General features: G+C 41.4%; 4 protein-coding genes across 24 annotated transcripts; 2 read left to right on the top strand and 2 right to left on the bottom strand.

Annotated features, from left to right (window-relative positions):
- The first annotated feature begins 21,971 nt into the window (after nucleotides 1-21,971).
- Nucleotides 21,972-73,576, top strand: lsp1.L (lymphocyte specific protein 1 L homeolog). Of its 4 annotated transcripts, none has more exons than XM_018256355.2 (13): nucleotides 21,974-22,498; nucleotides 54,304-54,453; nucleotides 54,822-55,071; nucleotides 56,431-56,513; nucleotides 57,654-57,771; nucleotides 58,819-58,935; nucleotides 60,439-60,482; nucleotides 62,430-62,511; nucleotides 64,288-64,422; nucleotides 68,548-68,646; nucleotides 68,754-68,828; nucleotides 69,225-69,309; nucleotides 73,467-73,576. In XM_018256355.2, exons 1-12 carry the CDS (start codon nucleotides 22,419-22,421, stop codon nucleotides 69,303-69,305), a joined length of 1,314 nt encoding a protein of 437 aa, XP_018111844.1. In that variant the 5' UTR covers nucleotides 21,974-22,418; the 3' UTR covers nucleotides 69,306-69,309; nucleotides 73,467-73,576.
- LOC121402940 (flocculation protein FLO11-like) lies at nucleotides 69,026-77,779 on the bottom strand. Its single transcript, XM_041589922.1, has 2 exons — nucleotides 77,674-77,779; nucleotides 69,026-72,808 (listed from the first exon to the last, which is right to left on the bottom strand). Exon 2 carries the CDS (start codon nucleotides 72,801-72,803, stop codon nucleotides 71,091-71,093), a length of 1,713 nt encoding a protein of 570 aa, XP_041445856.1. The 5' UTR covers nucleotides 72,804-72,808; nucleotides 77,674-77,779; the 3' UTR covers nucleotides 69,026-71,090.
- Nucleotides 77,780-80,748: 2,969 nt separating this feature from the next.
- On the top strand, nucleotides 80,749-102,919 carry tnnt3.L (troponin T3, fast skeletal type L homeolog). 15 transcript variants are annotated; one of them, XM_041589085.1, is made up of 18 exons: nucleotides 80,749-80,862; nucleotides 85,160-85,195; nucleotides 85,540-85,553; nucleotides 87,214-87,228; nucleotides 88,263-88,274; nucleotides 88,685-88,702; nucleotides 90,577-90,642; nucleotides 91,723-91,743; nucleotides 93,360-93,378; nucleotides 93,917-93,962; nucleotides 94,234-94,350; nucleotides 95,286-95,363; nucleotides 95,760-95,873; nucleotides 96,079-96,188; nucleotides 96,784-96,874; nucleotides 99,432-99,472; nucleotides 100,016-100,056; nucleotides 102,266-102,511. In XM_041589085.1, the coding sequence occupies exons 2-18, from the start codon at nucleotides 85,176-85,178 to the stop codon at nucleotides 102,487-102,489; spliced, it is 1,047 nt and encodes a 348-aa protein (XP_041445019.1). In that variant the 5' UTR covers nucleotides 80,749-80,862; nucleotides 85,160-85,175; the 3' UTR covers nucleotides 102,490-102,511.
- An 8,292-nt stretch (nucleotides 102,920-111,211) lies between these two features.
- LOC108713829 (general transcription factor II-I repeat domain-containing protein 2) lies at nucleotides 111,212-120,983 on the bottom strand. Of its 4 annotated transcripts, none has more exons than XM_018257476.2 (4): nucleotides 119,902-120,602; nucleotides 119,647-119,783; nucleotides 116,529-116,688; nucleotides 111,212-113,404 (listed from the first exon to the last, which is right to left on the bottom strand). In XM_018257476.2, exon 4 carries the CDS (start codon nucleotides 113,360-113,362, stop codon nucleotides 111,572-111,574), a length of 1,791 nt encoding a protein of 596 aa, XP_018112965.1. In that variant the 5' UTR covers nucleotides 113,363-113,404; nucleotides 116,529-116,688; nucleotides 119,647-119,783; nucleotides 119,902-120,602; the 3' UTR covers nucleotides 111,212-111,571. The 4 variants fall into 4 exon arrangements, with proteins under 4 accessions (XP_018112965.1, XP_018112966.1, XP_041445855.1 ...); XM_018257477.2 differs by having other exon boundaries at nucleotides 116,529-116,685; XM_041589921.1 differs by lacking the exons at nucleotides 116,529-116,688; nucleotides 119,902-120,602 and adding an exon at nucleotides 120,652-120,983.
- Between the last annotated feature and the right edge of the window lie 18,447 nt (nucleotides 120,984-139,430).

The raw sequence follows: 139,430 nt of genomic DNA, 5'->3' as shown, positions 1-139,430 counted from the left end.
TAGTTATTGAGTGGCAAGTGTAGATGATGAATCACTGAGAGATGTGAGTGTGACTATGTTGAGGTAGAACATACAGTATGTCAATGAAGCGGAATAAGTAGATATCTGACCATAGGTATATGGTAGAAAAGTGCAAAGATCTAATGGGCAGCCAATGGACCCTGGAGTGGTGAGAGAGGTATGGATAAAGCACTTGGAAAGGGCATTCCTTTATTCATTTATTGGTAGGATTAGTCTGCTATATTGGAGAGACTCAGCGATCCCACAATAGTGTTATGACTATTACACATTCTACAGTGCTGCACAGTAGATGGACATATACAGTATATATATATATCAAATATTCAAATGACATACTAATACTTACACATATGGAGCTTGCTATTCAGAATGCCTGAAATCTGGGGCTTTTCGGATAAGGGATCATTCCTTAATTTGGATCTCGCCTTCTAAAAAGTCACTTGGACATTAAATAAACACAAGGCACCAATACGATAAACAAATAAACACAATATGATTGTTTTGATTCCAGTAAGGATTATCTATATTTTAGTTTGGCTCCCGTACAAGGTTCTGTTTTATTATTACAGAGAAAAAGAAAATAATTCTTAAACATTTTAATTATTTGAATTGATGGCCTTCTCGTAACTCAGAGCTTTCTGGATATCTGGCAGTTGCTCATTACAGCTCACAGTCTTGGATCAATGATTATGCAGTTGGCAGAAGATGAAAGATAAAATGTGGCCCTGTCCCTGGCCAATGACTTGGAACCCTTTTTCATTGTAGTGTCACTACTAGATTTGCCTGCAGAAGAGCAAGTTTAAGTATGGAGAGTGGGGAAGAGTAGAAATAGTAGGACAAGATGGCAGCAACAGAACAAACCTGACACCGTCACATTTTAGAACAGTGTTCTTAGGCCTGCAGTCGTCCAGTTTGTACTTTGTTTTTAAGTTCAACCCCCAGATGGAATCTGCTTTGCTTGTGACTCCAGTTTCCCAGTGGGACCCCACTAACTGAAAGGTCTCAAGGTCTCTACCTTGGAAACCTTGTGCATAATCCTGCTATGGTTGGCAGTAGTGATGTGCGAGTTGACTTTTCCTCGACCCGTTCCCACCTCCCACCCACACCCTCCCAACCCTAACCTGGCCCGCTCTATTTATAGAGATTCTATAAATTGAAGAGCCAAAAGTCCACAGTGTGAGGTTAGGGGCTGGGAGAGCAAAATGGTGCACCCCAAAGAGTTTTTGCTGTAGCCTCCCTGAACCTGCCTGATCCGCGGGTTTCGGGTCGGCCCACACATCACTAGTTGGCAGTCTTGGACTTGAAATTGAGTGCTTTTGTACATACAAATGTCATACCATGTGTCAATTGCAGTGCTTCTTCTGTATCCTTCCCACTGGAAAAAAAATTATCTACAGTAGAAATACAGGGAAGATTATATTGGACCCATTGCAGATGATGGATTTGGGAAGAAAAGGTATTACTTGTTGCCCCACGATTATTGTAAATTACACTTCCCAGCCCAGACAAACCCAAAACATCACTGAAATATAAACTAGTGCAATGAGGGACTAGTGATCCCAGTTTCTGCTGATAGTTCTTGATTTTGACTTCCTCAACCTGGAAATGTCCCATGTTTTAAAAACTGACCAACAGCACAGATGTTGTTCGATAGCCATATGGGCAGAAATCAGATCACCTTTAAGTTAATTTTAATTATGTTGTAGAATGACTAATTCTAAGCAACTTTTCAATTGGCCTACATTTTTTTCTTTTTTACAGTTTTTGAATTATTTGCTTTCTTCTTGACTCTTTCCAGCTTTAAAATGGGGGTCACTGACCCCATCTAAAAAAACTAATGCTCTGTAAGGCTACAAATGTATAGTTTTTGCTACTTTTTATTACTCATATTTCTATTCAGGCCTCACCTATTCATATTCCAGTCTCTTATTCAAATCAATGCATGGTTGCTAGGGTAATTTGGACCCTAGCAACCAGATTACTGAAACTGCAAACTGGAGAGCTGCTGAAAACTGAACAACTTATAATAAAAAATGAAAACCAGTTGCAAATTGTCTCAGAATATTACTCTCTACACAATACAAAAAGGTGAACAACCCCTTTAATGTTGTGATCATAAAAACTAAACATGGTCTACAGAGTTGATGCAGCTCATTTTTATTTAGTGTAATAGCTCAGAAATAAAGTGTCTATGGAATGTATTTTCAGATGTTATAAACTGTGCACTTCTTAAGTTGGCACTAGTGCAATGACATTTTCAGATAGTAGTACAGTATGCTAGGTAAGGGAAAGGCAGAGTTATCAGAACTTATTGCACCAGCCTAAAGTTTCAGCTTGTCAATAGCAGCAATGATCCAGGATTTCAGACTTGCCACAGGGGGTCACCATCTTGGAAAGTGTCTGTGACACTCACATGCTCAGTGGGCTCTGAGCAGCTGTTGAGAAGCTAAGCTTAGGGCTTGTCACTAATTATGCAGCAGAAAATGAGGTTGGTCTGTAATAAAAGCTGATGCTACAGGTTTACTGATTATTAAATTCTGATACTAATTGCACTGGTTTCTGAGCTGCCATATAGTAATTATCTGTATTAATTACTAATATTGTGACATTATATATTGTGACATTTCTATTCTATGTGTACTGTATATTGTGAGTGGGTCCCTAAGCTCAGTAAGTGACAGCAGCACAGAGCTGTGCAGTGAATCAGCAGAAAAGAAGATGGGGAGCTACTGGGGCATCTTTGGAGACACAGATCTTTACTGCTAAAGGGCTGTGGTTGCCTGGGGCTGTTACAGAAGCCTACAACATTTCTACCCTACTTCTTTACTTAAGCTTTAGTTCTCCTTCAAGAGATACATGCAAACTGTAAAACACATGTAACACCTATATGGGCTGCATAGCACACAAATAGTTAAACGGTCCAGCTAGCAGTAGAAGCATGGGTTACACGCGACTTACACAACAGGGTCAGGGCCTTCGCCATGTGGAAGTGTTCCCTCTATGGTGTAGTGCAACTACATCCCCCAGGCTACTGTGCACACAACAAAAGATGGGCGCCAGGAGGTTCTTGCAGTAAAACAGAAACGGTTTATTTAACTATACACGAGGCAAGTGACCACAGGTTTAGTAGTCACACAGGAGCTGAGGCAATAGCACATTTCTCACACAGAGCTGCAGGCATTAGGCATTTCTCACAGAGGAAAGATCTCCATTAGGCATTTGCAGTATTCACACTCATTCCCTCCTGGAAGTTGTCAGGAAAGCAGCTTGTACCCTACAGTCCCTCTTCACTGAGGTCCCTGACTGGAGGCAACACATAAAGCCTCTGGGAAGCTCCTCCCTTACTGCAAATCCTTGTTGGAGCTTCAGCTGCTCTTTCTCTCTCACCTCTCTGCCTTTCTCTCCTACAGAGACTATACAAGTCTGCCCTAGTGTAACTATTCCTCATTCACAGGGTTTCCTGGTCCCCGACTTCTTCTCCAAAGCACATGGGCCTTTCTGGGCCTAGCTGTACCCAGGCTCTCCTGAGCTCACCCAGCTGGATCACCATCCACAGGCCAAAGAGGAAGAGGCCACTCCTTACACACATTATATAGCAGTGTAGCAGGGGAGTGTCATTCTCTCCTGGCAGATCACTCTAAGAAAAAGGTGGGGGCCTTAAAGCTGCAGGGCACATTAACCCATAGGGGCCCCTACACACACAAAGGTTATTAGTGGTAAGTAGGGAATAGAAGAGTGCAGAAGGAGCATGAAGAGGCTCATGTTGGTAACATATGCAGCTATAAATGTTCTCACTGCCCTGGTAATGTGATACCAACTGAGAGTGAAAGGAGATACTAAAAGCTAATCAGTGGCATAGCCCAGCTATTTAGTAATAAAGGGCCTTTACACACATAGTAAATCAACACAGTGAAATGGCTGTACAGCAGCTGCGGGGAGTAACTCTGACACAGAAGAGGCATGTACAGTAACTCATATGATGTAACAGTATAGTAGCACCCACTGAAGCCTATGGGCAGTAAACTCTGCATTGTCATCTGATTGGGGTTTATATTCTAGTGTCTCTTCTCTTGCCAAGCCCTCTCTCTGCTGATGGCCACAAGCTAGATCGGGATCCACCAGTAGATCTTTAGCTGGGGATCATTAGATCTCAAGACACTGTTAATAAACAGCTTGTCTAAATCGCCCTCCTGTTTCATTCTTTTCATTCAGATATTTCTTATGTTAAGGTTATATAAGAAATAGGTGTTTGTTAAAGGAATTGTTCAGTATAAAAATAAAAACTGGGTAAATAAATAGGCTGTACAAAATAAAAACATTTTCTAATATAATTAGTTAGCCAAAAATGTAATGTATAAAGGCTGGAGTGACTGGATGTGTAATATAAAGGCTACAACACAACTTTTCAGCTCTCTTGGCTTCCACTGACTGGTTACCCTGGTTACCAAGCAGTAACCAATCAGTGACTTGAGGGGGGGGCACATGGGTCATATCTGTTGCACCCTAGCAACCAGATTGCTAAACATGCAAATTGAAGAGCTGTCAAATAAAAAGCCAAATAACTCAAAAACCTTAAATAATAAAAAAATGAAGACCAATTGCCCTTTAAGGACATTTTTCAATTGCACCCCCTTAATAAATGTCCCTGAAAAATATTTTCAAATGTTGGCAGGGGTGGGGGTGCCAATATAAATCTGCTGAATTTGCATAATGATGTTTATTTAGACATTTAGGGGTCCGTTTACTAAAGTGCGGTAAATCTGACTTTAAGTTTCCGCATGTTATCGCTGAGAATATTTTTACGCCAGAATATTCGCAGCGACTAAGTTTACTAAACAGCGATGCGCTCAGAAGTCATTGCGATCACTTGCGGTAACTACGTTAAGGAACCAGCTTACGTTAGCGGTAATTTTAGCGAGTTGCGAATTTTCTGGCGAAAAATTACGTTTTTGCGAATATTTATGCTATAAAATAGTCTTGTTTTATGGCGGTTATTATGGCAATTTTTACTGTGACATTTATGGCCAGAAATGCATCTTCAAAACTTATAAACTTTATTGACTGATGATTAGACCATCCAACAACATTACCAGAGTAACACCAATCAAACATTTATGCATCATATAAACCCTTCTGCCAATAGAATCATAGGAAATGATACCAGTCAATCTCTTTGCTTCATAGAAATGCACAGTTTAATGTAGCCAATCACAATGAAACCAAAAAGTGTAGAGGCTGACAAATCCTTGGACTGTGATGCCACTGCCAATAATACGACTCTGAGCTGAAACTGCTGCTGTTGTACCAGATAGAAGCAGAAGCCAAAACATCCTGTCAGCAATAGCTACAGATCTGTCTCCTGTCAGCAAAGAATGATGGGTAAAAAAAAACATTATTATGGGATATTTCCTGCCCCTTGAGAATTTTCTGGCGGAAAAAATACTTTTACGCCACTTCATAGGTGGCGGTAAAAGTTTGCGAATGCGATAACTGGCGAACAATTATTCTTGCGCAAGAAAATTCGCAAATTTATATTTACCGCAGGTTAGTAAACTGGCGATAACATATTTGGCGAAAATTCTGTCTATATATTGTGCGAATATTTTTAACGCACTTTAGTAAACGGACCCCTGTCATCCCTATCTCTGTAACATATCCGTGCCCATGTGCTATCTCATATACAGTGGGGCAAGTCATCTGGAGGGGTCAGGAACAGGGAAGTAGTTTGCTGTGAGAAGGAACTGAGTTCCCACAAGAAATACACTTACTCCTGCAGAAAGGAGTCAAAATAAACCCTACTCACTGCTGTTCTTGGGTTTCTAAGTTTGAAATGTGTCCCTTTCAAGAAATAAGTGAAACAGGACAATGTGCTATGTATTGCTGGAGCTGGAGCAATTACTTTACTGAATATAGTAAAGGGAGTTTTTGTAAAAGAGGATCTGCCTGTGATGCACTTTTATTCCCCATGGTTAAAAAAAAAAAAAAATATATATATATATATATATATATATATATATATATATATATAGAGAGAGAGAGAAGTGAAGAAGCTCGCACTCACAGGACTTATCAAAATCAAAAATGGTGTTTATTTCAATATAAGTAACTAACGTTTCGGCTTGAGTGCGAGCTTCTTCACTTCTCTACTTAATTTTTGAGCATATTGCACCCAGGCAGCGATGACTTTTTGACGTGCTGTGCCGGCTTCCTGATTATCTTATATATATATATATATATATATATATATATATATATATATATATATATATATATATATATATATATATATATATATATATATATATATATATATATATATATATAAAAAATCGATATTGGAACGCACTCCATGAGAAGGTCGAGGCCTGGGTGCCAGTTGAGTATAGATAATTCGTATTTCGCCAAATAACAGCACTCCAAGGAAGTAAGTAACGCCAAAAAGATTAATAATATGCCAGGTTTATTAGTTCCAACGTTTCGGCTCCATGTTGGAGCCTTCGTCATATATATACTTGAAAACTTGCTTGAAGCCGGCACAGCACGTATAAAGGTTAAGTGTGCCTGGGTGCAAAATGCAAACAATAAGATAACTGTCCCAAATAAGGCATGCACTCACAGGTCTTATCCAAGGTGAAAAAATGGTGTTTATTCAGCAAAAAACTGCTAAACGGTAAATGCCGACAAACGTTCGCACTCTAATCCAGTCTTAATCCACTTCGGGTGCTGGGCCAAAATCAGACGTAGAATTTATCAAGGACCCGCACTCCTATATTTAGTGCAAAAAATCTGTGTTTATTCATACTTGTGCATCCAACGTTTCGGGCCTTTATCAAGGAGGATTATCTCGGACGTTGAATGCACAAGTATGAATAAACACAGATTTTTTGCACTAAATATAGGAATGCAGGTCCTTGATAAATTATATATATATATAGTGGGATCACCTGACTATAGCTGGGAGGGGTGGGAGCTACAACATGGAGCTGGTCACTGCTCCTGTATAACTATAACAAACAAGGGAAAGTTGTGCTCACCACTATTTTTTAAAACCATTAGGCGGGGGTGCAATGAGGGTGTGACCACAAAATACCATTGCACCCCCGCCTAATGGTTTTAAAAAATAGTGGTGAGCACAACTTTCCCTTGTTTGTTATAGTTATACAGGAGCAGTGACCAGCTCCATGTTGTAGCTCCCACCCCCTCCAACCTTAGTCAGGTGATCCCACTGGTGTCTAATAAAAGGGCAGCCAAGGTTGGGAGTTTTACTTTGAAAGCAGCTAGTAAGTTGCAGGTAAAACTTAGTCCCTTTGTAAAATGTATAATTAAGCAATTGAATTCTTAATGAATCAGATGAAAATTAAGCGTAGGACTGGCCAGATATGGGATGACTTTGACGTAGTTGGCAGCTTAAATATATTGCAATATATGGACAAACAATCCCTGTGTTGTTTAAAGGGTAAGGCATTTTTTAGTAGCAGTATGCACAAAATGTCTCTGTCTTAAATATATTGATAATGGGTTGAGTGCAGAGGACCTCTTGTAGTTGACTATATATATATATATATATATATATATATATATATATATTCTCGATTATATAAATGAACGAGGCTGAAGGCTAAATGCATGGGACACATGGAACTCTGTGGTAACTTCTAATATCCTTATCATTTACAATAGGGGGTCATTCTTCTGACCACATCAATTACACCTTGCTCACTTTCACCTCAGATCTGCCTACTTTTCTACTCTCAAACTAGGCCTTTGCATCTTTCAGGACCCCCTTTAACATGGGTTCTTAGACTGGAGTACCCCCTGATGGTGGCCCTGGACATGACTACTAGTTCCTAATCAAAAGGCAGTGTTGGTGGATCCTCAATGGTAAGTTTGTCTGAATGAAGCCACTTTATTTCTATGGCAAAATAGCAGCAGCATCTTTAGTTTCATTTAAAGGGAACTCACACTTCTCTAAAACTCTCCCTTGTGCACCCCCTAGTGCTCAATAGTAGTGATACTATGCAACAATAAAAAGATAAAGTTTTTTTCACAAAAGGGAGTGCTGGTCTGGAAACATTGGTTTATATATATATATATATATATATATATATATATATATATATATATATATATATATATATATATATATATATATATATATAGTTGAACAGGGCTATGGGGTGATGGGTGATTTTGGATCCTACAATTACATTCCCCAAACAACCCAATTATGCCTCGGCCATACCCATTTCTGGCCCCCTGCCAGGGGTATAAACATGGGAGACATTAAAAAATCGTGGTGGATGGACCGGCCTGCATTCATGGCTCTTTGTAAAACTATAGGACACTTCAAAATTATTTTGTGGTGTAACTGGTCGTTAAAGGGGAACTCTGGGTTTTCAAACAAAAATTAGATAAAGAGGCCCACATAACACAGAAACCCCTAATATACCCATCACAGTTACCTGTTTCTTCAAAAAGTATGAATAAATGCCATTTTCTATGCTGAAATCCAGCTGTTTAACAGTTTTTCTCTTTCTGCATCATTTGAAATCCTGGCAGGGAAATCGTAACATCTTCTCCACAGCTTACAGACAGCATGCAGGAACTACATAACCCACAATGCATCGCGCTGTTCCATTTCTTATTGAAATCACGTGTGCAGGTAATTGTGGGGTTTGGAGGATGCAGGCTGAGGACAGATGGCTGTTGATGCTAAGGGACAGTAGTCAGCCAGCTCAGCAAAGTAGTCAGACAGATCAGCAGGAGAGGAGGGGGCTAGGCATAGGGAACTGTTCCAAACCATTTAAAATCATGAAATATCTGCATATTTTTTAATTGATGTGTATTGCAAAGTTGCTTGAAATTATTTTTCCTTTTCAAAAAGCTTAAGTTATTTTTTTGTGGAGTTCCCCTTTAAGTATATCTCACTATTTAATTCTGCCTCTGTTTTCTTTATATATCAGGCAAGCTAAACCCCTTCCCCATGATCCCATGCATGAAGTCATAACAGATTGAAGTATCATATGTCTGATATTTCTGCGGTGCTAAAACTCAAATACTCCTGGACTTAATGATATTATTTGGGATTTAATATTGTTGGTTCAGCTTGCAGTTTGAGACTTGCCTAAGCTGTCTCTCTGGGTCCCCTGCTGACAGTATCCTTTGTTATAATCCCATTACAGGAAGGTAGATGGGGACACGGCCAGACAAACAGGACTGTAAAAGGCACTGTGTATAGCAGAGACAGCTCCCTGGCCTTTCTTATAATCAGAGAGAACATAGCCATAAATATATACCAGCATAGGCACCCCCCATGTATAGGTGTACCATTTCATTAGTCTGTGAGTAATATAAATTATATACAGGTATGGGATCTGTTATCAGGAAACCCTGTTATACAGAAAGCTCAAAATTAAGGGACAGTCATCTCCAATAGACTCCATTTTAATAATAAAATTATTTTTTCTTTGTCATAATAAAGCAGTAGCTTGTACTTGGTCCCAACTAATTAATCCTTATTAATCAATTCTTATGGGTTTATTTCATGTTTACATTATTTTAAAGTAGACTTAAAGGGTACGGCGATCCAAATTACAGAAAGATCCCTTATCTGGAAAACTTCCAGGTCCCGAGCATTCAGGATAACAGGTCCCATACCTGTACAGTAAATAAATGTCCCGCTAAATGTCATTTTGAAAACAAGGAGAACGTGTTTAGGTCGAGGCATGGGAGGATGAAGGGCAATGCAGAAAAATATCAGACCAACTAGGAAACCTGGAACTGTGCTCTCCTCTATGTGCAACATACACCTCTAGGTAAAAATAGAAAGTTGTGCATTGCCTTATTAGGTGTAGCCATTATGCGAGTGATATTTTTGAGTAGTTTGGCTAATTTCAGGCTCATCAGGGTTCCCTGAAAATAAAATCCAGTCTACCTCTTGGTGCCAAGAGATCCCTAATGTAAGACAAGACAAAGGGGCAAATTTACTTACCTCCGAAGTTGCGCAAACATTGGCTTCGCCGCACTTCGCCACGCGTAGATTCGCCAGGGCTGTGCAAATTCACAAAGATCCGAAGTATCGCACACGTTACCAATCGTTTGCGAAGTTGTGCTAGCGATGTTACGATCAGCGTTTTGAAGTTATGATAGCGATGGCAAATTTGCATGCGTAGTTACGTCCCTTCACCAGAGCGCAACTTCGCCTGGCGTAAGGGTGAGAGTAGGTCCACTTCACTAGCGAATTTACTAGCGTTAGCCACTTCGCCCTTTAGTAAATTTGCCCCTTATCACCAACCCATAGTCATTTTACCCCAATGCCCAATCATCACAAACAAATTGAACTGGAGATAGTTCCAACTTTGCTGCCATGAGCACTTAGGGTTGGAGACAATGGCAGCTCTACAACCAAAGATGGCCTCACCTCCCCCTCCCCACTCATATTTGTTGGTTTGACCCATTGGTCAAGCAAGTGGATCAGTGTTCAATTCATGATTGCCCAAAGATTATAAAATCAGTGACCCAAAATCAGCCTATGTGCGATTGGCTTGTCCCAAAAGAGGATGCTAGTGGGAGAAATCTCAGCAACTCAATAAAGGGCACCTCTACCCTGCTGCCAGGCACAATACATTTGTAGCCTTACAGGAAAGAAGAAGAAGGCAAAGCATTCAAAAACTACAAAAAATAAATAACGAAGACCACTTGAAAAGTTGCTTAGAATGTGTCATTCTATAACATACTAAATGCTAACTTAAAGGTGACCCATCCCTTTAAAGAAGAACTAAACCATAAAAATCAACATGGCTTAAAATGCCATATTTTATGTACTGAACTTATTGCACCAGCCTAAAGTTTCAGCTGTCAATAGCAGCAATGATCCAGGACTTCAAACTTGTCACAGGGGGTCACCATCTTGGAAAGTGTCTGTGACACTCACATGCTCAGTGGGCTCTGAGCAGCTGTTGAGAAGCTAAGCTTAGGGCTCGTCACTTATTATACAGCAGAAAATGAGGTTGGTCTGTAATATAAGCTGATGCTACAGGGCTGATTATTAAATTCTGATGCTAATTGCACTGGTTTCTGTGCTGCCATGTAGTAATTATCTGTATTAATTATTAATCAGCCTTATATTGTGATATTTCTATTCTATGTGTACTGTATATTGTGAGTGGGTCCCCAAGCTCAGTAAGTGACAGCAGCACAGAGCATGTGCAGTGAATCAGCAGAAAAGAAGATGGGGAGCTACTGGGGCATCTTTGGAGACACAGATCTTTACTGCTAAAGGGCTGTGGTTGCCTTGGGCTGGTACAGAAGCACAAAACATAATGTACAACATTTCTAGCTACTTCTTTAGTTAAGCTTTAGTTCTCCTTTAATTAGTTACCATCATGTACTGTCACAGCCCCTGTCCATTTTCCTGTCCCCTTCAGGCATTACTTTGGGTGCATCCCCATGTATTTTATTTCCCATATTTATATTAAGGCATTGCTAGTTTCAGAGTAGGATAAAGAGGGGTGCTAAGCGTTCATCAGTATCACAGGCCGGGGGCCCCTTCAACGGAAAGGCAGAAGGAAATATTATATTGTGTAACAATTGCTACATTATTCAGATTCTCAGGATATACATTAGTCAACCTATGGCCCTCTTACTGCAATATCTACACCTCACCAACCGCCCCACCTCAAATGGGGCCCCCTGAACTACTATTAGAAAGTAAAGTGTAAGAAAATTTGGGTTTTGGTTCTGCATAAATAACTACATATCTATCTATCTAAGTCCCAGAATTCATAAACCCACCAAACCTATTACATGATAGAGGATGCTGGGAGTTGTAGTCTAGCATATCTGGGGACATAAGGATTTACTAGCTAAGTGAAAGCCTTATATGGCCATGACTCCTAGCCACAAAGAAATCCTGCGGTAAATAGAAAGGTTACAGAGAAGCAAGAAAATGCATATGCCAGCAAAGTAATGAGGATGCCAATGACATCAGAAGGAAGTGAGATCGTATGATCACAACAGAAAGAAACCACAAGTGTGTGAAAGAGCAAGAGCGATGCCGTGCAGGCTGCAGAGCAAGAGAAGCAGCCCTGCTGCAAGTGAAGGAGGGACAATGTACAGTTCAGCTGTCTCTCCAGGAACAAGGGATTCTGGGAAATCTAAAACCGGCACATCGAACCATGGGGAGTCCTAGACCCTTCTCCCTAAACAAAAAGCTTGACTGTTTTTCTGAGGCTGCTAATGAGGTTGCCTAAAAAAAATAGAAAAAATGTATTTTTTTATATTTTAAAAAAATCGAGCAAACCGATTAAAGGGGAAATTGAACCCTCTGTTGGTTTAGTAAGCTTTAATATGTGCGCAATGCAGCGATAATTGTTGACATTGTGAATGTTAATCCGTTCACAGCTTTTATTACAGAGATAATTGTTGACATCAGGAATGTTTTTCCATTAACAGCTTTTATTATATCTACCCCCCCCCATCAGTATCTTGCAGACAGGAAGTAAGTGATGGAACTTGGCTCTTGGACTTTATTTATTGTGGTTTTTGAGTGTTTTGTCTTTCCTTACTGTCTTGCTCTAAACTGAAATTTTTATGCTGGGGTCACTGACCCTAGCAACCACAAGCTAGTCTGAAGTTGAGAAAACATTTGCATGTTCTTTTGTTTAATATTTATGATTCTTTCCAGGTTGCATTTTATTATTCAAAAATAAAATGACAGGTGGGATGCATGGGTGAAGGGTGGTCGCAAAAAGGGGGAGGGATTATCATAAATTATGAGAAGCAGGGGTCGGTATTAGGGTGGAGCACTGGCATAACTGGGAATTCATTAAAGAACATAGGCCCTTGGACTTGATTTTAGTAAATTACTGTATTTTTTTAACTGTTTTGTCTTTCCTTACTGTATTGCTCTAAGATGATTTTTTATGCTGTGGTCACTGATCCTAGTAACCCCTGGACAGACTGACGTGAGCATACCTTTGTATTAATGGTACTACCCAATAACATGATCATTTCCATGTTGAGTTCTACTTTTTATTTTCATTAAAGGGATTCTGTCGTGATTTTTATGATGTGTTTTTTGTTTCTAAATGACACTGTTTACACTGCAAATAATTCACTCTACAATATAAAATTTCATTCCTGAACCAATAAGTGTATTTTTTTTACTTGTAATATTGGTGTGCAAGTGCATCTCAGGTCATTTTGCCTGGTCATGTGCTTTCAGAAAGAGCCAGCACTTTAGGATGGAACTGCTTTTTGGCAGGTTGTTGTTTCTCCTAATCGATGTAACTGAATGTGTCGCAGTGGGACCTGGATTTTAGTATTGAGTTCTGTTCTTAGATCCATTTTCGGACTGGCCCACAGGGATACCAGGAAAACTCCCGGTGGGCCAAGGTGTCAGTGGGCCCTTGTGCTGCTAAATATTTGGCCTATTTCAAGGCCATTCCCTATTTCTATGAGAACAAAGAGGCTAAATAGATGGAATAATAGATTATGGTATGTAAAACTATAAATAGAGGTTGAGCTAGGAGAGGAAGTATAATAGTACTGACAGTGGGCCCCTGGTCTAAATTTTCTTGGTGGGCCCCTGGTCTAAGGTTTTTGGGTGGGCCCCTGGTATCCCAGTCCGACACTGCTTAGATCTACCAGGCAGCTGTTATCTTGTGTTAGGGAGCTGCTATCTGGTTACCTTCCCATTGTTCTGTTGTTAGGCTGCTGGGGGGGGATGATATCACTCCAACTTGCAGTACAGCAGTAAAGAGTGACTGAAGTTTATCAGAGCACAAGTCACATGACCAGGGGCAGCTGGGAAACTGACAATATGTCTAGCCCCATGTCAGATTTCAAAATTAAATATAAAAAAAACCTGTTTGCTCTTTTGAGAAACGTATTTCAGTGCAGAATTCTGCTGGAGCAGCACTATTAACTGTGTTTTGAAAAAAACAAACAAACATTTTTTCCTATGACAGTATCCCTTTAAGTTTACGGCGTAACTACAGAGGAAGCAGACCCTGCAGTTACAGGGGGCCCAGGTGTATAGAGGGGTCAGTGAGGTCCTAATTAATGAGCAATATCAATATATATTGATAGAACAGGTCAACTTGCCAAAGTTTTCAGGCCCCATATTGAATTTCCGAGGAGCCCATTAACATCTAGTTACACCACTGGGTGAAGTGGTAGAATAGAGGGGTGGGGATTAGGGTAAATTGCAAAAAGAAATAGCTGGTATTAGGTGGGATGACAGGGCTAACAGGGATGATAAGGGGCAAATACTTTTTCAACCACATTTATAATGTTCCAACATGTAGGTTAAGCAGGACTGATGTAGCCAGACCATGGCGTTCTATAATTCTGAGGCCAGTCAACACAAAAGGTGTGAAGTCAAAGGTAGATGTCTCTGCAGAAAGTGACAGATTCAAGTGGCAGGAGGTGGGGCAGGAAGTCAGTGGGGACTTTAACAGGAAGCTGAGGTGAAGACGATGTGCCGAGGCCTCTCAAGTGTTTAGTGCATGAGCAAAACCAAGCCTCACACTTACCAGCAGCAGCACTTACCTTATTACAGTTGTAAAACAGACATCAGTCTCTCAGATTCCTATAAAACTTAATTATAATACTAAGCCTGAGGCTTATGCTGTTCACTTACAAGCCAATTAGTAGCTGCTGCTGCTGCCAGAAATACAGAGATGGCAAAAAACAATGATTTTCAGTAGTCATCCTATTTTTCACCTCCCCTCACCCAGCCACCCACTGCAGCACCCCAGTCTCTTCTGAAAGCTCGTGGCACTATTAGATCTGCATTTACTGATTAAAAGCTCATTCCTCCTAAAATTAGATCTGATTGTTATTTGTTATTACTCTTATCTTTCAGTCCATCTCCTGCATCTTCCAGTCTGACATTCCTATCGCTGCCTGGTTGCTAGGGTGAGTGGAACTATAGCAACTAGATCACAGTTTCAATTTCAAACTGGAGCGATGAAAATATCCAGAAAACACAGAAAACAAAATAATGACCAGTCGGGAGTCATCTTGTGATCAGAAGTGCCTTCAGCATACTACAAGTTCATGTTAAGGTGAACATCCCCTTTCAGAATACAAAACACAGGTCAACTACAGTGTGTAGTAAAGGTCAGATCTGAGCAAACTCTCGGTATTGATCAGCAACCAATAGAAATCGTGCCTGACTAAGCGCCAAGCCCTGAAAGACTCATATATTGAGAAACAACAGTCACGCTTTTCATTTTGCCCCTCCGAGAAGGGTTGCCACCCTTTCTGGAAAAAAATACCGGCCATCCTATATATTTATCTTTTTCTCTATTAATATCATTGGGATCAACCATTTTTTTTTACTGGCCAGACTGGTAAAATACCGGCCAGGTGGCAACCCTACCCCCGAGGGAGCCAAGAGTTGATCAGCAGCATTGTCAGTTGCCAGTAAAGGTGCCCCTCCCATGTATTGATCTACAAACAATCTTTATTTAGGGGACAGAGTTTAGTAACTCAAAAGATATACATAGTAACATAGGAGATGAGGCTAAAAAAAGTCATCCAGCCAAATTGGGCTACTAATTTAAAGCCCAGGCGGGTTTTGAAAGTACAAGCTAGCCAAGGTACGGATTTTGGCTACTTTTTGGGCCTTTGGCTGGTTTGTATTCTGGAAACCAGCCAACATTTTTTATAAAACACTTCTCTCACCAGTGTGAACCTCCCCAATTGGCTCCCGACCATCACGTGTCCAAGATCCAGCTCCCTGGCAACAGAGCGTCCTCACAAATTTCAAAAATGGATTTCCATGGCTCGTTTTTCGTGAAATAATAAAAGCTTCTTTATTTATTGTTATATTAATTGCATGTCAGCTTTGACACAGTGCACATTGTCATTACTACTGACCGGTTTCATACCTCATGGTACTTCCTCAGAGTATACCTTTTTTCACACAATACACAACTTTATAGCTAACCTTGATTATAGACAAATATCACACCCATTATCTTAAAGGGATATACCCTAGTTCTTATATCAATGTATTGTCACACTTCTCTATTTTAATTTTAATAAAAACATTTAAAAACAGATGAATGCTATAAACATTGTAGATCCAATGAGAACTAGGGTATATCCCTTTAAGATAATGGGTGTGATATTTGTCTATAATCAAGGTTAGCTATAAAGTTGTGTATTGTGTGAAAAAAAGGTATACTCTGAGGAAGTACCATGAGGTCAGTAGTAATGACAATGTGCACTGTGTCAAAACTGACATGCAATTAATATAACAATAAATAAAGAAGCTTTTATTATTTCACGAAAAACGAGCCATGGAAATCCGTTTTTTAAAATTTTCAACATTTTTTATGCCCTGATGTGCCAAGCCTGTGTCTCCCAATGCAGGTTGGGTAATGTTGTTTTTGTTTAACAATTTGCCGACTGCCAAGTTTAATGTAAGACTACAATACCCAGCATGCAATGGGACTGACTTGTGTAGAAGTCTGGAGCTACCAGATTTTGGGATCTGCACCCCAGTCTTCCATCACTCTTAAGCATTCTCGCGTTTTCCTGTGACTTTGCTCATTTTCAGACAGTTTTGGGGCAAAAATCAGCTGGCCCCAAAATGTCTAGAGGTTGACCTGCTTTACCAATATTTATTGAAATTGTATATGTATTAGGGCCTTATGGGGCCCCTATACCTCCTGGGCCCCCCTCTGTACTTACACCCCTGGTGATGGCTGATTCTGTACCGTTTTGCTTCATGGAAAAATTTGCAAAACAGTGAAAATTTGAAAAATACTTTATTCACATATATTCATTTATTTTTCACTGCACATAATGGGCTACTTATGAAGTGCCTCTTGACTAGTATTATGCTGGTTTAATAGCTGAATTTGCCTGTGCCCTTCGCCTTAAAGCGACATTGTATCATCACGTCCTTTGTTTTCTCTAACGTGAATATTGTTAAGGCAATGCGCAATTATTTCTTTATGTTTGCCTTATTCCCCGGGTCTTCTCGATCAGCTGGCAGTTGTGTTTTGCCTAACCTGTAACTGTAATTTGAAAATTTAACCTGGCAACCCTAAAGAAAGTTCAACATGGCAGGGCCCCCCTAAAGTTCACCCTTTGTGGTCCCTGTTATTGTATGTGGGGGACCCTGGACATCAATCTTTTTTTTTACCATGTGGGGTAATATTTGTTATTGGGGGACCCTGACCACAAATGTTTTTTTTTATTTTAATGTGGGGTGGGCCCATGATTTCTGATGGCAGCCCTGACTGTAGTTATTACAAATTTACCCACAAGCAGATTTGTAATACTGGTCCTGGCCTTGGCTGGTATTTTACTGGCTATGCCAGGTAGCAACCCCACCTATTACCTGCTGAGCCCGACAGCAGTCACTACTAATATAACTAGATTCCTATGTAACTAGATCCCTGCAGCCCTAGTGCAAAACGTGCACCTTGGCACCCAGCTTGTACCAGCCCCCTGTCGTTTCAATGACGACCTCCCTCCAGGCTCCATGAGGGTGTTCCCTATTGTACCCCCTGCCTCCCCAATATTTACCCCTCTGGCACACACAACATCTGATTCCCCTCCATTTAAAGGAGAACTAAACCCTAAAAATTGCCATGTTTTAAATACTGAACTTATTACACCAGCCTAAAGTTTCAGCTTGTCAATAGCAGCAATGATCCAGGACTTCAAACTTGTCACAGGGGGTCACCATCTTGGAAAGTGTCTGTGACACTCACATGCTCAGTGGGCTCTGAGCAGCTGTTGAGAAGCTAAGCTTAGGGGTCGTCACTAATTAACCAGCAGAAAATGAGGTTGGTCTGTAATATAAACTGATGCTACAGGGCTGATTAAATTATGATGCTAATTGCACTGGTTTCTGTGCTGCCATGTAGTAATTATCTGTATTAATTACTAATTAGCCTTATATTGTGACATTTCTATTCTATGTGTACTGTATATTGTGAGTGGATCCCTAAGCTCAGTAAGTGACAGCAGCACAGAACATGTACAGTGAATCGGCAGAAAAGAAGATGGGGAGCTACTGGGGCATCTTTGAAGACACAGATCTTTACTGCTAAAGGGCTGTGGTTGCCTTGGGCTGGTACAGAAGCCCAGAACATAATGTACAACATTCCTATCCTACTTCTTTAGTTTAACTTTCCTTGTCCTTTAATAAGAGCAGAACATATTTTATAGTAGAAGTGAATCCCAGCAGTGTTTTACATTGAAACATTTGGGAGATATCAGAAATGACCATATTTTTTTCCTACCAGGAAATTTGGGAAGAAATTATATGAAAACACAGCATTTATTTTAATGTTAACATGAATGTGTTTTGTTTATTGTCTGACAGCCCTCTAGCAACTACACAGCCATTACCCAGATGGTCACTTGGTTATTTATATTTATACTTATGGAATGAAGCTTAACCCTGGGAACAACTGGTACCAGCTGATTGTTGTTTCTTAGAACTCTCTGAAATCTTTACATAAACACTCAAATGAATTCACTTAGTGTTCTCATTTACTTGAATTCTGCAAACATATATTGAACTGCTCATCAATCAGAACCCCAACTGGGCCCTCTGCACTCTTGGGGCCCCCCAGCAATCACATAGTCTTTGTTATGTTCCTGATTTCCAGTCCATGATATAGTTAACGATCAACAGTGACCAGTTGGCTGAACATATTTTAGTTTGTTTGAGGAATAGGCTGGAGGTGGCTTTATTTCAAAGGCACAGGGCAGCACCATTGTAGCTTGGGAGCCGCTGCTACTGCCACATGTTAAAAGTTAACTTTTAGTATGTTATAAAATGGCTAATTCTAAGCAACTTTTCAACTGGCCTTCATTTTTCTCTTTTTTTTTTTTTCCATAGTTTTTTAATTATTTGCCTACTTCTTCTGCCTCTTTCCAGCTTTCAAATGGGGGTCACTGACTCAATCTAAAGACAAATGCTCTTTAAGGTTACATATGTATTGTTATTGCTTCGTTTTATTACTCATCTGTCTATTCGGCTCTCTCCTATTCATTTTCCAGTCTCTTATTCAAATCAAATGCATGGTTGCTAGGGCAACTCGAGAACTGCAGAATAAAAGGCTAAACCACGCAAAAACCACAAATAATAAAACATGAAAAACAATTGCAAATTGTCTCAGAATATCACTCTCTACATCATACTAAAGATTAAATTACCCTTTTAAAATGTCTTTTGCAACATTAACATATGCTGCTTGTTAATGATCATTGGTGAGGTGAGCCACCGTTAGAATGGACACACCAGTAGAAGGTAGGATTGTGATTAGGATGGCATATCTATAGCCTAGATAGTAAATCATCAGCTAGAACCTGTGCAAATATTACAAATTTACCAGCTCTATATTTTGATATATCCATGGATCTTTGCAGAAGTACAGTAAATTACCATGCCTCATATGATGTAAGCAAATATGGGTTTTTAGCCTGCCCTAGGCATATCCCTCAGAACCAGAGGTGGGCCCTAGGCAGCTGCCTCTTCTGCCTACCCCTGGTTCCGGCCCTGCTCAGAACACTCCAAGAAGAGGTAGGTCCTATGTTTTATTTGTGATTGTTTCAATGTCAAGATGCTGCAGATCAGCTGTAACCACTACATGTATGGGATCCTTGATCCTTGTATGGGGTCCGAATTACAGAAAGGCTGTCTCCTGTAGACTCCATTATATCCAAATAATCCAAATTTTTAAAAAGGATTTCCTTTTCTCTGTAATAATAGCAGTACCTTGTACTTGATCCTAACTAAGACATAATCAATCCTTATTGGAAGCAAAACCAGCCTATTGGGTTGATTTAATGTTTACATGATTTTCTAGTAGATTTGGGGTGTGAAGATCCAAATTACTGAAAGATCCGTTATGCAGAAAACCCCAGGTCCCGAGCATTCTGGATAATAGGCCCAATACCTGCACTGCTGTTGACTCATTTTTTTTTCTGACTTATTGAACCTTACTTCTCATTAAAGATCTCCAGAGGTTCCATTTTTTAATGTAATCTTCCATAAGGTTTCTAGATTCATATCATATACTTATACTCACAGCCATCAGCTTCTAACCACTATCCACCTCCTCCTCTCTATAACCTCTTCACACTATGAAACATCTCATTGACTTCCCTTTATCACAAAGGGTCCATCACCTTTTTTAACGGGCTTATTATCTGCAGAATTACTACAGGGGAATACCAATGCTACCATCTCTCTGTGTCTGATACCAGAAACCAAGACTGTTGTTCCTTCAGTGGATTTACAGCATCATTCAGCTGACCATGTACCATCAGTAATACCATGTCATACCCCCTGGACTACTGCCCCACCTTCTGGCATCTTGTAAAGGGATTATAGCACAATAAAAGAGTACATTTGAAGTGATAAGTAAGCTAGCTGCCCCCTGGGGCTCAAGGCAAAGATCTCATTCATGGGCCCCCACAGCTGCTCCAAGAATTGTGTGGCAGTAAAACTGGTGAACTTGAATATAATAATTATGTGCTTTGTGCTGAAAAACAAATAAGCAGAACTTTACAACCCACTCCATTTTGCTCATGTATTAAAAAGCCCCACCTGGCAAGATTAATACAGAGCACAGTAATAAAAAACCCCCAGAGTTTGCAACAGTCTAGTAACCCATGGGACCAACTGAATACATCTTTCTAAACAGCTGACCAGTAAATGCTGACTGGTTGAGTTACTAGATTAGTAGTAATCTTTGCACCTTTTATTACATTACACATTCGCTATTCAAGCTCCTGCTGAATAACGAGCAAAGTATTAATACGCAACCTAAGAAGTATTTCTTCCATTGCTCCCTTTGCATGTTGCACCTACGCAAGTAACTGACTTACACCTAATGAATCACGGCTAACTGTGATCAACGCAGTGCTGGAAATGATGAAACTGTAGAGGGGGGTTGAGTATTATTTGCACTCAAGGCAACACTACATTACCCAGCACCCCCTGCTCATTATGTCAAACCCACCCGCTGTTGTTCCACGATAGATGCTCACTCACATACCCGCTCCATTCTGCCCTGGTTTGTTCTCTCCCACCACCCCACTGCCACTTGCACAAGCCCCATTGGAACTCACCCCCCCCCCGTTTTCTTCTTTGAAATAGCACCCCTTATATTTTGTACCATAAACAGCTGCCTTTACTGCTTACCCCTACTTCCAGCCCTGCAAAATTGCCCTAGACAAGCACTAATGCCCAATTTGATGTATTGCATGCATGATGCTGTGCATGCTGTTGTCTCCCCCCCACCCCCAAGTAACCTGGAATTCTTGGAAATAATGCTGAATTGTGGGTAATAACATGGCATATTGCATGCAACTGCAAAAAAGCGATAACGTCTTTACTGTCAGGTAATTAGAAATCAATACCGTAGACCACTGAGTTGTTTGCTCACCAACAACCATGGCTGTTGCTCCCATTGGCCTCAAAGCAGGTGCTTATTTTTCAGTTCCTGGCTTGGTGGCAAGTTTTGGTTGCATACAAACCAGGTGAACTGCCAAACAGAGTCTCCTGTAAGCTGCCAGTCCACATAGGGTCGACCAAATAGCCAATCACAGCCCTTAATTAATACCAGGGACTTTTTTCATGCTTGTGTTGCTCCCCAACTCTCTTTTTACATTTGAATATGGCTCATGGGTAAAAAAGTGTGGGGACCCTTGCCATATAGAAGAAAGTTGAAGCTAACTGTCTGGATGAACATAGTGCTGTGAAGGTGTGACGGTTAACACAACAGCTCATGCACACTTGTCACTTGAAACAGGTAGGGTTGCTTAGTGCACGTTGGATTTGTGCTTTGCATTTTGCATTTTGCAACTTAAAATACAGAAGTATGAAAAAGTCCCCAAAACCACATCCTGCTGAGCTGCAGCGAGAAGGAGGAGGAGGGTGATGGTAGACATTGTAATAAAGCAGGAAAGGGAGAGGTGCAGCACCCTGGCAAACAAAAGACAACCAGGCACCCACAAGGACCCAACACAGGAAGAAAGGGGGCTATAGAGCGACTGGGAAAAGAACGGGAAGAGGGGAGGAGAGAGGGTGTATGTGCCTAAGGCTATTCTGCTATACAGAAGGGATACACAATAGTGATGCACTCACAGGAAACCAACCTCTACAACTGAAACACACACAGCGGCAGCACTAGCACAGACACTCACTGTCACACTCAGCTACTAAACTGGGAGACTGAAAGAGAAAAAAATCAGAAACTTGAAAACCCGCATCACACACATCTGGAGTCCATAGCCCACGTGACGCAACAGGGAGTCACCGCACACTCACACAGACACACAGACACACAGACAGTCTCACAGACCTAGATCCAAATCACATGCACAAAGTGACACCTCACTGATACAGCAACATGTCCGACAATGAAGAGGTTCTGAGAGAGGAGGGGTGCGAGGAGCAGACCCTAGAGGAGAGGCTGGAAGAAACCCAAAGGTAAGATGTGCTGATATGTATTTATTCATCATTCATAGACTGTGTCTCCATATCTGAATGAAATGTACAATAAAGGGCTGATTCTGTATACATGTCTGGATCCATTGTCTAAAATGCTTGAGACCTGCAGTTTTCTGTATATGGGGTCTTCCTATTTTGTGGACCACTGTGCATGAAGACTACTAAAAACTCAAAAAGCTCAAATAGCATTAGTTTGCTGCCAAAATCGTCAAATGTACTTTTTTTTGTTTGAATGGGTAACTGTGAGAAATGGGCGCATTCAGAGCTTTTTGGGAAATGGGTGTCCAGATATTACATCTCACTCCTACATGTATGCACTTTGTACATGTTACAGAGGTACAAGGAGATGGATAGGATCAGAAGGGGGAATGGAAATCCATCAGTGATTTGGTATTTACAGAAGCCTCGCCCGTGGTGCACACATTTTTTACATGATTAGAATTGCCCCCTCGCTGCTAATTGGGTAATAAGAAAATAGAAATATACTGCATATAATTGAACATACGTGATGAAGATTATATATGCCTTAGTTATGGGTTTTGTTGAGAATATAATGTGTCTGATAGTTAAGGGGCAAGGCTTCACAGATAATAGGATATCATACCCTTTTAGGGTAAATCGTTTCTTTTTTTTTTCATAAAGTGACAGGCTTTCTGGGGGAAGGTACATACTTTAAGTATGAATGGCATAACTCAGTAGGGGGGAGGTTTAATGGAGATGAGAATACTGAGATGATTTAACCCTGCAAGTCTCCGGCAACAATGAAATGGATCAGCATACTTGTACCAACACCAGAGCCAAAGTTCATTTACTTCTCTTACATCAGAGGTTCCCAAACTGCCAGGCTGACCCCTGTAGGGCAACCCAAAGCTGTTGATGGGGAGCAGGGTTGGACTGGGCTGGTGGGACACTTTGACCCTGGCCTGATTCCTGCTTGCCCTTCGCCATGCTTCCCTGCTGCCCTCCCTCCCTGATAGTGGCAAAAGTAACTTGTGGTGTATGCGTGGGGGGGGGAATGGGCTAGTGGTGAGTGAGCCCCCTGGGATAGCAGCTTTGTTGGACCTCACATACCCTAGTCTGACCCTGATGCGGCTCTACCTAGCCAATTAGGATAAGATCTGGGATAAATGCTTACCAAAGTTGTTCCTGAAAGAGGGTTACCAGATCACTTGAAAATTCAGGGACACATCTATAAAAATTACTCTATGATCTAGAGAAGCACAGCATGGAAGTCATTTAGGGGAGAGTACCCAGGAGAGAGAGGGTGGCTGATGCACAGGTTGAAGATTTTTTTTATCCAAGTCACGATAACCCAACCTAAGCTCTACCAATATTAATTGGCCTCTGTGCCAATTAAAATATCCACATCTGGCCAACCCCTTTTGTGATCATTAGAGGGGGCAGGAGGCAAGCGTGAGTACATGCCATCCCGTCACTTGTTGGGTTGGGACAGTGTGGACAGGTTGGGGAGCAGCTGGGTTGGTGGGAATAAATCCCTCTCTCTTGAACCCACACCTCTTGATGGATGTATGTGCTGGGGGGACTGGGCCTGCATATAAAAAGGCTGAAAGCCTTCCAATCATTGGGAGAGATGTCAATCTCCAAATCTGAAACTGGTTGATTTTTATTTTGTTACGCCCACTTTCTGTTGAGATGAGGCCCAAACCAATCCCCCCATTATGGGGTATAATTATAGGTAACTTCTAAAATATTCAGGAGGGTTGACAGTTCTGCTTTTGTATCTTAGATGGGGGTTGACGGCCCATTCCAATTTCAGGGTTTCAGGAATTATTTCTCTAGTGACATTAGTTAATATTACCCACAATGCCTTTGAAGCTTGACTCTTTGTATAATATTAGCCCAACTCATAGTCAAACGTTGAGCCTGGATTTGGTTTCGCAGGGGTACAAAGAGCTTGTTTAACCCCGACAGTCTCAGAAAGGAAATATAAGACTCAGTGGTTAGGATTTTGCTGTGCAGTTTCCGTGGGGTAAATTCTACCACATTCAGTCAATGGTCTTAATCTTTTGTTTGGAATTCTGCATCCGCTTCTGTTTCAGTGGGTACACAGCCATAGGACTAATTACTTCTTGTACTAATTACTGCCTGTGTGTTACAACAAGCTGAAATGTAGCTCATGGCAACCGCCAAAACACTAACTATGGGGCTAATGGGCTGAATGTGCAGGAGTTGCTTTTCTGCCAAGGTGCAAATAAAACATTGTGCACAAAACCCAATGAAAGAGTGCCCCTAGTGGACAGATTATCAGGAAACTGGCAGAAAAGGGAGGCGGGTGCAGTTTTTTTTGGCTAGGCTTCCAACACAAGGGTTTACAAATATAGGAATATAGCAGGCCCGGACTGGCAATCTGTGGGTTCTGGCAAATGCCAGAGGGGCTGCTATACGGCTCCATAGAAAGTTACCATATAGTGGGCTGGTAGGAGGCTGTTTGGGCCTTTGTGTACTTGTGTACTTGGGATGACAGGGCCTATTTTGACTCCCAGTCCAGGCCTGGAATATAGCATAGAGCATATGGTTCCTTTTTGGGGATGCTAAGCATCCCTAAATCTTCTTTATTCTCTGCCTATGCATAAAGCATACTGAATGCTATTACACTTTCCAAGACTAGGGATGCATCCAATCCAGAATTTGAAAATGAGCACTTGTTGTAGGATTACACTGGGCTGCACTAAAACCGAACCCTCAACGCCATGAGTCTTTAAAGCTCATGAAACAATTTGTTTTATTCTCAGATTTCAATATCTAAATTAAGGTTCTAATTTGTTTCAGAATTTAGCCACATGTTTTGTGGAGAATCCAAAATTCATTTGAATCGATAATTTCGAACTTCTGTGCATCCATAGCCACTGTTGTCTGGATTTGCTCCAACTTTCACGAATTTGCTAGAAGCTAAAAGATCTACTCAAGTGGCCAGGTCACCAAACAAGTGGAGATTTGCCTCCAATGTGGTGGGCCAACCACTGACTCAAGTGATGGAGATTTCAGAGGAGTTGGTTACAGGGCCAGTTCTTCTACCTGCCTGACTGGGTCTTCTGCCCAACCCAATAAATATCTGAACAAGCCCACTGAGATCTGGAAATAGGATAATCTTACTCCCATACATGGACTAATCCAGTGCAAATTCATCATTTTAGTATAGCACAGGTTTTTAAACCTATGGGAATAACCCGTTGGGGACACAAAGCAGCTAGTGGGGAGCCAAACCTCAACACCATCTAAGAAGAGAATTCATTTTTGTTGCCCTTACCCTGAAGGCCAGTTAGGTTAAGATCAAGAATGAATACTTACCCTTGAGGGGAGGGAATCATGGAACAATGTAATGGGCCAAGTGAACTTTAACTAATTGACTTTGGGAAGGGTTCCTACACATTTCTATAGTATGATGAGAACATTGTAACCCTTGAGCTGTAATAGAGAGTGTCCTCTGGAGCAGGACAAATAATTCTTGGAATATATGGTATTAAAATCGCAAAGGATCAGTAACATTGAGTTAAAATGGCCAGGACATGATAAATTCACCCCAGGGACTTTATATATCCATGAATTTGTTCATAATCTAAATGCTACTCAATCATTTATTTGGCCAGTTCTGGTGGGAGCCCATCCCATCTAACAGGAATACTACTTCCCCAGTGAGGGCTACTCCCAGCTCCTTGCTTCAAAGCATGACTTCTTCAGTTGGCACTTCCTTTTTATGAAATTCACTTCTGTAATTTTATTATGTGGGGTTGTGTTTCACAATTTGTTTATCTGAAGCTTTAACAGCCATTTCTAGTCAGTTGCTAACACTGGACACGACTGCCCTACAGCAACCGTTCTTTATTTCATATACAGGTATGGGACCTATTATCCAGAATGCTCGGGACCTGGGGCTTTCCGGATAATGGGTCTTTCCATAATTTAGATCTTCATATCTTAAGTCTACTAGAAAATCACGTAAACATTCATTAAATAAAACCAATAGGCTGGTTTTGCTTCTAATAAGGATTAAATATAGTTTGGATCAAGTACAAAGTACTGTTTTATTATTACAGAGAAAAAGGACATTTTTAAAAATTTGTATTATTTGATTATAATGGAGTCTATGGGAGACGGCCTTTCCGTAATTTGGAACTTTCTGGATAACAGGTTTCCGGATAACGGATCCTATACCTGTAATACCTTTCATTATTCAACAGGCAGTAGACTAGTCAAACCTTGTGTTTCATGGGTTTCTGTGGGTTACTGTACTGGTGCAAATTTGCCCACTGTTAGTAAATGAGAAAAACCAATATATTGTACTCTTGGATTTCATTTCTAGTAGGGATCCATTATATTGGATTCGGCCGGACCCCCGAATCCTTTGTGAAAGATTTCGGCCGAATACTGAAATAAAATCTAATTTTCATTGGCAAATTAGAGGTGGGAAGGGTAAAACATTTTTCACTTCCTTGTTTTGTGATAAAAAGTGATGCAATTTCCCTCCCCGTCCCTAATTTGCTTATGCAAATTAGGATTCGGTTCGGCCAGGCAGAAGGATTCAGCCGAATCCGAATCCTGCTGAAAAAGGGCCAATCCTGGCCAAACCGAATCCTGTATTGGGTGCATCCCTAATTTCTAAAATGCTCTGCACACCTAGCCGGTAAAATACCAGCAATGTATTTGCCAGTATATTTGTAATGCCTTATTGTTCCATCCCTATCCACCCCAATTCACTCCCTGAGCTCACTGTCTCTCCCCCGACCATTTACATAATGACCAAACCCATCATCTTAAGGCCAGTTTTCATATTGGCCAGTTTCAATGATACTCGCTGACTAAGTGGGCACTTATGTAGTGTTACAATCAGTGAGGTACATGGGCACTGCCATAAGCACTGCAGTCAGGAGCCTGTAGAAGAGGGCCCCTAAAAGAGCCTGGCCCATCAGCAGATAAGGAATTGAAGAGGAGTCATGGTTCCTCTTTACTTTTCGTAGTCTGGCCTGGAATCCTGACTAGGGGACCTTTCATATGGGTGTTTGCTTTTACAGTACCTACAGTATCCCATGGGATACTGTAGTGGATGAGCCAGTGCACTGCTTCTTTTGTACCGTTCATACACTATGTGGTGATGTACAGTGCGGGTGCAGTTAAAGAAATGGTCAAAGCTGACCCCTTGTGGTGCTCTGTGACATATGTATTTGCATGTGCCATAAACCTGTCCCTGTGCCATAGCTGTAAAGTATCACTGGGCAGGGGTAGGGTATGTAAGGAAACAACACAATCAGTATAAATATAGTATAAATGTTTTGTCTCATAATCATTTTCCGTGTTCCAGTAAAATGCTTACAATTGAGCCTGTGCATTATATTGACAATTCAAGTCCCATGAATTCTCATACCTCACACTGTATAGCAGGGGTCCCCATCCTTTTTTACTTGTGAGCCACATTTAAATTTAAAAAACAGTTGGAGAGCAACACAAGCATGAAAATGTCTATGGGGATGTCAAATAAGGGCTGTGATTGGCTGTTTGTTAGCCCCTATATGGAATGGTAGCCTACAGGAGGCTCTGTTTGGCAGTACATTTGGTTTTTATACAACCAAAACTTCCCTCCAAGCCTGGAATTCAAAAATAAGCACCTGCTTTGAGGCCACTGGGAGCAACATCCAAGGGGTTGGAGAGCAACATGTTACTCACGAGCTAGTGGTTGGGGATCACTGCTGTATAGAGATAAATAAACATAATGCACTTATCTGCATCTGACTCCGGGGGCTCCATTCAGCCTGCAGTCATCTACATGTACAATGCTCTAACTCCACTCAGGTCTATCATCAGAAATCATGGAGCCACTTACTACTTACTTAGCAGGGAAAGAACCATTGCCTTCCTGGGCATCATGCATGGTGAGCCCTGCCAATTAAGTAGAGTAGGGCCCCAATAAAGAAAACCCAAGTAAATTCCATGCATAGACATGCCTCCAGCCAAGCCCCATTATGTTCAAAACATGCCTACAACCTACTGAAGCTCCACCCATTCCCCCAAAAGGCAGGGGCTCCTGACTCCCCAACATTCAAATTGGACTTTATGTCTCTTCGTGCCCCCTCTGCCTGAATCTGTTCAATGAGAGGGAACAAAATGTATATGCCAAGGTAGAGGTTTTGTTGGACTTTTTGTGGTCCAATAATTCTCCAAGATAATATTTGTGATAGTTGTTAGGAATCAATCTCAGAGATATCTAACTTGCAGTCCTACAGCTGTTGTTGTACTACAACTCTCACTATCCCATCAACAGCCAAACACATCACCCCTCTTCTTTCCCTGCCATATTGTATCACCTTCTGCCAGTGCTTAGCTGGTACCTGGAGGAGCAGGATTCTTCTTCCACCACATTGCTGCAGGAACAGCATAAACACGACGGGTCACAATGTTGCTTGATGGGTGCTGACTGCTGCAGCTTCACCCACAGGTTGCATTGCAACAGGCTTATATGAAGCATTGCATTGCATTAAAGAATATTTAGGACAGGAATTATTAGATAAATATGGTGTGTAACCAGCAAAAGTAACAGGATATCATATACTGTAAGTGTATTAATTGCAAATGTACATATAGAGTTGCTTGCTACATCTAAATACTCTTCCTGCTGTTCAAATGGCTATTACACTTTTGACTCTCTGCTGCCTACTACAGTTCATTACCAATATTGCACCGATTAATATATTTTATACTGGCATCTTGTATATTCAGAAGAGACAAAAAGTACAGAGATGAGAACAAAAATTTTTTGGGTTTAGCCTTCCTTTTAAAGTCCAACATTTGGTCCGGACTCATGGCAAGAGTTCCATGGATACCTAACATAGAAAACAGGGTTACCCTGACATTATATTCTATTTGAGCTTCAGGCAGGACCAGCCTTCCAATAATTTGGACCCCTTTGGGGTGGACCAGCTACACAGTTCAAGGACTACTTCACTAGAGGAATTAGATGCAAGCAAATTGATTTTATGCTCTACTTGAGAACTGAAAGCTATGATATAGTAGAGGAAAGTTTCTGCGCTATTTGTATTGTACTATCCTTTACAGCAGAATTAGACTGGCCCACCAGGATATCAGAAAAACTCCCATTAAGCCCAGGTGTCTTCTGGCCTTTATCATGGCCATTCCCAATTTCTGTATTGGCACAAAGAGGAGAAATAAATGGATTGGGCCGGAAATGGTGGTAGAGAAGACTTGTGTGTAGGGTGCAACAGTGGGGTGATGCTAGGCACGTACCTCTTCTGTTGCCTACCCCTTGTCCTCCCACCAATTTTTGTTCATTCCCCCTGCCACCATGTGCTGCAGAGACATCAGCACTCATAGGGTTGCCTATTGTCTATGGATTTCATCCGGACAGCCCAGTTTTTAGAAGGGCTGCCTAGGTGAAAGTTCCTGTCCGGATTTCCAAATTACGAAATCTGGACAGGACATTGAAGTGAATGACATGGTGATTAGCCAATCGCTGATCGCCACTTCATCAGTCCCACCCCTGATGTCACCTGCCCCGCCTCCCCAAATCACTGCCCCGCTACCAATGTCACTGGCCCACCCCCCTACAGCAAGTGCTGCTTCCAGTGTTACCTGAATCAGGTGCCTCTAGGTGTATGGCCCCAAAAACTGTCAAGGGCCCAAAAATAGTATCCACGAACAAAACACCAATGGCACATCCGATGCTGTTAAACTAGTTGTGGGTTATTTATTAGCTCATAATAGTGATAATGTTTGGGGCAGAGGTTGGAAGGGAAGAAGGTAGGAGGATGGGGTTCGGAGTGCAATCGGCTCCTCTGAAGATTTTTCTGCACTCTAGTTACACCATTGAGAAAATAGTTTAGTTTGGGGGGGGGGCATAACCTCATAGCTTTCCTTGCCATTAAAGCCCAACACTGCCGTAACTGTAACTACTTACTATATCAAAGATGGCCACACACTGGCTCCTAGTGCACCAATAGAAAGAGTAACCTTTGCTTGTCTACAGAGTCGGACTGGGGGACTCGAGGCTCACTAGGATGGCTGCATCAGAGCCCTCCACACACCGCCATCCCCCCATCGCAGCCACAAAGCCTCATCTGCCCCCTTTTTGATCGAGCCTCACCGCCCCCCGCCTACCTTTTTCTTCTTGCGGCCGGAACTGGTAGTGGGGCTTGCTGGGTTTTTTTCCTGGGGTCCCGCTGGCCCAGTCTGATCCTGCTTGTCTACAGATGGATCCTGATAAAACTGACCCAGTGTGTGTTAATGTGATAGAGACCTTAGATTCAGGCCCGGATTTGTGGCGAGGCCACATTTTTGGGGGTGGCATGCCGCCCAGCCGCCTGTGCTCCCCAGTGCTTTGACGATCACACGCTGACGCTTTTGCGCCAGCGTGTGGTAGTGCAGGCTGGCGCTAGGACCGTGCGGGGCGCACGGCCTAGGGGCACCCGCCCAGCGAATCCGCCACTGCTTAGATTGTAGGCTCCACCGGGGCAGGGACTGATGTGAATGATGAATCATCTCTGTAAAGCTCTACAGAACATATTGCAGCTAATAATTTGCATCATAATAATACATTCATGCAAATCGTGCAACACAGCAGCTTGTATTTATTAAAACGGTTGCTGATTTTTCAGCTGATCTAGTAACCTAAGGGCTCTTACAGACGAGTGTTTTAACCTGCGCTCCCCTGCATTCCGTTTTTCTGCGTTCAGCCGCAGGGGAGCGCAGGGATAGACGCATTACATTTTTTCCAATGGGGCTGTACTCACACAGTCGCGTGTAGACGCCGAACGCAGGTTGAGACGCAACATGCTGCATTTTTCCTGCGTTCTGCGCCTACACACGCCTGTGTGAGTACAGCCCCATTGGAAAAAATGTAATGCGTCTATCCCTGTGCTCCCCTGCGGCTAAACGCAGAAAAACGGAACGCAGGGGAGCGCAGGTAAAAACGCTCGTCTGTAAGAGCCCTTATGGTGTGTGTGTAATGGGAAGCTGCCTGTGCTATGTTTGGTTGAAACAAGATCCTATTTATGGTCTGTAGCAAAAGCAAAAATCTGATTATCTTGTCTGTTCTATCAGTCCCCAGTCGCTTAACCAAGTTCTCTCTAGCTGCACATTTATCCTTTCCTCCTTACTCTGGACAGTAGCAACTCTGGAGCCAAAACTAGGGTTACCATTGCACCCTTTTATAACCGAACACATATGGAATCCACAGCCTGCATGGCTAATTAGCAATTCATTTAGATGCATGCTGCAGACTGAACTGATTTATGTACAGCCATCCATCAAGCATCTAAATGAATTGCTAATTAGCAATGCAGACTGTGGATTCCATATGTCTTTAGCTTTAGGGCTCTTACTGACAAGTAGTTGAAGCTGTGCTCCCCTGCGTTCCGTTTTTCTGCGTTCAGCCGCAGGGGAGCGCAGGAATAGATGCATTTAGCTTTTTTCAATGGGGCTGTACTCACACAGGAACGTGTAGGCGCCGAACGGAGGAAAAATGCAGCATGTTGCGTCTCAACCTGCGTTCGGCGCCTACACGCGCTCGTCAGTAAGTAATCAAATTTACTCAATTCAAATTCATGAATTAGGTTTATGTGCTTAACTCATTAGCTTCTCATGTCACAATAAGGTATAGGATCCAGTATCTGACCGGAAAACCCATTATCCAGAAAGCTCCAAATTACAGGAAGCCCATCTCCCATAGACTAAATTATAATAAAATAATTCAAATTTTTAAAAATGATTTCCTTTTTCCTCTATAATATTAAAAGAGTACCTTGTACTTGATCCCAACTAATTAATCCTTACTAGAGGCAAAATAATCCTATTATCTTAAATGAAAATGATTTTTTATTAGACTTAAGGTATGGTGATCCAAATTACAGAAAGATCCATTATCCGGAAAAACCCAGGTCACCAGCATTCTGGATAACAGGACCCCAGCATTCTGGATAACAGGTCCCATACTTGTAGAGTGAATCAAATGTCATACTATGTTTGGGGGGTAATTCACAAATGTGGCTTTCATGTACCCCAGAATATATTCAAATGTCTTGTTAACTGTTTAATAGACTCTGGCCAATTATTGGATGGACAGGCCATCAAGAAGCTTTTATTAGCTCAGGTATGGCTTCCCCACAATTTAACTCCATCATTTTGAATCTGACTATAGGTCAGACCTAAACCCAACCATAAAACAGTTCCACTGCACCCCCTAGTTCTATATAAGTCAAAAAAATAGACATGCAAGAAAATTCACCTTTGAGAATTCTACTTAAACAAAACTTCATTATAGGGGCAAAAGAATCCACCAATGAGAATGTTGATTATCATCTTGCTGTTACCTTACCAGGGCTGGAACTAGGCTCATGCTAAGTAGGCACCGCCTAGGCCGCAATCATGCGGGGGAATCTTTTTCTTTTTTTTACAACCCTGTTTTGCTTGGCCTTTAATAGTTTTTCAATTTAAAACCCCCTTCTTGAACCCCCTCTTGCACATGATTCATACTGTGGGCACTCCCCACCTCCCTATTGGTACATATTTGTCTGCAATACCTTGGCTGCTGCTGGCACAGGTAAACAGATGATTAGCGGCAATAAGATGGATTTTTTTTGGGCTGCTGCTGCACATGTACATATTTGGGGGCAATATTATGGATTTTTGGCTCCTGCTGGCACAAGTACCTATTTGGGGGCAATATTGTGGATTTTATGGCTGCTGCTGGCACAGATACAGATTGGGGGCAATATAAGGGATTGGCTGCTGCTGGCTCAGGTACATGGGGCAATATGGTGACTGCTGGCACAGGTACACAGAAGTTTGGTGCAATATAATGGATTTTTTTGGCTGACACTGGCATAGGTACAAATTGGGGGTAACACTATGATGGATGTTTTGGTTTATGCTGGCACAGGTACAGATTGTTGGCTTGGGGGAAATCTGAGGGATTGACTGCCGTTGGCACAGGTAAAAATGACGGCAATATGATAGGTACTGGGCTGGAACAGGTATACATGGGGGTAATATGAATGGTAATGTGAGAAATGGTAATGTAAGACCGGGTGCGGGGGCACTGATTAAAGCCCTTGCCTAGGGTGCCAAAATATCTTGGCCCGGCCCTTCGTTCCATACAGAGAACATTGTGATTTTTGCTTGATAATATTACACTGGGATCGAATAAGAATACAGCCGTGATATTGGTGGATTGCATCTCCCAGCATGCCTTGATTTGATGATATATTAAAGTATGCTGGGATTTGTAGTACAGCAATATCTTGTATATTTTATTCTCCTTTCTTCTCCTTCTCCTGCCTCTTGCACATTATTCAGTTAATACTGTGTGTGTTTGTATCTGCGTGTGTATGAGTGTGTATGAGTGTCTGTGTGTGTGGGACCCTGGGAAAGCTGTCCGCAATGATGTTATATAGGAAAGGATGAACTATGGGTGGGTCGTGCAGGGAGAATGGGACATATATTCACATCTGGACGCCCCCCTCCCCATTACACACTGTGACCTCACCAATGACCTCATCGGCCTTAACCCATTCTATTATATCCCAGCCAGGCCAATGGCTTTGGATAAGCAGCCCCAGCTTTGCCATTTGTTTACTTATCTGACATGATGACTAAGGATGTCCTGAATCCACAATTTTGGATTTGGCTGAACCCCCGAATACCGAAATGAATCCGAATCCTAATTAGCATATGCAAATTAGGGGTGGGCAGGGGAAAACATTTTTTACTTCCTGGTTTTGTTACAAAAAGTCACGCAATTTCCCTATGCAAATTAGGATTCGGATTCGGTTTGGCCAGACAGAAGGATTCGGCCGAATCCGAATCCTGCTGAAAAAGGCCCGAATCCTGGCCGAATCCCGAAACGAATCCTGGATTCGGTGCATCCCTAATGATAACCCCCCTTCCTCCAAAAATCTGTACAGGAATGGGACCTGTTATCCAGAATGGGGGTTGTTCAACTTAGAATGATATTCTGAGACAATTTGCAATTGGTTTTCACATTTTATTATTTATTATTTTGAGTTATTCAGCAGCTCTCCCATTTTGCAATTTCCACAATCTGGTTGCTAGGATCCAAATTACCCTAGTAACCCTGCATTTATGCGAATGAGAGACGGGAATATGAATAGGAGAGTCCTGAATAGAAGAATAAAAAGTAGCATTAACGATACACTTGTAGCCTTACAGAGCATTTGTTTTTTAGCTGGGGTCAGTGACCCCCCATTTGAAAGCTGGAGTCAGAAGAAAAAGGCAAATAATTAAAAAAGTATAAAAAAAAAGAAAAAATGAAGACCCACTGAAAAGTTGCTTAGAATTAGCCATTCTATGAAATACTAAAAGTTAAAAGTTAACCACACCTTTAAATAAACCCAATAGGCTGGTTTTGCTTCCAATAAGGATTAATTATATCTTAGTTCGGATCAAGTTCAATGAACTGTTTTATTTACACAGATAAAAAGAAAATACATTTTAAAAATTGGATTATTTGAATAGAATGGAGTCTATGTGAGATGGCCTTTCCATAATTCTGAGCTTTCTGGATAATGGGATTCCAGATAATGGATCCCATACTAACCATATACCCTTCAATTGCAGCACTGCGGAATATGTTGGTGCTTTATAAATACGTGCTAATAATAGCCATACTGTACATATCTATTCTAAACAGTTCCTTTTGTATATTGCTTTGGTGCCCCTGGTGGTCAGCAGGGCTTTTACAGAATAAAAAAAAAATGGAATTATTTGCTTAAAATGAACTCTATGGGAAATGGTCTTCCCCGTAATTCGTAGAAACCTGGATATCGGGATTCCGGATAAGGGATCCCATCATTCAGTCTATAAATATGTGTAAAAACTTTATTTATAATTATTACCTGTCTCCATGCTGAAGCTTGGGGGGGGGGTCTTTCTGCACTGGGGGTTCACATATTTAAGAAAGAAATAGCAAAGTGGGGCTCAGTATGTTATTAGACTTTATTCTGTGAATTTAAATCTCCAAGCTTTTGCATGACGGCCCATAATTTACTGTGACCAGCACCTATTTTGTTCCTATCCCTTGTGTTATACTTAGTAACGTTCTCTCTCTGTCTGTGGCATTTTGAGAGGGGGGCAATTTAAGGAGATGAGATGGAGGAAACATCTGTGCCTGCCTGTGACGGACAGAAACATAAGGGTCGTTGGCCAAAGGGGTAAATTGCCAGCTCCACAGATCTGTGCTCTGTGCCCTTACATGGATTGGGGTGCGGCAGGTGATAGAGGAGGGTCAGGACACTCTTAGATGCTTAAGGCAATGGGTAAAGTTCTATAATTTCCCAGTGCAGCTCATGTTTTGTCTTGCTAAGAAGATGGATAGATTATTGCACCCAAAGGAAGCCAGATAGAATGTAAGCTCTGCAGCATACTTTATAATATGCTGCTAAAAGGCCGTACACCTAAGATTCCCATATTCCATGGTAAAAAACTGGTTTGCAAATATAATAGCAGATGTCTGTACCTATTTATTCCCTGCACTGCCGGTTCTTGCTACGTAAACAATGTAGCAGAAGCCAGCTGATTAGCCATCTTGTTAAGAAGCATGCAAGGCATTGTGGGAATTGCAGTCTTGGCTGAAATAAAGGAGCTGACTTGAAAAGCAATTTTATTTCCATTTGAAATCTGTAAGGACTACGTCTATAGAAAAGTGGCTTAGAATTACACTTACATTTTGTTCTTGATTTTGCACCACCCTTTAAGAACCATGCGTGTACGGCCACGCCCACCCAGCATAGAAAAGAGTTAACAGAAACGAGGAGTAGCTTCACTTATACTAATTTAATGATGGCAGGGTAGGAGAATTCTTTAATGACTTGAAGAGATTACAAGGATTTGGCCATCCATTTGGCCGAACAGATGGTAATGTTTAAAAAGAAATAACAATAATACATCACTTTCTAAGAGCAGCTGTCCCTGCCCGGGGTGGCGGAGAGACACATTCACAATTAAAACTGACCGGCCTAGAGAATATACAGGAGAATTCATGGTTTCATTCAACCTATTCTTTACTAAGTAGTTTGCTAAGTGATCATTTCCTGAGATGAATTAAAAAAATATATATTTTCCTATTGCTTGAAATGGCCATAAAGGATATCCATTGTTCTGCTCTTAATATTTCTGCCTATAAACAATATGTGTCTTTAATGTGAGATCACTGGAGGGATCCGAGCTTCATGGAGTCAGAAGCTGAGTTCACTTATAATAACTTAGTCTGTGTCTCTCGCAATGCCGGCGCCCCTTTCTGCTTGATATAAAATGTATTGGCTCTCTTCCCTTCTGACTGCTGAATACAATAGTTTTGTTATAGAATAATGATTTGTAAATAGTGTCTGGACTCAGGAAGTAAAGCAGCCTGAAAAGTACATACTTCTGCCTGACACTGCATGGAATGTTTTGATTGCCTGGGAAATACTGTATGAGTATCCCATGTCCCAATATTATCCCCCATTGATTTAGAGTGATGGGAGGGAAAAGGGTGCCTGTGAGATAATAGTCTCTGAGAAGGGAGTGTGACTGTGGGATAGCAGGTATAGTAGGGAGAGATGGTGCCTACAGTAACAGTGGGGTAATAGTCTCTGGGAAGGGAGTGTGACTGTGGGATAGCAGGTATAGTAGGGAGAGATGGTGTCTATAGTAACAGTGGATAATAGTCTCTGGGAAGGGAGTGTGACTGTGGGATAGCAGGTATAGTAGGGAGAGATGGTGCCTATAGTAACAGTGGATAATAGTCTCTGGGAAGGGAGTGTGACTGTGGGATAGCAGGTATAGTAGGGAGAGATGGTGCCTATAGTAACAGTGGGATAATAGTCTCTGGGAAGGGAGTGTGACTGTGGGATAGCAGGTATAGTAGGGAGAGATGGTGCCTATAGTAAAAGTGGGATAATAGTCTCTGGGAATGGAGTGTGACTGTGGGATAGCAGGTATAGTAGGGAGAGATGGTGCCTATAGTAACAGTGGAATAATAGTCTCTGGGAAGGGAGTGTGACTGTGGGATAGCAGGTATAATAGGGAGAGATGGTGCCTATAGTAACAGTGGGATAATAGTCTCTGGGAAGGGAGTGTGACTGTGGGATAGCAGGTATAGTAGGGAGAGATGGAGCCTATAGTTACAGTGGGATAATAGTCTCTGGGAAGGGAGTGTGACTGTGGCTATGGGATAGCAGGTATAATAGGGAGAGATGGTGCCTATAGTAACAGTGGGATAATAGTCTCTGGGAAGGGACTGTGGCTGTGGTATAGCAGGTATAGTAGGGAGAGATGGTGCCTATAGTAACAGTGGGATAATAGTCTCTGGGAAGGGACTGTGGCTGTGGGATAGCAGGTATAGTAGGGAGAGATGGTGCCTATAGTAACAGTGGGATAATAGTCTCTGGGAAGGGAGTGTGACTGTGGGATAGCAGGTATAGTAGGGAGAGATGGTGCCTATAGTAAAAGTGGGATAGTAGTCTCTGGGAATGGAGTGTGACTGTGGGATAGCAGGTATAGTAGGGAGAGATGGTGCCTATAGTAACAGTGGGATAATAGTCTCTGGGAAGGGAGTGTGACTGTGGGATAGCAGGTATAGTAGGGAGAGATGGTGCCTATAGTAAAAGTGGGATAATAGTCTCTGGGAATGGAGTGTGACTGTGGGATAGCAGGTATGGTAGGGAGAGATGGTGCCTATAGTAACAGTGGGATAATAGTCTCTGGGAAAGGACTGTGGGTGTGGGATTGCAGGTATAGTAGGGAGAGATAGAGTTGTAGTAGTTACTAGTAATGTGCCGGTCTTGGCCCTTTGCAGGTGGCGGGTGGGTTCTGGTTTGAGCTCTTCCTCCTGCTCTCCCCGCACGCCACCTTCAACTGGCAGCTTCCGACTTCCAGCTTCCGGCTTTATAGCCATGTGCCTGCTTGCCCTGCCCCTTTTGTGATGTCATCGGAGTGGCAGGTCAGTGCGGGTCTATAAAGGGAAGCCGGAAGTCGGGCACGGGTGGAGGGAGGACGGGTGCGGATCTGGTGCGGGTCGGGAAAAACCTTCACATCACTAGTAGTTACCCCCTTACACTTACACCAGTCAGACATACAGTTGACTGAACTTAATGCTGATTGGTTGCTATGGGTTACTGCACTGTTACATATGCAGTCATTTTAGTAAATGTGCCCTTGTGAGTTAAATCACCAGAGCATAATGATTGCCTCCTACCCCCAAATCAAAAAATACATGGATGGGAATTCTGCTGTTGCTCTGTTGAGAGAGTATGTTGGGCCCAGTATTTACATACAATTGAGAACTGTCCAAGCAATGGCCCTTCAGCTGTTGTTGAATTACAGCCTCTAGAAATTGCCAACAGCCTTTTACTCTGGGTCGGTGTTGAGAATTGTATGTCACCATCTATCATGCTGTAGGTTGGCCAGCCTGTATTTTAAGAACTATCGTGTCCATTTGCTTCTACAGTCTTGCCCCACTCTTGCCATGTTGTCTTATTAAACCTGCTGCTATTTACTACTCCCTGCAACTGCAGTTAAATCAGTTTTCAGACATGTCTCTCTACAGACAGCCCTCTTCAAATGTTAGATTTGGGTGTTGGGTTTCAACATAAAGAGCAGCAATCTAGGAGCTTCCAGTTCTCTTTTAAGCCATTTCTTTAGGAGAACCTTTGAAATTATTAAGGGAGGCACTGGCATTGGATGGTACTGTTGCTTTAAGGTACCATTCCTGATGTTGCTGGACTACAGTTACCAACATGAAATACCTTACGTTGCAGTGTCAGCTTGCACCATGTATTTTGCACAGTTGGTGAGTGCAACAAAGGGGTTATATGGAGGATTTACATCTCCGTTAAAGGGGTTTGTTCACCTTTGAGTTAACTTTTAGTATGATGTAGAAAGTGATTTTCTGAGCCAATTTGCAATTGCTTTTCATTTTATATTATTTGTGCTTTTTTTAGTTATTTAGCTTTTTATTCAGCATCTGGTTGCTACGGTCCAAATTACCCTAACAACCATGCATAAGAGACTGGAATGTGAATAGGAGAGGACCTGAATAAGTAATAAAACGTAGCAGTAACAACAAATGTGTCATTTTTGCTTTTGTTTTTTTCAGATGGAGTCAGTGATCCCTATTTGAAAAATAGAAAGAGTCAGAAGTAAAAGGCAAATAATTTAAAAAAAAACTATAAAAAATAAATAATGAAGACCAATTGAAATGTTGCTTAGAATTGTCTGTTCGATACCATACTGAAAGTTAACTTAAAGGTGAACCACCCCTTTTTTATAGTCTAATATCAGCAAGCCAAATCTGCCCAGTACTCTCTATATGTTGGACAAATACTGATATTCAGCTGGCAGCTCTCTCTGGACCATTCTTTACAATCTGTAATTAAAGGAAACATAAACCTGAAACCCTTGGCTTTCCGAAATAGGCATAACAAACATAATTGCACACTCAATAGGGTTCTCAGAGGAGAATTAGCCTCACTAGTCCTATATGCAACATCTGGCTCTGATCTCATATATTGAGATTAATGTGCAATCTCTAACTGTGCCAGTATAGCGCTGCTGCATTGGAACGTCAGGGGAGCAGATGTAGCGATGTTTATGTTTTCAGAGCCAGAAGAAATATGGCCAATGCCTCCAGAGATCTTCATGTTCAGAAAAAAAAGGACATGGGTATACACAGAGGAACGAAAAATCCTCTATTAAGGCCAATGGTTCTCAAAGAGTTGGGAAAGAGTTTTATTGAGCATTGTTGCTTTAAGGATTCAGCTTTGACCTTTGGTAATATGTAGTTGTATGGAATGAACTATAGAACTATGGAATTGTAGTTCAGCAACATTTCGTGGGTGGGGTGAATCTTGCAGGGAGTGGACAGGGTTTGATGAATCTTGCAGGGAGTGGATTGTGCTTGGTCATACTGGGATTTGGTAAATAAGGGACATGACCCGCCATCTCTTTTTGGGCTACATTCTACTTGTTGGCAGGGTCCACTGTCCAGGTGACTGGTGGGCTAATAATTGGGGTCCTGCTATTATAGTAGTATGGGTCCCCACTAATTGCTGCCCTGGTTCTTGGTGACTTCCCATTAATCACTATAAATATGCCAATAGGATAGGCAGACGCACCATGGTTCACAGTCCCCTGGGGAAATATTAAGCTGTTGTTCTAGTCACTGTCCACAAGGTGGGGCCCTTTGCCAAGCCTTCCTTTTGCTTTCCGTCCCATGTCTACTGAACAACCTGGATATTTTGAAAAAAGCAGAAGGGGTTAATGATACATGGGCCTGTGCAAAATGGAGAAATCTGTCTGGTGACCACACTAAAGGGTAAATATTTTGACTGCCCAAAACACACTTAACCAATAACAGATGTGTTCTATGGATCATTCCCTAAGCTAGTCAACCCCCATTCAAAGCTGTCCTCCATTGCCTTTGTAATTTGGTATAACCCCCAACAGGGGCAGTGTAACCAACCCTCTAGCAGAGCATTCTGGGAGTTGTAGTTCCAGCTATCCAAGCCTGTATAACCCTTACCCCTTCCCACCACTGAATGGGAATATAAACTTATTAAAGGGAGTATAAACTTATTAAAGGGAATATAAACCCTTCAATATTGAAAGTAACTTTCTGAGCATTTTTGGCATAACTAAACCCTCAGCCCCCCCACTATGGTGCCTCGTCCCTCATGAAAATGGAAAATTCCAAGGCAAAAAAATTTACTTTCTTTCCAGGAATTCTGTTTTGAATACACAATGGAGATGTAGCTCCAGCCACTGTTTATTCTCTCTCCCTAAGATTAATGGCATTTGTGTGGAAACACTTAGTGGGCTTCAACAGATGCAGCTCAGAAATCTTGTTTTGTGCCAATATGTTTTTAATAGAAGAGAGATGTTCCTGTATTATAGAAAGTTATCAGAGCTTCTGTGTTTCAGACACTGGCACAGACACACTGGTGACGGTGAGCTCTAACAAAAGAGAATTGCCTTTGTGATTTATGATGCATTGGCTGATATCCTCGTTACTCATGCAGAAAGTATTGTCCAATCAGACTGTCCCAATAGACACAAATATCTAGTTTGTGGGCTTGGTTTGGGTATAATTGTTAGAACAGGTGGAGTCACCTACTTAGTTCCTCAATCCTACTTAGTTGGCAGGGTCCACTGGTTGACAGAAAGTGGGCCTCATAGAGGGCCAAGTTACAGTTTTGGATTGGAGGGTCCACAGGTTCCCCAAGCAGCAACCAAGCAGCTGCAATTGGGGGAGATCAGAATGGTGTGGGTCTGAGCCGACCAGGTTTTTTCCCGGTGTCCCGCCAGCCCAGTCCGACCATGCCTGGCTAACTATGTAATAAGGGGCTTCACGATTTCTGCACACAGTTTTAGGTCTACAAAAATGGTATTGTGCAGAGTTTGCAGTTTATAGGGCAGTGGGTCAACAAATGACTGTCCTATTGTTCATCGTCGTCATCATCATCATTACAGAAGATGTGATTGTCCTTATAAACCATACCTACCTGCACTTTAGAGTTCCTCAAGGCTCTGTTCTAGGCCCCCTGCTGTGCTCGCTCTATACAACTTCGCTAGGAAAACGTATTCAGTTGTTTGGACTTCAGTATCACCTTTATGCTGATGACACCCAACTCTACTTGTCTACTCCTGATCTTTCTAATTCTGTCCTTTCCCAAGTCACAGACTGTCTCTCTGCTGTCTCCTCCTGGATGTCACAGCACCACCTGAAACTGAACCTTTCTAAAACAGAACTCATCATATTTCCTCCAAGATCTTCCCCTGTCCCTCAGATATCACTCACCATAAACAACACCACCTTTCATTCCACCACACAGGCACGCTGCCTAGGAGTTATCTTAGACTCACATCTGTCTTTTTCACCACACATCCAAACACTTGCAAAATCTTGTTGTATTCAACTGCGTAACATTGCTCGAATACGACCCTATCTCAGTTCAGAATCAACTAAAACACTGATTCAGTCTCTCATCATCTCCCGCCTTGATTACTGCAACTTACTCCTCACAGGTATTCCAACAAATTGCCTTTCACAACTCCAATCTGTTCTAAACGCGGCCGCTAGACTCATTCATCTAGCTCGCCGCTCAACATCAGCTGCTCCCATATGCATGTCCCTTCACTGAGCTTTCTGAATAACGGATTTTCCAGATGACGGATCCCATACCAATAATTCTAATGAGGGCATAGATCTAATTCTGGACAGATTGATCAAATGGCTCCAATCAATATTCTGTTTTATTTGAGCCGGGGGGAAGCATATTTTAGTTTCTATGACAACATTAAGCTTGAAAGTCTAGAATTTGTATTAAACTGTGTCAGAAAGGTTTATATTTCCTATTCAAGCTAAAGCTCTCATTTAATCTTAACTAAAATATTTAAAGCCGTTAGAATGATACATTGTGAGTGTGAAACACCTACATGGGCTAAGAGTGTCACAACTCCATTAATAAGGTAGTTTATCTTTCACGTTGCCCCAAATACATGCAAGAAAATGTTTATTTTATTTGTGGGGCTGGGACCAGAAACTTACACCCCTGTCTGTATCATCTGTAAATTTCTGATCTGCGTTTAATACATACATTTGCAAATACTGACGTGATAAATAAGACATAACTAGGCCACAAGGCTTATACCAACTTGAAATGGCCCTAAGCCTTTCTGACAGATTTGTGTGATTCCATAAATGATTTCCTCAAAAGAAGTATGTATTTTTGGTACGTGTATGCGACACGTGAGACATAGAAAAATACAACTGACTAATATAATATAAATGATATAGAATGAATGATTTAATGTACCAGTGATATGTTTAACCCTTGGGCAGGAGACAGGCCAATGACATGACGTAATGGTTACACAGGAGGAACACGATGCCCGGGGGTTAATGAATAAGTCTGACAAATCAATGGTAGGAATAAAGAAAGGTGCTTGTCTAGACAGGGGACGAAAAAAAAATCCACATAATAATGAGTCAGATTGTAAAGAACTAGAAATACTGGTCTAGAAAGAGGGTCAAATGTTCAAAAATGACATGTAAAGCGATAAAGGGGTAGGTCACCTATAATTTAACTTTAACTGTGATGCAGACAGAGATATTCTGAGACCATTTGCAATTGGTCTTAATTTTTCTTGCTTTTTCTTTTAGTAGCTCTCAAGTGGTTTATACCCCATCCCGGCAGATTAATTAGCTCCTGATGACGCAGACCTGACCCTACTAAGGAAATGACTGGGATTATTGCACAGTCTTTGCAAAGTGCTATAGAATATATTGGCGCTATATAAATAAATTATAATCCAGAGATGTGTGATAACTCCATGTAATCGGGGGACAATCATTCACTTTTGGCATTTTGATACATTCCTTTCCATGTGCGATAAAGAGGAATTTGGGTTTATAATTGAGGGGTGACATATTTGCTTATTTTATTTATAAAAACTGGACGATGACGTAGAGCTGGAGGCGGGGTAGTGATGTCAGGGGGTGGGGCAATGAAACCAAATGGTGGGGTAGTGGTATCAAGGGTCTGGGCTGTGAAATCAGGGATTGTGTGAATCTGGGGTGCCAGTGTCAGAGTTTTGCTTGGCTTGTAGACATGGGCACAATCAGTAATCATGTGACCTCATATTACTTGGTCTCACATCAGCTTTAATTGGCCAAATATTATGCCCTCCTACGGGCTTCCCTGATAGATATCTGCCCGAAAATCCCCAACTGCCTGCCTGTACTGTATTGTAATCCCCTCAACCTCGCCAAATGAGTGGATCTTTACATGTATGGCCACCTTTAGTTACCAGCCCCCCCCCAAAGGTGGCACCAGTTATTAGTCCACTGGCACCCTGGGCCCTACAAGTAGATTGGGTCCCCAATGAAAAACAAGTGCCCCTACAAGAATGGTCATGTCCCTGATCTGCTCAGATCATAGATTTGCCCAAACGGCAGAGGATCAGCTGGATTTCTTCATTACAAAGTTGACATATCTGCAATTACAAACACGTTGCAACTTGGAATCTCTTGGGGTCACCTTTGCCATGGGATTCCTGTCTGGAGTACCCCTGATTGTGGCTCTCTTTTCAGAAGCCCATAACAAGGACATCACAGACCGTCAAGTTCAAAGCTTATTATTATTATTAGACAAAAAGTCTATGGCCATGGCTATACTTCTGGTTATAGAAATTGATCATCAGTTTTTATTTAGTGCCACTAATTACAAACGAATGTGCCCAAGCTATTGTTCCTTTCAGTTATTTTATGTTCATTTGGGCTCAAAGTGACTCCCCGCCGTGCCTTTCAATGGAACCACAGACAGGAAGCCTGTTGTGTAAAGAAAAAAGCATCCCTGTTAATCTCTTATTCAGCTGTTAAGGCTAAGGCCACACTAGGCGATAGTCACCGCGAGTCAAATCGCCGCGCTATCGCCTAGTGTGGCCCTGCCCTAAAGCAACAGTAACACAAGATAAAGATGCCATAACACAATGCGACTGAGCAAATGATCCCCCATTTAATTGTACGATCGGCAATATACGCAGAGATATTATCGGCAGGCGACCAAATGGCCAAATGTCGGGACTCTCCACACACGGTCCGAAAATCGTATGAATCCACGATTCATACGATCGGATCGTTGCGTCTATGGCCAGCTTAAGGCTAGATGGTGCCAAACAGAACGTCATGAAGTACCTGTCAATCAGCATTACAAATAATAGAACGTAACTTAAAGTACAAAATAACCTACTGCAGTATTCGGTTTTATAATGTTCATTGCTACAGAGATACCAGAGTCCTAGGTGCGTCCTACCGCACCCCCAGGGTGTGTTGGTTTGTTTGTTATAGGGCGGAACAGAACGAATGTCCCGGTCACCTCTGGCTGGGACCATACAGAACCTTGGCCCTACACCTGGTTTTAAATGACTTTGGGTTGAGTCACTCAGGGTCCAACTTTTAGTTAGCACATCGATCATATCACTCTCATAGGCTCGTTGTCCACATACCGTACAGGGTTACAACTGGCTCTACCACACCACCTGTGCCAAAGGGGATTTATGCTTTGCACCACCTAGACTCTGGATATAAAGGACCGGCCTCAATAGCCCAACAACAGTTAGAGGTCATCTTAATCCTTTGAGACTATGCAATGAACATAAGAATAATATGCAGTAGTTAAAGAGAGCATTACTACGCAAACTCACTGATTTTACTGACCGTTACCTCTATCACCAGACTTGCCTTCGCCTACTCAGACCTGGCGACGTGCAATAGAGTAGATAGGAGTTCCTTAAAAAAAAGTTGAAAATTTTAATAAGTCCAAAAAAACGCTGGCGTCTTTTCCTTTTTACTGGGTGATAGGCTGAAAAAGATCGAAATTATTTTTGGGGTACCCTCCTTCCCCCCATTTGATAACATTTGGCACCTACATTAAACTGTCGGCACATGTGTAGGGCAATATATCGACTCTATATAATTTTATTAAGTTTCCCTGGGCTTGTGTAGTGTAATGTAGTTGCTGCAGCATATACGGCCATTGTACTGCACACCTTATGCAAATTAGCCAACGCCAACTTCGAACTGCTGAGCATATTTTCACTAGCGCAACTTCGCCAGGGTTCGTTACCCTGTGCGAAACTTTGGATCTTCGTGAATTAGCATTGTCCAGGTGAATTTACGCCTGGCAAAGTGTTGCGATGGGCTCAAAGCCAGCGCTGGCGAATTTTCACTGGTTAGGCTAAGGCCACACTAGGCGATAGCGCCGCGATTTGACTCGCGGCGACTTTTCGCCGCGACTTTTCGTCGCGACTTTTAAGCAATCGCTGGGGAAACTTTTGCGCTGGCGTCTATGGGGAATCGCATAAAATCGCCAGCGTAAAAACACACGCGGCGATCTTTTCTCTACTGTCGCTCGAAATTGCCTCGCTAGGCGATTTCGAGCGACAATAGAAAAAAGATCGCCGCGTGTGTTTTTACGCTGGCGATTTTACGCGATTCCCCATAGACGCCAGCGCAAAAGTTTCCCCAGCGATTGCGGCTTAAAAGTCGCGGCGAAAAGTCGCCGCGAGTCAAATCGCGGCGCTATCGCCTAGTGTGGCCTTAGCCTTAGTGAATTTGCCCCAAAGTTTGAGGAGAAGAAGAGAAAGAGGCAATAGTATGAGAGAGAGAGAGGAGCTGATGAATGGGGAAAAGGAGGGAATGGAGAGAGCTCTTTGGTAACACTGGAATGAAGCATCAGAGAAAATGCAGTTGCTGACTGTGATACAGGGACTCCCCCTGAGAGTATATGGGGGGAGACACAGACAGAGACATACTGTCACCCTCCTCCCCTTCCCCAAACACAGGGGCAGCAGGGAGGGTCTGGCTTCCTCTTACCTCATATCATCTCCCCCTGACTTCCCAACAGCAAGGGAGGAGGGAGAGGGAGCAGGACCTTATAACAAAAGGAAAAGCAGCAGCTGAAACTTCCTGCAAAGACACAGGCAGAGACACAGAGGAGGACGGAGGAACAGGGGCAAAGCTAATAAAGGCAGAGATAGAGAGATAGAGAGACAGACACCAACACACACAGAGGATCCCAGTAGGTGTGGGGGAGAGAGGGGGGAGAAGCACATACAAAGGACAAGAGGAAGAATAAGGGAAGGGGATAGGTAAAGGATGGAGTGTGAAACGGTCCCCACCTCAATCCTGAGAAGGAATTCCAGCAAGAAAAGCCTGCAGAATCTACTAAGGTGAGAACTGAGGGGATGGGGCGCAGTAGAGATGGTTGGGTGGGAAGAACAAAGAGAGAGAAAGAAAGGCAAAAGGTTGAGACATGAGCAGAGGGATGAAATGAAAGGATGGGGCAAATTGTGCAGAAGTACTGGCTACAGTCAAGTAGGAAATACGTGAGAATAGATGGAAAGGTTAATGGGATAAAGAGGAAGAAAGAATATGTGAGGAAGAGGAGCATTTGGCTGAGGATGTAAAGGAATGTAACCAGTGAGGGGTGTGTGGGATGGAGGGAAAGGTAGGGAGAGGCAGGAGGTGGGAATTAGCAATGGGGAAGGTGTAAGTGTGTGACAATTTGTACAGATTGGGGTAATGAGTGGGTACTGGGTAGGTGGGATTGTTGAACATCAGTATAATGTGTTGTGTAGACGAGAAACACAAAAGCAATTGGTAGAGGTGTGTCAGTGTGGAAGCCCAAGTAATTGTATTGGGACCCCACAGAGCAAACCTGAATAACTGCAATGGCAACAGGGATAATATGTATGTAGATATATGTATATATAGCAGGGTCAAGACATTTCATAGTAATTTCAGCCAACCGGTGTTCCTTCAGCTGCTATTAAAGTACAACTTCCTTGCCCAACAGCCAAAGACCTGCAAGTGGATTCTGGGAGTTGTAGTTCAAAAACAGCTGAAGGCCCTTAGGCTGGACTATAATAATTTACATAAAACAATAGCTTTGGTCTCTGCCACTATTAAAAACAACCCTAGGAATGAATATTAGAAGGATTAAGGGAAAGTACAGGATTCAGTTCTTGGTTTCTTGTCTTCATCATCAGCTTGTTCTGAAACTTTCTTTTTATTGAAGAATAATTGATTAAGGCAAAGAAGTCCTATGCCAGCTTAAGTGAAAAATGATCTAAGTTCATACATGTAGTTACCTCCCTTGCTTGTTTTGTTCAGCGTTGCATTGTGTGTTTTTCATGAGAATCCCAGATTAAAGGGGAGGCAAACTGATCATTAGAAGGTATATGATTACTTCATGGAATACCAAAGTGGTGAGTAAGTAATAGAGAAGCAGAATGCTGGGTGGAAATGCAGTAAAACTGTGTGGGAGTGAATACTGAAGATGAAGATGGAATATTATTATTTTATTATTATTATTAATCTTTATTTAACATTGTGTTGATACAGCACATTGTTTATCACTCACATCTGTCTCTGTCCCAAGGGTGCTTACAGTCTATGTATATAATATAATAATATAATATATAAGCAGCGGAACAATAATACTGCTTAATATCATATATCCTGCAGTACCATGAAATCAGGCTAAAATGCCTGTGCCGTTAGCTGCAGATCTGATTGAAGATAATGGAGATGGAATGCCTAGGGTGGTAGCCGGAGATCTGATTCTTGCTGAAGCTGGTGGACACTGTGGAATGCAGTTGTATGTGGGGGAAGCTGGTGGAGTTTATAAAGGATGGTCAGTGTACAACGGAATGTCTATGGTGGTAGCTGGAGGTCTGAGTGTAGATAAACAGGATGGTCCCAGTGGAATAGAATGCCTATAGTAATACATGAGGGTAGATGGAGGTCTCTGTATATGTCTGAAGAGGATGATAAGTGCTGTATGGAATGTACATGTCAGTGGCTGACGGTTTAGTGTCTCTGCAGTGGAGGGATCACCAACCAGTGGCTCATGAGCAGCATGTTGCTCACCAATCCAACACCATGAATATTGCTCCCAGTGGCCCCAAAACGGCTGTTTAATTTAGAATTCCTGGCTTGGAGGCCAGTTTTAGTTGCAGAAAAAATTCCAAACAGAGCCTCCTGTAGGCTGCCAGTCCACATAGGGGCTACCAATTAGCCAATCACAGTCCTTATTTAGCATGGAACATTTACATGCTTGTGTTGCTCCCCAACTCTTTCTACATTTCAGTGTGGCTCACGGGTAAAAAAAAAGGTTCAGCAACCCCACAATAGTTACTGTTGAATGGAATGCCAGTGGTTATAGGTTGAGGACTGACTGCAGCAAAAGTAGAATGTTTATAGTGGTAGCTGGAGATCTAAGGGTGTCTTAAAATGCCTGTTGTCTCAGAGAAGATAAAGTGGGAGGACTAAAGGTGGCCATACACGTAGAGACCTGCTTGTTTCGTGATTTTGCCAAATGAGCGGATCTTTCCCGGATATGCCCAGCTTGAGGTGGGCAACATCGGGCTGATCCACTAACAAATGAGGTTCGAAATTCGATGGTATTTTTAGCCCTACCCGATCGACACCTGGCCAACTTTAGGCCAGAAATCGATCAGGGAAGCCTGTCGGAGGGATCCAGACACGGGCCAATAAGCTGCCGTCCAAGCGAGGCCACAAAGGCCCGGGCCTAGAGCGATAGAATAATGTCACTCCCCAGCCATCCGGTGCAGGCATGCATGTGCGCTCTCACCAGAGCGGAGTATATGGGCTAGCACTAGGACCATGCAGCCTTGGGGGCACAATCGCATTGGGATGTCTGTAGTGGTAGATAAAACAGACCATTACTGTGGACTGGAATGCGGAGGTTGGTAGCTGGAGTGTTAAGTGCTATATGAGTGATTTTCATAGAGGACATGATGAACACAAACACAAATCCATTTGTAAATTTTCTTGAGATAACCCCATTGATAAATTCCAGTTACCCATAGAGGCAACAAAGTTATGTGCTCAAACCTAAGGCAACCATAGTTTGTAGGCATGTTCTTGTGTCAAAGTACGACTGAGCCTTTGATTTTAATTATCCCTCTGGCAGCCATGCAATTAAAGTTCCTATCAAATGAGCCTGTATCATATGGGTCTTTGTAGTTTGGTCCATAAAGTTCCTAGTGATTTCATCGTTGGTCCAGCCCTGTGCAGTGTTGTTGTTGTGTGCTATAACAGTTTATTCTACTTGCAGCTGGTAGATAAGAACCTTGCGCAACAGTTTATATTAGTGGTATGGAAGCAATCTGTGCGTCAGAGAGCACTAACTAACATATCACTTTATGATGCTGTGCAAATGTCTAACTAGATATCATATTAGGGACGATGTGGTTAAGTGTCAGTTCTTTTTCTCCGCTTCTCCCTCCGCTAGAGAATGAATCATTGTTCTGCTTGTGCAGATGGTTCTGCATTACTCATTTCTCAGCCTTTTGCAGAACATCACCGAGCAGAATGTCTGGCCCACGTCTCTTTGCTCTTTAGGACAAAGCGTTTTCTTGCCCTTCGACCCTCCCCATTTACAAAACCCTTCCATGCTGACTGCAGATCGTCCTTTCATTTGCACACCTACATAGGTCCACATGAATTAAAAACGTTGCAGTGAGTCGGACTTCATATACAGATGTTTTGGAGTCTTGTTCTTTTGGCTAAAGATTTAGGCAGAGACTTCTTAGAGGAATATGTATGCGTCTGTACCAATGGTTGGATATATGTTGTCCACTCATGAACCAAGTGCAGCCTATGATCCAACAGGACTATTATTTGGTATAAGCACAAGTTTGCCATGTGCTTAGACAAAATCTATTGATCCAACCATGTACTTAGCCAGCCAATCAGTAGCACATGGCCAGCTTGCACTTATACCCAAATAATAGTCCCATAAGTGGATTTGGTTCATGAGTGACCAAAATTGATCCAATTAGTGATCAAACTGGTTGGATTGATTTAAGGTGTGGCCCATATGCTTTGGTTCAGTTACACCCAGGGTTGCTACATTTTCTGAAAAAGGTCTGCTATCTTTTTCCCCATTGGCAACACTGTCACCATGATATTTTTACCAGTTGGATCAGTAAAATATCAGCCATCTGGTGGCTGGAACCTCCCACGCCATGTCTGATGCATAAAAAGTGGAGGGGCCCCAATAATTCTTTTGTTTTTGTCTGCATCTAATCTGGCATTTTCCAGGCCCTTTATTGAAAATTGCTTGGAGTAATCGGTCTCAGAGCAATCTTGAGATGTTTATGGAAGCATATCCATTATCCTTATCTTAACAGAAGATCGTGATCCTGAAGGGCTAGCCATACAACTGTGGCTGAACTACAACTAAGTAGTCCACAAAAAGGCTATTATTATATATTGTGGTCAATTAAAAATGAGATGTGATAAGAGGAAGATCATTTCCCCCAGCCATGTTGGAATGCGGTGAATGCAGCAGCAGCACATAGTTTTTCTCAGAAAGATCCTGATTCAGTTTAATGAGAAAACGTTTTCTCCCAGTTTATCTCATGATAATTCCACTGGAGCCTATAGGGAGTGTACGAACTTCGACAAAGGTTTTTCTCATCACTCTAAATCTATGACCATTGAAATACAAATCTGTGTTAATAATCACGTTGAAACAATGAGTTCTGACTATAGGGTCGGACCCTGCCTGGGGAAGGTGAGAGGACTTGAAGCCCTACAATTACTGTCTTAAAATATAAGGGTCAATTACTTACTCCAACCCTGGACCTACTGTAATTTTTTGAAGGTGGTGGAAGCACCAGGGCACCCTGGCTTCAACAGACACACGCACAAAATATGGAACAAGAGGTGGGACAAAGGCAGTAGTGCTGAGCACAACTATCCAGAAGAGCAGCTGGTCCTGACTATTGAAACAATGTAGCAGAAGTCAGCTGATTAATACATCTGTCAAGAAGCATAAAAGGCATTGTAAGAACTGCAATCTTGGCTGGAGGAGACTTGGCTTTTGCTTCAATGGTCAAAACTGGCAGTGAGTGAAAAGAATAACAAGGGACAAACAGATATTGCTTTCAGTGGCAAGGCTATCTACATTAATTTTAAAATCATTGCAATATATTTTCTAGTTTTAGAAAAAAATGTGTTTTTGTGTTTGCCTCCCCTTTAATGTGACAGCATTGATCCAACAGCTAGTAGTTCAGTGGAAGGGAATGTTGCTAAGTGCAGATGTCCAGCACCAGGAGCAGAAATACACAAGTTATTATGTTGTCACCAGTGAAATATATGAAGGTTATGCAACTTCAATGGGCCGAGGATTCTTGTGCAACCCGCATCTCAAGATGTTGTATTGTATCCTGTTATGGAATAACCGTCCGGTGTGCTAATTGTATGCAGAGCAACTGTAGAATATTGATGGGTGGGGGCCGCGCTCTGAATATCTCATGATGGGAAGGTTAAAGGCCAGCAGGATACAAACCCGTGAGAACACGCATGTGTATTGTGCCAGAGGTTACACATTCCTGGGATGGAACCGGCTGTGCAGGGGGCTGATAATAACGTCACTTTTGCTCCTGCTGTTGCTGCTACTATTCTCACACCTACCTCGGGTGAATTGGGTTGGGCAGAAATCAATGATTACGAACATTGAGGGGTCTGTGGTCAGTTATGTATGCAGATATGTTGTCTAACCCCCATGTCATTGCCATGATTGTGGTCCAGTCCTAGATTTTTTGAAGCCTAAATTGTTACATACAATACATTTAGTAGGTATAGTAATGAGAGATGGTACCTGTAGTAACAGTGGGATAATAGTCTCTGGGAAGGGACTGTGGGATAGCAGGTATAGTAGGGAGAGATGATGCCTATAGTAGCAGTGGGATAATAGTCTCTGGGAAGGGAGTGTGCCTGTGGGATAGCAGGTATAGAAGGGAGAGATGGTGCCTATAGTAACAGTGGGATAATAGTCTCTGGGAAGGGACTGTGACTGTGGGATAGCAGGTATAGTAGGGAGAGATGGTGCCTATAGTAACAGTGGGATAATAGTCTCTGGGAAGGGAGTGTGACTGTGGGATAGCAGGTATAGTAGGGAGAGATGGTGCCTATAGTAACAGTGGGATAATAGTCTCTGGGAAGGGAGTGTGACTGTGGGATAGCAGGTATAGTAGGGAGAGATGGTGTCTATAGTAACAGTGGATAATAGTCTCTGGGAAGGGAGTGTGACTGTGGGATAGCAGGTATAGTAGGGAGAGATGGTGCCTATAGTAACAGTGGATAATAGTCTCTGGGAAGGGAGTGTGACTGTGGGATAGCAGGTATAGTAGGGAGAGATGGTGCCTTAAGTAACAGTGGATAATAGTCTCTGGGAAGGGAGTGTGACTGTGGGATAGCAGGTATAGTAAGGAGAGATGTTGCCTATAGTAACAGTAGATAATAGTCTCTGGGAAGGGAGTGTGACTGTGGGATAGCAGGTATAGTAGGGAGAGATGGTGTCTATAGTAACAGTGGATAATAGTCTCTGGGAAGGGAGTGTGACTGTGGGATAGCAGGTATAGTAGGGAGAGATGGTGCCTATAGTAACAGTGGGATAATAGTCTCTGGGAAGGGAGTGTGACTGTGGGATAGCAGGTATAGTAGGGAGAGATGGTGTCTATAGTAACAATGGATAATAGTCTCTGGGAAGGGAGTGTGACTGTGGGATAGCAGGTATAGTAGGGAGAGATGGTGTCTATAGTAACAGTGGATAATAGTTTGTGGGAAGGGAGTGTGACTGTGGGATAGCAGGTATAGTAGGGAGAGATGGTTCCTATAGTAGCAGTGGGGATGGTCATTATATTGCAGGTGACACTTGCCTGACAATCATCAGATCCCACCCTCATGAGACACTACAGCCCTACACTTACCACATCTAATGGAAAATGTCTCATTCTGGTTACCTATTTTTAGGTTGCAGGTACGGAGTGAAAGGATGCTGCGCTGCTTTTATTTCCTTTTTTCTCATCTTACAGCAGTGTCTATTTACAAGTCCAGGCTACAGTTTATATGGGGGTTGGTTAGCAACTAAGTGGATGTAAGTTCCGTGCTTCCTTTGTTACTTGTTGAAGACAATAATAAGAGTTACAATGGTTTGTTGTACAAGAGCGCTTCTCCTGCTCAGGCTGGCAGCATGCCTACATAGGTAAACTCTGGCCCAGGTTTTAGGGTCACCAGGGTTTAACTCTTCAGGTAGCTGAGATGTTCATCGAAAACTGTATTTAGAGAAGTTCCAAGTAGGGTCAGTTATACCTGCCTCCTATAATGAGAAAAGTGCAACTGGGGCTCACCACAAATCCATAATCCATATTCCACCTTGTCTTTTCAGACTAACCACCCAGTGGAGTGTGGAGGACGAGGAGGAGGCAGCCCGAGAGCGTCGCAGGAGAGAACGTGAAAGACAACAACAGGATGAGAGTGAAGATGGAGACACAGGAGAGAACATGACAGGGGGAACCTGCACCCAGAGTGATGACCAGTAAGCGTGGTTTCTGGGTCATAGCACCCATTTTCTACAATCTCTTGCTCCAAGTACCTTGGCCTCTTCCTTTATTAGCTTTAATTATTGATTTAGAGGGTGTTACCTATCCTCCATCCCATCCATGTACTTTGTATAGATATGACCATATCTGCCCTCAGAATTAACTTGTGAAAATAGTTGTTGGCTCAGATTACAAGCCTATCCATGGATCATGGTCATTGTTATCAATGGATATCCATGTAAATAACTGATTGGTTGGTAATGGGCCAATTGCAACAAATTCCAGGGCCAGTCTATTATTTTAATAGAGATTATGCCAACCTTATTTGTTAGGCTCATGTTGGGGTGCAATTCTTCTTTTGCAGTGTGGTGTTAAAGCCTGGACGACCCATGGAATGTGAGGAAGATGAAGGATTCAGTGACTGGTCCCAAAGGCAAGTGCAGATGAAACTGCAGGGTGCAATCCAGGCCACCGAGGAAGCGGGTGAAGCAAGAGCGGCTGAAGAGGAGGGAAGTGTCTCCCCAAAAGTTAGAGAAGAAGAGAGCGAGGAAGCACCAATATCAAGGGAGGAGGAAGAGGAGGATGAAGGCACATCCCGTTATGAAGTGACAGAGGTAAATGATGGTTAAGAGACTTGAATGTCTTATCGTTTGGCTTATTGTAACACATGATGGAATTCTGTAATCCAGAGCAACCAATCAGATAACTGTTTTTATTACTACTTATTGGTTGCTATGGATTGCTGCACCATGTTACTACATAAACGTACACACCCTGCAGGCCATGTTTCTACATGGACACTGGCACAGAGAGGGAGAGAGAGATTCTGTTCATTCTAGAAGCCTCTGGTTTGTTTAGGCAATTTGATTGCACATGGAGCATGGTCTCATCCAACACCCCTTTTATATTCACTGGCTCTTGTATATTCATGACAAAAGAACAAACACTATCTGCCTTCATCTTCTGACTCTTACCCGTTTTTAAATGGGGGTCACTGACCCCATTTAAAATGCTCTGTAAGGATACTCTAAGGCTTCTGCTACATTGTATTACTTATCTCTCTGTTCAGGCCTCTCCGACTCATATTCCAGTCTCTTATTCAAATCAATGCATGGTTGCTAGTTTAATTTGGACCCTAGCAACCAGATGGAAACTGAAATTGCAAACTGGAGAGCTGCTGAAATAAAAGCTAAATAATTAAATAATAATAAAAAATTAAACCATTGCAAATTGTCTCAGAATGTTACTATCTATGGCATACTAAAAGTTAACTCAAAGGAGAACAACCACTTTAGGAACCCCCTAGAAAATTAAATCACTCAATTCTTTCCCTGGACTGGATAGTTAGGGTGGTGACACATGCTGAGATTCCAGGGAGATTCCCGCCAGCTAGAATGTAAACCGCTGACGGGATGGCATTTGGAGCGCTTCCGTTCCTGAGGCAACTTCGGGCGACTTCAGAATACCAAGCTCTCCGAGTGCCATTCCGCCGGCGATTTACATTTTAACCGGCGGGTCGGCTTTTCCGGGGAGATTAGTCAGCTGAAGAAGAGGAGATTTGTCGCTGAGATCTCCCCGGAATGCTAGCATGTGTCACCACCATTAAGAGAAATAATGTCGATTAGATAGCTTCTAGGAAAGATATATAAAAATGTTTAAATCTGCTGATCTCCAGATAACTCATGTAACCAGTAGCAGTGTTCCCTAGCAGCCTTTCGGGGGATTCTGGGAGCTGTAGTTCAATATGAGCCTAATGGGTACAAGCCGTACATCTCTAATTGACACAGACCAGAGAGAATGACAGATCCCATAAGCCTAACTCCTCTAGTGCCTGATGTGAGCTGAGCCTGGAATGTCACACACGGGGCCAAAAGCTCAGAACACTAATCTCACAGAATTTGGCACCTCTGAAAAATGGCAAAGCTCTGGAAGTGAACCTCACCATCTATCCATGTGTCTCTTCCTCCTCTCAGTTGAGTGACGACCCCTGCAACTGTGACCCCGAGCCCTGCGAGCAAGATGAGCAGACTCTCTCCAGCCACCAGTGGGCAACAAGGTGCGGCTTTATTCCTAATTATCTCCATATTGTCCAGCGGGAAGAATAGAACACACTCTCCTCATGAGCTCACGAGTCAGAATCCATTTAATTTATACCATGATTTCTTGCCTTTTCTTATAACAGATGTTTAGAGTTGGCCGCTGGCCCGCAAGCACACAGCAGACATGCATTTGTTGTTGCTGAATAATTCAGTTTATGTCATTTATATCAGTCAGTAAACCTCAGCTGTTACTAGACTACATCTCCCAGAATTCTTAGCCAGACAGCTGCTTCATGAATCAACATGGTTGCATTTAGACAGCACAGCTGGGGATTCACAGGCCTGGGAGTGGCAGCTGCAAGAAAGGAAAATAGTATATAAAATTCACATGCCGAATGTCTGATAACTAATGTATAGCATATCTGCATAGGATCCAGTGCAGCCATCAACAAACAGTCTGAAAGCCTGAATTAATATCTGCAAAGTTTATTCCAGTTTGAGTAATCCATAACAGCCAATCAGCATTTGCATTTACTGGAAGTTTAAAAGTGATTGGTTGCTATGGGTTACAAGACGTGGTGCAAACTATGTTGGCCTTATTCCTATCCCAATCCCATTATTTTTCTGGGAGAAGAAACTTTTAAAGGCAAAGTAGGGTTCCCAGATTTTAGAATTTCGAAGGGGAACACAAGTCAGTTCCTGCTTCACAATTTTTAACGCCTATTATCTGAACAATATATTATAGGTCTATTATGTATATATTAATGCTCCTACATATACACTGTATATTGGAGAAGTTAAGGAAGGGGTTCCTTCATCTTTGGCTATTTAAAGGCAAAGCCTGCGAGTTATTGAGCCGGCCATTATGCATGCAAACACACATACAGTGTCACCCCCTAAGGGGGATGGTTTAACTAAATATTTGCAAGAAAGGCAACTGTTAGTATACTTGTTTATGCTGCGGGTAAGCTAATCACAGACTAAGGGGGGGGGGTCGCTAAACAGGTGCATACATCCCAATTGTCACTATTTAAGTAGAACAGTCAACAGTCGTGGACCCAAAAGGAGCTGGGAGAGGCTCAATCGGGGACGTTGGCTAAATACACACATGTTTATCACCTGAATGTTAATAATCAGGATCCTGCATTTTTCCCTAGTATTTCAGAATCACATGCAGATGATGAGAATTTGGAGTATGAGCCTAAAAGCCATAAGGTACCAGAAGAGACCAATGAAAATGTGGAGGAAACTGGCTATTATTCCTCTAGACACGAGGTAACGCAAACACCACCTCTAGGATGTCTTTGATTGGCTTTAAGGGCACTGTCACTTGGGATGATTCCTGGTGGGTGGCACAACACTGAGAATTGCACTTCCCTTGTCTTGTATGGTAATCGCCATGGTCCTGCTGGTAGACTCGTGGGCAAGCCTGGACTCGCAATTTGTGGGTTCTGGCAAATGCCAGAGGGGCTGCTATAAGTTGTCATAGACCAGTGGTCCCCAACCAGAAGCTCGCAAGCAACATGTTGCACTCCAAAGCCTTGGATGTTGCTCTCAGTGGCCTCAAAGCAGGTGCTTATTTTTGAATTCCAGGCTTGGAGGCAAGTTTTGGTTGTATGAAAAACAGGTGCACTGCCAAACTGAGCCTCCTGTAGTCTGCCAGTCCACATAGGGGCCACCAAAAAGCCAATCACAGACCTTATATGGCACCCCAGGAACTTTTTGCATGTCTGTGGTGCTCCCCAACTATTTTTGAATGTGGCACACGGGTAAAAGTTGGTGACCCCTGCCATAAACAGGGGGGGGGCTGGGTGGGGACTGTTGGGCTGCTGTGTGGCCTGTTTGGGCCTCTGTCTACCTGAAATGCCAGGCCTATTTTGAATCTCAGTCCAGACCTGCTCGTGGGTCAATTGTTTATCACTCGACCTGCACCAACACCATCAAATGGAGGGGCTGCTGAGTAAGATTTCCAGCTCAGCAGGAGGTCAGCAAAGTACGGGAAAACTCCCCATGGGCCATTGCCCTAAGCTACGTCGTCATAGGCTAAGCCCCACATCACCAGCAGCCAAAATCTTACTTTTCCAATACATTTTGTACAAATTCCCTTACCAATTGCAATCGAAAGAGCAGTTGGCAGGTATAGTGTAGGTAGTGTAGTAACTCCCCCAAACTCCCATAGTCCAGTATTTAGTCTCCATCCTCTTATACTAATAGATGAACAGGATGAGGCCATAATTGATGTCTTGCATGGTTCTGTACTGGGTGAATGGGCTTTGCACTGATACATTAATTGTACTAACCTCCCATCTGTTTATGTATCAGGCTCAGGACCAATCAGAGACACCCAGGGAGAGGTGGGAGGCAGAAGTGGAAGCCGATCGTAGGCTCTCAGTGAGCAGTGATGGAGAGAGTGAAGGAACCATTGCAACAACTGTAAAGGTGAGCCCTTGGTTCCACTGTAACCTGCATCTCCCATGTCTTTGCTTACTGTTCCTCTACAGAAGTGACCCCCAACCAGTAGCTTGTGAGTAACATGTTGCTCTCCAACCCCTTGGATGTTGCTCCCAGTGGCCTCAAAGCAGGAGCTTATTTTTGAATTCCAGGCTTGGAGGCAAGTTTTGGTTGCATAAAAACCAGATGTACTGCCAAACAGAGCCTCCTGTAGGCTACCAGTCCACATAGGGGCTACCAAATAGCCAATCACAGCCCTTATTTGGCACCACCCAGGAACATTTTTCATACATCTGAATGTTGCTCTCTGGTGGAAAAGGTTGGGGATCCCTGCTCTACAGAGTCCATGCTTAAATTTGAGATTTGAGGCTACGGACACCTGTCTGGAATTGGACACCTGTCTGTCATTTGGTAATAAGGCAATTCCTCTTTTCTTATGTTTGTGTTGCATCAACGGACCTAAACCAACAAACTGTAGCCTGGAACCTTTACAAAAGTGGTTGTGCTGGTAGATACAAGAGATAGATGTCAGAAAGGGATGGGTGCTTTTTATTAAGGAAAACATAATTAGCTTTCAAACTGCAGGCCAATACATGCTACACAATGGTTTGTTGCTACGGGTTACTAGACCTGATGAAAACATGGTGCTTGTTATTACCCCCAAAATCTCTCTTGCAATATTCCAAATAAAATGACTTCCTATGGTGAACTATATCCTAAGAATGCTGGCCTCCTCATCTTTGCTCAGTTAATGTCACACGGGGTGAGCCACAAAAAAATCATCTTAACTGACATTAACATTTGTCAGCCAAAAAGAAATGCCATGTGTTTATCTGTGATAAAAGATTTATTCAGACGGCGGAGGAACGCCCTCCACCTATCTATATGAATAGAAATTGTCCTTACTCAGTGTCCCTACTAAAATTTGCATTTTTGGCACATAATTTCTGCCCGTAATATATTACTGTTTCACAGCATTGATGTTTTAGATCCTAATGTATTTTTAATTCTGATTAAAGCGTTGGATTGCAGTATCTGGAAGGAAAAGGAAATGGGTTGCCCCACTCAGGGCGCCATGTAGAGCATGGTACTTGGAACAGCAGAGATAATGTCTCATTTGGTTCCAATTCCCTCATAATGGGATGGCCCGGGACGATAAAAGATCAGAGCCTTGAACAAAATGAGGCCTTTTGGTATTTCTAGGAAGGAGAGGCACTTCATGGAATACTAATTAGGGTTTCTCAGATTCCTTTCTTCTGTTTGTCGGCTCTTATTTATGTCTCTCTCTTGTCTCTGCCGTTTGTTTTCCTTTTCCTCTTTCTTTCCACAATGGAGTTCAATGTGCAAAGTGCAAAATTTTGTCCTAAGTTGCATCCACCACCAATATCAACCCCAATCAGCTTCTGTGGCGCCAGTTGCAGCACATACATTTTTACGCAGCATTTTGGTTGGGATGGTGTTACTCACAGTGTTTTCTCTTTCTCCTGACAGATAACTGAAAGGACAGAGTGCTTGAACCTTTCCATCCAGAAGAGGTGAGTGACACAGTGGACACATTGGACTGGCCATACATGCCCAGATTTGGTCAAGCCAATTCTAACCAGTGCTGACCATACGATTATGTATGTCCTGGTACTCTTTTCCATTTTTTCTCAGGGTTGTTAATTAAGTTAAATGAGAAGGAAAGCTACTGAAGCAGTTTATTGCCAATAGATTAGCCACAATAGTGCAAGCTATAACACTATATTTATTCTGCAGAATGCTTTACCATACCCGAGTAAACAGCTCTAGAAGCTCTCTCTGTTAGTTTAGGATAGCAGCTGCCATATTAGCTTGATGTGACATCACTTCCTGCCTAAGTCTCTCCCTGCTCCTTGATAGCTCTGGGCTTAGATTACATCAGGGAGGGGAGGAGGGAGGAGGGAAGGGAGAGGGAGCAAAACTGGAGCATGCTCAAGCCCTGCCCTGGAGGTTTCAGTTGAAAGAAGGAAGTCTGATACAGAAGCCTATGGGGTAAATTTATCAAAGAGTGAAGTTCTGCCACTAGAGTGAAATTCCGCAGCTCTCAATTCATTTCTATGGGATTTTGAAAGGTGTATTTATCAATGGGTGAAAGTGAAAGTTCACCCTTTGATAAATACGCCTATAAAAATCCCATAGAAATGAATGGATAGTGGCGGAATTTCACTCTAGTGGTGGAACTTCACTATTAACTTCACTCTTTGATAAATATACCCCTATGTGTACACAATAAAAGGAATGACATTAGGGGGCCGATTCATCAATAGTCGAATATCGAGGGTTAATTAACCCTCGATATTCGACTGGGAACTAAAATCGTTCGACTTCGAATATCGAAGTCGAACGATTTTGCGCAAATCCTGCGAACGATCGATCGAAGGATTTTTCGTTCGATCGAACGATTAAATCCTTCGAATCGAACGATTCGAAGGATTTGAATCCAACGATCGAAGGAAAATCCTTAGATCAAAAAATCACAGGCAAGCCTATGGGGACCTTCCCCATAGGCTAACATTGACTTCGGTAGGTTTTATCTACGAAGTAGGTGGTCGAAGTATTTTTTAAAGAGACAGTACTTCGATTATCGAATGGTCGAATAGTCGAACGATTTTTACTTCGAATCGTTCGAATCGTTCGAATTCGAACAAATTTAACCAATTCGATGGTCGAAGTACCCAAAAAATACTTCGAAATTCGAAGTTTTTTACATTCGAATTCTTCACTCGAATTTTGTAAATCTGCCCCTATGTGTTTCTTTTGGCAGAGGACTCAGAGCAGCATTACTTTGAGGGTTTACTGGTGTATTTATATAGACCTTTCTGATAAAGCTTAATTTGTTTTAACCTTTCCTTCTCCTTTAAAGGGTAGTTCACCTTTAAGTTAACTTTTAGTATGTTATAGAATATCTAATTCTAAGCAACTTTTCAATTGGTCTTCATTATTCTAGTTTTTTCTAGTATTTGCCTTCTTCTTCTGACTCTTTCCAGCTTTCAAGTGGGGGTCACTGAACCCAGCTAAAAAAACCAAATGCTCTGTAAGGCTACAAATGTATTGTTATTGCTACTTTTGATCCATCATCTTTCTATTCAGGTCCTCTCCTATTTGTATTCCAGTCTCTTATTCAAGTTAATGCGTGGGGTCCAACTAACCCGAGCAAGCAGATTGCTGTAATTGCAAACTGGAAAGCTGCTGAAAAACCCCTCAAAATCTACAAATAATAAAAAATAAAAACCAATGGCAAATCATCTAAGAATATCAATCTCCACACGATACTAGTTCATAAATACAAACCCTTTAATTTACTGACTTACTTGTCAGCCAGAGGCTAAACCCTTTTGTCTTCTCCCAGCTATTTCATGCTTTCACTTTTTCATGTGTTCATTTTCTGCTCCTCATTATTTTTCCTGGGCTTTCATTCTATTGGCAATGCCTCATGCTGCCCCTCTCACACTGTCCTTCAGCAACAGCATAAAGAAGAGCGAACCCCCTCTTCCAATAAGCAAGATCGACGACCGCCTGGAGCAATACACGCATGCGATAGAGGTAGGTACCTAATAATGTGTGTTACACAGAATATTTTTAGATACAGAGAACCACTACTCTGCCCAGTTGTTAGTGATTTCATATGCTCTTGAATTTTTCCTAATCCTGTGTCCTCTAGTTAAGTCCATCGCTGCCAGGCCACCGTGTGACTAACTAGTCATGTCAGACCTTCACGCTCCATACTGAGCAATTCTTACTCCATTGACAACTTACTCACTCAGTCTCACTACTATTCACACCCCTGATAAGTACACAATTCGCTTCTCAGTGCCAGGGGATCCAAGCTATACTGCCATGGGAAATATGTTTTTTTCAAAATCTATCAGTTAATAGTGCTGCTCCAGCAGAATTCTGAACTAAAATCCATTTTTCAAAAGAGCAAACTGATTTTTTTATATTCAATTTTGAAATCTGACATGGGCCTAGACATATTGTTAGTTTCCCAGCTGCCCCAGTCATGTTACATGTGCTCTGATAAACTTCAGTCACTCTTTACTGCAGTACTGCAAGTTGGAGTGATATCACCCCCCCCCCAGCAGCCAAACAAAAGAACAATGGGATGGTAACCAGATAGCAGCTCCCTAACACAAGATAACAGCTGCCTGGTAGATCTAAGAACAGCACTCAATAGTAAAAGTCCCACTGAAACGGATTCAGTTACATTGAGTAGGAGAAATAACAGCTTGCCAGAAAGTAGTTCCATCCTAAAGTGCAGGCACAAGTCACATGACTGGGGGCAGTTGGGAAACTGACAATATGTCTAGCCCCATGTCAGATTTCAAAATTGAATATAACAAAATCTGTTTGCTCTTTTAAGAACTGGATTTAAAAGCAGAATTCTGCCGGTGTAGCACTATTAACTGATGTGTTTTGAAAAAAAAACATGTGTTTTCCAACTTACAACTAAAAAAATACAATTGTTGGGTTGGCAATGAAATTTTATATGGCAGAGTGAATTATTTGCCATGTAAACTGTGTAATTTAGAAATAAAAACGACACCATAAAAATCATGACAGAATCCCTTTAAGAAACAAGGGGGCACTAATTTAAGTGCTAAATTGACCCAGTGCAGTTGCCAGTTGCAGCCAATGAACAATGAGTTGAAATCAGTCTCCAAGTTAGAAAAATTAGAGCAACTTTGGGCAGATTAGTAGATAATAAACTTTGTTAGTAGCATGTGCCATTGGGTAATCATAAATAGAAAACTGCCATTTCAAAAAATAAGGGCCCCCCCCGGGGATCTTACGATTCACGGTGCACACAAACAAACCAAATCAAACCATACATGTTAGGTCACATGAGCCAATTAACAGACAGAGTTGTGTCTTTTGCATCCACACTTCTTCCTGTTACAGTTAGAGCTGCAGTATTTCTGGTCAGGTGATCTCTGAGGCAGCACACAAACCATCAAGAGATGGTGGGCAATATTTATTTTAATATATATTCCAGTTTGGTAAGATTCTTTAATATGCCACTTAATTTGATATATAATCTGTTGCTTAAGTATTCATTTTGGGGGTATAGTTTTCCTTTAATGTGCTGTCCAGCTTTGATCATGTATTTTGCGAAGAGGGTCGAACCATCTCCCTCGCCAATTATATCACTCCCAAAGTGCTTGGCAACAGAGACAGAGAGCTGAGTAATTCTCCCCCAATCAAGCGAGTCATTTGTTTCATTTCCAGCTGCCAATTTTATGCTTGTACACTTGGCAATTTCTTAAGGCTCTCTTTTTCCCTATAGCCAGCCAAGACACTTATTGTTACCCTCTTTCACAGACCTCCAGTAAGCAGCCCAAATTGACTCGGACACCATCTTTAGAACTTTTGACCCCCGTAGATGCAGTTTCAGTCAAGAAGAATCGCTGGGAAGCTGGAGATGTGACCACAGCAGCCAAAGCATCGCCCTGCAAGGTACAGTCCTACATGGGGTGCCGACTGTCCCAAATACATTCCGTATACAAAACTATCCCTAATACACAGAATTAATGTCTGTCATGGTATATAAGTATTTGTGACCATACACAGATAAAAAAAAATACACAAAACTTCACCCATGGGTAGTCTCTGCTCACTCACAAACGGTTACACTGCTTTTACAAAGCTGCTATAGTGATGACATGGAAGTTATGTAAACCAAGAAACTGCTTATCTTGCCCCAGTATGGCCACTGGGTGATGTTCGTCTGATTCAATCGTTGGCCCTAGGGACCACTTGGTCGTTTGGCAGCTTTTATTGGCCCGTGTATGTCCACCTTTACGCAGCCACTCCAGACAATGGGGACTCACACACAGTCTGTATAGTATGATGTGTGGGCCTTATAAGCTGTTTTTTAGTCACATAGTTAGCTGTAGTTTAACTACTTCATAACTTCAATTTCATCACTATGGAAGCTTTGTCAAAAGCAGTGTAACACTTTGTGAATGAGCAGACACTACTCATGTGTGAACGTTTCCCATATGGATTAATCTGGTATAAGTGGCTCAGTAAAGCAGCTGAGTGACCCACTGGCGGATGGAGTTCAGCAGCACAGTCTTGTTGCAAAAATCTGAACTCACACTAAGGAAAATAATATTTACTTCAGTGACCTGTTTGAATTTCCTAATTTGGGTGAAATCCGGACAGGTGGCAGTCCCACGTTTCTGGCTAAATCTAGGAATGCTCTTAACCAAAATGGCCACACAAGCAGGTTACTACAATAAGAATAGCCCTTCCAAAAACCGGGATGTCCGGGTGAAATCCAGACAGGTGGCAGTCCCACGTTTCTGGCTAAACCCTTTTTATGTAGTAGTTGAACTATAGCTAAGCACATTTTAAAGAGAGTGCAAGATTACAGCTAGAAAGAGACATTGGAGTCTAACAATCATATAAAAAAAGCTTATTACTGATTCTCAGAGTCTGTCAGATGTTATTGAAGGGATATTAGGCCTGTGATGGGTTAGGCTGCAAGATAATAAATGTGATAAACTGGCTGGAAATGGATTAAATGATTCTGCTGTGTTAGTGCAGGAAAAACAGCACAGGAACTTCTGGTACATTTATTACAACATGGCAGGTAGGTGTGGTCTGCCCCATTATTGCTCTCAGCTTAGACAGGAAGAGGGAAACAGGAACAGGAATAAATCATAAGACAATGGCAAAACAGCAGGAATGCCCTTAACCAAAATGGCCACACAAGCAGGTTACTACAATAAGAATAGCCATATCACCTGAAATGATCATATTTATGTTTTGCATACTTTTCTTTCTCTACAATCATTATCAGTGCAGCATTATATTTCTCAGCCATTTGTAAAGAACTTCCAATTAGGAACCTGTAGTGTTTAACATGCAGCCATGTGGAGCAGAGCCGGCAACTTCTCATCTTGTTTGTTATATGGCAATAAGCTTTGTTCTTATTGGTTCAGGAATGTGACTGACAGTGTTGCTTCACAGAATGGATATTTTATCTGTTTTGTGAAACAAAACTTTCATTTTGTGGAAAGAATGAATCCCGTACTATAAAATCTTGCTTTCTGTCACAAATATCTATTTTGTCATTCAAATCTAGCTTGGCATGCACTAGTTAGTTACACTATTATATATTATGTCCAAGTTTTTTTTACAAAATTCATTCTGTAAGTAACTTTGCACATAAGTGTGACCATTACATGGAGGTTATACATTTGTGAGACAGATTGCTTGTTAAACTGTACAGAATGGAGTTTGTGATAAAATGACATCCTTTTGTGCACTAATCAGATTTTGTCTTTTGTATATTTTTTCATCTGTGTATGGTCACAAATACTTATATACCATGAGACACATTAATTCTGTGTATTAGAGATAGTTTTGTATACAGAATGTATTTGGGAAAAACGGCACCCCATAGTCCTACAGTATCTAGGAGAAGAACAATGATGTTAGCTTAAATGTTAAATGTTACCCAAAGGTTTTAGAATAATGACATTATTCATTGGTAGTGATGGGCGAATAAATTCGGCTGGCGTAGATTTGTGGCGAATTTCCGTGTATCAGCGCCGACGAATAAATCACGAAACTCCCGCAAAAATCCACCGGCGTAAAAAAATTATGGACGCACATTCGAAAAGTTGATTGCGTCAAAACCGTCACATGTCAACACTATTCAGATGTCTATTGACTTTAACGCTGGCATCCAAATTGCCGTGGGCGTCAATTTTAGAATTATTTCGCCGTTTGGCAATTGCGCAGGAAATTCACTAAATTTTCTGCGAATCGAAATAGGAGAAATTTGCCCATCACTATTCATTGGCTACAGGGCTGCCTTGCACCCACAGCTCTGCACATGGTACCTCATTAAACACAATGTGCATGCCGCATTAAAATCTCATGAGTGCAATGGGTCATTTACGCCTCTTTGGTCTCTTGCCCAAAAATATTGAAACTTTCCATGTTGTAACAACAATTTTAAAGGGGTGGTTCACCTTTGAGTTAACTTTTAGCATGCTATAGAATGGCCAATTCTAAGCAACTTTTCAATTAGTCTTCATTATATGTTTTTTTTTTTTTTTATAGTTTTTTTAATTATTTTCCTTTTTCTTCTGACTTTTCCCAACTTTCAAATTAGGTCACTGACCCCATCTTAAAAAACAAATGCTTTGTACGGCTACACATTTGTTATAGTTACTTTTTATTACTCATATTTCTATTCAGGCCTCTCCTATTCATATTCCAGTCACTTATTCAAACTAATGCATGGTTGCTAGGGTAATTTGGGCCCTAGCAACCAGATTGCTGAAATTGCAAACTGGAGAGCTGATGAATAAAAAGCTAAATAACTGAAAAACTGCAAATAAAAAATTAAAACCAATTACAAATTAATTTATTATAGATGGTGGTGTAGGTGGGTTGGTGGTAATTTACTAATATAGCATACCTCCCAACTGTCCTGTTTTGAGCGGGACAGTCCCAATTTTGACATCTCAACCCGCAGTCCTGGGTTTTTAACTGAAATGTCCTGACTTTTTCTTTGATCTCCTGCACTGAACAGCCAGAAAAAGATACAGTTTCTAACTTAATTGGCTTTTGGCAGAGAGCACAGAATAGTTACTTTTGTAACAATCTGAGATAAGCAGGTCTCTTGGGAGAACTTAGACTCACAGTTTAAAGGGCAATTCACCTTGATTAGCAAAACTGTAATAACTCATAAAAAGCCACAGAAATGTGTTTCATAGCCTGCCAAATTTTGTAAAATGGACATGGTAATTAGGGGGTGTGGTCAAACATTTCAATGCCCACTGTGTGAAAAATCTTTTTGTCCCTCTTTCTAATTGCATAATGTTGGGAGGTATGATATAGGTGCTAAATTGCACTGGTGCAGTTACCAAAGCAACCAATTTAAAATTTAGCAATTTAAAAAATGAAAGTATATGACTGAGTGGGTTCTGGAGTGACAACAAAAGTGCAAGTTAATACACATGATAAGCTGTTACACTGCAAAGATCTAGGCCCAATTTGGACACCCACACACTGGGCCAAATTGGGCTGATCCCTGGGCCAACCATCAGATCATATGGAGGGGTCTACAGCCCCGGTGGATCAGGTCTGCATCAAGCAGAAAAATCTGATAGATATCTGGGCAATTTTTGGCCAGACATCATACAGGCAGGCCTATCTGTGGGCCCCATACATGCTTATAGATTGCTTATTTCTGACAATGACTATGCTTGTAGGCCCTAGACCTCTATACGCCTATTGGTGCTTGCGTAAATGACATACGCAGAAGTGACGTCACAATGTACAACGCACACTTGTGACGTCACCTGCCCCAATCATGCACCCCCCTACTTCCCCACCTCTGCCTCTGGATTTCATGTCAATGTATCTGGTGGCAAAGGACAGAAAAGTTTTGTCTTCGCCAAAAAAAATATATTTACAATATAACCCCCTTAAAGCTGCTGCCCAAGGCAAAGGCCCTTGAGTGATTATATGGTAAATACAGCCCTGGTTATACCCAGAGAAAATTGATTAATAAATCATGTACACAGTGGACTGATATCAGTATTATTAATAATACAGGATACAGAAGGAATCGCCATTGGTGTGTCAGAAATGATTAGTCAGTGGGGCAAAGGGAAATCAGAAGCAGACATGGCTCAGTCACCTTGTAAGCCAACGGTAAGGTACCTTCTGTGTGTGTTTGTGCAAGTGTGTCTGTGTGTGTAAGTGTGTGTCTGTGTGAGTAAGGACACAAGCCTCAGCTGCTTGCTCTTCTCTCTCCACAGGAGGTGAGACCTGGGGATGTTCTGAGTAAGAAAAATCTATGGGAGCAGAGTACCACATCGGAGCAAAGTGGGAAGGTGAATATTTCACACTAACCAGATTGGGAAAACAAAGTTTTGTTAAGCTCTGTGCTTAATGCTGTTGCTTACCATAGACAGGCTGTAAATACAGGGCTTAGTATTATTGGTGCCCATGGCTACCTCTTAGTTCCAACCTTGTGCATTACCCTAAACTTAGTCTTCATAGGAAAAAAAAACACACACGCAGACATATGTACATTTAATCCATGAGTCGTGCTAGCACTTTATTATAAACACTCTTTCAATCTCACGGTACATGGCTCGGGCCAGGTTGGGAAGACATGTAGCTGGACACCACAGCAAGGCTCAAGTCCTCATTAAGTGCATTTACTTCAGTAACACATCCCAGTCGCACCCTGAATCTGACTTTCTTCTCTATCTGTCGACCCCTAGAGTCTGAGCGCTAGTAAGAAATACAAGTTTGTTCCAACTGGACATGGGAAATACGAGAAGGTTTACATGGAAGATCCTTGAGAAGGTAAGTGGGGATCCCTTCATCAGTCCCTTCTCCTGCCCTTTTATCTACTGCCTCATCTCAGTTCATCCCGACTCTCCATCACTTTCACTTTCTGTTCCTAATCTGTTTGTCAGCATCTGTCCTGCCTATTTAAGGGACACTTATCAGAATGGATGGGTTTCATTTCTGCTGGAAACTTTGGTTGATGCTGAGCAGAATGATGTAAGCTTAGGAAACAGTATAACCATGGAAAATTTATTTCCTGGTAATCATGGGAATTGTACCTTCTTCCTTCCTGCCAACAAACAACAGTCCAGGCATGTTTCCCTGACAAATAATTCTAGACATAGCGCAGAAAGCAGATAATATTAAATTCACCATCAATGGATATCTATCAATACTTTATGCTATTAGGTACAACATGGTTACAGCTTGAGGTTAAATAGGGAAAAGCAGGCACAGCATTTTAGGAGCAGGTATGTTTATGCAAAGCCAAAACAGTTTTGAATTATAGAACAATACATAAATATGTGTTAAAAAACCGCATGTTGTTATGAAATGGAAATGTGATGAAATGAGATTAAAAAACTGACATCACAATAGACCTATGGAGTGGAGGAGTTCTAGCTGTTGTTAAACTACAACTATCAACATCCGCTGAAAAGGGGTAGACCACCACCAATTTACCAGAAGCAATGTCCAACCTGTGGCCCAATAGCTTTCTCACGTCTAGTTTCTTCAATATGGGTCAAGCAGTGTTTGACTGGCCCACCAGGGTACCAGGAAAACTCCTAGTGGGCCAAGGTAAGAATGAGACCTCTTGTTTGTCTTTACCACTGCCGTTGCCCAAGAGAACTGGAGAAACTGGGGAAACAGAAAGCTGGGAAGGACAAATGAGTTCAAGGAAAAAGAAAGATGAGTGAAGAAAGGATGAACATAGTTTGGAAAGTGGACCTAAGGTTTAAGGTCTCCTGGGTGGGCCCCTGGCAAAACAGTCTGACACTGCCGGCCACAGGTTGGCCCTGCTTTAGAGGGGTATTAAATTTGGAGAGCAGTCTTCCACCTGAAACATCATCTCGTGTCATTCTCTTCTGGGGCTTCCATATTGTTTTAGAAGGGCTAGGCAAATTCAGAGCCATGCAGTAATATTGTTAGGTATTGGAACCCAACTAACAGTACCAGGACTCTATGGTCTACAGAGTGGAAAATAAAGTAGCAGGTAGCATTTACTGGTCACCTATTTAAAAACAAGCACCCAGGTGATTGCTATGGGTAACTAGATCTGATACAAACATTGTCATGTCCATTTCAAGATGTATGGTTTCCTGTGACTTTGTGGTTGGTTCAGTAATATTTGGGCCTCTGAGATATATGATTTGTACATTAGAATGAAGTTGGATATTGGTGGAGAAAGGGGGTGAGATAAACAAACGAGCTGACTGATGTTTTGGAGGTTCATGAACAAGGAAACCAAACAAATTTTGCATCAGGGTCCAATAATTTCTGGTAATTTCCTCGACAGTTGATAAAGGGGATGTGCAATTCTATAGTCAATGCAGAATGTGAAGGGCAGCAGCATAACTATAGCGCAACGGGCCTGGGCGCACTCTTTGCCCCTATGGTAGTTAAACCACTAGTGAAAGGCTAATGTCTCTCATTAACCTATAGCATGGAAATATATTGTTTATGTTATATTTATCTGGATATGAGTGTGTGGATATGAAGATTAGGGTACAATAAGACTAAAATGGTTACATATTTTGGGCAGAATTTATAACGGAATAAATGGCCTTATTAGTCTCTCATGCCTGGACATTTTCTTCCTTCTCACCTTCCTCCCCTTCTGTTTTATCTGTAGCTTCCCTGTGTAAGCTCCACCCTGACGCTGTTCTGTTGAAGGCGGTGGCTTCAGGCTGTTTGTTTTCTCCGATTCTCTTGCAAAAGAAAGCTGTTACCCTTCGTAAAGGCCGGGAGGCTGCCTCCTTTAACTTGCGGGCATCGAATCTTGGCCGATGCAAAAGGAGAGGCAGACGCGAGCGCAAAAATGGTAACTGGGGTGCAATCTCAGTTCCTGGCTTCTCCTGCCCTTTGGTGGAAGTGGCCATGTGATATAAAAGGGCATCCCACATCTTGTTGGCACGGGAGCTCCGGCTCTGTGGAGCTACCTCTGTGGATGATCCGGTATCCCCACTCTGTTTCTCATTTGTCACTTCTGCCTGTTGTTCAGGGAATTTAGGTTCCTCAGGTTCCACAATTAAGTGTTTTACTAGCCTTGCCCATCCTCCTCCAGGCTTTTTTCTTGGTGCCTTTGGTCTATCTGGGTTTTTCAAGAGGGTCATTTCCTCAGACCCAGCTTCCTTTTTTAGGAGTGATGGAGGCTCTGAAGCTGAACTTGCTAGAGCACTTTGGCAAGTTTTCAGAGAAACTGTTACTTGAGAAGTAGTACGGCTGGATGTAGCTTCCATGGCTGAAGAGGAGTCTCTAGGAGCATCTACATCACACTGTGAAGGAAGGGCACCTGTGAGTCCAGAAGATGAAGTGAGGCTTGAAGTCTCCTTCCCCGCTATGCTCAGAGAAATGGACTCATTGTTCTCAGTGGTTACTTCAATGGAAGGCAGTTCTAACTGTAGCACTGTCTTTGAGGTTGGAGAAAAACTACCTGGTTTATCCGAGGCATCTTCCTTATTTAAGAGGGGTTCTCCTAATGTTTCTTTCGGATGACAACCATCAATGGCTGCTACTTTGTTTCCTGAGATGCATTTATCACTTTCTGTATTTGTGGCCCCTCTGATACTCTGCACTTGGTTTAGTTCTTCTGTGGATTTGGACGCGATAGGTCCTGGCCTTTTTTGCTTTGTCACCGGCAGGATGAGTGTCATTGTGACCAAATTCTCAGGCTTGGGGATGGGAGTTACTGGTGATTGGGGAAGGCAGGGAGATTTGGATTTAGTAATTCTTGGAGTGAACTGCAAACAACTTTCATGGTAACAGGACTCTTTTAATTGCACTTGAGGGGTGCTGGACGTTATAGGAAATGGAGTATATGAAACAGGGGTGCAGGCCTCCTCTGGGAACGGAATAGGTGTATTAGGGGTACTGGATCCTGGAGGGCGGGGTGAGGGTGTTTCAAGATGTGATGGAGAAGTCAGATACTGGCTCAAACTCTGCTGCTCAGTGATGGTGAAGTTGAAGCTGTGTTGCTTTGGGTAAGGTGATGGCACACGGTGGGTCATCGGATGAATCTGGAAGCGAGGAGGCAGATTAAGAGGAGGAGGAACATAATTATATCGTGATACAGGTTCAGGGCTCTCCAGATCCCCTTCATTGACAGGGGAGAGGGTGGAGCGGAAGGACTTAGGAGGTTGTGAGGGTGGTTGCTGCAGGCCACTCCTCTTTGCAGCTTTTCGTAAAAGGCGCTGGAGGCGGGCATTGTCTTTGGAGGGCTTTGGTGCAGTAGGAGGTGGAGCTGGAGAGGGTGGCCCAGGATCTTCTAGAGGTGTCACTGTGAGTAACATGGTGCCTAAGGGGAGACAGAGTGTAGGCATTACATATAGGACATGACTATTTCCAATGACAGTAATCTTATTTTTTGTCATTTAGGGCACTGAAGCACATTAAAGGGATCCAGGCTTGCCCTAGTGGAGGAACCTATTGGGAAACATTAACAAACACACCAGAGAATCATGGGACAGGACCACCTGCTGCCATAATATGGATGCTGAAACCATTTTGCCTTAAAGGGAATGTCAGCCTCAAAAATAACTTGCCTTATCTAATAATATTTAGCTTCTACTGCCTCTCTTATTGAAGTCTTTTCATTGAGGACCTATAATGAGACAGTGCTTATTGTACATTTTAAAGCTCTTGAGGGAAACAAAGCTTACTGGCTGTCTCTCTGACCTCTCACGAGCAGCTGTGAATCCAAAATGGCTGCCTGCATAGGAGACAACCCCCGTTTACCTATTAATAAGGCCTAACTTGTTTTTGGGCTCCTATTCCTGATCTATGTGTTGTCTAACTGCTCTTCCATTCCATTCAGCACAAACCTGGGGCATGAATATCAGGGTTGCAAGCTTATTTAGCTCTGAATGTATCCATGCTGCTTTGATATATGTGCCCCTGGCTACTTAGAACTGTGATACTGATTAACCTCGCATTCTGTCTTTAATGCATTCCAGATGTACATTGATGTCACTTCCTGTGAAGCATGGCCGCTCCCTCTGTTACGCCAAGTCTTACTTTTTTTACTGTCTTTTTTATGCTTTATAAATAAATATCTGTCACAATATTATTATTAGTCCTTATTTCTGTAATGAAGTTGGCTATAGGCATGTCCGAGATTTTTTATCTGAGGGGCCTTTAACCGATTGTGAGATAGCTGCATGCATAGCATTATGGGGTTACTTGGGGTACAGCCTGTCCAGGTGCAACAATTCTATGTGTGTATGACCTCTCTTGCTATTATGTCCCTATACCAAGTGGCTGCTGATGTTTCCCCTCTCTGACCTGGCCTGGCGCTTTACATATTCAAGGAATAGAGAAGAGATTACCCTCGCACACCCTGGCCTTCCTAATCTGAGTCCCATGTGCTCAATGAAAGAGGCGTCGGCGACCTCAAGTTCAGCTTGAAGAGGAAAAGAATCACTGGCAAAGCATGGGTTATTTCTAGCAGGGAGAACCCTTGCTCATTTATTGCGGATGCAACTTTTCGGGGCGTAACCCCTTTGTCAACCATGATGCATGATGCTTGAGGGGTTAAGCCCCGAAACATTGCATCCGCAATAAATGAGCAAGGGTTCTCCCTGCTAGAAATAACCCATGCTGTGCCAGTGATTCTTTTCCTCTTCACGCTTTACATATTCAAGACAGACCACATGATCATTTGGGCAAGGGTGCAAATGTAAAGTGCAACCACCTTTTTTTTTTTTTGCAAACTTGCACTTTACTCTGTCACGGATGGACATATGTATATGTATACATACATCTGCACCACGAATACAGTACTATAATCATTAGGGCTGCACCCATTCCATAACTTGAGCATCGGTCTAATCCAGCACTAGATGCAGAACTTAGACAGATCCCAGACTCTTGGATGACAGCTGAGGGCTCCTTAGTTCTCTAGAACTTGTGTCTGGATTCCTAGTAAATGACCCCCTTAAAGGGGTTGTTCACCTTCAGGTTAACTTTTAATATGTTATAGAATGGCCAATTCTAACTTTTCAATTGGTCTTCATTATTTATTTTTTATAGTTTATGAAATATTTGCCCTTTTCTCCTGACTCTTTCTAGCTTTCAAAAGGGGGTCACTGACACCCTCTAAAAACAAATCCTCTCTAAAGCTACACATTTATTTTTATTGCTACTTTTTATTACTCATCTTTCTGTTCCGACCCGCCCCTATTAATATTCCATATTCTCATTCAATGCATGGTTGCTATGTTAATTTGGACCCTAGCAACCAGATTGCTGACACTGCAAACTGGAGAGCTGCTGAATAAAAAGCTAAATAACTCAAAAACCGCAATTATTTTGCTTTTTATTCAGCAGGTCTCCAGTTTTCAGTTTCTGCAGTCTGGTTGCTAGGGTCCAAATTACACTAGCAACCATGCATCGATTTGAATATAAGCTGGAATATGAACAGGAGAGGCCTGGATAGAAAGACGAGTGATAAAAAGTAGCAATAACAATAAAGGTGTTGGATGGGGTCAGCGAAGAAGGCAAATAATTCAAAAAACAAAAAAAAAAAACAAATAATGAAGGCCAATTGAAAAGTTGCTTAGAATTGGGCATTCTATAACATCCTAAAAGTTAACTTGAAGGTGAACCACCCCTTTTAGGGGGTGTGCTATCTAAAAAAGAATGTTATTTTAGGTAAGAGAAAAGCAGAGCAGATCTGTACAATCCATTTACCACTGAATATGTAACTCTATCCCTGCTCTATGGATGACACACACTCACTGTAGACTAGGCTGCTCTATGGGGTCCCAGCTTTTTTTAATCTGGACCTAATTGTGTCTCTGATGCCCTGATGATCTGGCCCAGAGGTGCAGTTTTTCATGCTGAGCTGGGTATGGAGCACACCGTGCCAATTTGCTATTCACGTCCACATCCAAGAGACCATGAAGTTTATCCTGCTGTAATCCGAGTCCCCTCTGCTATGTGCCGAGCCCTCAAAATAGTTGCCGGAGGCTAGTTCTCATGATCTGGGGGGCCCCTAATTGAAATAAGAGCTTTGGGACCAATGCCGGAGAGCCAAGAATCCCAGGAATCGGAAGAATAAGCTTATTGGCTATTGGAGAGCTTCATATCAGCACCAGCCGAGGTGTAATTCAGCAAAGGGAGATCCCCACTGCTTTCCTCCAGCTGCTATTCATCCATAGGGGAATGCTTATTATGTTTACTGAGAGCTGTAGTTCAACATCTCTGATTATACAGGCCCTAAGGGCCAAGAGTGGACTACTTGGCCTTTATTCCATTCCATTTACCATCACAGACCAATGACACAATGTGGCAAACAGTGATCATTTTTAAAAAACTTTCTTTACTACAAAAACGACTAACTACTACCATCACAAACTACTAACCAGTGCCCCTAACACTCTTGTCATTCTATCCACTGCCATAAACAAAATAATTTAATGATATACTGCTGGAAACACAAATATTTATACTATCAATTGTTACTTTGAAACGCTTTGAACTATAATTCTAATAAGCACTGCCTCCAAATCCAAATATCCACTGCCACAGAAATGGTAGGTGTAAACTGAATAACTGCTGCCAAAAGCTCTCTATCATTCTATCCAATTTCATAAAGACACCATTGTTGTACCATTCACTGCTACAAACGCCAAAATGCTCTGATGTATTGCCTCAAACTATCATTCTATCCACTTATGCACACTATATTTTAGTTACTGTCAAAACACACTATAATTCTATCCACTGCTAAATATATAAACTATCATTCTATCTACTGACTTAAAAACACTATAAATTTAATACGCTTTTAAAATTCCAAAAAACACAATATCATTCTATCCACTGCCTCAAACAAACCATCATTCTATTCAATGCCAAAACACACTTCAATTCTATCCACTGCTAAAAACTCACTATCATTCTATCTACTGACTTAAACACGCTATAACATTTATCCCCTGCTAAAATGCCAAAAAATACATTATCATTCTATCCATTGCCTCAAACACACCATTATTCTATCCAATACCGAAACACACTATAATTCTATCCACTGTCTCATCATACACACCATTGTTCTATCAACTGCTACTATACTGTTCCTATCATTATTTTAGTAACCACGGCTACTTAATACTCACCAGCTGCCACAAAAATGTAGAGGGTCAGCCTATGAATTATTGCCACAAAAAATGCAGAAAATTATTCTACTAGTACTGTCATAACTGTTTATATGTCAAAAGATTTATATACATTATACAAGTAAACCGAATACTGCTATGAGGGAACATTCTTCAGAGCAATTCCACAGTTCCCTGCTCCATTCCTGCCACACTCACTGATACAGAGCCGTGCCTATAGCTACAGTACATTGCTCTATAACTAATACTGCCCCTGCCACACTCACTGATACAGAGCCGTGCCTATAGCTACAGTACATTGCTCTATAACTAATACTGCCCCTGCCACACTCACTGATACAGAGCCGTGCCTATAGCTACAGTACATTGCTCTATAACTAATACTGCCCCTGCCACACTCACTGATACAGAGCCGTGCCTATAGCTACAGTACATTGCTCTATACCTGTTGTTTTGCTCCTGAATAACCTGCCCTGTAAATTGCACAGAAACAAGTGGCAGACACCTACCGACCCCTAGAATTACATATATTCCAAATGAGTTCAATTAGATTTCAAATGGCTGTTTTTGCAATAAACATAACATGCTGAAATCACAATTTGGGGTCCCAGGGTGCATATTTAATTGGGGAGTTTATAATGAGCTTCCAGTCGTATTCATAGAGCAGTTTGTCTCTTTCTAGGAAGGTTAATCCCCACTGCTCGGCACTCATTACGCCCAATCTTTGCCAGCAATACAGCTGATCCTACAGTCTCCTTAAATGCAGACTTCAATGATTCCCCCGGGTTGAAATAATTTAGAATAAATGGATAGATGCTTCGTCCCAGCACCTGCTATTTAGCAGCACCTATAGCTAATTGCTTTACAGTGTGTTGTTGGCTTCTTATGCAGTGAAGGGGTTAAATGGGGACAGTAAGTGCTTTGCAGTCATTCAGTGGGTGTCACACATACCACGGTGCACCCAGAATGTTTTCACATGCAGACATACTAATTTAGCACCCCCTTGCCCACATTATTTTTAAATTTTCTCCCTCTTTACCTGCACTGGGAGGTCAGTGTGTGTAGAGCTTCTATGCCCTGCTCCCTTCATCCATCTGTGACTGCAAGGGGGGAAAAAAACGACCCCCACACCCGGGGCAGTGAAACTGAGAACTGGGGTGGGGGCTCTGGAAAGGTCAGAGGGGGGGGGAGCACTACCCATTGCTTTCTGTTTGGCTCTGCCCCCCCCTGCTGGTGATGGACTGAATCATGGGTTTGGCATGGTGGGAAAGAAGGGTCACAAGTAATATAAAGCTTCCTATGGTCTTGTGCAAAAAGCTAACACTCCTTTAGTTCATTAAATCTGAAGTACGCCAAGCCATGCAACTCTATGATAAGCACATTAAGCCTTAGATACCTGCATGCTGGGTCTCTCCTGAGCATTAAATGTCTATGGACATTATTACCCATAAGGCCTATGGGCCAACCAGGCCTGGACTGGGAGTCAAAATAGGCCCTGTCATTCCAAGTACACAGAGACCCAAACAGCCCCCTACCAGCCCACTATATGGTAACTTTCTATGGAACCATACAGCAGCCCCTCTGGCATTTGCCAGAACCTACAGATTGCCAGTCTGGGCATGGGGCCAGCTATGACTCATATATCTGTATCCTTTCCTCGTATATATATATCTGTATCCTTACCTTGTATGTATATATATATATATATATATATATATATATATATATATATATATATATATATATATATATATATATATATATATCTGCGTCCTTTCTCTCTCTCTCTCTCTCTCTCTCTCTCTCTCTCTCTCTCTCTCTGTATCCTTTCCTTGTATACTCAGTAGCTGATATTTCTAAAAACACACAGCAAACTGTAAATGAAATGCTTATAAAGGGTCCATAGAGGAGCAATCAATTACTGTCGCTCATTGAGGCTTCTGTATTATGAAACATTTTTTATTATAAATTATAAGGATATTAAAAGTCACTCACCCTGCAGCCTCATGCCTTAATATGGTCATGAAACTCCTTGCTCACCTCTATTAGATTTATATATATATATATATATATATATATTTCAACATAGTGTTTACAATTCCATATGTAAAGTCCCAGGTAATATAGAAATACATTGAAAACACGTTCTTTAGAATAGTCATAAGCAACAGGACTAGGTATAGGGCCCCCCCAAAAAGTCTAATCCGTGGCCCTGTCTATGGCTGATGGTGTACTACAACTCCCAGAATTCCACATGCCTAATAAACTAAGAAGCAATTTGCAGATGGGCATCTATCTGGGGGTAACATGGTCTCTTCTGGGGTCCTTGGTGTTACAGTGCCCATTTAGGATCCTTATTAATGCACAATTTGTATATTTATTTTTATTGTAACATACTTACACCACTTACTAAGCACTCTGAGCTCTATTCATTAGAGGCCCATAGAACCTCAGGCACCAAAAGTAAAGTGAAAGCAGGGCATCAGATGGCATTTGCTACATCTGCAGGGGAAACCAATGCTACAGTATGTTTCTAATGGCTGTCACTAATATATTGTGCCTAGGGTTGCCTCCTTTTTTGGAAAAAAATACCCGCCTTCCTGTATATTTTTTCCCTATTAATAACATTAGGGTCAGGCCCGCATTTGTGGAAAGGTCACCAAGGCACGGGCCTAGGGCGGCAAGATTTTAGGGGGCGGCATGTTGTCCAACCATATTCATATTGGTTCAGAAACACTGGGCATGTGCAGGAGATATGATAGTTCTTTAAATCTTCCATGCGCCAATTCCCATTGCTCTGGTCCCAATGATGAAAATCTGCACGTATAAAGGGGAGGGGACAGGGGCGATGAACGGCAGCGGGCCTAGGGGCACCCACTATGTAAATCCGGACCTGATTAGGGTTAGCATAATATTTACTTGTCAGACTGGTAAAATACTGGCCGGGTTGCAACCCTAATTGTGCCTATAATAATAGAGTGTGCCCACATTGGCACAGTTCCTCTGTATAATAACATAGAATAACCACAGGCTTGTACCCTAAGAGTCAGGGCAAATGCTCAGATTCGGGGAGATTAGTCGCCTGGTGACAAATTGCCTCTTCTTTGGGCAGGGCCGGATTTACATAGCGGGTACCCCTTGGCCCACTGCATTCGTCACCCCTGTCCCCTCCCCTCCCCTTTATTCGTGCAAATTTTCGTCATCAGGACAGGAGCAATGGGGATTGGTACAGGGGAAATGTAAAAAATGATTGTATCTCCTGCTCATCCCCAGTGTCTTTGAACCAATGTGGGTGTGGTTGGGCAGCATGCCGCCCCCTATAATCCTTCCGACCTAGGCCCGGGCCCAGGTGGCCTTTCCACAGATCCGGGCCTGTCTTTGGGGCGACTAATCTCCCCGAACTGCTTCGCGCAGGCTAGAATGTAAATCGTCGGCGGGATGGCACTCGGAGCGCTTCGTTTTCCGATGTCGGCTGAAGTTGCCTCACGAGGAAACGTTGAGTGACTTCGGAAAACGAAGCGTTCCGAGTGCCATTGTGCTGCTGATTTACATTCTAGCTGGCGGGAAGGCAGTTCGGGGAGATTTGTCACCAGACAGCAACCATAGTTGGGGGGCTGTTATTAACAGCTGGAGGGCCGCAGTTTGCACTGATTAGTGTAATATATGCCCATAAGAGGGGGAGCAACACATTAAAGGACTAAAAGAGTGTAAGTTCCATGGGACAGTTTCCAGCTGGAAATAGAAAGGCAGTGGGTTACTGAAAAAAACAAATGAAGCCCACAATAGTGAATTGATTAATAGAATAGCTGAATTTTGCTAAACTGGGCAATATTTTTAATCTTTGGGCGTGATTTCTATTTTTCTTACGTGGGAAAAATACAGGGTTAAAAAAAGCCACTGCCCCCACCCCCTTCCCCACCAGAGAGGGGCTCAGTTTATTTTAACCGCACTCCCGGGGCTCACACACAAGGGGACATCTCCAAATTCTGCTGTCCTGGCCCGGCTATAATTAGGGAGTAAACTGAGCTCCTTCCTCCCTCCCTCCCCGCACCATAACTTGGTTAGACAGCTGCTCGCGGCTCCGCCCCCTCCCCTGCGCTGCTTCCCTGGGGGCGGGGGCGCGGATCACATTTCGGTATAACTGTCAGACATAACAGGCCCGGGGGGCGATTGAAAAGTCTCACAACTGCTGCGACCCCCAGTGCTGTTCTCTTCTCTCGGGCCTCAGGTAAGGGAGGTTGGGTGGAAGGGGGCTTGGAAGTTACCCCTCACATCTCAGTGGGGACTGGTGTAAAGACAATGGAATCCTTCCCCAACAATACTGACCCTGCTTAAGGAAACAAAATACTACAGATTCCACAATGCCCCAAGAAGCTCATTCTAGGATTCTGGGAGTTGTAGTTGTGCAGGTGCTGGAGTTGCCAGTAGGTGACTTGTATCTCTTGTGCAGTGGCTCAGTTACAATTTACTGGGCACCTCTAAACTTGGGGAATAACATTTTTTATAAACTAACATTGAAATTATTTATCAGTCAGTGCGACTCCTGGGACCCCTATACCTTGGGTCCCCAGCTGTAGGGTTTGTTGCCTCTGATAAGCCTCACCCTTAACCCTGGCACAGCCCATGCCAACCTCACCCACTGGCTACTGATACAAATACAAAGAGACCAGCAGCCCAGGGGTTACCCAGCATTCTCACACATTCACAGATATGGGAAGAATTAGTGACCCCCCCCCGCCCGATTCACAGCTGATTTATATGGGGCTCAGTAGCAGATGGCGCCCACAGCAGCTGAGTGTGGGAATGTAGATTCAGTTTTGTGAAGTTTGTGCCACCTGTATGTGGATTAAATGAGATTATTATGTATACATAAATGAGATTATTATGTATATACATATACCCACCCACTGTGTAGCATTTCCATTGTGCCAGTGTGTGTGCCCCAAAGTTCTCTTATTCCACCAACAGACGGTGCCAATACACAGTGTGATTTATTGTCTGTCCGTGTGTTGATTTCAGTCTTTCTAATAACCTTACTTCTATATCTATCTGTCTGTCTGTCTGTCTGTCAATCATCTATCTATCTATCTATCTATCTATCTATCTATTATCTATCTATCTATCTATCTATCTATCTATCTATCTATCTATCTATCTATTTATCATCTATCTGTCTGTCTATCTATCTCTATAATCTATGTCCATCTCTCTCTCTCCGGGTTTTTTTAGTGCTCTTCTGACTTCCTCTTATATGGTTATGCCATTGTGACCAGGAAGTGAGTAGCGCAGCACTTAATAGCTTCCTCCGATTAGCTGGAAATAATGATGAGCTAAAAAGCTGTGAGTCTATAGGAGTGAGATGAGCTCATGAGGATGATGATGATGTCTCTCTGGGCAATGTAATGGGATTAAGGGGGTAATATTTGGGTGCTGGCAGACAATATGTTGGGGTGACCTGGAATTTTAGCTTTCTATTTGGTATTGGGAGAGAGAAATGACCTTTCAGGGGATGTAGGCCTTGTTGGATAAAGTAATCAGTAATAAAGAGCCCCCTGCATTGTTACTAATCATTTTGGGATGTGTCTATTTGCTGGGTGAAGGCTAATTTTGCCCCATGTATCCAGTAAATAAGGGCTGACAAGACAGACAGGAGGTGAGTGGCTGCTACCAGCTGTTGTACTTGTCATGCTGCTGAACTACATACTGTGCCACTCGATATAATGTATTCTCCAAATGAGACACCCTTGTAATGAGACTTTATATATATATATATATATATATATATATATATATATATATATATATATATATATATATATATATATGTGTGTGTGTATTATTATTGATAGGTATTTATAAGGCAAATTCTGCAGCGCTGTACAATAATAGGAAATACACATACATACAAAGACGTGGGGCCCTGCTAGTTTGAGTTTACATTGGGTGCCATTCTGCAGTAATTAACTAAAATCTCATTTTGTCTGTTAACGGCGGCTGCATAATAATCTGATGTCATTTCCAGAATTCAGAGGGTGGGTCCTAAACCTTTACTTACACAGAGATCATTTATTTACTATTTTATATGACCAGGCTGGATGCAGATTAAAAAATGTCAATAGCTGAAATACTGCTTGCTTGGTTTAAGTGAAAGTATCCGTCAATTGCAATAACACAGCTCCCCCTAGTGGACAGATTTTGAATTAGTGCTTAACTTCCAAAAACATTAACCTTTGAGCTATGGGGGTACCTGCCCTGGTGTTCCTTATAAAGCAAAGCTGTCTGGGTAGTATAAAATGGGCTCTGTGATATAATGCAGGGTCACATAGATCATAGGTCACATAGATTTCTATCAGCAGCTCCCTGGCACTGAAGCAGAAGGCATTGGCCCTATAGTGTCCAGCAGAATGGCTGATAGGAACACAATCTGTAATTAATGCTCTAAAATAATATTATTTTTTCTATACATTATCGGGGAGTCAGGACACACAGAGGCGGCCGTACCCCTCCTCATTATTCCAATAACATCAGATTATAATGACAACCAGACCTACATATTTCCACACCCATAAAGCCCTCCCCATAGGTTCATATCACCTTTAAAGGCATTCCCTGGGGTCCTGAAATAGACACGAATTCTCAGTTGTCCCCCCAACACCCTCCGAACCCATCTCATGTAACATCTGAGTCATGAAGCCTTCTGAGAGAGGCCAACCGAAAATAGGCTGCGGGACTCATTCTCCATCTGTCTGGCCCCACACTTGGCAAGAATTTAAGGCATTATGCCCAAGTCTATCTATCTGTCTGTCTGTCTGTCTGTCTGTCTGTCTGTCTGTCTGTCTGTCTATCTATCTATCTATCTATCTATCTATAATCTATCTATCTATCTATTATCTATCTATCTATCTATCTATCTATCTATCTATCTATCTATCTATCTTATCTATCTATCTATCTATCTATCTATCTATCTATCTATCTATTATCTATCTATCTATCTATCTATCATCTATCTATTATAAATAAATATATATAAAATATCACCAGGTCCTTATCAAATGGAATTGTACATAAAGGGGATAAAAACCCCAAAACAGAATTTGACCGAAATTGTAAATATAATATATTATTATATATTTGTTACACAGTTATTGATACTGAAAGCAGGGTCTGTCCCCTTTTCTGCACTGCTGGTTCTGTCCCTTGAAATAATGTAGCATGTCAGCTTTGTATGCTTCTGCTACTTAATTTCCAGAGTCAAATTTGGGTTTCAGTCTCCTTTATTTGTGATTTAGTCTCACGGAGGGAGGTGGGCGATGTGTAATGGATATAATCCGATGTACTGTGTCTGATGTATAGGCATTTGGCTTCAGATTGAATTGCTTATGTCCCTAGAACTAGGGTTGCCTCTCTCCATAGCCCTTTTGCTTTCCTACTTCAGCCATTGCTTACTTGTGTGCCTGGCCTCTTATAGGCTATTGGTTTGATTAAACATTATAGAGATACACTGCAGGGCATTAGGGACATGGCCTATTGATTCAAGCTCAGAGGTCTTCGATAGAAATATTGATCAATTGCTCCCCAGAACTGTAACTAGATTAGGTGACATTGGTCTGTTACCCTCTATTAAGGCAAATATTGGTGGCACATCCACTGCTTTGGACCCTGATAGGGCCACAGTTTGGCCGTCTTTGTCACATGTGTTTAATAGAGCCCTACATGGCACTTTGCCTACAAGGGTTCATTATAAAGGTGAATGTTTTATGATGTTTTATGCATTAAGCCAGGTTTGAAGGAGATGTAAAACCCCAAAATAAAGTGCTTATTGAAAGAAATTGCCATTTCCCAATATCCATTTATTAAACATTGGTGTTCCCGGGTGCTTGGCTAAATTCATGTAAAATATAAATGCTGAAAAGGCACCAGCACTCTGATTTTTGTTAGGATTATCAAAAATATTTATTGTCACATGACTGTGCCTCCAACGTTTCGGCCCGCATCAGGGATGCACCGAATCCACTATTTTGGATTCAGCCGAACCCCTGAATCCTTCAGCTGAATACCGAACCGAATCCTAATTTGCATATGCAAATTAGGGGTGGGAAGGTGACAAAAAATTTTTAGTTCCTTGTCTTGTGATAAAAAGTCATGCGATTTCCCTCCCTGCCCCTAATTTGTATATGCAAATTAGGATTCAGTTTTAGTTAGGCCGGGCAGAAGGATCCGGCCGAATCCAAATCCTGCTGAAACGAATCCCATACCGAATCCTGGATTTTTGCATCCCTTCCCCAATATATATATATCGTTATTGAAAGCAGTATCTATTATTACTCTGGTGGTGCCTCTGACTCTAGTAAAGAATGTAGCATATGATAAGCAGATTAGCAGACCTGAAAAGGCTGACCTGTGCTACATTGTGTCAGGAGACAGAACCAGCAGTGCATAGGAACCAAACTGCTTTTTTCTTTGCTGTTGCTTCCTAATTGTAATGTCCGTCTGATTTTTTTTTTTTTGATTTTTTTTTGCAGTTGACCAAAAGCCATAATGTCTGACACAGAGGAAGTGTAAGTCACCCTGTTTCCTGTGAATATAGATTTCATTGTAAAAACCTGTATACATGATAAATGTTTGTCGTAGCCTTAACTTCCCCTTGTACGAACATTATAAATCGAAATGTCTCCCAGCAGTAAGAAATGACTGCAGAATGGCTTCTAATATAAAGCACTGTGTATCTTGACAGCGCTATATAAATAAATGATGATGATAATATCCTTATAACATACAGTAGTGAGTGTGCTGCCCCCTAGCTCAAGGGATTCAACTGGTGCCTTAATGGTTAAACTAATCACATTCTCTCTTTTTTTTCTCTCCTCTCTCCCCCGCTCTCTCCTGCATCTGCTGCCAACAGTGAACAGGTGGAGGGTAAGTGAGCAACTGCATAGAAAGAATAGTGTGAACAATAATAATAATTAAGTCTAGTTGTGTATCTTTAATTAATACCTTATTTCACGCACCCATTTCTCTCTAACAGCAGGGACAGTCGTCTTATTAATCTCCTGTCTCATTCCTTCACTTTATTATTTTATCCAGTCATTTTCTTTTATTATTATTATTTCTTCTTTTGCTTCTCAAATTCTCTCTCCCACGAGTTAACTAAGTAACTGTCCATCCTACTAATAGGTTACTCACTACTTGTGCTGCCACCTGCTGGACTGTGTCCATAAGTGCAATTTCTGCCTGGGGTCCAAATGCAGGCGCAGCCCGAGATCTCTTCTAATTTCCATGTGCCTTGTCCTTGTCTTGCTGTTAAATTCACTTCACTGCCACGGCCTGTTTTATAATCAAATCTAATATTCATAATATAAACCCAAATGGAAATTAATATATATTTATAAAATGTCATTATAATACACTAATTATATCAGATAGTAATGACAATGGTTTTAGTTATTGTTATCTGTAATTCCATAGATTAATTCTGGATTTTGGTTTATTTAATCCCAGTATATAGAGCCCTATAGTGCCAATGAATAACCTCAATAACATACCTATAATCCTGCTATTATTCTCAGTATTAATTCTTATATTTCCATTGAATTCAACCTATAACCCAGATATTCACCTACATCATTCCTGTAGGTGGTTCACCTTTAAAATAATTTTTAGTATGTTGTAGAATGGCTAATTCTAAGCAACTTTTCAATTGGCCTTCATTTTTTTTTATAGTTTTTTGATTATTTCCAGCGTTCAAATAGGGGTCACTGACCCCATCTAAAACCAAATGCTCTGTAAGGCTACAAATGTATTGTTATTGCTACTTTTTATTACTCATCTTTCTATTCTGTCCTCTCCTATTCATATCCCAGTCTCTTATTCAAATCAATGCATGGTTGCTAGGGTAATTTGGACCCTAGCAACCAGATTACTGTAATGGCAATCTGGAGAGCTGCTGAATAAAAAGCTAAATCACTCAAAAACCACAAATGATAAAAAATGAAAACCAATTGCAAAATGTCTCAGAATATCACTCTCTACGTTATACTAAAAGTTAATTTAAAGGTGAACAACCCCTTTAATGCTTCCAATAACCCTGCCATCAACCCTCTTTAATCTCTCTCTTTTTTAAATGTATCCCTATTTTCATAGTATTCTTTAAAAACTCAATAATTCTTTATAGTCCTCCTTGTTCCCCATAATTCTCTATAATTAAAGTTGACTCTCTCTGTAATTGATACTGACCCCATTATTTCAGATATAGCTCCCCATAACTCTCATCTTCATCCCCATACTTTCAACTATTGTCTTTTATAATTCCAGATCATTAATTTACTTTTTAGGTGGTGATTGAATTAACATGCTTAGCCTTGCCGTGTGCATCTGTCCCATTATATTATCACTGTGCTTTGTGTAGGCCAGGGGGTATACAGGCAGTTGCTGAACTACAACTCTCACATTCTCTCAGACCAATGATGGGTGTTTCAGGACAGCAGCTGCCAATAGCCTTTATGTAAATTGCTTTTGCTTTAAAGTCCAACATATTCCATTGTTTTTCTGTTTTTTTTTGTCTCCTCCCCCCAAACAGAAGAATACGAAGAAGGTAAATGGGTGAAATGACCCCCCAACTCCATCTTTCAATCTCTAATTCTAGAATAACGTTACTCCCTATTTTACCAATAAAATGTCACTAATTTGAGCCCTTTCTATGCCAGAAAGATCTGCAGCACCAAGGAGAACATATTTTTAATATAACAGTTAAGGAACATATATTTAATATAACAGTTAAGGAGTTCCAAGTGTACCATTTAAAGGTGTACTCACCCCAAATTCTTGATTTCTCAGAGGCCACTTTGGCCTCAAGGATAATTGAATTGCTGGGAAATTAAAAAGATCTATAGCCCGTAGGCATACATACGTATGGAAGTGACAGCAAGGGGTTGCAGACATTTCTCTGGCAGTGAAAGGGTTAGACTCCCCCCTAAACTCCTCACTGGTATCAGCCTTTCAACAATGCTAACAAGGACCCTGGTTTGTGGCCTGTCTAGGCCGGCCATGGTTTATATTGAGGTGTGTTTTTGAAAGAGCGGGGGTCTGTCACTTTGTTAGATCCACAGTCTACTGTATGTTGTAGACAAGGGGCACCCACCACACATTCATTGTATAGGGCCCCCCAAGCTGTGGAAACCCCCTTGTTAGAACCAGGGAGACTGTGGATTCGTACAGACTGCTCTTACGGTTTTTATTCTTCTTAAACCACCTTTCCTTAACTCATTCCCTTCTTTTTCCTTTTTAAAAACCAGGATATTTTAACCTGTTAACTACCAAATAAAACATCCTGGAGCAGGTCTAACCAGCATGTCTCCTTTATTTAACCTGCTGGCTGTCCATGTGACGTGGGCGTCAAAGGGTTAAATGCACTTCAGAACATTAGTGGTAAGGTATGTGCTGTATGGCGAGTACTTTTACCAGGGCACCTCTGCAGCAGGTACCAGGTTGGGATCCATCTTTTCTTTGTTTGACTCCCACCCTCCGCGTCTCTGTGATGTTGTGGGCGCTTGCTCAATGCTAATGTTCTCTGCTTTGTTTTCTTGCTTTCTTTGCCTCTTTCATCGTATGTCAATATACGACCTACAGAGGCACAAGAAGGTATGTTGTTGTGTGGTCCTCTTGGACATTTACATTTGTTTGTACTGTGGGTTGATAGGCGAGGGGACTGGGTGGTGATGGACTCATGGAACAGAGCCTACATGTACCTGGCAATAGGGATATTACTCACTTGTGCTTTCCCCAGGATCTCCTTGAAAATTCTGTCTTTCCTCTGAGATGCTCCTTCTCGCCCAGCCACTAGTTACCCATATCTCTTGCATTACACATTCCTGGGTCTCTTGGTGTTTGGAGAACAACCCTACCCAGGCATATGTGCCAGTTTGTGGTGTTGCTTTATTATTCTCTCCTGCCAGTAAAGGTCTAGCTAAGAGCTATCCTGTGCCTTGTCCTGCTTTCTTGCTTCTCTAATGCATTTTCTTCTCCTCCTTCCTGCTTACGCTGCGTTGCAGAAGAAAGCCAAGAGCAAGGTACGTGACCAGATCATTCCTTCATCCCTAGTGCATAACCATTCCTATGTATTCTTGTACCTCTTATCGATACCTGTTTCACATCAATTGTAGTCTTTTAATCTTAGATACTTCAACTCAGGTCTGTCTATTGGGTTTAGGAAATAAGCCATTAGTTATTTACTGTCCAAGGATATTGTCCCCATGATTGGCTCTGCTTGAACCAGACAATCTGTGCTGTCTGTGCTAGTAGCCTGCTGTGCCATTCCAGATCACTGTGCCTGTAATGCATCTTTCAGCTGGGATGTGCCAAACCATGCAAGACATGCAGCCTGCCGACCTTGTGGTTACCGCATTGCATGCCAGGACAGCTACCCAGAATGTTTTATCATGTGTACACTACAATGGGTCACACCAGCTTAGAGTCTGTAAGGTGGATCCAGAAACACCAACTAAAAACAAAAGATGATTCGTAGCCACCCCTGGCATTAACATGCCCCTAATCCCCTATCCTGTTGATCCCCAACCAGTAGCTCATGACCAACATTTTGCTCTCAGTGTCCTCAAAGCAGGTGCTTATTTTTGAATTCCTGGCTTGGAGGCAAGTTTTAATTGTATAGTGCCAAGTAGAGCCTCTTGTAGACTGCCAGTCCTCATAGGGTCTACCAAATAGCCAGTCACAGTCCTTATTTTAGACTTTTTCATGCTTTTGTTGCTCCCCAACTCTTTTTACATTTGAATGGGTAAAAAAGTTTGGGGACCCCTGCCCTATCCTAATGCCCCTATCCTAGAGTGAGGTCTAAAAAATGTCAGAACTGGTAATAAAATGTTGTAGCTCTTTATGTGGCTAAAGGTTTAAAATATATAAGCAACTTTATACTGCTACAAGGGACCTATGGTATCTCAGACCTGCTGAGCTGATGGTCCGATCTTCTACCTTGAGGAACAGCCTCTAAGAATAGCTATGCCAGTTACTTTGGATAAGGCACTAGCCAATGATCAGCCTTCAACCCATGATTTTAGGAGATAATGACTTGCCGTGCCATAGCTGCCGTAATTCTCATTTCGTAATTCTCTCAGTCTTTTCTCAGAGACCTCTTTACGCATCTTGATTTGACAACTTTTCCATAGGAAAAGGGCAGTCTCTGATCTCGAAGGGCCATGTTGTCTAAACTGAAATACAATGTAAATGAAATATACATGTCATTATGCATGGTTTCAAATTGTGCATGGGATTTATCCCAGCCAGTAGAAATGATGCTGCCTCGGGGACCTTAAACATTTTGAAGCTATGGCTTATTGTGTACATGCACTATTCCATCTCTAGACCTTTGTATTCTTAGGTTCACCTTGCATTCCACTGAGTTAAATGGAATCCATCTCTCACTAGAGGTTAAAAACGATGGTGGAGACCACCCTCTGTGTCATAGACCTTCCATACAGATAGGCACTGCTTTATTACATGCTCTGCTGACATTCTACTAGATTAATAGAATAGAGTAACAAGTATTTGTGCCCCAGAAGGATTTAAATCAGAATACATAGCCAAATTTTAAGGACTCAGATAGTTGTTTATGAAAACTGTATGAATTTATGGAAAAATTATGTTGAAACCATGTGTTCTTGGCATACATATTTATTTTCATGGAATCTTAGTGATTCCTGACCAAAGTCTTGATGTTTGCCTACTAATTGATTGGCAGCATTTGCTGCTTGCATCCTGTTACAATGTGTCTACTTCTAATTATGCTTTGGCTTTTATGGCCGTCCTCTCTCTCTCTCCTTTCTTTTATTCCGACCCGCCCGCCTGCTTTCTAATAACCCATTTGCCCCTGCACCTTCTGCACGCTGCTTGCTGCGTGCCTGCTTGAACTATGTCTGCAATACATGTGAAGAAGAAGAACCAGTTGTGGAAGAGGCACCACAAGAAGAAGAAGCTTATGAGGAGGCTGAGGAGGGAGGTAAGAACACGAAGCCCCTAGTCTCCTGTAGGACAATTTGGAGAGATTTATTCTTTGTTCTCCTAGTGGGGTATCTCAGAAACAGGTGTGCAATGCTATTATCCTCAGCTCTAGCTCTTCGATCCATTACAAGTTAATGATTGTGTTTTTCTACACATTTAGTCCCATAAACCTAATACAGAAAAGGGCCCATAAATCCAAAAATGTTCCTATACTGCATAGGACACATTTTCTGCTATCTGTGTGTATAGAAACATGATTGATAATGGTTTACCTAGAGAATCCATTATGCCTTAAATATCCCACCATAATGAACCTATATTAGTGGAAAGAATGCTACTCCCAAATCAAGTTAAATAAGATATAAGGGATGTAATACACAAGAGAGAACTTATCCATGGCCCTACCTCTTCAAGATAAAGGTCTGTTAGAGTTGGGTTACATCAGCTCTTCTTTAGCGTGTCATCAGTTCTTCTTTATTATGTCAGAGTTGTGCTTGATGCTTATTCTGCATGGCTGCTGCATATCTGCTTTGCATATAATATGGGGTCTATGCCACTGGAATGGAAACAGGAATTAGAGAAGGTGACTTTAAACATTTAGATTGTCCATCATACCCCCTGTTATCATAGATGGTGGGAGCTCAAGTTTCTTACCTAGTAAAAGTGACATGGAATAGTTGGGGTCACTATTAGAAGAAACATAAGGTCTAAGAGGAGCAGAGCAACAATGGAGAGAATATTAATGCCTAGAGTTTATATAGGGAGGATCGGTAACACCTTCTGCTAAGATGGTAGGAATTTATTAGCATGCCAAAAGATGTCTATAGCAGCATGGGTAAACTAATTCTAGTGTTGAGAAGAGTCAATGGTATTGGAAAGATACCGAATGAGTTCAGGAATATACACTGTAGATGAAACTGTGTGTGAGGAACATGCGGTTCTGGAACGAAATCGAGATATTTGTGAGAACCAAAATGTAAAGTTCTGGGCACCTCTAGACCGTGGCACATTTGTCTTCATAATCTTGATTTCTTATTCAGGAACCAAGGTGTACTTAATAATCTCTTTTCAATTCCAGAACATGGTGAAGAATATGATGGTATTTGACTTCCACTCTTTATCACTATTTTTTTCAATCTTTTTTTCTCCCTCACTCCATCTAACTCTACAGGTTGGGCCAAATCACTGCAATTGTTTAGGACCTAAGCAGCTTTACTTAAGCTAGGTTCCCCTCTATGTTGGTGGAGTCCGTTGTTCTTCTTTGTCTGCTCATACGTACACCCAAACAAACTTGTTAATCAAAGGAGGGGGCATTTAGGTGCACTAACATAAGGCCAAGTAGATCAACCATTTGACAGGGACAGTAGGAAATATACTTATTTTTGAAATACTTGGAATGGAATATCCTATCAGATATTTCCTATGGCAAATTCCCTTGATATTACATTATATTCCTAGCCAACCAGCGTATTCTTGCGAGTTGTAGTTGCAGCAACAGGTCCCCAACATATTTGGCACACTTACATATTTCCTGTAGTTCCAACGGATAATGGTTGGTATCCTAGACATTCATGGCAATATATATCCAAAAGCTAATAGGAGAAACGTGACTTCTCAATCCTGCTTAAAATAAATGCAGAGTTTTGGCCAAATCTGTTTTTTTTCCTACCACAATCATCCTGAGATTAACTGTTGGGGAAACTTTGTAGAACATTATTGCAATGTTCTGCTCACCAACGAAACCTCATTCTTTCACCTGTGTGCGTTGTTTTTTTCAACACTTTCTACAATCCTTCTTCTTATTCCAACCACTTGTATGAACCTTTTCCCACCTACCCCAGCCAATTTCACTCATGGGGTTGTCTACTCTTACCCCTAAATATATTAATGGTTTCTTCTACTTATACTAGTTCATCATTGGTCCAGTAGCAAGAACAATGTACAGGCTTCCATATTATACTTATTATCATCATGCACATCATTATCATTACCACTGTAGGGTGTAATATATTCCTTCTGTTCCAAACCTAGATCTAGACCAATGGTGCTCACTATCGGTCTTAATTGAATCTGCCCTGTTACCCCCTTTTCCTTGACTTATACATTCTTTCTCTTTGTTACATTCCATTACCTCTAGATGAAGATATGTCTGTTTTCCTTGGATTTTTTCCCTCCTCTTGTTAAATAACTAACGTTTCCTCTTCTGCTCCTCTGGAAATTTAACAACAATCTGTCTGACAGGTCGACTGTGGTCATTCAGATGACTCACTGACCATTGAGTGCATCTAGTAGGATTGCCAGATCTTGCGATTTTCTTTTATCTAATGGCTCTAGTAGTGTTTAACAGTGTGGAAAAGCATCTTGTGATAATACCCAAGGCTGGTCAGCACATGGCCACACACCTCACTCTTGCATTACATTCTATATTGCTTTACTGGATAAAAGCAATGTCAATACTGCATTGACATTCCAGGTGTAATGCCACATTTGTTCAGTGAAGATAGCTGCAAATGTGAAGACAAGATGAAGTGAAAAATGAGGGTTCCTTACACAGATGCTTTTCATTTATTTTATATTCTCCAGTATATGATTGATAATTTGTTATGCACCCCCCCATCTCCTGCCTGTATTACCTCCCTCCGCATGTTTGATGTGTTTGAAGTCCTGTTCTTACTTCTCTCTTCTGTTCTTTCCTTATCCGATATTCTTCAACAGAGGAGAAGCCAAAGCCCAGGTAAGTGACTATTACAAAAGAAGTGATAATGTGAACACACCATAAAGATGTGCATTAAAAGAGATGCCCACTCAAATTGCACAAATGAATAAGTCAGGGACTGCATTATAAGTAAATACGGGTGGCTGCATCTTCCTGTTAGTTGATGACCTCATACATTTATTGATGACCTCATGGATACATGGTAACAGTAGGATTTGGATCTTTTAGGGAAACTTTAGGGGTTCCAGTTCATTGACGACACTTTCTCCATTGTATAACAATACTACTCCATGTCACTAATGGTAACCCCTATTATAACAACCATTGCTAATCACCACTTACTGTGAATATTCACTTTTGCCTCTGTCCTGTCTAAATATTTTGTCCCTTGACACTGGGGTGCTACGTTTATCCAAGGAACCATAGAAAAATTCTCCATCAATCATGGCAAAAAAAACAGTTCTTTAGCAGATTCGCATTTAGAATTGATTCTGGAAAATCTTATGGTAAAATGCCTTTATTTTATAAATTAGCTTCTTTCCTTTTTGTGTCCTAGGCTCACAGCCCCTAAAATCCCAGATGGAGATAAAGTTGACTTTGATGTGAGTAATATATCATAATGACGGAAATACACAACATTACAACGGATAGCTGTATCTTACAACTCATGGCAGTGTACACTACACAACAGTAGTATACTATAAATGATGTTAGTTCATTAGAACTGAATAATAAAACCAAATGTAATGGGGCCCAGATATCCTTATCTAAGTAGTAGGCATTAAATGACAGCAAAATGGGACATTCAAATCCAGGATGGAGATAATGCTCTCTAGCACAACACCGATTCACCGACTATATCTATTTCTACAGGATATCCAAAAGAAGAGGCAGAACAAAGACTTGGTTGAACTGCAGTCTCTGATTGACACCCACTTTGAAGCACGCAAGAAAGAAGAAGAGGACATCATTGCCCTGAAAGAAAGAATTGTATGTGACGCCACAACAAATCCTGGGACATTGGGAGCTTTGCATGCTGGTCTGTCCATGAATTGTAATGTTTTCATTCTGTGTTGTTCTGATAGATCAGGATAGCAACATACACCACTGGTCAGTTAAGACTGTGTTGTCCACAGTGGGCAAAATATGATATAACAAATGTTCAAATTATATGACTATGACATTGCCATTAAAAGAAATCTATGAGACCCTTGGAAGACCTCATCCAGCCCTCAATTGGACAGAATTGGATTAGGACATGATTTTCACAAATGGGAATGAGAATGAGAATGTTTAAGCAAACTGTAATACATTTACAAGTCCACTGGGTAGCATCCTTGTGCCATGTTATTTTCAAAATCCTATTTTGAAATACATTGCCATGTCCTCTGCAGAGAGGAAAAGAATGACGAAACATTTTTCAAGCAAAATTGAAGCCTCCAGATATCTGTATGTACAGCACTTCTTTAAAAAAAAAATAAGATCATACCTGGAGTTCACTTGCAGCTGTTACTTGTTTTCTTCTTTATCAACCTTCTCAACTCCAACAGTGCTGGAGATTTGTCCATTCTGGGGCTTTAAGGCAGCCGGCCCTGGCACGTAAAGTAATTGAAACTAGTGATATTGACTAATGTACTGGGTGGGATTCATGGTCCTCTTTTTATTAACATGCTTCAACAAGGTGCCAGGACATTTATAAAGCCATATTTAATGACAAAATACCACCTGTCCTCATCCTGTCAGTTGGTGTGCCTGGTGCTGGTATGTGGCCATCTGTCAGAACTGCAATAACTTGCACAGTCCTGTCACCAGAATGTCTGTTGTTGAATGGGAATGCTGTCCTTGTTGAACTTGAATTCTCACAGTTTAGCACTCTGTCTGGTTTTGAATGATGACTGATTTACCCGTCTCTTTGTGATCCTCAGGAGAAACGCAGAGCTGAGAGAGCTGAACAGCTGAGGGTCAGAGCAGAGAAAGAAAAGGAGCGCCAGAACAGATTGGCTGTAAGTATGGGGCCCTAAACTGCACTCCCAATGGGACCATTTTTGTTTTAATAAGACCTTAGAGCAGTGGTTCCAAAACTGTAGCTCCTTGGGAGGGGCTTGGGGCACTTGGATGAGGTGCTCAGCCTGGATAAACGTTTCGGTGAAACCTGGCTGGTTTCTTGGAAATCCTTGAAAGCCCAGCTTGAAGGTCAATTTGGGGTAAAAACTAATTTGCTTACATAATTTTCAAACTATATCTGATTAACTCATACATCTTCCTATAGCTGTAACTGTTATGAGCTAAGGGGAAGTTGGGGGCAAAGGTTGGCCCTCAAAAAGGGGGCTTGAACTAACTAAATCCAACAACCACTGCCATGGAGTGATCAATTTACAATACCGTATCTTTTAATATAGGAAGAGAAGGTAAGGAGAGAGGAACAGGATGCAATGAGACGTGCAGAGGATGACATGAAGAAGAAGAAGGCCCTGTCCTCCATGGGTGCCTCATACAGCAGCTACCTGGCCAAGGTGAGGAAACCTAAAAAAAAACAAATGGCTACATATCAGGACATATCTGTATTCAATTGCCACATGCTCACTCACTCAGAACATTATATTTTGAATATTACGGTACTGTCTTGTCCAAATCTCCAACAGCTTCCTTGAAGTATTTTTGGTATCCAATACCACCACAATGCTTTCCTTCACATGTACTTCACCTGCTTTCTTACAGGCTGACCAGAAGAGAGGCAAGAAGCAGACAGCCCGTGAGCAGAAGAAGAAGATTCTGGCTGACCGTCGCAAGCCACTGAATGTTGACCACATGAATGACGATAAGCTCAGGTTACTATTGAATTTGTGAAGTTCCAACTACAGATACAAACAACTCCCCATCCTCCCAGCACCCAAACATGTAGACTTGTTGTTTAACCTCCTATCTATTAGACATGGATGCACACAATCTCCTAAACAAGGTTTTGGTGGGTTTAGTTTCCAACAACAAGAAAACCAAGTACTCTAAGGCTACTTGGGGGCCTTAATATCAAGGGTCGAATTTCGAGGGTTAATAAACCCTCGAATTCGACCCTCGAAGTAAAATCCTTTTAATTTTAGCACAAATACGATTAAATCCTTCGAAGGATTTTAATCGATCGATCAAACTATTTTTATTCGATCAAAAAAAACTTAGAAAAGTGCTGGGGAAGGTCCCCATAGGCTAATATTGAACCTCGGTAGGTTTAAACTACCGAAGTATGTAGTCGAAGTATTTTTTAAAGAGACAGTACTTCGAAGTACCCATAAAAATACTTCGAAATTCGAAGTTTTTTTCACTTGAATCCTTCACTCGAGATTAGTAAATGTGCCCCTTAGTGTCATAACTCTTAATGTTAGTGAATATTATGTCTATGCTTTATTCCTCACTTCTTGTCGATCACAGGGAAAAGGCAAAGGAAATGTGGGACTGGCTGTACCAGTTGGAGTCTGAGAAGTTTGAGATGGGAGAGAAGCTCAAGAAACAGAAATATGAGGTACAGTATAAATACTATTTGCAAACAACTTTGAGTTGTACCTTAGTGCGCCAATAAGAAAATCAGAAATTGGTGCCCTGTCCACCATATCTGGCAGGAATGTAAAGCTGGCCATACATATAAGACATAAGACAATATCTTGGGCACTCCAGACCAAGCTGGCTGCTTATTGGCCTGTTCATGAGGTCTTCTTGACCAGAACAGATTGGCTGTAAGTATGGGGCCCTAAAAAGCACTCCCAATGGGACCATTTTTGTTTTAATAAGACCTTAGAGCAGTGGTTCCAAAACCGTGGGTCTTAGCCCCTTGGGAGGGGCTTGGGGCACTTGGATGAGGTGCTCAGCCTGGATAACCGTTTAGGTGAGACCTGGTTAAATGGTTTCTTGGAAACCCTTGAAAACCCAGCTGGCCATACATGGGCCGATATAAGACGATAGCTTGGCCCCTCCACACCAAGCTTACTGCTTATTGGCCTGTTCATGAGGTCTTCTTGACCTCATGGAAACTGGCCATCTATCTAAAGGACACGTTAGAAATCTCCATTAGTTGAAAACCACATTGGCCTGTTGAGGTCTGTTCCCAAAGGGTCTGTTGAGAAGTACAACCCCAACATTCCATATGAAAGAAATATTGTGGATTGACTTCGAGTTTGCTGCCGAGCCATGGGTTTGAACGCTATACTTGTAGATATAACATATACTGTATCTGTCTGATTCTACACAGGGTTCTGTAAACAGAACATCTGGTGGGTTAATTATAGGCTATGAAGTGGTCTAAATATAGCTATAGTAGTCAAATCTGTTTCAAGGAAATAGCAGTGCAGGTGCTTCTCCATTTATAGAGAATAAAACTGCCTTGTCATAAATCATCCAGATTATACCTCATCCTGTTTTCATCCCGTTTCAGGATACGCCAGTCTGTTTCCTATTGTATTTTGTTAAATGTTAAATTACAACTGGAGAGCACTAAGTTGCCCGTGCCTAATGTAGGATCATTCACAAAATGAACTGGATATTATTTATGCTTCCACGAAAGAGGTCTTGTAAATAATTCTATTACTGTCAATTTCTAGAGAACATTCTGTTTGCCTGTAGATTCCTTCCTTCATGATATATATAGCCTGTTCAGAGGTCATTTTGGAATATGCCTGACTTATTCTATGGAACATCCATAAACAGGAACATTCCATTAATTTTAAGCCTAGCAAATAAATCACTAACTGGATGCACCAGGCTCACAGCTGTCCACCAATGTTATGTACCACCCTGTGTCTATATGTTGACTATGAATAACTGTTCCATTAGTGCAGATACAGAATTATTTGTCAGTCTTGTATAGGGTAAGCAGTGCAGAATAGAGAAGAATAATACATAAAAATGGGGTTGAATAATAATGTGTTGCCTCCTGGTCTAGTACCCATTGCAATCATTCATCCAAAGAAGATAAACACCTGATTATTTGTTGCAGAAGGTTAGTAGTCCTGGAGCACACTTTACACGAATTGTCACACTTCTGCAATAGAAGTTCCTCTCTATGGTTTTTCATTCATCTACGACAGTAATTAGAAGTGGCAAGTCCACAGCAATTAAAGTTGCCTGAGTAGTTATGAAAACATTTTGCCAAGTGGCTCAGCAATAGACGCTCCCCTCTAGGATGTTCATTCATCTCACAATTAACAGTATTCGACAGCGGTAAGTCCAAAGCAACTAGACTTTCTTGAGTAGCGTTGAAAATGTTTCACCAGTCATCTGAGCCACTCTGCAATAGAAGCTCCTCTCTATGGTGTTCACTCACCCAGAACATAATAGACTGTATCTAGTTGTGGTTTAAAGGAGAAGGAAACCCCCTTGGCGCAAAAACTCTCCCCCCTCCCCTATGTTGCTCCCCCTTCCTCCTCCCCCCTGGCCTACCTTTCCCGCTGGGCAAATGCCCCTAACTTGTTACTTACCCCTCTGCGCAGGTCCAGTCCACGGAGTTCACAGACGCCATCTTCTCCCAAGCGATCTTCTTCCTGCTTTGACCGGCGTTTTTGGCGCATGCGCAGTAGGAGCATTTCGCCGGTACGGATCTACTGCGCATGCGCCAAAAGTCACAAAGTGAAATCGGAAAACGTTGTGACTTTTGGTGCATGCGCAGTAGATCCTGCATGCGCTAAAAACGCCGGTCAAAGCAGGAAGAAGATCGCTTGGGAGAAGACGGCGCCTGTGAACTCCGTGGACTGGACCTGCGCAGAGGGGTAAGTAACAAGTTAGGGGCATTTGCCCAGCGGGACAGGTAGGCCAGGGGGGAGGAGGGAGGGGGAGCAACACAGGGGAGGCGGGAGGGTTTTTGCGCCCAGGGGGTTTCCTTCTCCTTTAAAGCAATGGACTTGCTGAAAGCGTTTCACGGCTCGCAACGGGAATAAGTACAGTTGCTTTAGACCACTACCACTACTAAACACTAGAATGCTGCTAGGCTTCGTACATACACAAATGAATATGGCAATCACAGGACAGTAACAGAACAGTGTATACTCATTCCAGTGCCCCCTTTTCACATCATTATCGGTTTTTCTTAGATTACGACTCTGCACAGGAGAGTAGAGGAACTCTCCAAGTTGTAAGTAGTGATGCCCCTTCATCTGGGGATACAGCACAGAAATGTGCACTTAGGCATGTCGCAAGCATAGAAACTGGTACGACCGGGACTGGGGTTGGAGCAGAGACACATTGGCACGGAAAATAGCACAGTGGCACACCAGGACCGCAAGCACTAGTACAAATAAATGCATATAAAGTTACAGAAAGGAAGGGTGTCTTGCAGTCTTGGTGCCAGTCACTGCAACTTGCGGGAAGTAGTTGGGTTGTTGGTGGGGGTAAGTGTCTCTGCTGTTGGCCCCAGCCTGGGTGTTATATGAAGGTAAGTAACTGTATTTTGGCCACACACCTGAGTATGTGTATGTGTGTTATGAGCACAGTCACGGCACGTCTGCCACTCTCTACTTCACAGATCGGAGCTGTGTCCTAGTAAGAGGAGATCAGGTAACAGGTTTCCAGTATGAATCCCACATCCTCAAATAGAAGGTGTAAAAAGTGGGGAAGTTAATTAAAAAAAAAAAAAAAAGACTCTCCAGGATAAATGGGATGTATGTTGTTTTAACAGATTACAACCCTCAGGAATCGTATTGATCAGCTGCAGAAACAGTGAGTAGCCCCAGCTTGCCCTGGAACTCACCATAGTTCCACCTTACCTTCCAAATCCAGCTCATACCTGTCTCTGGGCCAAAATTCAGCGCAGTCCTAGCCTACCCTCCATTCAGTCCTGATTTTTAGCATTCCTTTGGATCTCCATGCTTCTTCCAATCCAAAACCCAGCATGCCTCAGCTCTCGTTCCCAGTATCTCCTTGAGGGTTATCCCAATCCTAATACAACCCTAAAAAACTTAACTCCACAATTTTCTCCTAAAGCCTCATGCACATCAGGGAGTTTCCTCCCACTGCATTTGCCCAATTCTGGCAGCATAAACATAGGATGGAACTTGATTTTAAAAGTGATCTATTGAGTGATATGATGCATTTTCCAAGAGAATTTGTGTTACATGGAAATCACACCCCTATAAGGATAATAGAGACACAGTTCTTAGACATGACAAACACAATGGATCTGTAGCCTGATGCAACTTTGTTTGCCTTTCTCAGACAGATAGCACAGGGTGCATGGATTATGGAAAGCCTTCAGTATGCAGCTCTGCTACTCACACTAATATACAGTAAAATAAGGATTTTAACGCCAAATACTACTTAGTCTTCATGGAAATTTATAGAAAATGAAAATAAGCAAGAAACCCTCCACCATAGAACTAAATCTACTTGACCCACTGATGATCGTACAGACCCAAATATCTTGAATTTAGAAATATGTGACCCAAATGCTACTCCACTGGTGTCCATGTTTTATTTAGTTTATTCACAGCAGATTATCTAAGGTTCCCACGAAATCTGAATACGAAGGCAAAGTCAGTACATGATCAGATTGAACCTTATGGCACACACATCAAGCCAACCCCAGCCCTACCCTATCATCTTAACAATATTAAACCTTACAAAAGAGTTACCTCGGAACACGTGCATGGTACTATACTCGTCTCAGTCTAAACAAATCCCTGCTTAACTGCTCTCCCATATGCTTTCCCTGTGTGATCCAAACTCCTTCCCAAAGCATTGAAAGGGGATGTTGGATTACAGTGCTCTTTGGCATGACCCCTACTTGCATAGCTGCTCTTCGCAAACCCCCCTGCCCTTTGTAGGTATCAATATTTTAACAGATCTAACAAAAGCTCTTAACCAAGCAGTTTATAGCACCTCAATAACAGGCAAAAAGCTTAACATCAAAACTGCGCGCTCTTTTTGCCTGTGGCATCCTTACATGGGTATGCATTGCTTATTGAAGCCACTCCTAATGGCCACGCACCGAATTGCAGCGATAGTATGATATCGATGTTTACCATGATATCATAGACCTAATGAGATATCAGGGGACCTTATTGGAGAGTTGTGACTAGTTGATATCTTGCCAATGCGATATCAGCGGCCTGACCCGATATCTCCAGTTTAACCCTATGATGTGCAGTTGGAGATGAGTATGTGAGCTAAGCGCTAATCACTCAATGACTCTTAAAGCAGGTACAGTATATACTTAAGACACAGACTGTTGCCGTCCTCAACCCCAGGTCTCGCTTATCCATCAGCCATCTATGCTAGTGGCACTGTATAGATCATAATGCAAAATGATGCCAAGAACACTAGCTGCTCATAGCTTCCAGTTGGATGTAGTAAGCAAGGGGCAGCACATGGTAGAGTTGTGTTCCTATCTTTTTTTGGATATAGTAGTGTCCAAAACCAGTGTCTGTCTAGTTAAGCGAGTCCTGATGGGTATTGCCAATGTGATGGCACCAGCCAGTGTCTTTTAAGTTGAGCATGGCTTCCACTGGAAGGGGGGTAGTTAGCATGTGGGGATGTACAGGCTGCCAGACTAATCCCAGAAGACTTGGTAAGTAGCTATGCCTGGTATTGCTGTGTGATTTCGGGGGGGAGGGGTGTTCTGGAGAAAAAAATTTGATGACCTCAGACACAGAAAGAAATGAAAGAGTAGACTTTTACTGCCATTGATTTATATATATATATTTATGCTCACCCCCACCGCTGCTGTCTACAACATACTAAATAGTACTTTTAAGGTGAAATACACCTTTAAATCCTAGGATTGGATCTACTCTTACTTTATGCAATTGGTGGCTCTTCCCATTTTTTTGCCTGTCTTGAAGATGCTCTTTCGATTACTTTCTGTGTTGGGGTAATAAACAGTAGTCTTAGTTGTTGGCTGACAACCGTTCTTTTGTTTCCCCCATAACAGCAGCAAGAAGGCAGCCGGAGGCAAAGGAAAAGTTGGGGGCCGCTGGAAGTAAATCAACGCAGAATCGACACCCGGTCCTCACAGAGAGTAGCCCCATTCTTCCATTTCTTCAGTACATGTTTAGGAAGCTGGTTCCACTCCACGCACCCTCAAGGGCCATTTCCCTGAGTGCCACCAAGTTCTCTCTGTGGACTGCTTTATTATCTCTTCCCTTTTGTAAATAAAGTGTGATGCTTCTTACCCCAACAACCTGCTCGCTACTGGTTGAAACACTTTATGCAAACACTGACGTTGACAAAGAAAAGGACAAATTGAGGTTGGGAAGGAATGTGAGGAACATATATTTTAGGGTAGGAGAAACGTGTTCTACTAATGAGTCATGGCAATCTAAAGATGAATGTGGAGATGAATGTGGAATACCCCAGTATTCTTTAACTGAAAGTAAGCACAGTAGTATATTAACTAACACAACTTAATTATCGCATCAACACCCAATTTACATTATTCAGCTATGGAAAATGATTGGAGCCTGACAAATTCCATGCTTCCAAAATACATTCTTATAGACATTTATTACAACAAGCTTCAGCAATTGGCAGATGATTGTCTGCGTTCGCTGTGCCCTGTAATTCATTAAACAGTTCTCATGCTGAAGGTGTAGTTGTGCCTAAATCCAGTGGCTAGGTGGGGTGGGGTTGTTATTGCAAATTTACCAAAATAATGGTGGTTAGTCATTTTCCAGGATAAACAAATTGATACACTACATGGCCACCAGTCTGTCCAACCAATTAATATAGAGTTGGTCCTCACTTTACTGCTTATACAGCTTCTGTGTTTCTGGGAATGCTTTCTGCTAAATGTTGAAACATTGTTGAAGGGATTTACTTCTAATCATACAAAAGAGGTTGGGTGCTACAGTCAGGGCTGCCATTAGAAATCACGGGGCCCCGTACAACAACATTTTTGGGGCCCCCCACACTGGCGCCCAAACCCCACCCCAGATTCCGCCCACTCCACATCACAGTTAAAAGACCACACAAACATCAGCGCTACAAAAATAACCCCACACACACGTTATTAAAAGCTATTGATGGGCAGGGCCCCCTTATAAATTAAAAAAAAACATTGGCGCCAGGGCCCCCCCATAAAAGTTTTTTTAAAAAAAGCATTGGCGCAGGTCCCACCTTATAAGTTAAAAAATATTGGGGCCCCAAAATGTTTTTTGAAAAAAAAACATTGGCGCCAGGGCCCCCCTTACAAGTTAAAAAAAATTGGGGCCCCAAAGAATATTTTTTTTAAAAAAAACCTCGGTGCCAGGGCCCCCTTACAAGTTAGAAAAAATTGGGGCCCCAAAAAATATTAAAAAAAAATATTGGCACCAGGGCCCCCCTTACAAGTTAGAAAAAATTGGGGCCCCAAAAAATATTTTTTAAAAAAAACATTGGTGGCAGGGGCCTATAGAATATTAAAATAATACATTGGTGGCCAGAGGTGCGCGGCTTCGGTGCTCTCAAGGGGGGCCTGGCTCTTTCAAAACTGCAGCACTTCATGCCCAGGCCACTTGCCCCCCCTGATGGCGGCCCTGGCTACAGTTCATCTAACAGGTGTTCAGTTGGGTTGAGGCCAGTCAGGTTCTGTCACTCCCTTCTCAGCAAACTCATTCTATATGAACATTACTTTGTGCTAAGGGGCTATTACAATACTGAAACAGCAAAGGGCCTTCCCAAAGTAGGAAGCTTGGAATTTCTAAAGGTGGCCATACACAGGCAGATTTAAGCTGCCAATATAGGTCCTCTAGACCGATTCGGCAGTTTATCTGCCCATATATGGAGTATTCCGACCTGCTGATCGATATCTGGCCAAAAATTGGGCAGCTATCGATCGGGCAAGTTTGATTTTGCCTTGCGACCGAGGACCACATGGGCTAGTTGATGTGGTCCTTGTCCCACCCATTGCCATAGTAATCCGATCGTTTGGTCTGATAACGCTCTGCCTATGGCGGGTATATCAGAGAAAGCACCTCTCATTTGGCAACCGTGCCAACAAGTGGATCATATTATGATGTAACGGCACCTGTGTGGTCTGCGGCTTTCATAGTTCATTTCATTATCTAGACCTGGTGTCTACATGCTTTTGGCCGTCTTGTGTCCAGAGACTGGATATGGACAATTAGAAACAGTATGGAGTATTACTGTGTTGTGCAGCAGGAAAAATGTGTGGTTGATTGGTGCACTAATAAACATATCATTTATCAAATACTAGGAGATATACGTAAAACCTAAATGAGAAAGAGTTAAAATCCATCACAGTTTGGATGTATTTTTCGAGTTCCTTTTTATGGCCTCTCTCTCCCTAAAACAGTGGCTCCCAAACAGTGGGTCTGTCAGATCCATGGGATCTTGGCTTAGCTTGAAGGCTATTTAAAAATATGATAAAGAGGTCAATTCCAATAAAGAGTACTCCCATCACTATTGGGATGGGAGTACTAACATCAAAACAACAGTAAAGGGCATGTAAATCCCATTTTTATTTCCTTTAATGAAAAAGAAACCTATCTCCAATATACTTTAATTAAAAAATGTGCACCATTTTTATAAAAAACCTGACTGTATGCAGTGAAATTCTTCCTTCATTTACTGCTGTGGATAGGAATTGTCAGACTGTCCCTAACTGCTCTGCAGGGAAACAATCATACTTATGAACAGCAGGGGGAGCCCCCCACCTTACTTCCCAGCCATGCAGAACTCAAGCAGCTTTGTTTGTTTCAGTGTTTTGATCATTTAGGACATTCCCTAAGCAGCCCAGACCACACTGAGCATGTGCACAGTCTTAGTCTTGCAAAGATGTTTAACAAAGTTACAAGATGGTGACCCCCTGTGGCCAACTTTGAAAGCAATAAATCATTTGTTTGATTAGGCTTGTGTTTCAGTAAGCTCATGTTTAGTATACAAAATACAGCATTTCTAGCCTAATTCTATTTTAGACTTTACTTTCCCTTTAACACCTGGAAAAAGTTGGACAACACTGGTCTAGATTAAAATGTTCCGTTAACTACACCCATACAGGGCAAGAATGCCCAACCCAGTCAATAGGGAACCTCAACACTGTTAACAGTGGTAAAAAAAAACTGTAGTAGTTCGTTGTTTGAACAATGGATCAAGAGGTATCAATGATAGGATCACAGAGTTGATACAATCAGCAGCCAACGGAATTAACCAACATGTTGTTTGGCCCATGCATGCGTATTCTTGCCAGTGAGGACAATCATTTGCTGACTATCCACCTGGATACATCGAATTTAGAAAAAAATCAGTCAACCTTAGCTCAAGCAACCCTTAGCTTACATGATAAGATTAATTTTCAAAAATTCTACACTCCATTGCATGTACAGGGGTAGCCGGTTCTCGTATTTCCATTGCTTCTCACTGTGATTATTATATCCCTGGGTTTTTTTTACGCTTTCCCAGAATTGATGCCAATTTTTCGTGGTCACACACAGGCAACTAGAACTTTCTCTGATGTTTTCCTGGAATGGACTTCGTTTTGATGCCGTCACTCTTTTCATAGAGCATACATCAAAAATGACTCTGAAACCTATAAATAAGCAAAAGGAGCCGAAGAGACAATAACTGGTATCAAATAAAGATTCCATAAAAGATTCAGCAAAGTAAAGTCCCAATTAAAAAGACCTTTTTTGAAGTTATCAGCATAAAATAATGGGAACGGCGAGCAACATTATAACTCACTTGCAAAGCAAGAATACATTACTGCAATACATTTTATTAAATTATTATTATTATACCCTGCTTTGCCAAAATGCTACACCTGCCAATTTGCACCCGATCAGCCCATCAGCAGAACAATGGGAAGGAAACCAGATAACAGCTCCCTGATAGGACAGCACTCAATAATAAAAATCCAAGTGGGGACATTCACTAAGATTCGTAGTTTGCCAGCGATACGCAAATTCACTAAAATCCGAAGTTGCGCTCAGCGGTAGCGTAAGGTTCTGAAGTTGCGCTAGCGTTGATTCGCTAAGCAAAGCGAAGTTACGCTAGATATGGTTAATTTGCATACGGCGCCAAATTCAAATTTCAATGGAAGTATTCGTAGCAGCACTACACAAGCCTGGGAAACCTTCAAAACATCAAATAAAATTTTTATTTTGCCCTACACATGTGCCCACTGTATAGTTAAGTTGCCATGAGTCAGGAAATGTAGGGGGGAAGGAGGGGAGCCCCAAAAAAAATGATTTTTCAGGCTATCACCCATAATATAGAAAAAACGCCAGTGTTTTTTGGAACTTAAGCAATCGCTATCTACTCTATTGCACTTCGGCCTGGTCTGAGGTGGCGAAGGAAGTCAGAACAATGCGCGCGTTAGTGAATTTGCGTAGTTACGTCCATTGCGCAACTTCGCCAGGCGTAAGGGTGCGAAGTAACACTAGCGAAGTTACGCCAGCGTCTGTTAGTGAATCGGCGAAGTAACGAAAATGCCCAACGCTAGCGAATTCACGCTAGCGTTAGGCGCTTAGCGAATTTGCCCCCAAGTCCCACAGTTACAATGAGTTGGGGAATCAATAGCTCATCTGAAAGCAGCTGTTTCATGAAGTCCTGGCTCTTATCTGAGATGGCTGCCTACACACCAATATTACAACAAAACAAAAAAATACACTAATTGGTTCAGGAGTAAAATTTTACACGGTAGAGTGAATTATTTGCAGTGTAAACAGTGTAATTTAGAAATAAAAACGACATCTTAAAAATCACGTCATGATCCCTTTAAGTGTTTAAAGCTCTCACTCATAACCCCTAACAAAGTATTGTACAAATGAAAAGCCAACGAATACGTCTCTTCCTTAAAAACACAATGTAACTGCAAGTAATTAACAAAGTTCTTTAAAAAGGATGCCATTTAATTACAGCACAAAAAGAGAAATTCCATTTGGGCTTTTACAAAATCGTCACACATTATTTACAGTCTGTAGACAAAACATCAACAGCAAACACAACATTCTTGTAAATGGTATATATTATGGCGATTGATCTACTTAGGTCATATGTATTCTTCATAAATAAATATAAATGTTCAGTCTTTGTTGACCGGGCATGGGAAACAACATGTGTGAAGGAGCATTTACAAGATGCCTGGGACCTGTTATACAGAATGTTTGGGACCTGGGCTTTTGCAGATAAGGGATTTTTCTATAATTTGGATCTTCATACCTTAAGTCTACTAGAAAAAACATGTAACGATTAAATAAACCCAATAGGCTGGTTTTGCTTTAAATAAGGATTAATTATATCTTAGGGGCACATTTACAAAGCTCGAGTGAAGGATTCGAATTAAAAAAACTTCGAATTTCGAAGTGTTTTTTGGGCTACTTCGACCATCGAATAGGCTACTTCGACCTTCGACTACGAATCGAACGATTCGAACTAAAAATCGTTCGACTATTCGACCATTCGATAATCGAAGTACTGTCTCTTTAAGAAAAACTTTGACCCCCTAGTTCGGCAGCTAAAAGCTACCGAAGTCAATGTTAGCCTATGGGGAAGGTCCCCATAGGCTTGCCTGAGATTTTTTGATCAAAGGATATTCCTTCGATCGTTGGATTAAAATCCTTCGAATCGTTTGATTCGAAGGATTTAATCGTTCGATTCGAAGGATTTAATCGTTCGATCGAACGAATAATCCTTCGATCGCAGGATTTGCGCTAAATCGTTCGACTTCGATGTTGAACGATTTTAGTTCCTAGTCGAATATCGAGGGTTAATTAACCCTCGATATTCGACCCTTCATACATCTGCCCCTTAGTTACAGAGAAAAGGGAAATCATTTAAAAAAAAATCGGATTATATGGATAAAATGAAGTCTATGGGAGACTGCCTTTCAGTAATTCGGGGCTTTCTGGATAACAGTTTTCCAGATAATGGATCTCATACCTGTGCACTTTAATATCATCAACTTCCAATTGCTGTTATGGGAAAAAAATACCGTATATGTCATTATCTTAGAGCCTGATTTAGCAAAGGTCAAGGCAAGAAACAAAGTTAGATCTCGACTGAATACATTTTTCACAGCGATTGTTTGAATGGAAAGTTTTCTATGTCTCATATCGAGACATAGAAAACACTTTATTTTAAGGAGACATAAACACTTTATTGCAAATTGTTTTCACGGTCGACGTATAAATAATAAATACCGGAGATCGAAAAGACATTCCTTTAGCATTTAAATCGAGAGAAAGTTTCTGGGATTTTGATAAATCTGTTCCTATAGACAGAGCAGAAAGCTGGTGGCCATAAACCGATCTTCATTGACCATACAAAAGTATTCCACAAAAAAAAACAAGTTCAATTATACATTTAGATAAAATTTGGGGGGTTATTTACTAAACTCCGAATGCAAAAATCACGAATAATTTGTGAATTTTTTTTTTTTAATAAAATCTGACTTTTTTAAAAAATCACAAATTTTTCGGAATTTATTAAACCCAGAATCATAAAATGCGCCATCTCAGACCTGTCGAGGTTGCACATAAGTCAATGGGAGAAGTCCCAACGATTTTTTGATGTGCGCTGGCGTGCAATATCCCGAAGTTTTCAGGTTAAAATTCTGAAAAAAAAATCGGATGAAAAAAACCATGATAATCTGATTTTTATCCTGCAAAGCAAATTTTTGGGAAAATGTAATAATAAATAAGCGTAAAAAAAACCCAAGCAGATTTGATCGAAGTTTGTAGCAGAAAATATTGAGATAAATTCGGACTTTGATAAATAACCCCCTAAGTGTTGAAAGCTGTTCCTCCCTTTTAAAGGATGTTTACATCATAAAAAAACTTTCCTCGTTACAAAGCAGATATTTCTGATTAAACTTCATAAATGATTTAAAATATAAATGGAAAATAGATGTAAGCAGGCTAAAAGGTCCATAATGAATTCATGCAGCAAGGAATAACAGAATAACAAAATATATATACACATTACATGCATATGCGATCATATTGCCTTCATTTAATTAAGGAATGAAAATTCCAAAAAACCATTAGAAATATTAAAAACAATCACAATACTGTTATGGAAGCAATGCGTATTTTGCTATTAATTTCCCTTTTAGTATAAAAACAATTCTGTCATTTTCAACACCTCTCGAAATTCTGACGGGGGTGTTTATGCTCCTAATGAATTGATTTATTATTGTTTTCTTGTTTATTTTAGAACACCTAGTTCAGAGAAAACAAGAATGGCCTCTTTGGATTATCCAGCAGAGAATAAATAAGATCATCATTTATTTATATAGCGCTGTCAGGATACGCAGTATGTGCCCTGAAATGAAGCCATGCAATATGCCACCTATTTCCAGTTGCTGCACGGCTAAAGGTGGCCATACACGGGCCGATAAAAGCTGCCGACAGACCGAGTCGGCAGCTTATTGGCCCGTGTATGGGGGCCCCCGACGGGCTTCCCCGATCGAGATCTGGCCGAAAGTCGGCCAGATCTCGATCGGATGGGGTTAAAAATCCCGTCGGATCGCGGCCGCATCTGTTCGTTGATGCGGTCCCGCGATCCGACCGCCCGTTTGCGAACGTGAAGGATCCGATCGTTGGGCCCTAGGGCCCACGATCGGATCAGCCCGATATTGCCCACCTCAAGGTGGGCATATCGGAGGGAGATCCGCTCGTTTGGCGACATCGCCAAACGAGCGGATCTATCCGTGTATGGCCACCTTTAGATGCGGGCAGAGTGGACATGTGGTCAAACCAGTGCCACGTGCAGTGATCGTGGCAGGAAATATATAGCCCTGTCTTTGGCACGATCTTATTCAGTTGGGCTATATGAAAGGATGGGGAATAAACTAGAGGAGACTCAAGGCATTGATAATAGTCTTCTTTCCATGACTAGACTGGAGATGTTTATCGTACTTTGCACAGCCCTAGCAACGTACTTTTCCGTTGTCTACATTACCCAGAACCATAGATTGTACTTTGTTGTCCATTTGATAATCAACTTGCCAACCACTTCTTAAAATAAAAAAAAAACAAGACCAGTCTGCCATTTGTTAGCCACCACACTCAAACTAACCCTTCACCACATGCAGATGCAACACTTTAAAAAACAAACAAGCCTGGAGTAATTTTATACAAACACGGCCAGTGCCCTTCTTCCAGTCGCAGGTGGTGCCTTGGACTTGTAGCCGAGATGGCGTCTCCTACCCTGAAGAAAAGTACAGATTTTTTATTTTCTTTTTTTAAAGGTGCATCATGGTGGGGTGAAATATTAGTAACTGTGTTTACAGGGAAGAACACACACACACACACACACACACACACACACACACACACACACACACACACACACACACACACACACACACACACACACTATAAAGGCTTAGGGGCAGATGTATCAAGAGTCGAATTTCGAGAGGTTAAATCCATCGAAATCCGACTGGGGAATAGAATCGAATATGGAATTCAGGCGAATTTACGTACTGGCGAATAGTCGAATATTCGCCCGGCGAATAGTAAAGCGATCGAATATTCGACCAAAGGATTTTCATTCGATCGAATGAGCAATCAAATGCCTTTTCATTCGATCAAAAACTTAAAAAAAGCCTACGTTACTTTCCCATAGGCTTTTAAAGCAATTCGGTAGGTTTAATGTGGCGAAGTAGGCAGTGGAATGATTTTTAAAAGAGACAGTACTTCGACTATCGAATGGGCGAATAGTCGCAGCGTTTTTTCGCTCGATCTATTCGAACCATTCTACTCAGGCGAATTTACGCCAATGCAATAGTCGAGGAGCACAAAAAACTCCTCGAAATTTGAGGTTTTTTTTCCCCTCTATTCATTCACCCGAGCTTAGTGAATGTGCCACTTACCCCCTAATGTAATAAAAGGCACTAAGTTTGCCCTGGGGCAGTAACCCATAACAACCAATAAGATAGTTGCTTTTAAACAGGTGACCAGCTGCATGCTGATTGGTTGCTATGCGTTACTGCCCTTGGGCAAACATAGTGCTTTTTATTACATTACCCCCTTAGTGTTCAAGACAGCAGGCAAGGTATAAATTAATATTTTCCATGTACAACTATTTAATGGCTATTTTGTGGTCACTCCTTTTGGTGAAAAAAAGAAATTAAACTTGATTTGCTTATAAAAGATTTCTGCACACAGGACTTGCCCATCTAATATCTGTAATACTTATATGCCCCCCTACAGTGCAAATAGTTTTAAAGGATAGGAGAGCTACACAATCTTGCACGTAGTTTTGCACAGGAAACCAACATTGTTGACATGGCTGCCTATAACACAAGTTCATCAAAGTTCAAGTTGATGTTGGTTATAGAAAGATGCAAAATCTCCTGTAGTGTGCGGTGCGAAATACTGTTTCTGTAGTTTGACTTTAGGCGACTTAATTCCGAAAACGCCTTCTCACATATGTAGGTACTGCCAAACATAGAAGTCATTCTGAGTGCCAAATCCCTAAGGTTACGGTATTTTTCCTTAGGAAGAAGTCTAAAAAAGGGCACCCCGAGTTCTTCCCTCGTGGCAAAGAACAGATCTGCTTGTAGGTCACATAATTCCATGTGATACTCCATCTTCTCACTGATTATGTCTGTTGTAAGCGGATTATTATACAGTTTGAAGCTAGAATTGATTTTGCTGAAGTCCTGGAATCTTAGATTGAAGTTTTCAATCAGGACTTCTATTTGTTCCACAAATTTGCTAAAGTCTAAAAAAATATCGCATTCTTCATACTCCCTGTACAGTTCGTTGCAAGACTCAAAGTACGTTAAGTCGTTGCTTATCAAGTTGAGTTTCAACAGCATGAGTTTGTTGCTAAATACGGAAATGTGCGTGTACAGCTGCGTGATAAGTTGGTCCTTGGCTTCCATGTTTTTCTTTAGAGAATCTAAATAGTGAGTGATGTCCGTCAAGAAGGCGAGAGAACTAAGAAAGTCCTCATTGCAAAAACTTTCAGTCAAGATCGGGTCATAATCCGTATCCTTCAAAAATAGATAAATGTCCTTCCGCAGGCTGAAAAATCGATATAGCCATCGTCCAGCACTCGACCAACAGATACTTCTGTATGAATGGAAGTCAACATAAGCTGCACCGAGCTCATCCAGGAATGTCTTGAATTTCTTTTTTGTTACAGTTGTTACTGAACCTTTTCTTTCTACAATAAAATTAGAAATTTTTATAATGATCTCCATAACGTCTGACATCTTTAGCAAAGTCCCGATTAAGGCCTCTTCGTGCATGATGCAATGCAATACCACGCAGTCTGCACCTTCTTTCCTTAACAATGCAGAAAGACCAAGATTTTTTGAAGTCACTGATTTGGAACCATTAGTCATAACACTTGTACATTTATCGAATCCCCCATATTGCAACACGGCACTTTTCACCTCATTTAGAAGGTCTTCTTCCTTTGCAGTTCTGGCTAATGAAACACATTTTAAAATATCTTCGGAAACATTAAAGCCGTCGTCAATGGCACGAATAAAAACAAAAAGATCTGTTCCGCTGGAATCCGTGCACTCGTCCAATGCAAGAGAGAAATAGGCACAGTTTTTTACGTTCGCATGCAGTTTTTGAGAGATCTGTTGATGCATGTCAGAAACGCGTCGGGCAACAATCTGGGGCTGTAGTGAAATTGAATCAAATTTTGCAGCCATTTCTTCATTTCCAAAAACTCTGGCCATTTTAATGGCACATTCCTTAATAACCTCGACATTGTCAAATGCTTGTTTTCTTTTTACAATTTCCTCACAGATTATATAAGATGCCTTCAGTGCAGCAGTATCAGTTGCAGTTCCTGTGCTCATTACAGTCTGCTGCTTGTTCAGCTTACTTCTTAATTCATTCAGTATAGCCACTCTGTTGTCTCCAGTATACTGTGAATATGCTTTTTCGTGCAGAGAAATATAATGCCTCTTTACATTGTATTCCTTGCAGACCGCCAACATCTGCGAACACAGTAAGCATAGAGGTTTCCCATTGCTTTTCACAAAAAAATAATCTAACTCCCAACGTTCTTTAAATGAACGATTTTCACTGTCCACCTTTCGATGCTTGGGTGCACTCATTTCTTATATATTTGGGACCATACAAGGGAAGATGGTGTAAATCTGTTGGGGGGAAAAAAAAAAGAATCAAAGAAAAAATTCAAGATAGCTAATGTAATTGTTATGCCGTTTGTAAACATTGGACTCATCTCAGAAACCTAAGGTTCCTTAGAGGGGTGTTGCACCTTTTAGTATGTTATAGAATGGTTAATTCTTTTCAGTTGGTCTTCATTGTCTATCTTTTTTTTTTATTTTTTTATTTGAATTATTTGCCTTTTTTTTATTTTTTTTTGCCTTTTTCTTCCGACCTTTCCCAGATATCAAACGAGGGTCACTGAGCCTATCTAAAAACAAATGTTCTGTAAAACTAAACATTTAGGGGCCGATTCACTAAATTCGAGTGAAGGATTCGAAGTAAAAAAACTTCGAATTTCGAAGTATTTTTTGGGCTACTTCGACCATCGAATGGGCTAATTCGTCCTTCGACTACGAATCGAAGGATTCGAACTAAAAATCGTTCGACTATTCAACCATTCGATAGTCGAAGTACTGTCTCTTTAAAAAAAACTTCGACCCCCTAGTTCGGCAGCTAAAAGCTACGGAAGTCAATGTTAGCCTATGGGGAAGGTCCCCATAGGCTTGGCTAACTTTTTTTGATCGAAGGATATTCCTTCGATCGTTGGATTAAAATCCTTCGAATCGTTCGATCGAAGGAATAATCCTTCGATCGTACGATCGCAGAATTTGCGCTAAATCCTTCGACTTCGATATTCGAAGGATTTCAATTCCTAGTCGATATTAATTAACCCTCGATATTCGACCCTTAATGAATCAGTCCCTTATTTTTATTGCTATTTTGAATTACTAATCTTTCCCTTCAGGCTCACAGTCCTTTACTCCAATCAATGATTGGTTGCTAAGGGTAATCGTGACCCTAGCAAGCAGATTGCTGAAACTGCCCAACTGGAGAGCTGCTGAATAAAAATCTACATAACTAAAAAAAGAAATAATACAAATTCAAAACCTATTGCAAATTGCCTAAAAATATCATTCTCTACATCATACCAAAAGTTATCTCAAAGGTGAACAACCCCTTTAAGGGCCGTGGCATACAGCGTTAGTCCTAGCATTATGTCACCGCAAGATTTGTAGGTCAGGAGGCCAAATTCTACCACTTTCATAGTACTCATCTGGATACTGATGGTGCAACTGAGGATCAGATGCTTGAACAACAGTTTAGGTCAGTGATCCCCAACCAGTAGCTCGTGAGCAACATGTTGCTCTCCAACCCCTTGTATGTTGGAGCTTATTTTTGAATTCCAGACTTGGAGGCAAGTTTTGGTTGTATAAAAACCAGGTGCACTGCCAAACAGAGCCTTAGTGTAGGTTGTCAATCCACATAGGGGCTACTAAATGGCCAATTACAGCCCTTATTTGGCACCCCAGGAACACTTTTCATGCTAGTGTTGCTCCTCAACTACTTTTACTTCTGAATGTTGCTCACGGGTTCAAAAGGTTGGGGATCCCTGGTCTAGGTGATTACCACCAAAGTCATTCTACACTATTACCTGTCCGAAACCTCCCCCCCCCCCAACTACCAGTCTTGGGATTTAACAAATAGGACAATTTTTCCCTTGCTAGTAATGCCACAAAAATAAAGTCAAGCTACAGTCTGTTTCAGATACACGCATCTGGAAATGTGTAATGCGTAAAAGTTCTTCATAAAATCTATTCTACTTATACCCTTCCAAATAATTGTATCCAAAACACATGTGCAACTTGTTCGCTATACAGAAAAAGAAAAAAAAACGTAAAAATGTTCTTGTGCGGGGGAAAAAAAAAATAATTCATAGACATCTTGCCATATGGATTTTAAGGGTCAGTATATCCCTTGGATAATGTGGACATAATGAACAGGGTTTGTGCTGAACATACTTTTTGACTATTGTTTGAATAACGAAAAAAAATCTAGAATTTTTCTTACTTCTTGAGCTAAACAAGGAAAATGGGGAAATTGAAGCTACTCCATGTTGGGTCCTTGCAAGTAAATAATCAGATTACCAGCAAACAACCCTCACCCTCTGTAATGACTGTTTTGTTAGCAGGAGCCCATTATGCATGGGAATTATCGGAAGCTGGTTATCGAATTGTCTTTTTTGAAGGAAGAAAATATGGAGTCAACTGAATGTCCCTGTATGTTGTTTAGCTCAATAAATAACAAAAAAACATATATATTTTGGTAATTAAGACAGCAGGTAAAAAGGATGTTCAGCACAAACCCTGTTCAATGCCCTCATGTTAAACAAGGGGGGGAGATCACCCCTTTAGAAGGAGCATCACTAACACTGCATTTTTATGTGTATCCTCACAGCAGCAAAGTTGGGTTGACCAGAGACAAGTTTTAGAACCTATAGGGATGCACCAAATGCAGAATTCGGTTCAGGATTCGGCCTTTTTCAGCAGGATTGAGATTCGGCCGAATCCTTCCTGCTGGCCAAACCGAATTTGCATATGCAAATTAGGGGCGGGGAGGGAAATAGTGTGACTTTTTTTGTCACAAGACAAGGAAGAAAGTTGGCCATACAATGATCGACAACACCTGTAAATTTGGCCTTTCCAGACTGAGATGGCAGTTTATAGGCCAATGTATTGGCCATGTGCTTGTGCTGTTCTGCCCGCGTCACATCTGGACAAAAACTGAAAAGCCATATACTAGACTATACCATTTGTTGAAAACAGCATCAACACTTTCATACAATCCTCTCCCAATAGGCCTACCTCATGATCTGATAACTGGCCAGCAATCAAATTAGACCAGAGGTGCCCAAAAGCTAGATCGGGATCTACCACTAGACTTTTAGCTGGTGATCAGTAGATCTCAACACACTGTCAACAAACAGCTTGACTAAATCACTGTGCAATTTCATTCTTTTCATTCAGATATTTATGTTACGGTTACATAAGAAATAGTTGTTTGTTAAATATAGCAATATACATTTTCTCATAAATCAATATTTAAGTAATATTTTCCATGGAAAAGAATGGTTGGATGCAGATCATAATGGGACAACATCACTAAAAAGCAAAGTATGGGCACTCCTGAATTAGACTGATCTGGAACTGCATCTGGGTGACCGGACAATTAAGTGACCTCTCCCGAATAAGCAGACCTATATGTGTAACTTACTGCAGTTTGGAAATCTCTGCCCCCCTCTGCATTAACTTCAAATATGATCCAGACAGTGATAATCTGAGTTTGCAATTGGCCATCAGTTGGGCGTTTTATCTATTGTGGTTTTTTTCAATCATGTCGATTTTTTGCTCAGCAACTCTCCAGCAGCTACCTGCTTGTTAGGGTCCAATGAAAGATGATTTAGAAATAAGTAAGACAAAGTAACAGTAACACTGAAGCATCAGAGAGCAATCGTTTAATGGCTGCTGGGGTCAGTGACCTCCATTTGAAAGTTGTTCATAAGCTATAAACAATGAAGACCAACTGAAAACATGGCATTCTATGATATACTAATAGGACATGATGTGATATACTAATAGGACATGCTATGATATACTAATAGGACATGTTATGATATACTAATAGGACATGATGTGATATACTAATAGGACATGATATGATATACTAATAGGACATGATATGATATACTAATAGGACATGATATGATATACTAATAGGACATGTTATGATATACTAATAGGACATGATAGGATATACTAATAGGACATGATATGATATACTAATAGGACATGATATGATATACTAATAGGACATGATATGATATACTAATAGGACATGATATGATATACTAATAGGACATGTTATGATATACTAATAGGACATGATAGGATATACTAATAGGACATGATATGATATACTAATAGGACATGATATGATATACTAATAGGACATGATATGATATACTAATAGGACATGCTGTGATATACTAATAGGACATGATGTGATATACTAATAGGACATGCTATGATATACTAATAGGACATGCTGTGATATACTAATAGGACATGTTATGATATACTAATAGGACATGATAGGATATACTAATAGGACATGTTATGATATACTAATAGGACATGTTATGATATACTAATAGGACATGATGTGATATACTAATAGGACATGCTGTGATATACTAATAGGACATGCTGTGATATACTAATAGGACATGATATGATATACTAATAGGACATGCTATGATATACTAATAGGACATGCTATGATATACTAATAGGACATGATATGATATACTAATAGGACATGCTATGATATACTAATAGGACATGCTGTGATATACTAATAGGACATGTTATGATATACTAATAGGACATGATAGGGTATACTAATAGGACATGTTATGATATACTAATAGGACATGTTATGATATACTAATAGGACATGATGTGATATACTAATAGGACATGCTGTGATATACTAATAGGACATGCTGTGATATACTAATAGGACATGATATGATATACTAATAGGACATGCTATGATATACTAATAGGACATGCTATGATATACTAATAGGACATGATATGATATACTAATAGGACATGATATGATATACTAATAGGACATGATATGATATACTAATAGGACATGTTATGATATACTAATAGGACGTGATATGATATACTAATAGGACATGCTGTGATATACTAATAGGACATGCTGTGATATACTAATAGGACATGCTATGATATACTAATAGGACATGCTATGATATACTAATAGGACATGCTATGATATACTAATAGGACATGATATGATATACTAATAGGACATGATGTGATATACTAATAGGACATGATGTGATATACTAATAGGACATGCTGTGATATACTAATAGGACATGATATGATATACTAATAGGACATGCTATGATATACTAATAGGACATGCTGTGATATACTAATAGGACATGATATACTAATAGGACATGCTGTGATATACTAATAGGACATGCTGTGATATACTAATAGGACATGATATGATATACTAATAGGACATGATATGATATACTAATAGGACATGCTGTGATATACTAATAGGACATGTTGTGATATACTAATAGGACATGTTATGATATACTAATAGGACATGTTATGATATACTAATAGGACATGTTATGATATACTAATAGGACATGTTATGATATACTAATAGGACATGTTATGATATACTAATAGGACATGTTATGATATACTAATAGGACATGCTGTGATATACCAATAGGACATGCTGTGATATACTAATAGGACATGATGTGATATACCAATAGGACATGTTATGATATACTAATAGGACATGTTATGATATACTAATAGGACATGTTATGATATACTAATAGGACATGATGTGATATACTAATAGGACATGATATGATATACTAATAGGACATGATGTGATATACTAATAGGACATGATGTGATATACTAATAGGACATGATGTGATATACTAATAGGACATGCTATGATATACCAATAGGACATGCTGTGATATACTAATAGGACATGATGTGATATACCAATAGGACATGTTATGATATACTAATAGGACATGTTATGATATACTAATAGGACATGATATGATATACTAATAGGACATGTTATGATATACTAATAGGACATGATATGATATACGAATAGGACATGATATGATATACTAATAGGACATGATGTGATATACTAATAGGACATGGTGTGATATACTAATAGGACATGATATGATATACTAATAGGACATGATGTGATATACTAATAGGACATGCTGTGATATACCAATAGGACATGTTATGATATACTAATAGGACATGTTATGATATACTAATAGGACATGTTATGATATACTTATAGGACATGATGTGATATACTAATAGGACATGATGTGATATACTAATAGGACATGATATGATATACTAATAGGACATGATATGATATACTAATAGGACATGATGTGATATACTAATAGGACATGATATGATATACTAATAGGACATGATATGATATACTAATAGGACATGCTATGATATACTAATAGGACATGATGTGATATACTAATAGGACATGCTATGATATACTAATAGGACATGCTGTGATATACTAATAGGACATGTTCTGATAGACTGAAACAAAAGTGAACTGTCCCTTTAAGAGTATGACGCATGCTGTGGCTGTACTGCGGTGCATACTGGGATATCAGTGTTGTGCTACAGCATCTCGAGTGTTGCCTCTACAATCTATTACTAGTCTAGAGAACGCAACTCACTTCAGAACTTGTGCTTCCGAGGATGCTGGGAGTTGTAGTCTGGGGATAGCTGGGTGCGCGGCTCGGTTCATGCAGGACTATTCCTTCTTGCAGCCATGCTCCCGTGACTGGAGTACAAAGTAGGTGGTTGTGCCGAGCTAAAGATTGTATAAACAAATAGAAATGAATAGTTTATACAGACAGATCCATCCGACTCCATTTATATATAAAGGCCCCTCTAACGCTTTCCAATTTGAGCCCCTCTGCAACCCGTACCTCTATAAGATCCCAATCCTATCGGCGTGACAATATAAACAATCCCCACAGGAAAATACAAAACACAACAGCCTCCAGACTGCCGGAGCGGGAAGCTTCTGAGCATGCGCCGAAACCATCGCGTCACCGCCCAAATCCTCCAATAGGATGCAGAGACCACGAACTGGACCACAGAGCTATTGGAAGCGTGAAGTCCTCCCATACTGTGGGTGGCGCTGTGAGGTGACTGCTGCTGTTTGCCCTCGGCTTTAGTAATAGGGTGTGCGTAGGACACGGCAGAGATGCCAAGGAGGATGATGATGATGATGTGAGTACTGAGCGGCAATGCTCGCACGTGAGATTCCCTTGCTGTGAGCGATAGTTGTTCTATTAAAGCTACCGACACTGTTTTTTTTATCCATCTGTGAATCTGGCCGGCGGGGCCCACAAGAGCCAGGGGCCCACCAGGTTTTTTTCTAGTGTCCTACCGGCCCAGTCTGAGCCTGAACTTGTCCAGCAGGACACCAGAGACAGTAGCGTCACTTGAGGGTGGCGGGCCCTGGTGCGTGACGCGCAGCTGGGCCCCGCCCCCCTTCGTTCGGCTGCATTTGCCCATATTTGTCAGTGGAGCGTGAGCTCCCGGGGGGCACTGAGGGGGTGCGGGCCCTGGCCCGCTCGCACCCCCTGCTCCCCCGGTAGTTCCGCCACTGACCAGAGTAGAGTCCTGCACAGAACCAACTTTTTAAACCTAACCCGAACCCACATACTTACCCGCTTGGACCCCCGACCCGCAAGTACCTTAGCCGCAACCCCATCTGCGACCTGCTGACTATCAAGAAACAGAAAGTCCTGTCGTAAACCGGACGTGACATCATTAGAAGTAGGCGTGATCAGGAAAAAAAAAAGGATTAAAACTCGCTATTAAGAAGACCCGCAGAACTGCTGTCCCGCGTCTGTACCTGCTCCCGAAACTTCTATTTGCAACCTGCAGGGTATTGCAGGTTTTTGCGGGTACCTGACCCGCTGCAGGACGCTACACCAGAGGATAAAACCCAGTGGAGCCCGTCGACCCACCTCTAATGTCAAAACCCCACCCCCAGGGTTGCCAGGTCTAATTTTCAAAACTAGCCAAAGTCCGCTACAAAACCAGCCCAAAACTAGCCAAGAGGCACTTGAAAAGTAGCCCCAAAAATAACTTGTCCAGCAGGACACCAGAGACAGTAGCGTCACTTGAGGGTGGCGGGCCCTGGTGCGTGACGCGCAGCTGGGCCCCGCCCCCCTTCGTTCGGCTGCATTTGCCCATATTTGTCAGTGGAGCGTGAGCTCCCGGGGGGCCCTGAGGTGGTGCGGGCCCTGGCCCGCTCGCACCCCCTGCTCCCCCGGTAGTTCCACCACTGACCAGAGTAGAGTCCTGCACAGAACCAACTTTTTAAACCTAACCCGAACCCACATACTTACCCGCTTGGACCCCCGACCCGCAAGTACATTAGCCGCAACCCCATCCGCGACCTGCTGACTATCAAGAAACAGAAAGTCCTGTCGTAAACCGGACGTGACATCATTAAGTAGGCGTGATCAGGAAAAAAAAAAAGGATTAAAACTCGCTATTAAAGGAAAATTATACCCCCAAAATGAATACTTAAGCAACAGATAGTTTATATCAAATTGAATGACATATTAAAGAATCTTACCAAACTGGAATATATATTTACATAAATATTGCCATTTTACATCTCTTGACTTGAACCACCATTTCGTGACTCTATCTGTGCTGCCTCAGAGATCACCTGACCAGAAATACTACAACACTAAGGGGCCGATTCATCAAGAGTCGAATATCGAGGGTTAATTAACCCTCGATATTCGACTGTGAACTAAAATCGTTCGACTTCGAATATCGAAGTCGAACGATTTTGCGCAAATCCTGCGATCGAACGATCGAAGGATTGTTCGATCGAACGATTAAATCCTTCGAATCGAACGATTCGAAGGATTTTAATCCAACGATCGAAGGAAAATCCTTCGATCAAAAAATCACAGGCAAGCCTATGGGGACCTTCCCCATAGGCTAACATTGACTTCGGTAGGTTTTATCTACCGAAGTAGGTGGTCGAAGTATTTTTTAAAGAGACAGTACTTCGATTATCGAATGGTCGATTAGTCGAACGATTTTTACTTCGAATCGTTCGAATTGTTCGAATTTAACCAATTCGATGGTCGAAGTACCCAAAAAATACTTCGAAATTCGAAGTTTTTTACATTCGAATTCTTCACTCGAATTTTGTAAATCTGCCCCCAACTGTAACAGGAAGACGTGAGGAAGCAAAAGGCAGAACTCTGTCTGTTAATTGGCTCATGTGACCTTACATGTGGTTTGTATGTGTGCACAGTGAATCTTACGATCTCAGGGGGCGGCCCTTATTTTTTAAAATGGCAATTTTCTATTTAAGATTACCCAATGGCACATACTAAAAAAGTATATTATTATGATAATGGTTCATTTACATGAAGCAGGGTTTTACACATGAGCTGTTTTACTCAGTATCTTTTAATAGAGATCTACATTGTTTGGGGGGTATAGTTTTCCTTTAAGAAGACCTGCAGAACTGCTGTCCCGCGTCTGTACCTGCTCCCGAAACTTCTATTTGCAACCTGCAGGGTATTGCAGGTTTTTGCGGGTACCTGACCCGCTGCAGGACTCTACACCAGAGGATAAAACCCGGTGGAGCCCGGCGACCCACCTCTGATGTCAAAACCCCACCCCCAGGGTTGCCAGGTCTAATTTTCAAAACTAGCCAAAGTCCGCTACAAAACCAGCCCAAAACTAGCCAAGAGGCACTTCAAAAGTAGCCCCAAAAATATGAGCAGTGAAAAAAAAAGTCTAAAAAATAAATTCATATATATGAAAATATGCCTTTTTTTTTTTTTTTTTACATCTTCCCATGAAGTAAAATGTGACAGATTCGTCTATCACTGGGGGCGTAACTACAGAGGGAGGCTCAGGAGGTATAGGGATACCATAAGGCCCTAATACATTTCAATAAATAATAGATTACAGGTCAACCTCTAGACATTTTGGTAGCCAAGATTTTTGCCCCAAAATTGTCTGAATCTGAGGACAATGCAAGAATGCTTAAAGGGGTTGTTCACCTTCATATAAAATTCAAAAATGTAACAGTTCATGTAAAAATAACAAGCTTTGCCATATAAATGTTTAACAAAAAATGTGCAGTTGATGAGATATTCACCTCAGATAGATCCCTTTGCAGATGGGGTCCTTTTATCATGGGCCCCCTGTTGGGGGGGTCGCCGACCCCCCAAAAACGATACAGTGACTGTTGTACTTCCTTATTTTACATCATACACACTCCTGGCAGAAGCAGGAATTGCACACATGTTTAGCTGTTTGTGTGTGTTGGGAGGACAGTGTGTCATTTTCACAGGGGGGAAGAGAAGTGTGCGGGGGGCACAGGCTTGAGAGGGGTAGAAGGAGGGAGGAGGGAGCTGCTGTGTGAAGGGACAAGTGATCTGTGACTGATCCACACTGAGGGAGGAGGGGTTCATGGAGTGTCTGTGTGTGAGGGAAGGTAAAGTCAGTGCTGGGATTTATTATTAACCTTCAACTCCTGTGTACCTGTGTCAAGGAAGGAATATATATATATATTATATAAGTCCAAGGGTTGCCAGCACTCTCGATAAAGTTACTTAAATTTGCCAGGGTGCAGTGCCAATAACTTATCCATAACTACTACAAGAAGGTCCGCACTCTCAGGACTTATGAAAATCATAATATTTATTATAAATGACTAACGTTTCGGCTAGGTCCCTAGCCTTTCTCAAAGCGCTTTTGAGAAAGGCTAGGGACCTAGCCGAAGTGTGTGTGTATGTGATTAGAGAATTGGAAAGGACTTTGCAGTGGTATTTTTCACTTTTCACATACAGTAAGGGATTTCTGATAATTGTGCAAATATGAGGATATAAAGTAATAATATTAAAAGGCCATAGCAGAAGAACTGCCTGTTGGACAATAGTGAATTTTGTGTGTTTGTCAGATTTAATGGACAGATAATGCCCTGTGTGCATCAATGATTGTCCCAGGGGAACTACCTTTGCTTGTACCAGAGAATACCACTTATATACACACAATGCTGCTAGTACTTAAACTGACCCGTTTTCTGTAAGAAATCAGTCCCCATAGCCTGTGATATTTTTTTTTCCTTTTAATAAAATTGCTATTTAATCTCATTTATACACAAATGACACACAATACCAGCTACAGGGATTTTTTTAGTAGGATACTATTACATATTACATATCGACCAAAAGCAGAGTTCCCAGAGTACTGGCACACATAGAGATTTGATGTGATACAGGTATGGGACCTTTTATCCAGAGTTCTCAGGACCTGGGGTTCTTCAGATAGCGGATCCAGAATTTGGATCTTTATACCTTAAATCGACTAGAAAATGAAGTAAACATTAAATAAACCCAAGTACAAACTACTGTTTTATTACTATAGAGAAAAAGGAAAAATTTGGATGGAATGGAGTCTGTGGGAGACAATCTTTCTGTGAGTGGAAGCATTTTTGGCAGCCTTGTCACCAGTGGCAGGATAGATTTACACGGGCAACAAATCTCTGTGTGTTTGGGCTATACTATAATATATAGCAAACCAAAAGTATGACTTATCAGATTGTCTCATTAGAGAAAATTCTCTCCTAGGGCTCATACACAGGGGTATTATTTTCTGCATTTGATGTGCAGGTTTGAGTGTTTCATCAAGATGCCACATGCTGCATTTTCTTTCCCCATACTGACACAGACACATGTAAGCTCTGAATGCAGGTGGAATGCAACATTCTGTGTTTAGCACTTACATGGGCCTGTGTCACAACGGGGGCCATTTTAAAGAGTTGTGTGTGTGTTTCTTCCTGTGCTCCACTGGCTGAACGCACTGTATTTAATTATCTAAAGAGCGTCAAGTTATTCTACTATAACCTCCAACCTATGTATAGCCTGCGGGCAAGGAGAAAAGTGTCTTGTAAGTAAATCAGACTGAAAAACCCCAATAAGCATGCGCATCCACATGCATCTGATCCACTTGCTGTTTTGATTACCCTCTGACAGGATAAAATGTGCACACATTTACTTCACCTATTACATATACTGGCCTTGTACACCTATAGCCCAAGGTTACTGTGTAATGATGACTACTACACCACCATTCTCATTCTTCCTCCCCTGTTCTAGTCTGGTGCATTTGCAGTAGATACATTGCAGGAGCATTATGTACTGTGCATGCAAAAAACATGGTAGATCACTTCTGTGTTTTGGATTTGCATCCTTCTATGCACTACAAATTGCAGCAAATCTCTGCACTCCAAAGCAAAGTGCAAAGACCTGCTTCCCCCAAAAAATACCATACTACCTGCGTCCAAGTTCTCAATGGAGCCCTGTACTTTAACACTGTATATGCTGGGCTCTATCTACCAAGAACGTACTAGGAACATTATTGACCAGATTAGTCCCCACAAAAAAACCCTAAAGCCTGTTTCATGCTTACCCAGCACTTAATCATAGGCATCAAAAGAACGAATGTCCTAACTTATATAAATATAGGTATGGGACCGGATATCCAGAATGTTTGGGACCTGGAGCATTCCGGATAACAGATCTTTCCATAATTTGGATCTTCATACCTGAACTCCACTAGAAAATCATGTAAACATTAAATAAACCCAATAGGTTTAATTATATCTTAGTTTGGATCAAGTACAAGGTACTGTTTTATTATTACAAAGAAAAAGATAATCCTTTTTTAATAATTTGGTTCATTTGAATAAAATGGAGTCAATGGGAGACGGCCTTTCCTTATGTATTAATAGGAGTTTTTTCAATAATGGCTCATGGTAATACTCTGATTAAACCCAATAGCTCATTGCAATACTTTGATAAAGAACTGTATAAAAATATAACACAAAGAACTGTTCTACTCTTGAACCCGATGTCGTATGTTGAGCCCAATATAGTGTAAAAAGACAGCTTTATAACGTATAATTGTGTATAACAAAGCTTTGTATCATAGTATACAAGGCGGCCTTATAATCCATAATCCTGTATAATGAAGCGTTGTACAAGAGAAATCATGGGAAGGAATCAACTCGATGATTAGTTCATTATTCTCATATGTTTTATGATTTCTGCAGCCATTATCAGGCTTTCCTTTATTGTAGCTAGGGGCACAATATGCTATTCAGCTACCAGTTAGCAAGATAAGAGCTTCGGATGTGATTGTTGGGAGTCTGGCCAGATCCTGATGAGCGCATGGGAAGCAAGATCTGTTATTAACCAAATCATTGTATCTTCTTACTAAATTACTATGTGAGCTCATTGTTTGCTTAGCCTATATAAACTGGGGGTCTCCATTCGGTCAGTTGAGATCTCACTTGTGTGGTTGACGCGTGCCGCCACAGGACCTTCCGTGCTCCGTTTGAGGGATTCAATCTGCTGACTGTTCCGGGATCTCCCAGTCTTGGTTGTAGATTGAAGGTGCTTTGCTCTTATACTCATTCGGTAATGGATATCTTCTTCATTCTATGTATGTAATAAACCTTTGCTTATACGTAGCTAGTGTGTTTGAATTACTTCTGAGAGACTCCTAGAACCACAATTAAAACACCTTAATGTGGAGCTTTCTAGATAAAGGGTTTCCAGATAACTGATCCTATACCTGTATATACAATTTTAAGAAAGCCCTCCGTCTGTTAAAAATCAAGAAACAATACAAAATTTCTAATTGAAGTACATTACAAACATGCTTCATTTTAGGTTTACACCTACAAAATAGACAATAGTGATAATTGGCTTTGCTAAGACACTACCCCCATATGTAATAAAAGGCACTAAATGAGGCCATACACAGATTTCCGCTCGTTTGGTGATGTTGCCAAATGAGTGGATCACTACCCAATATGCCCACTGACTTTTGGCCAGATATCAATCGGGGAAGCCTGTCAAGGGCATCATACACAGGCCAATAAGCTGTCGACTCAGTCTGACAGTCCAGTTTATGAATGAACTGACCAACCTGAACACCATCCACCATGATGCTCTTCCATTTCTCATAAGCGCCATGTCTCATAAGTAAAGAATGGAGCCTATGGGCAGCATCTTCTACAGAGATGATTAGAACTTCCCTCTGTCCTGCAACCTAACCTCGTGTGCTAGCATCATGCTCCAGGGTACAATATATGGACCAGCACATCCATTACGTTTAATGACTTAATAATAGGAAGTGATGTATCACAATGACCTTAGCTGGGTTGTCTTCTGCTTCATGGTCCTCAACAGAGAGACCTTTAAAGTGGTTCTTCACCTTTGTGTTGACTTTTAGTATGCTGTAGATATTCTGATATAATTTCAAATTGGTTTTCTAAATGATTTCTAACTTACCCTAGCAACCATGCACTAAAGAGACTGATATATGAATGGGGGGCCTGAATAGAGAGAGGAGTAATAAAAAGTCGCAATAACAATACATTTGATGCCTTACAGAGCATTTGTTTTTAGATGGGGTTCAGTGAAAGCTGGAAAGAGTCAGAAGAAGAAGAAGGCAAATAACTTTAAAAAATAAATAATGACAACCAATTGAAATATTGCTTAATATTGGCCATTCTATAACATACTAAAAGTTAACTACCCCTTTAAAAGGTGGCTTTCCCAACCTGTGGTGCTTTCACAACAAACATTCGGGCAGCCCCTTTACATAGGGCAACTGTAAAGTGTCTGCAGGCAAGTTCAATGACAGCCCCTAAATTTGCCCAAGGGCTTAAGGGCCCTCTGCAATTTGGTCACATTTCTGATAGCATTCCATAGCACCTCAGCAAGGAACATTTTACAAACAGGGTTCCAGACAGTTGGGTGGAGATGATAAACCCAACAGTGGTTATAATTCTCATTTAAATTATACTTCACAGCGCTAGTACGTGTATGGGATCAGTTATCAGGAAACCCATTATCCAGAAAGCACTGAATTATGGAAAGGCCGTCTCCCATAGACTCAAAGTTATTCAAATATTCCAAATGTTTAAAAAATTCCTTTTTTTCTGTAATAATAAAACAGTACCTTGTACTTGAGCCCAACTAAGATTTAATTTCCTAAGCATTAATGATAAAGTCACAAATCCCCACCCCATTAATTCAAAAGGATTTCTTAACGAGAAACCATAACTCACAATTACTGCTCTAGGATCAGCCTCATGTTGCCAAAAAACACAAGTATTGTTAATAGAATATAATTGAAGTCGAAACAGTCCCATTGCCTCCAGTTACCTGCAAGTCCAATAAATACTGATGAGTGGGACTGGTTCATGCACAAGTCTGTGGGTAGAAAGGAATTGAGGCTACTGGGACATGGCACAAACAGGCCAATGACGGTGCATTCACTCGCAGGAAGGGAAGGATTGGTTAAACAGCGCTACTGCTATATCAGTGATGCTCCTGGGAAGCGACAGTCCTGTGTGCAGACTCAGCAAGAGAAACATCACAATCGTCAGAAGGAAAACACTTTTGAAATAAGCTGAAAAAGGTCATCAAGGCTTCTCAAATATGTACATGGGCTTTTATTCTACGCAATTGCTGAAAATCAATATTAAAGGAGAAGGAAGTTATAATCATTGGGGGGGGGTGCCTAACATTTGACACATCCCCTCCTCCCCCCAGTGATTATACTCGCTTACTTGAGACTAGGGATGCCCCCAATCCTGGATTCAGTTCGGAATTCGGCCAGGATTCTGCCTTTTTCAGCAGGATTCGGACAAATCCTTCTACCAGGCTGTGCCGAATCCTAATTTGCATATGCAATTAGGGGTGGGAGGGAAACTGCGTGACGTTTTGTCACAAAACAAGGAAGTTAAAAATATTTTCCAATTCCCATGCCGAATTCCTAATTTACATAGGTATTCGGCTGAATCAAAAAAAAAGTGGATTCGGTGCATCCCTACTTGAGACCCCAAGCTAAAATTCTGGCACCACATTCCTTCTCCACCTAAACCAGGGGTGTCCAAACTTTTTGCAACGAGGGCCAGATTTAGTGAGGTGAAAATGGGTGGGGGCCGACCAACCAATCTGACATTCTTTGAACCATTGACATCATTTAACTCATTTAAACCAGGAATTGCATAGCCATATTTGGGCTCATTAGTGAAATGATCTGCCACTTGGTCTATACTGCTGCCTGTGTGCTGAAGGTGTTAGTAATAGACACGTACTGGCATGTAGTTTACTGTTCTGGCACGTCATTACGTCTATTGACATCTTCAGCCCTAAAGAAGTATGTGAAGTGGTGCATCACTATGTCAGTACGTGTCTATTACTAACACCTTCAGCACACAGGCAGCAGTATAGACCTAGTGGCAGATCATTTCACTAATGTGCCCAAATATTACGGCTAGGCGATTCCGCATTATTATTAATTTCATGATGGAGGCTGACGGCCGGTGTAAATTTGAAGACGGGCTGCATTTGGCTTCCGGGCCACACTTTGGACATGCCTGCCTTAAAGGACCAGAAACAGCAAAAATGTTCTAAAAAAAAATTGCTAGTATGCTACCAAAAAAGACGCCAACACATATTAAAATTTAAAATCGCTAAGTCTTTAGTAAATAATAACTTAGCGAAACTCCTCTTGCGCTCCTCTTCAGAAACAGCGACAGCGAAAATCTATCGCGGCGCACGATTTCTCCTCCCTGGGATCGTCGCCCTGTCGCCGTTTGTGAAGAGGAGCGCAAGAGGAATTTCGCTAAGTTATTAATTATTTTCTTATTACTTCGCGACTTAAAAGTTTAATATGCGTTGGTGTGTTTTTTTTGTAGCATACTAGTTTTTTGTAAAAAAAAATTTTTTTGCTGTTACTGGTCCTTTATGTCCACTAGAAAATCATATAAACATTAAATAAACCCAATAGGCTGGTTTTGCTTCCAATAAGGATTAATTATATCTTAGTTGGGATCAAGTACAAGGGACTCTTATTATTACAGAGAAAAAGGAAATCATTTTTTAAAAAATTGAATTATTTGAATTAATGCTGAGCTTTCTGGATAACTGGTTTCCAGATAACAAATACCATACCTGTACATTGATATTTTAATGCCCGTGTGCCCATATATTGTCACAGTATCCATGCTGAGGATATTGTAGCTGCAGCAAAGCAAACAGACCCAGGGACAAATACATTCCAGGAATTTTTTTGCCATCGGGAATGTCCACAATACGGTCACAGTGAGGCGCTGTTGCATCCTATTCTATCAAGTTTAGTTACTTTCATCTGACGTGCAGCATATCTGGTGTGAGGCAGGGAAATTCTTGGCAACGGATCTCCACTGGCATAACTGAACTTTTACGTCAGGACACTTCACTTTTTTTGGTTTTGTTTCTTCACAATTTACAAGTATTATTTATCCTTGGTCTAGTGCTGTTTACATCTAGCATTAAACTTTTCCTGTTCCAATTTCTATTGCATCTGCACGAAGCACGCTACAACTGTCTGTTTATCTTCCAGTCGTGCATCTAGTGCATTTCAGTATAAAAAGTATCACAATATTCTGCCACGATTTAGCAAATCTGCAGAGGGGCCAAGAGACCCTGAGCCGCAATGTTTGCTGATTTTTTGTGGTCTTCTTTGCTGGGCAGCAGTTGAGTGCCATTAGCTTCTGTAGAAAGAAGCTTTGATACAGATTTTTTTTTATATTCAATTTTGAAATCTGACATGGGACTAGACCTATTGCCAGTTTCCCAGCTGCCCCCAGTCATGTGACGTGCTCTGATAAACCTCAGTCACTCTTTACTGCTGTACTGCAAGTTGGAGTGATATCACCCCCCCCAGCAGCCTAACAACAGAACAATGATAAGTTAACCAGATAACAGCTCCCTAACACAAGATAACAGCTGCCTGTAGATCTAAAAACAACACTTATTAGTAAAAGTCAATTCCCACTGAGACTGATTCAGTTACATTAAGGGTCTGTAATTATGGAGAGTCCCCTTAAAGGGGTTGTTCACCTTTAAATAAACTTGTAGTATGACGTATAGAGTGATAATATGAGACAATTTGCAATTGGATTTAATTTTTTATTATTTATGTTTTTTGAGTTATTTAGCTTTTTATTCCGAAGCTCTCCAAGTTACCCTAGCAACCATGTGTTCATTTGAATAAGAGACTGGAATATGAACAGGAGAGGCCCTGAATAGAAAGATGAGTAATAAAAAGTAGCAATAACAATACAGTTGAAGCATTACAGAGCATTTATTTTTTAGATGGGGTCAGTGACCCCCATTTGAAAGCTGGAAAGATTCAAAGGAAGAATACAAAAACTATAAAAAAAAAAAAAAAATATATATATATATATATATATATATATATATATATATATAGACCAATTGAAAAGTTGCTTAGAATTGGCCACTCTATAACTTACTAAGTTTGTTATTCTCCAGGAGAGAATGAAGAGAGACAGATGCCATCAGTATGATTAAACTTATATGATAAATTAGATTTTTTGCTAATACTTCTCCTTTAAACTGATATCGGTGCTAGGCACCCTAGCTACCATTCAGAAGTTTTCATTTCAGATTTGAGATGAAACTGAGAGCACCTGAATAGCAAGCTGAGACTCTTAGCCCCCTGGCCATGAAGTTAAAAAGGGCCACATCATTCAAATAATGCCTCCGCATATCCGGTGTTTGCATCATGCTGAAAGTTAACTCTTTAGTGAACTTCCCCTTTAAAGGGATACTGTCATGGGATAACATGTTTAACTCATCAGTTAATAGTGCTGCTCCAGCAGAATTCTGCACTGAAATACATCTTTCAAAAGCGCAAACAGATTTTTTTTTATATTCAATTTTGAAATCTGACATGGGACTAGACCTATTGCCAGTTTCCCAGCTGCCCCCAGTCATGTGACGTGCTCTGATAAACCTCAGTCACTCTTTACTGCTGTACTGCAAGTTGGAGTGATATCACCCCCCCCAGCAGCCTAACAACAGAACAATGATAAGTTAACCAGATAACAGCTCCCTAACACAAGATAACAGCTGCCTGTAGATCTAAAAACAACACTTATTAGTAAAAGTCAATTCCCACTGAGACTGATTCAGTTACATTAAGGGTCTGGCCACAGTTGCAGATTTGGGGAGATTAGTCGCCAGGTAAATCTCCTCTTCTTTGCGGCGACTAATCTCCCCGAACTACCTTGCCCTGGCTAAAATGTAAATTGCCTGCGGGCAGGCACATTGAGTGCTTTGTTTTACGAAGTCGCCCGTAATTGCCTCACGAGAAAACTTCGGCCAACTTTGGAAAACAAAGCGCTCCGTGTGCCTGCCCCCAGGCTAGGGGAAGGCCATTCGGGGAGATTAGTCGCCGCAAAGAAGAGGAGATTTGTCGCCTGGCGACTAATCTCCCCGAATCTGCCCGTGTGGCCAGACCTTAAGTAGGTGAAAAAACAGCAGGCACAAGTCACATGACTGGGGACAGCTGGGAAACGGACAATACGTCTAGCCCCATGTGAGATTTCAAAATTGAATATAAAAAAATCTGTTTGCTCTTTTGAGAATTGGTCCGTAGGGCCGAGTCTGAGCTCTGATAGTGCCCTTATAGGCTGCATATTGAACCATTTGGGAAGCTGCTTCTTTAATACAGTACATATGCTCTCATTGCTTTACTGCAGCCTTCATGGAAATGCTCCATAATTTGTGTTCTAAAAATGCTTCCGGCGTCCCGCAGTTGCACAAAGAATCTTTTCCACGTACCAAGTCACGGTTCTCTATTTGATAAATGGCCGAAACATTGTTTAGCTCAATGGCTTCCCCTCGACAATCTTTAAAAGTCTTAGGAAATAAATAATGTTTTCCCTTCTTCCGATAGGAGTTAAGTTTGGTTTATAAGGGGTTCCTTTGTCATTTTTCTGACATTAAAGGGGCAGTAACGCCGAAAGAGAAAAGGCGTTTTTATGCATTTACTCAAATTATACCATTGTGTTAATATGGGAGTGTATGTAAAAAACTACTTTATAACTATGGAGCTGCCGTTCAAGGTGCAGTAGGGTTCTAGGAAGAAGGTTAAATTCTTCTGCATCTTTAAATCTGAGACACAAAGTGGGATGTGATCCTTTATACAGAGCTCTCTATCTATTTAAAGGAGAACTAAAGCCTTACTAAGAAGTAGCTAGAAATGTTGTACATAATGTTTTGTGCTTCTGTACCAGCCCAAGGCAACCACAGTCCTTTAGCAGTAAAGATCTGTGTCTCCAAAGATGCCCCAGTAGTTCCCCATCTTCTTTTCTGCTGATTCACTGCACATGCTCTGTGCTGCTGTCACTTACTGAGCTTAGGGACCCACTCACAATATACAGTACACATAGAATAGAAATGTCACAATATAAGGCTGATAAGTAATTAATACAGATAATTACTACATGGCAGCACAGAAACCAGTGCAATTAGCATCAGAATTTAATAATCAGCAAACCTGTAGCATCAGCTTATATTACAGGGGAAGCTCATTTTCTGCTGGATAATTAGTGACGACCCCTAAGCTTAGCTTCTCAACAGCTGCTCAGAGCCCACTGAGCATGTGAGTGTCACAGACACTTTCCAAGATGGTGACCCCCTGTGACAAGTTTGAAGTCCTGGATCATTGCTGCTATTGACAAGCTGAAACTTTAGGCTGGTGCAATAAGTACAGTATATAAAATATGGCATTTTTAGCCATATTCATTTTTAGGATTTAGTTCTCCTTTAACCATCAGTCCCTACCCTACAGAACTAATGTAAATTTACTAACATGGTCACACAAAGGTATTATTGGGTCACTGTAATAGTCAAATATTACATCCAGTGGAATATACTGGTAAGGTTTATAACTATGTAACAACAGGTACACCATTTGCCTCGGTGCAGTAACCCAAAGCAACCAATAAGATCATTGCTAGGTGACTGGTAAATAATTAATCCTTATTGGAAGCAAAACCAGCCTATTGGGTTTATTTAAAGTTTACATGATTTTCTAGTAGACTTAGGGTTGGGGCAGACTAGCAGATCCGGGGAGATTTAGTCGCCTGGCGACTAATTGAATCTTATGCGTGGCGACAATCTCCCCAAACTGCATTCGGTATGCTTGAATGAAGAATCGTCTGCGGTAATGCACTTGCAGCGCTTCGATTTCCGAAGTCGCCTCACAAGGAAACTTCGGGCGACTTCGGAAATCGAATCGCCGCGATTGTATTAGCACAGACGATTCTGCATTCAAGCAGACGGAAGGCAGTTCGGGGAGATTGTCACCACGGAGAAGAGGCGATTAGTCACCAGGCGACTAAATCTCTCCGAATCTGCTCGTCTGCCCAAACCTTTAAGGTATGAAGATCCAAATTATGAAAAGATCCCTTATCTGGAAAACCGCAGCCCCCAAGCATTCTGGATAACAGGTCCCATACCTGTACAGGTATCCAAATAATCCAAATTTTTTAAAAATGATTTCCTTTTTCTCTGCAATAATAAAACAGTAGTTTGTACTTGATCCCAACTAAGATATAATTAATCGTTATTGGAAGCAAAACCAGCCTATTCGGTTTATTTAATGTTTACATAATTTTCTAGTAGATTTAGGACATGAAGATCCAAATTACAGAAAAAAACATTTCCCAAGCATTCTGGATAACAGGTCCCATACCTGTACCCCATTAAACTATGGTAAGAAACCTATACAAACGGGGAGAAAAACAAACTCCATGATGCTAAATTCACACTTGTTTTCTTTTGGTTGAACCTTTCCTAAGATCATGTGAGCCGCAATTTGGCACATATGGAGGTCATTTTCATTTGGGCATTTTTTGTTTTCTTAAGGCGTTTGGTTACCGCTGACCTTATTTTTACAATTGCTCTTCAAGTTGGGGAGGATGTTTTTCTGATATATCAGGAGGGCAGGTTTTTAAAATGCTTTAGGGCGAGGATCACGTTGGCAAGGTCTGCAGCATGATCCAGTCATTTACCCCCAGGCCAGCATGTGGGTGGTCAAATTGGGCAGAGGTCTCAAATTCAAAGCTGTAAACGATATCAGCTTAATTGTGTCTAGAAAGAAGATCCCATCCATGTGTGCTGCCCATTGGTGCACCTTCAATGGTCAAATAGATGATTTTGTAGAATTCTAGCGATGTGAACGTCGGTAAATAATCAACCTGTATTTGACCCTAATGAAAGGGTCAAAACTCCAGAGTGACTGGTGCCCAGTGAAGTTGAGGGCAGGGTGGAGACCATGAGGGCGATGAACTGTTACAGAAGTGTTTAATGCAACTGTAATATGAATAAAATTTAAAATATAAGGCAACACCACCAAGATGGCTCTGCTTTGACCAAACCCCTTAAAGGAGAAACAACCCCTTAATAACCCTTACCCTTCCAAGCAGATTCTGTCCAGCGGAGTTCACGGGCGCCATCTTCAGCCGCTTCGGTAATCTTCGGAATGAGACCGGCGCTTCAGCAATTTTTGGGAGTTCCGGCACATGCACAGTTGTCAAGAAACAGAAAATTGCTCCAACTGCACATGCCTCGATTCGCCGGTCTCATTCCGAAGATTACAGAGGAGAAGAAAATGGCGTCCGGGAACTGGACAGAATCGGCACGGAGGGGTAAGTAAAGAGTTCGGGGCGTTTGCCCAGGATAGCAGCTAGGCTGGGGAGGGAGGGGGGGTCTATGTAGGGTGGGGGGTAGGTGTTTTTTTTATTAAGAGTTTGTTTCTCCTTTAAAGGATAAGTAAACCGTAAAAATAATTGAATGAAAATTAATGAGGATGCTATTCTAAGCACTTTTGCAATGTATATTCATTATTTGTTTTTTTATTATTCAAAGATATTAAAGGATACATGTACTGTTAATATTAATGCATTTTGTTACAACAGCGCCACCTGCTGGACATTTTCTGACCAGTCTGACCACCAAGTAGTCAAGGAAGTTGTCAGGAGAAAGAAAGAGGCTGCTCTGAGAAAGATGTGAGAAACCTTTCTCAAATCTTTCCTAAGCAGAAGAACATCAGAGCAGCCTCTTTCTTTCTCCTGACAACTTCCTTGACTACTTGGTGGTCAGACTGGTGGGAAACTGACCAGCGGGTGCTGCTGTTGTAACAATTTATTCATCCAAGATATATACTTTAATATCTTGGAATTAAAAAATAATGAATGGTTATTGCAAAAGTGCTTGACCCATTAATTTTACATTGACCCAATTATTTGACCCAATCAATTTTACATTTACTTATTTTTAAGGTTTAGTTATCCTTTAAAGGACAAGGAAAGTTAAACTAAAGAAGTAGCTAGAAATGTACATTATGTTTTGTGCTTCTGTACCAGCCCAAGGCAACCACAGCCCTTTAGCAGTAAAGATCTGTGTCTCCAAAGATGCCCCAGTAGCTCCCCATCTTCTTTTCTGCTGATTCACTGCACATGCTCTGTGCTGCTGTCACTTACTGAGCTTAGGGACCCACTCACAATATACAGTACACATAGAATAGAAATGTCACAATATAAGGCTGATAAGGCTTACTACATGGCTATACTGAAACCAGTACAATCAGAATTTAATAATCAGCTTATATTACAGTCCAACCTCATTTTCTGCTTGATAATTTGCAATGACCCCTAAGCTTAGCTTTTCAACAGCTGCTCAGAGTATGTGGGTGTCACAGACATTTTCCAAGATGGTGACCCCCCTGTGACAAGTCCTGGATCATTGCTGCTATTGACAAGCTGAAACTTTAGGCTGGTGCATTAAGTTCAGTATATAAAACATTGCATTTTTAGCATACTTCCCAAGTGTCCCGGATCAGGCGGGACAGTCCCGATTTTACCTGCCTGTCCCGCCATTCCGGATAGCAGGTGAAGATGTCCCGCTCTACCACAACCCTAAACCGCGTCCCTATAGGTGAACGACGCTTTTACAGTCATGTCGTCTGGGTGCAAGATCGGTCCTTCCATCCTGAATAGCGATCTGTCTCGTCTGGCGGCGGAATGCGATCGCATGTTGCAGAGTGGGGCAGATTATCTACATCTGGATGTAATGGACGGGTGAGAAACCTCGCCGCTAATGTGCCGGCACTGGCACTCGAATAATAGTGTGCTATGCAGCGACTCTGCTTCTCTGACCTCATTGGGCAGCGCTTTCTAGTCTTGAGATACAATAAAAAGGGAACACTGTGCCATTCCGAATGATTTCTGCGCTGTGCCCGTGATGTTTCCTCGTTAAACTTAGTGACCGTGCTGGGGTACATAGGTTCTACATCCCCCTTAGTAGGGACTGCCACACAGCTCTCCCTGCCCATTTAAAGTGATACGGCTTATTTACAATTTGTAAAATGAACATGAACATGAACTTTTTGTGCCTCTTTTGATTTCCAAAATGTTGGGAGGTATATTTGTAGCCATATTCATTTTTAGGGTTTAGTTCTCCTTTAAGAGCTGAGTGGAACACCACAAATATTCTCCTTCCATCCAACAAATACAATATAACGTTGCTATTTATCCCAAACAAAAAACGTGCTTTCTAAAGGTCTCTATCCCCCTGCTGTTTTTAACTCATCATAACCACCCGGAGAGGTGACCTCCACTCTAGGAACCGGTGCTTCTGGCTTCAGCCCTTGGGCTGTTTTTCTCCAAACCCCTCTACCCTATGAACAACTTGACTTGGCTTTGAAAGTGAGAATTAGGTTGTAAATTGATCTGTGTTTACCACTGACATGACTCCTGGATTGAGTTAAAGACTGTCCTGAGTCAGCTGAGTGCTTCCTGTGCTGTGTCAGGGTACTGATGTTTCCTAATTGTTTCACTGCATTTATTTGCCTCCTCATTAGCTCCTTACCCGCCTGCAGTCTGACACTTCTTTTCCTTTAACCCCTCTCAGCTTCTATAGCTGTTTTATCCAGACATTTTGGGTTGAGGCTTCTGTTTAGGGATGCGCCGAATCCACCATTGGGATTCAGCCCCCTCGAATCCTTTGTGAAAGATTCAGCTGAATACTGAACCAATTTGCGTATACAAATTAGGGCCAGGGAAGGAAAAAGTGGGGGAAAAAGTTTTTTGACTTCCTTGTTTTGTGACGAAAACTCAAGTGATTTCCCTTCCTGTCCCTAATTTACATATGTAAATAAGGATTCAGATTCGGTTCAGCCAGGCACAAGGATTTGGATGCTGAAAAAGGCTGAATCCCGAACCGAAACCTTGATTCAATGCATTCCTACTTCTGTTTGAGGTCTAACATTCGGCTGGGTCCTCCTCCTTTCACTCTTTGAATATTGTTGATCAAGTCCTCAAAAATGATGGCAACCAATATCCCCCAATAACAGTCTAAACTATTCCGTTAGGTAATACTCCATCATTCTTGCTTTCAGAAGATAAAACGGTTTGGTAAACTTTAATAGAGATCCAAAATAAAAAATGTTAATAAGGAAGAAAAACACTGCCTTATTTCTATGAATATGATAAAGAAAGTGTTAAACACCCCAAGCATATAAAAACTTAACCCTAATGTACGGCTGAATGTAGACATCTGGCAACCATCTGAATTCAAGGCAGACATCTATAGTTAATGTATAATCACAAGAAAAACACAGTATACTAAAGTGACGATGACACTTTGAAAGCATTATATACAAGTAGTCTGCAGTTCTTGCAGCAATAAACTATACAACAATATGTTTTCCCTTTCCTTTATTGCTTGCCTCAGCGGGAGTGCTACCATGTTATTCATCTACTCCTATTGCTGGCAACTGTTGAGACAATACTTTGATTTATTGCTGATTTGCGGGAAGGCTCACAGTGGTTGACGCACTTGCAAAGTATCATGATTGGGTCTATGCTCAGAGCAGATCACAGGTCAGCGCATATAATGGGGACCTCCAATCCAGAAGATATTGCCCTTATTATCTGCTGGCACAGATCCACACAAGAAAGGGACCACCACATTGCCCATATTATTCCTTTTCAAGTGATTCTGTTGACATCTGGCACAGACCAGTCTGATTGGCAAGGCGTCAACCACTGGCACCCAAAAGATATGGGGGCAAATTCACTAAGCGCGTTAATTCACTAGCGTTTGGCATTTTCGTTACTGCGCAAATTCACTAACGAACGCTGGCGTAGTTTCGCTAGTGTTACTTCGCACCCTTACGACAGGCGAATTTTCGCTAGCGACGTAACTACGCAAATTCACTAACTTGCGCATTGTACTGAACACTACCTTTTATGCCAGACTTCCTTCGCCACCTCAGACCTGGCGAAGCGCAATAGAGTAGATAGGGATTGTTTCAAAAAAAGTCAATTTTTTTTCTAAGTCCCAAAAAACGCTGGCGTGTTTTCTACATGATGGGTGATAGGCTGAAAAAGATCGAAAAACTTTTTGGGGCTCCCCTCCTTCCCCCTACATTTCCTGACTCATGGCAACTTACCTAGACAGTGGGCACATGTGTAGGGCAAAATAAAATTTTTATTTGATGATTTGAAGGTTTTCTA

Source organism: Xenopus laevis, chromosome 4L (assembly GCF_017654675.1).
Source record: "Xenopus laevis strain J_2021 chromosome 4L, Xenopus_laevis_v10.1, whole genome shotgun sequence".
NCBI lineage: Eukaryota > Metazoa > Chordata > Amphibia > Anura > Pipidae > Xenopus > Xenopus laevis.
The sequence above is the reverse complement of the archived record's forward strand: the minus strand, read 5'-3'. Positions and strand labels throughout refer to the sequence as shown.

Excerpts from the sequence above, each read along its gene's own strand:
- lsp1.L (XM_018256355.2), top strand. The coding sequence starts at position 22,419 with ATGTCCGACAATGAAGAGGTTCTGAGAGAGGAGGGGTGCGAGGAGCAG. Across the intron at positions 54,454-54,821 it reads TGCACCCAGAGTGATGACCA|TGTGGTGTTAAAGCCTGGAC; the intron begins GTAAGCGTGGTT and ends CTTCTTTTGCAG. Across the intron at positions 68,829-69,224 it reads CATCGGAGCAAAGTGGGAAG|AGTCTGAGCGCTAGTAAGAA; the intron begins GTGAATATTTCA and ends GTCGACCCCTAG.
- LOC121402940 (XM_041589922.1), bottom strand. The coding sequence starts at position 72,803 with ATGTTACTCACAGTGACACCTCTAGAAGATCCTGGGCCACCCTCTCCA.
- tnnt3.L (XM_041589085.1), top strand. The coding sequence starts at position 85,176 with ATGTCTGACACAGAGGAAGT. Across the intron at positions 95,364-95,759 it reads AGCGCCAGAACAGATTGGCT|GAAGAGAAGGTAAGGAGAGA; the intron begins GTAAGTATGGGG and ends CTTTTAATATAG. Across the intron at positions 99,473-100,015 it reads GTAGAGGAACTCTCCAAGTT|ATTACAACCCTCAGGAATCG; the intron begins GTAAGTAGTGAT and ends TTGTTTTAACAG.
- LOC108713829 (XM_041589921.1), bottom strand. The coding sequence starts at position 113,362 with ATGAGTGCACCCAAGCATCGAAAGGTGGACAGTGAAAATCGTTCATTT.